Source organism: Passer montanus, unplaced genomic scaffold (genome assembly GCF_014805655.1).
Source record: "Passer montanus isolate IOZ18808 unplaced genomic scaffold, ASM1480565v1 scaffold22, whole genome shotgun sequence".
NCBI lineage: Eukaryota > Metazoa > Chordata > Aves > Passeriformes > Passeridae > Passer > Passer montanus.
The window spans coordinates 11,909,858-12,054,036 of NW_024366815.1; the positions used below are offsets into that span (position 1 = coordinate 11,909,858).

Consider the following 144,179-nt stretch of genomic DNA (forward strand, 5'->3'; position numbering starts at 1 on the left):
TTATAATAGGGGGGAAATGTAGGTGAATTCGTTATAGAGAAAACTGCCCTACTCAACAGTGAGGCTGCGAAACTGGCAAATCAAAACTGAAGATGGTTGTGAGAGGTTTGTCTGAGTTTGGTTTTTGTCCATGACTACTCAATATTTTAATGAAGTAGAGACAATTGATCAAATTTGCAAGTAACACCAAGGTTAGAGGGCTGTGATCATATCTCAGAAGGATTTTGAAACGTAAAAGATCTCAGTGAATTAAAGATATGGACTGATAAATGGTGGAGTAAATAAAGATAGTCCACAGCTCTGCCTTCTCAGAAGCTAGATCAATGGGCACAGGTGGGGAAGTGCTAAACGAGCAGAAGTTTGGAGAAAAGGTATTCTGGGGCATGTAGTTAGTTTCAAAAGTGAATGTGAGGCAACCCTGTCTTCCATTATCTTCCCAGCTGCAGAGGGATGTGGAAAAAGTGCCAGTAAGGACAGCAGTGTGAGCTCTAGAAGGATGCACTGAGACTGTGACAAAGCAGCTCAGGAGCTGTGTCAACAGCAGAGAAGTTGGGCAGCAACTGGAAAAAGTCCATAAAGAAGTGGTATGGGATGCAGCAAAAAATGTTTGATGGTGAAAGACTGAGGGCATTCCAGTGGAAAGAATGGAAGAATGAAGATGGAAGAAAAATGTCTTACTGCTGCAGAACAGCTGTGGAGTAAGAGAATGGCAATTTGTAGACAGCAGTGAAGAAGTTTCTGGTTTTAATATAGGAAATGCTTTCTGGTGGTAGTGATGGTGAACTGCAGGAATGGGATGCCAGTTTTTAAGAAATGTAGGGAGAGTTTTTAAGAACCATAGGGAGACACATAAGTGACACTGGAGCAGCTGATTCTGCCTCAGAGCAGTGGTAAGAAGTCCATAGCTTTTCAAATTATTTTCAGATATATCCTTCTATGAGTCTACAATACAAATATGTCAAAGCATTTTGCACCGAGCAACTGAGAGGACAACATGGCTTCAACCTTTTCTTGGCAGGTCAGGTGGTGCAGCTTTTCCCTCCACAGCAATAGGTGTCTCAGCTTATTTTCAAGGATGGTGGTGCAGCACGAGAGAGAAATATAAGAAAGTTGTATTTTGAGTTTCTTCTGCAATTAATTGTGGCTGCACTCTGACATGGGATGAATGTTTGGAATCTCACCACTTCTAATGTGGCTTTGTACTGAGCTCTAAATGCCACTGCTTCCCATTGATTCTCATTTTTGTGTGTATTTTGATGAACGTAATGCTAGACTTTGTAGTATGTATCTTGTCTGAACAAAGGTAGCTATCAATGCAACTTGTTCAGAACTTGGTGCAAGCTGCAGCAAGATTTGGCAAATAAGTTTTTTTGAGTTGGTTTCATGGTAACATGAACAGTGCGATTCCTACAGGGGAAACAAAAAGCTAAGAATAGTGCTGCTGAGAATGTGGCTTTGGTGGTTTTTCTTAGTAAAGAGGTACATGAGCAAGATGTAGCCTGTAAAAGGGAAGAAAAAATGTGTGAGTGGGTATATGGAAGAAATTGAAAATTCCAGGTGAGATCTAGTGGTTTGGGCATATAAAAAGGTAGACTGGATTGGCAAACTGTCAATCCCCAAAGAAAACTTTGTACTTCGGCTGCAGCGGGAATTACTGTCTCAGATGCCATTTTTTTGAGCTGCTTCTCTTATGTATGTACTATAATTAAATTCTAAGAAGTTATCAAGGGCTATGTCAAATGCATTAAATAAGCATCTCAAATATGATGCTACCAGCTTCCAAGCTTAGTGCAATTACTCTGGAGTTTTATGACAAAGAGTTTCAGACATTTTTTTGTAGGACATAGAAATGCCCAGCTGGAGAAAGAAATTTCAAGCATTTCCACTAAAATTGAAGAGTTCTATGGAATCAGGTTGATTTTCCTGGAATTTCACAAAGTGGAACAGTAGAATAGTTTAGAATTTTTCTGATTCTGACACTTCAATTATTTTAAAACATTTCAACAAACTCCTTAACCTGCCTCCAGATGAGCATTGAATATTGCAGTAACATACATAATATTAGGATGTTTTGATTTTACTGATTCCAGAATGTTCAGATGACTGGAAAACAGATGATGCTTCAGAACCACTTATTCAAAAAGTGGTAACTTGAGCAGAGTGCTGCAGACTGATGGGAGAGAGACAGGTCTTACACATCTCTATTTGAAAGCTTCCTCATTTTGTGGTTTTTCCACTTCAAGAAGATCAAAGGAGAGAACCAAATTTGCCCCAACAAGCCAGATTTTTAACCAGATAGTTAGAAACTAAGCCAAATTGTATGCAGCTTCCCCAGGCCTCCACCAGCTAGCTTCTCCCAAAGACTGAGATTCCACTTCCAGCCGTCCTTTTGTTCCTCTGGCACTGCTCTGGGTTATCCCTACTGCCTGCAATTGCCCATTGTAAGTGATCAATAGGGGACTACACCAGGAGTCTCAGAGCTATTTCATCCAACACAGTATGGACCTCTGCTCTCACAGGTCTGCTCCTGAGCTGGCAGAGCCTGCGTGACTTTGCTGCATGCGGAGCTTTGTGCAGGGGAGCTGTGAGCTGTCTCTGCCACGGATGTTGCTCAGCAGGCTGCCACGCTCTGCTCAAAGAGCACTTCCCCAAAGAACTGATGGGATTAGTGTGGGCTGCCGAACATGAAAGAAAGAATCCCGTAATAGAACAGGATTATTTGACAGCTGTGGCATGTCATTTCCACCTCTTCTTCATCAGTACTAACTGAACTGTTTATTTGCAGCCCCAAGCTCCTCCCTGAGAATTTAAAGAAAAGCTGGAACACGAAAGCACTGCTTAGTTGATTCACGGGTTACACAGAATCAGCTCCAGCCCACAGAACCCCATAGAGAGGGACTGCGTGGAGCTGATGCAATTCCTGTTTCATCACATCATGCATTTGAAATGACTGCATCTAAAATCTAGAAGAAAATTACCTAATTCTCCTGCATCACTTTCCTTCTTTGGGGATTGCAGCTTCCATTTGCTGAAAATTTTTTGCTGAAGACACTTTTAGAGAGACAAAATAGTGCCCTGTTTACCTCCCATCAGTGAGGTCAAATTTAGGTTGTACTGTCGATTTACATCTGCTGTGTTCCACTAAGCTTGCCATTCAAGCAACTGCAGTGGTCTGATCAATTATTTCCTCATAATCTTGTGCTGCCTGCTATCCAAATCTGTGTTACAGTTGAGTTTAACACTGTTAATATCTTCAAATTTATTCCTCTCCAGATAAAGCAGAAATTTCCAGAGTCTTCATCTGCCTGCTGCCTCACAGATTAAACATAGCACCTTGCTTCAGGGGAGGCTGGCAGATTTGGAAATCTCGTGCATCTGCTGGGCAGCTTCCCAGCTCCCTGGACAGGACTGAGAGTCATAAAGTCAGTTATTCCTCACATGAAAGAACAAGGAGACTGCAGAGCAGGTTTGAAAACTGAAGCCTTGATGTACAGGAATGCAAGAGAAAGAGGTATCTGACTGCAGGTTGGACTGTACATTCCCTGTGCAGCTGCACTTCCACCCTGGCATCCCGCGTGTTCAAACATGGACCCACCCTCTGACTGACTTACCACTGCAGGCAAGAGGCTGGGCTTCTCTCTCTGGTAGAAAAAGCCCATAAACAGGTTATTTCAGTGAAACAATTTTCTTGACAAAAGAAGTGGTGTGCAACGTCTGTTTTCCCTCACGCAAATAATAATAGTTTGAAGTTAATCAGCTTCACAGACACTAAGCTGCAGAATGTCTGTACCTTTTCTGTACCATTCCCTGTAGCCTTTGCACCATGTTTAGTGCAGAGCACCCTGAAAGCTGGATCCCTCAACAGAAGTACTTGCACCAGGGTGTCTTGTCTGCACACCAGGGTTTCTCTGCAAAGCCTGGAGCTGGGTTTGCCTGTGTCTCACAGGTCTGGTTTTCAGGTCCTTTCCTGAATGAGGCAGAAACAAGACTTAAACCTCAGCCCTTTGCTTTCCTGGTAATTATTTTAAACAAAGGTTCAGACTGCAATATTGTGACTTCTTCTTTCAAAAATGTTGGTCTAGTTTTCAATCTGATATAAAATGTTTGAGATGTTGTAATGGAATAGGATTTCTCTCTAGCTGCCTAAGGGAGGTGGCTCATGGCACAGCTTTGTAGATCAGCTGTAGGGTGAGAGAGAGCTATCAGGCCCTCAGAGAGCTCCATATCAGTAGGTAATAGTTCAGGTAAAGATTATAGCCTCCCATGAGCTCCCTGTTTTCTCTTTTTCAATAAGAGATTATGTGGTCAGAAAAAGGTGTTGATTACTAATGAGGCAGGATATTCTCTGTAGATTCTACTTCCTAAAACATCCTTTTAAAAAATTTTTAATTTTTTCCCGCTTTCTCATTGGTTTCATGTTCTCCCTGCTCTGCAGCTCCTAAAGACCTGAGCCTCTGTTTGGCAAACCCATATGTGGGAAGATGAAAGCAGTCAGTGGCCTTTTGGAAGGGACCCACGTGGCCTGCAGTACCTCTGGCAGACTGTCTTTCGCAGAGATGTCAATGAGGTTGCAAATGTGATAAAGAGAAATGGGGTCACAGCTCATATTGCCTTACATAGAAAGCATCAAGTTATCAAGTTATAGTTCACAAGTGAAAATATGTAATTAAACTTTGTCAGTGCTCCCTTTCTTGATTTCTCTTCACTTTTTTTCCACAGTTTGATAAAGCATACTAGTAAAACAAATTTGACATGGTCCCGTCTTGTCGTCTTATATATTTATTGAGGTTCATGTAATGACAAACCTATGTCTTGGTTAGAAATTATGTCCATTGCAAAGTACTTAAGCAAACGATAGAAATTGTGGAAAAGGAACATGAAAGTCCTGTGTAATGAAAGTTTGGACTGATCTATGTTTCAGCTGCCAAGGAGGGGAAAAAAGCAAACCACACAAGTTTGGGTACTGTTTTTCTTTCCAGTAAAATGTGATAAAAAGGAAAATTTTACTTGGGAGATATGAAATGTGTTACTTTTATCTCAAATGAAATATTATTATTTTTATGCCATAAAAATACTTACACAGTTCATTTAAAAATTATCACCCACCTTTGTTTGGCTAACACTATTTGACCTGAATTAGGAGCATGAATTTTGGTCCCCTCTGAAACTATTTATTTGGTTGCTGCTTGGTTTGGAATCAACTGCCACACCCATGAATCTGTTTCTGTGGACTCTGAAACAAAAAAAGGCAGAAACAAAAAGCAAGGGGCTGCCTATGGCAAGAATGGTTGCAATTACTTGCAATGATGTTGAAGATCCACTGTAGAAATGATGCAAGAGATACAGATTTTCCTTCAAGACAGATGAGGCCTTGGTGTCACTGTTATCCTGCTTCATCATCCCTAGGAGGACTTATGGTCCCTGCTCCTTGAGGGTACCTCAGGTACTTCTACAGCAAACTTTCTGTCTGTTACTGCTGCCTTTACAAAGCAAGGCCTCTGTGTGTAAGTTAATGGCCAGCAACCGGGGTAAAAATGCCAGATCCCTCTATGCTTCAGTAAAAATGGTCCTAAGCGATTTAAGATGGAAACATGTAGTAGTACAGAGGACTGGGTTAAACAATAGCAAAGCAAGACAAGTTTTAAATGAAAACAGCCCTCCTGACAATGGAAGGGAAATTATGTGGAAGACGTAGTACATACAAACTCCAATATCTGGCATCAATTAGAAAAGTACACAAGACACTGGGGTGCCCCATGAGTTTGATATCACATCCTTTCCCTTGCAGGATGGCATCAAGGACCCAGGGCCATGTGGGGCAGGGCAGAGCAGACTTTGCCAGGGTTATATGAGCTGAACCCTTTTGCAGCTCGTTTACAGGACCAGTTAGGTAACTGGTAGAGATCTGTGGTATGGGGATAATAAAAAACTTGCTTTTGAAGTCTTGCATTTTCTCTAATTATCTTTCTCGTGCTCATGAATGTGTAGGTATTGTGTCAAAAGGTGAAGGAAACCCTGCTTTGTGACAAAGCTTCCTCTTCTTCGCTCAGTCTGTTACTTTCCAAGCAGGAATGGACAGGTTTGAGTGCATCTGAAGCAAGAGGGCAAATTTGTGTGGCACAGATCTGCACTGGAAGTGAAGCAAACAATGACAGTAGCAGTCACAGGTAAGGTGTCTCTCTGTGGAAGTCATTCCAGCCATGTTGTGCCCATGGGTTGAGTACACAAGGGAATTGTCATAAATTTCATTGAGCTCAAGAGGGAAAAAGAATCAAAACTGGAGCTGAAGGGCAACTGAAGCTTGGTGCAGCTGCCCTTCCCACCCCACCCCCAGTATACCTCTCAGCTCTTGTGGTGAGAAAACTTCCTTGTCATTCCAGGAGAAGTATCTCATCTCCATCTTTGAGATCTGCAGAGAGACAGATCCATTTTCTCTCTTAGACTCTATTTTGGCAACATGCAAAAGCAACATATCCAACTTCTCAGTCTTTCTCGAGGGCAATCACTTAGAACAGCAGTGGCAAACAACTAGGTATCAGGTACCAATGCCATGGCATCAGTGCTGCATTGTCAGAAGAACACTCTTTGCCTACAAACTCCTAAAGATGAGCCTTAGCTGGCCAGAGTGCTGAGTGCCACAGGCAAGGCTGCAGAGAAGCCTGTGGTCTAGTCTCCCCATGTTTTTTGTGAAGCCAAAGGATGGTTACATCTGTGGTAACATTTCAGACACTTGCTTTTCTTCCTGAGCCGAGTCTGAGGCAGTTTTAGCCTCTGGAGGAGGATGTGGCACCAAGTATCACAGCTGATAGCATCCTCGGAGAGGTGAAGGATTAAAAATAGACCTCGCGATCATTTGTTGTCTTTTGGTTTCCCACAAAGGCCCTGTGACTTAAAGAACTTTGCTTCTATTTTCAATTTGGTTAACACCAGCTACATACTTTTTAAAAAGAGTAAACTGGCTTGTTGTTAATCTGACCAGAAAGAGACGAGTTTTGAGCTTCACCTATAAGTGAAAACCAGCTGTCAGCTATAACTCCTACCTGAGGTACTGAGCTTTTCAAGTGAGCTTGAGCACTGGGAACTCAGGCCACTCTGCAATGACAGTACCTCACTTATTTTGGCAGCCTGCCTTCCTTTTTCATCAGCTCTTGGCATTTCATTAAAGCAGAAAACCTGTTGTGAAGAGGCAGTGGATAAAGATTATGCCATGAAACTCAACAGTTTGTCTTTCACTCAAGTATAGCTTTTCCCCTTCTTTTACAAGGACCCTTCATGCATAAATAACATCCATATTCCTGCATTTCCTTGAAACGTCGATATTACTTCTGACTGTATCATAATTTTCTAATTTTGAGCTGTTTCTTGCTACAGAGGAAGGGTAGAAAACACCATTCAATACTAGACCTGAAGCTGTTTAATGTCAATGGCAAAAATTTCAATTTCCATGTGTTCAATTCTACCACTTGCTGTCTCCTCCCTCACTTTTCTAATTAGTCTCATCCTCTCATCCAAAGATACATACTTACATCTATTTCTAGATGTAAGTAGAACATCTTTTCCAGCTTTCATGTGCAGATCTCTTTCTCAGCAAGCATTCAAAATCAGACACAAGCTCTTCTTCCATACTCATGTTTGACTTGACTGGGAGCAGGTCTGGGCTATGCTTTCATCATCTTTCCCTTTGTACAGATGACAAGAAAGAGAATACAGAATGAAGCAGGGCAGCTGCAATGGCCTCTGCTCAGCCAGAACAATACTAATGCACTGAGTTTTGTCATTTCTCCAAGGGAGCATAGGCCTTTCTTCACGTGCCACTGGACCTTTATCTCAGCAGGAAGAGAGCATTTCCCTCAGTGTGCTAGAGGCTGACTATAAGGTCTTTCATACTCTTTAAAAGGAGTTGCTCTATAGAAATGTGTCAAGTTCTGTGAACAGCTGAAAAAAATAACATTATCTCCTGCAAACTGTTTTTTGCAGAATTCTAAAACCCCCAAAGGGCCCCATAGCTGTGCACTTTGCAGCAGTAACTGCTGGAAGGCTCCCAGCTCAGCCCCAACACAGGTGAGGCCTTTGCAGCCTCACCAAGCCAAGCAGCTTTCCTCATTAACAGGACTTCCGTCAGGGCTGTGAGCAAAGTTGTGTGCTGCCTTTGGCATGTTGATAAAACCCTGGGAGCCTGGGCATTGCTTGCTCCTCCACTGTTGGTGTCCCAGGCATATGGGTTGCCAGTGGCAGCCTGGTGAGCTGCAGGAGGGTCTGCTCTGCTCATCACAGTGAGGCTGATTCCCACCAGCCTTTGGGGAGCCCCTGGCAGGCAGATGGCTGCCCTCTTCCCCTGGCCAAACCCTGTGCTAGTCAACAGCCATCCTGCTACTTAATATTTCAAATATGCGTGAATAATCCACTGAATTTTCTCAGATTCTTTGTGGTCGCCATAGGTCATGGCTCTCCCATGGGGAGAACCACTTCCATTTCAGACCGGAGAAAACTTGCATGATGAAAGCTGGTCTGTTTTATTTTTGTAACTGATTCTAATAAAATATATTTCCCTCTGTCCACAGACCTTGTTGCTTTATGTTCTTAGATTATTATACCCCATGTCTGCTATCACCACCCTTGCCAAGATGGAGTAACTCTGTTGTTTGTGCTGTGACTGAGAGCTCAGGCACATCACTCTGCTGGGGTTATGGTTTTTCTGAAGCAGTCTTGAGTCTTTGAGCGCTAGCTGATCTAATGATCAAAACACCTCTCCCCTTTCCTGCCTTTAGGAAAGATCACCTATTTCTGAGTCACATATGCTGCATCCTTGCCCCAGGGCTCCTGCCACCAACTTGGGTTTAGGTATTTGTGTGTTTACCCTGACCTGGCTCTCTGCACCTGCAAGGTTGCAGGATTGCTGCTTGTACCCCGGTTTGCTGCTGCTGTTGTTTCTTTTAGATGAAAAATCATCAGGTGACAAGCTGCAGTTTGTTTTGGAATTCAGATTATTTACATAGAAGCAAAACACAGGTGTTTTAGGTGGTTTTCAGTGGGTGGTCTTCCATTTCAAAAGTGTTTTCCACTATTCCATTGGGCTGGGATAGGTAGGTGAGCTACAGTGCTGAGGCAGAGCAGTTGGGCATTGTGGTTAAACCACTCCTCCTCTGCAGACTGTTTATCTATACAGCACCATGTCATGTTGGTATTGCTAAGGTAGGCACAGCAAGTTGAAAAAAAGAAGCGAATTTTATGCTCATGGTTTATATATATTTTCTAGTAAAGCTATTTGTAGGGAAAAAACTGATTACCTAGGTCTCAGTCTGCTGAGATTTTCCAGTCACCTTAGTCACAGATTCACAGAATAGTTTGGGTGGGAAGGAACCTTGAAGATTATCTGGTCCTGAGGCCCCTGCCATGGGCAGGAACATCTTCCACTAGAAGAGGTTGCTTAGGGCCCCATTGATCCTAATCTTGAGTACTTCCTGGTATGGGATGCCCCCAGCTTCTTTGGGCAATCTGTTCCAGTGTGTCACCACCCTTAAATTAAAGGATTTCTTCCTAATATCTAACCTAAACCTGTCCTCTTTCAGTTTGAAGCCATTCCCCCTGTCCCATCACTGCATGCTCTTGTAAAAGCCCCTCTCTATCTTTCTTTCAGGCTCCTGTCAGGTACTACAAAGTGCATTAAGGTCTCTCTGTAGCCTTGTCTTCTCCAGGCTGAACAGCCCCACATCTCTCAGGCTGTTTTCATAATCAGATAAATTTTAACTTTGTTCCAGGTTTCAATTTTTGTTATGCCATGAGTGTTTCACCTTGGCTTTATTTTTGATGTGTAGAATGAGCAACTTAAAAGTCCTGACTTGCTGTCATTTCAAGTTTTTATAAAACTTCTTAGTGTTTCTCTTGGGCTTTTTCATCCCTTACCAAACTTGTCAGCTAAAGAAATAGTGTGGCTCCTCCATATCAGCACAAAAGTGGGAGGGCTGTGGATGAGTTTGCTGGGGGCATGGGTAACTCAGGGAAGGGGAAGGAGTGAATGCCTGTTTTGGATAAGCTGTCAGGGTGTGTGCTGTGGGGCACACGGGGTCAGAGGTGTTAGGGTCAGGTTAAAAATATCAGGAAATGCTGATCCAGGAAAAATATCAGTGCAAGGCTTGATGGCTGGGCTGACAGGTAGATGAGAAGCACCCTATGAGGAGAAGCCCTGCTGCAAGCCCTTGCTGCTGGATATTTCTAAGGTGTGGCTACATATCTGGACACCTGGACTGGTGGTTAGAGAAGACTGCAGTGGCCATGCAGAGGTGTTACATCATGGGGACTTTCCATTCCCTCATCTCTCTACTGTATGTGTTGGTCAAGCCTACTATGTCTAAGTGTATGTGATCTTAGCAACAATTTGAGTGAATAAATATTGCTGCCTTTTCAAGTTTTAAAGGGGAATGAATAAAGCAGAAGTGTGACATCATCTGCATCTGGGTATGTGTGTGGTCAGAGAGTGCAAAAATAAAAATAGTGAGGTGAGTGTGGGGGAGATGGAGGTGTTGCAATAACTGCTGTGCTGCAAAATGTTCCTGCCACTGACAGTGTTGTTCAATGGTAATGTCCTGGCACAAGGCTTTTAGACACTGGTCATCCTATTCCTCCACTCTTTCCCTGTTGTAATTCCAGTATAGCTCTGGGCAGAGAAGGTGAAGGCAGAAGTGGAGGTATGTAACATACTCTGCATTGCAAGCCTGAAGTGTGTCAAGCATTGAAAAGATCAATTAATTGCTTTGAGTTCCTGTGCATAGTTGAGACTCCAGAGGAAGAGAGAGAAACATTGTCAGGGTGGTGCAAGGGCAGCTCACAGGGGCAAAGCTTGTCCCCTGTCTCCTTTTCACACAAGGTGTCCTCCCTCATCAGTGGGGTCCCAGCTTGGTTCCCATGGTGGCACAGCCAGAACCTGTGCTGTGAGGTGGGGAAAGCCTTGCTCTGCCATGAGCTGTTCCCTACCTGAGGGATGTGCAGCATCAGCAGGCCTTTGTTAGCATAGTGGTTAGCTGGTCACAGCAAGCTGTCAGGCAGGCTTGTCACTGCAAGGTCTTCTGCACCTGGAAAGCTCATCATGGGGTTGTAAATTATGTACCACACCTGGGACTTGCTCTCTTCACACTAGGCTCAGCAGGTAGCTCACAGGAACTGGATTGTACCCACAGGAGCAGGAAGAGATCCTAGAAGTGCATTCCTGCTAAGAAACATTTCCTACCAAAGCAGAGTTAACCTCTGGTGACTGCTGTAAGCTCCCATACTGGGCCAGGGCAATGTCAGGCAGTCCCAGACACAGCAACATGCCTCACCTTCCCTGCTGGCTTAAGCTGGCCTTTCTTTTAGGACAGAGAAACTGAACTTTTCCTTCTGTTTGCATTTATCTATTTTTAAAACAGAGGGATTTCTGAAAAAAAAAAGCACATGGGCTCTAATGTGACCCCTCCGTGTTTCTGTGCAGTGCGGACCTTCTTATTTCCTGAATGGCTTGCTCTGCACTCCAGTTAACTCACACCCTGGATTTCATCCAAGTACATTCTGTTTCTTGATACAAGGCCAGGCCTTGCTGAGTTATGGTGCCATTTTCTTCTGCCTGCTCTCCTCCCAGTTCCTCTATTATCATTCTCATTGCTGAGTGTTACTAGCACCCCTTAGCCCAAGGGAAGAGCAGAGCCCAGCCCCATGCCTGCTCCGGACAGCAGTCGGAGCAGGCGAGCTGCAACTGCAGTGAACTTCTTCAATGAGCCTGTTGGTTGAGCTGTCCCCAGCTCAGCCTGTCACTGAGAGGCATGTCTGAAATCAGCTGAAGCAGAAAACATTTGAACTCTACACCCTGCCAAATACCTTCCAGATGTGTAAGATGTAGCCTCGCTGTGGACTCTGACTGTAGCTCTGCCAACATACGTCTGCACATTTCTGGTGCACAGGGAACATGAAAGTAGATATTTTACAACATCTGCTGCCTTTTCCTAGTTCTCCCTCCCTGCTTTTTGTAGTCCTTTTCCTATATTTCATTCTTGAAGTTTAAAAAAATATATATATATATAAGCCTTTCTACTGATTTATTGAACCCTTTTGAATCCTCTTTGCACATTTTGTATGTTTTTGTGCCAGCAGTGTAAAAAGGGAGAGAAACAGAGAGACCTTATTCTCCTGCCTGGTAATCAAATCAGTGCCCAGGTCCTTTAATTATTTCTGTATTAATTCAAGGTGTTTTACTTGCAGAATCAAATAATAAAATAGTATCAAATTCCATTGAAAAAGGGATTTGATAAAACCAGAGATTTATCTTGCTTTCACAGTAAGAATTACTTCCTTAGTCCTGCAGTCACCTTGGCCTGAAGGGTGTCAGAGCAGAGTTGTCCAGAAGAGAGAAGGGAGAGAGCAGATAGGCTAAGGATTAGGTTAAATATGGAAGTGATAATACTTCTTATTTGAAAATAAAGAAAATTATTGGGTTTTAAGGTCTTACTTTTAAAGTACTCTTTTGGGTAAGAAAGAAGCAAGACTACCTTTCTTCTTCATTGTTCTCAAACAAAACAAGGTAGGTTCGCTCTGACTTCTTATCTCTGACTCCACAAGTGGTGGTTATTTTTTGACCTTTGTTGCTAAAAACAGTGTCTTTTTAAAGAAATAATCACCTTTGGAGCCCATGGCTGCGTTGGTGTCATTTGTTCTTGAAAGTTAACCAGATCCAGGCCTGGGATATATTTTGGTGAGAGACCACCTGGGAATCACAGAAGCCATCTACATACGCCAGGGAGTTGTGGTCAAACTCCTGGCACGTAGCAGACCACAGGAATCTAATGAGTGGAAAGACTTCATTTGGTCCCATCATCACTGCTGAGTTGACTGATGGGGCTGAAATGCAGCAATACTCACACACCCACTTCTGTCTTCTTGCTGTGACAAATTGGCGTGTGAGAAGCCTGCCAGTTGACTCATTGGACTTCTACAGATGAAAATGTCAAATGGAGGTTATCTGTGTGACTGTGCATATCACAGAACTGGAGGAGGAAGACCGGAGGATGTGGTAAGATAGAAAAATGTGTTTCCTATTCAGTCTGCCTATGCTATAGACTGCCTTCTTTTGTGAGCCTCAGTTCAGAGCAGTCAGTGCAGTAATGTTCATGTTTTGCTGCAATGTTTGCAATTAGTCTGACCAGGTGGCACTTGGCCCTGAAGTAAATCATAACTTTGTTGGAACAATAGCCCTGGGAGGTGCAGTTCTCACTAGGACACTGTTTAGCCAGGTGTGCAAGCATCTTCCTGACTTAGGGCAGGTGTCTCACTAACATATTTTTCACCAAGCATGCACAGAGGGATCTACAAAATCCCATTTGTACTAGTCTGGCAGCTAACCTGAAGGGGTGGTCTCGCTCTTGCAGGCTTTTGATGACTGTGGAGGTCTTTTCTTAGAGCATTTTCTGCAGTGAAAGCCTCACCTTTTGCTGCTGGAGATGTGTGGACCAGACCTGGTTATAAATTTCATTTAATGTAGACTAAAGCAGTTTGACTTAATGACTTCAAAGGTCTTTCCCAACCTATATGATTCTGTGATTCTCTGAAAGCTGTTTTAGCGCTATGTTTTTTAAATTATTTGTTTCCTAAATTGGCTTCAGATAATTGAGATGTTTCAATTAAAGATGATTCAGGCAAGATATGAACAGGATACTGAAGAGAGAAGGTTTTAAGAAGTGAAAGAAACATCTCATTTCACCCCTCCTTCCTCAGGTGCTACAGATAGAGTAAAAAGGGGCCCCTTATACTGGCTGCTGCTTCATCTCTTGATATGATTTATCTAACTGTATATCAAAACTGGAAAGGTCTGGATGAAACAGCTTTGCTTTTACAGAGACCTGCTCCTCAGCAGTTTAAATCTTAGAGACAATTTTATGTTGTGAAGCGTCTGAAAGTCTCCTTGGCCCCTTTCCAGCTCATTGTCCCATGCAACATCTTCCTTTGAGTGCCCCTAGTGAGTGACCTCTGACTCTGTGCCTACAGGATGAAGTAAAGCATCTCAGCTTCAAAGCTCCTGAGCTCCTCTTGCAATCCCTGCCTAAATATTATTTGAACAGGGAGAGAGAACAGGCAAGTAGCAGCCGTGCCTTGTCAGTTGCAGAGGATACAGCTTTACTAAATAAATGGTACCTCTGATACAATCACTCTGCATGTCAACATCACCATCTCCACTGGTGCCCTACTTGCAATATCCCCATGATAATCAAGGTAACTTTTGTAAGCACAGTAGAGATAGTACAGCAGATAGCAAAGGAAGCCAGACTTGCTTCAGTCCTTTTGTCTGTCTGCGTTACTCAATTAGTTTTCGATCTGACTTATTTCATTCAGTAGTCATCTCTTTGATCTACTGCCTCGAGTACACACTAAGCCACTTCGTCTTCCTTCTCCAGTTTCTTAGGCTTATATGATTGCTCCCTGATGGCTCTGATCTCACATTTTTAGCTTCTCCAGGCCTTCCTGATATTCCCAGTGAAACTACAACAATCCTCTCTCTTCAATCATTCTTAGGTGTAAATTTGATCTCTATGTTAGTCTGTCAGCTGACTTCTCTGGAGGTTTCCGTACCCCACAGTTCTTTGTGTGTGCTGAGACTGATCAAGAAGATAGTGTAAAAATGGGGGATTACAACTAATTAATATCTGAAGTGATGACTGTTTGCAAAAGAAGAGCAAGTGAATGGGTTGTGAATGATGTTCAATAAACCCAACAGTGAACTCCATGCTGCTCCCAGTCTCATGGGACTGACTTCCCAGGTGTTCTGGGAGCTGCATGACCTGGTAAGGGTAATGATGCAGGACAGCAGGTCTGGGACACTTGACTCTGTCTTTTACTAGGAGGTTTTGGACTGACGGGAGGTGAAAAGAAATTACCATTAGCAGAAAGAAAATAGTGCTCTAGCCTTCTTTGTGCTTTTTGCCTTTATCAGACAGCGCCTGTTTCATGGAGGGACTTACCAGACTTCCTCCTGGGACTCAGTGAGTGGAGTGGTTAACTGCTTTTGCAGAGGGTGGACTATCTGCATGGCATTCACCATGGTCACTGACATCATGGTCAGCTGCAGTCTGTGATGTGATGCCTGTTGCCTAAAGAGGTGGCAGGTCCAAGTCAAAATAAAGCAAGTATCGCAAGTCAGAGGATTTTAAACCTATGATAATGAATACATGGTATTTATATTATTATACTGTTATCATGTGTTATTGTTTTGAATAATAATTTACATTAAAATTCATGGTACTTCCATGATCAGTGCAGGCTTTTGTGGTTCAGATGTGGTGGTTGAGGTACCACTTCTTCAGTCCATACAAGTCAGATTGGATGTCTGCAGCACAATTTGACTATCACAAGACACTTCAATGTATGACCTAATATTAATGATCACAAATGTCCATCATAACCATATGAAGACTTTTCATTTTACCTTGGTTCTTTCATGGCAAGGAGAGAGTTTCAGAACAAGAACAAGCCAAAGCCAGTGCAGACAGCAAAGAGCTGACTGAAAACTTTTTTTTTTTTTGGAGGGAGTTGGTGTTAAGTTTTTCCTGAGGTGGTGGATGATTGCTCTTAAGAAGATGATGTTCTTGCTCAGCTGGTGGAATTATGACAGACTGATTACTGACATCACATATGTCTGAACTGTACTGCATTTGTATAACATGGCTTATGGGTGTTGCCATCTAAAATTTAGTGTAATTGAATAGCTAGCACATGTAAAATGCATGAGGAGTGAAACTCCTGCATATAAGAAGCAGTCAGCCCAAATGGTCCTGAGGTTTATGGGCATTTGCACCTTGAACTGTTAATTTGGTTTATTATTTTGGGAAGACATGTAATTTAATCTGATGATCTCTGCCAGTAGATTCATATATGTATGTATTCACTCTGGTATAAATTATTATCCACTTAATTATTGTTATTGTTGCATATATGGAATGGATGTATTATCCAGGTTTTTGCAAGTAAGTGCACAGTCTGCTGTTTGATGGTATTCAATAGTACAGCGGGCAAATGCCCCAAGCAAATCTGTTCATGTCACAGTTTACACAATTAGAAGATATGAAAAGCAGAAATACATATTTCCTGATACAGAAAGAAGAAAGAATCCTATATAGCTACTTACCAGCTGTAGCCACAGCAAATGAACAGTGCCCTCAGTGTCCTTGCCTGAACTAGCTTCAAACTTAATTCCAAAATATTCATGAAAACTCTTGAAGGGGAATATGATAGCATGTTCCAGTTAAAGAATAGAGCAGTCCAACCCCTCAGTTAGGTAAAATAATGCTCAGCTAAAAAGCATGGAAGGATTTTCTAGGAAAACAACAAATATTCCAGGTTCAAGGTGTTCTGTGGTCTTGCAAAAAAACAGAAAAAAACACTTCAAAATAATCCCCACCTCACTCTCAAAGCCCTGAAATGCAAAATGCAAATGAAAGGTCTGGAACTTAACTAATAATTACACAATACTTCATAAATAGAAAAACAGACAGCAAATGAATTGCCAGAGATTTCAGAGAAGAACATAACAGGCTTAGAGTGAAAAGGAAAACAAACAGTGGGACCGTGCTTCATAAATGTTCTACCTTATTCCTTGGAAAAAACCCCACCAAAACAGTTCAGAGAAAGAGAATGGATGGGCCCTAGTGGGTGTTCTGGCCTTGGGGAGAAGAGCAGACAGAGTACAGCTAAGATGAGCAGTTTCTTTGGATCAAATATTTTTAAACCCTTCTTTGGATAAACCTCTTTAAATATTTATAATCCTTATTTGTATTATTTTATAAAGGACTCCATATTGTAGCAATGGTCCAGTCTGCTCCAGTGCCAGACAACCAAAAGGAGAGAGAGGTTTGTTCATCTGTTCCATCCCTTTTAACAGCTCCCAAGTGCCACACAAAACAAGTGTGATACTTTGCTACATAAGCAGAGACCTGATTTGAAAGATGGGTTTACATTTTATTAGTATTATGTCCATGCCCTACCTAACAGTTATGCATTTATTTATGTATATATTTGTGTAATTAGACATTTCCTCCATCTCACTGAAGCTTTACCTTTCCTTCTCATCCTCAAGGAATTTTAAGCAATCAGTTACTTGTAGGCTCTTTTTCATTGTCTATTCAGTCTTTACACTGCCCACTTCCCAGTTTTAAAATCAGGACAAAGTCAGAAAAAACAGTCTCTGGAGCCCTGTGAGCTCCTTGCTGGTCTTTTGTAGTCATAAATGTCACACTTTCCTGTAAATTCCTAAATGTAATGAGATTTTGTTTTGTATAGTGTTGGAAATTTAGTCAGTTTCTTCAAGAATTTTTGAAACACTGAGTATACTGTAAGGGAGAGATTTTATAAAGTTATATATCATTTATATGCAGACTGAGACTATGAATTTGACTTATTGGTATTATCCTTTCAGTTAATGATAGCTACTTTTTTTCTTTTTTTTTCTTCTTTTTTTTTTTTATCAATTGTTAAAAAGTATATATTGGCTACAGCTCTTAGTATATCCAAAGACTGTCATTCCAAGGAGTTAGGCATTCAGAAAGCCCATCTCTCCCCAGTTTTCTCTCCAAATCTTTCACCTGACTTTGTGTCTCCAAAGTCCAGTTCCAGCAGAACTAATATTCCAGTCTCTTCTTTCACAATATGTGGAAACTCTCAGGTGGAATGGCTTAGCCTTGACCTCTTTTGCAATGTAATGCCTTGTAAGGCAGCTCAAAAATATTATTTATTATATAGAAAGTGATTTCACTGCTTCTTCAACTGAATCTAAAATGAGCACAGCAAATCTCATCTTTTAATGAGGAATCTTATAGTCTTTCATTCTGAAATTCACCTCCTGGCAGCCATTAGGATCTTACAGCAAACACCACCAAAATGGCATTCTCTATCCATCTAAGGGTTGATCAGCAGCTGCTGCACAAAATCTTGTGTAGTGTACAGGACACCACAGCCTTGCCAAAGAGTAAATTGACAGAGATGTGCTTGTTCAACTTGCTTGTGCCTGAAGACTTAGAAATGAGCTTTGCTCTGTAAATGAAGTTTCTTTTAACTGGAAGCGAGGGGTTTCAGCTCTGCATGTCAGATAGCCATAAACAAGCAGGTAAGGAACACATGTTTTGGAATATAATTAGTTTCTGACCGCTGCTGGAACAAGCAGGTTGCCATGGTCTTTCCAATATGCTTTCAACCATAAAGTATTTGCCTCCATATATTGTTAGTCAAATGTCAGCTAGATCAGGCTTAAGTGATTTCCCAGAATTCTGGGATAGGATGTGCATTTCTGATACTTCCCAGAAGACTTACTTTCAACAAACCTTGATAACATTACATACCTGATTATGAAGGCTTGTTTTCATTTACGGAAGATAGTGTACACATAATTGCCATTTATTAAGAGATGCAAGAACATTTCAGTGTGGGTTGTTGGTCTCGAATAGGTACAATGTTCTTCACTCTGGATCGTGCATTTCCTAGAATGCAGACTGAATGACTCTCCTTCAGGGCAGAGGAGATACTGAATAGCAGGCAGCAAACAGACCCATGGCTCTTTTTATTTTTATTCCCTCTCTTCCCCCTCCCTATTCCTGCACCCCATGGTCGGTAATGCTCAGCCACAGGATATGAGAAATTAAGTCTGAATATACACTTATGCATATTTATATGCCTGCCCATCATTTCCTAGTCATGCACATGTTGCCTCAAGTACTTCGCCCAAAGAATTTTTGATTAACCAAAGAGCACACATATCTCAGCTCTACCCAAATAGCCTGCATCTCCTGGATCTGTGCTTTGTCTGGTTAAATAGAAGGAAAAAGCTTGTTCAGGATGAGGAATTCAGAGCCAAGTTCTGAAAAGCTAGTAAAAGAGCATTTTCTAAATCCTCTTCTATACAGGAGGCCCTAACTTCTCCTCATTCACATGGCTGACTGTGAATTTCAACTGATGAGAGTGATTGATAAAAACAAAAGAAAAAAGGGAGAACACGACATGCTAGTAGTAAATCCAATTAAGAAAAAGCAGCAGGAATATACATTGAAGTCATAGGCAATAACTTTGTAGGATCTTACCTTCATCAGAATATCTGATAATCCTGCTCTCTGTGGCATCATATTCCCTGAAATTACTTGTTTATTGTAGGTTATAGTCAGGTTTCATTAATTGTGAAATTTTCACAATAAAATGCTTCAAAACCAGCTCTAATCCAAATATATATCCCTTTGGTGGATAGTCTGGACAGTCCTAACTACTAATAATCACTTTAGTCCTTTGGTTTGGGAAGTAGGGACTTTGGAACTAAAGTTGTTGATTTGAGATGATGCCAGCAGGTATGTAATGGACAGAAAATATATCCCCTGGAAAAATTGAGAATTTACTTACCCTTAGTCTTTTCTCTACCTCAATCACAACATTGGATGTGCAGAGAAAGACTCAGACGTCTTTTTCTGCAGGGCAGAGGAGGGGGGAAAATGTGTGCCTGCAGCTGGGTCAGCCTGCAGAAGGAAGCTCCCTGCCCAGAGTGCAAGTACGCTCGGTTTTTAGCGCATGTTCTATCTAGGTTTGTGTTTGCCACTCTGCAATTAGTGCCATTAGAGACACTGTTGCCATTGCTAAGTGTGTGTTGCAAGTGTTGGGGATGGCTTAAATTAGCCAGGCTGCCTCGGAAGCATCCAGCCTGCCTCACCTTTTCAAAGCAACAAAATGATAATCAAATTGTAAGGATAGTAGGAGATTCTTGTGCAGGAATATCTGTGTTCTGCTAGATGAGCCTTTAATTTACTCACTCCATGAAGCAAAAGCATTTAAATCTTTAATCTGACTGATTATGGTGTTTGAGGGGCTCATCTCATGTGTGTGATTTTGAAGAGCTTCTTGGGAAATGTGTGGAATTTCTGATAGATAATAATTTTGGAAAAAAAAAAAACAAGAAAGAAAACAATATACTCCTTAGAACTTATTTTTTTTTCCTTTTTGATTGGCTTGTAATTACACATCTGCATAATTTATAGGCTCTTACTCACTGTAAGATAAAAGGGTGGTATGCATTCCTGAATTTCTAGCCCAGCAAAAGTGTTGCTTCTTTATTTTAGTGACTGGATCATCCAGCCGGTTAAGGATGGTCAGGCTCTTGTGGTGAAGTGCTGTAGCATCAGCAAGGGTTTTCCCCAATCACTTCTCTTTACCTATGAAATACTTATGTTGTAGAACTCCTGTTGAGTGGATGGATGCAGTAATTGAGTTGTTGGTGTGATCATTGATGAGTGCTTTTCTTCTGTAATACTATATTTTTGTAAATATGCTTTTGTTGTAAGTTTCTTTCAAAAAATACCCAAACCCTGCTGTTTGCATAAAGAGCACTACAAACACCAAACGTTGGGGTAGAGATGATACCCACATACTCTGATTTGGTTTCTGTTGGGTTTGGTTTCTGTTGGGTCTGGAGAACCTTTTCAACAAATTTTTCATCTCTATGTTGCTTTTTTGTGCCATAATTTAGGTAGAAAAAGATGGTAAATCAGGCACAGAAGGAGGGTTCAGCTGTGACAAGATAAATTCGACTGAAATCTTCACCCAAGGGAGCCAAATGACATGAGAGTAGGACCTGTCTGGTGTTTGCAAAGGATTTTACTGGCACAACACTGCTGCTGTTTGCTGGGTACCTGGCCCAGGCTGCCTCAGGGCATGGCAGGGCTGCACTCTCTGGGGTGGCTCCCTGTGCTGGACAATGTGGGTTGTGTGTGTGCCTCTCTGGGGTGGCTCCCTGTGCTGGACAACATTTTGGATACACAACATAGATGTTGTTTTAACTTTTCTGTGAGTTGAAATGCTTCCTGCCCTGTTCACTCTACTCCTACAGAGCCCTGTAGGGGCACAGCCCCAAGGAGTCACCTGGCAAGTGGGACAAAAAATTACCAACAGAGCAAACCATACAGCTATTGCAGAGTTGTGGGCTAGTTGCAGGTGAAGTCATAAGAATTTTTTTTCAGAACCTTGAGGTTTATATCTTAGAATTTTCTTGGATGTTGCACAAAACATCCAAGGTGGCACAGGACTTCTTTAGGACTAATACACTTGGTAAGAGGGAAAGCCAAAAAAGTGTATTTTCTAAGATTGTGATAGTGAACTTTTGATTGGCAAATTAATCCAGGACACAGCCAGCTGTCTTCAAAAACTGGTGAAAAAAGCAGAGCACAGGAGGGAATATGTGCAGCATTCCAGCAGCAGGAGGAGGATCACAGACACCAACCCACAGAGAGCTGGAGGCTGCAGAGTGATGTGAGAACAACTGCAGTTTCCTCTCAGTAAGAAATATGGAATTTAAAGGTGTCTGTGACTCTTGTGCTGTCTGTCAGCAGGAGACTCCTGCAGCCTGTGGAAGATGCTGCTGAGCAGTCAGGGCTGCCCCACAGGCCATGGTCCCATCAGGCATTGTTTTCTGAGTGATGAGGTACCTCGGAACAGAAACCTCTTAGCAGGGTTATTGGTTAGTTATTCCTACAGGCAGTGAGCATAAGTAAGGCTCTCTCCATATTTTTTTTCCTGCATATCTCTTCAGTTAAATTTGCTGCTAACTGTGCTAAATTACACTTTTAGGCTAGAGACCTCACCAGCTAAATTGTCTGATTTTAAGGTGCATGTAGCTACTACAGAGGAAAAGAACAGCCATATTACCTTTTGCAGTTCATACAGTGTTCCTTTGTTCCTTCAGTCTCTGCCACCGCTATTGAAAATTTCTAGCACGTAGTTGTGCCTTTGCTTTTCTTGATTCCTATGGAGTCTGGGGTATTCCACATGAATGCAGCTAAGCTCAGAGTGCTAGCAAAATGTGTTACTCTGCATAATATGAGTTAGTTTAAAAAAGGATGTATGTGTATGTGTGTATGAGAGGTGTAATGCAGCCATGCTTTCTGGTTGTTGCTCTGAAGTCTGCACATCAGAACAAGTGAGTTTGTTTTATGCCTCCCAAGAGAGGTCTTGTGCAGTTTTTGAGGTATGTGCTGAAAGACCTCATTGAGGATGCAAACACTTCAGCTGTCATTGACTCATAAAAAAGCTCAGAATAGGAACTTCTGTAGGAAATTGATTTTCTTTTCCTTTGTGAAGTGCCATGTGGAATATTGATCACTTTGGTATGAATGATTTAAATCTCCCTTTGGCATCTACTGGGAGGCAAGCAGGTTTTCATCAGAGATATTTTTTTCTGGTTGAAACCTCGTGCTTGTCATTTAAATATTAAGATGTTTGAGATGTTCACAGACTCACAGGCAGCGGGACTATGGTTTCTCCTTGGAAATAGTTGCTACTTAAACTGCTGGAGATTTATTGTTTCATGCAGTGTTATGCCATATACAACTATTTTATTAGCTTTACAGTGAATAACTAGAAACACATTCTGGAAGTATTACTCTAGACACAGTATGTTCTCTTTGGAGAAGGATTAAGGTGACTCAAGGTGACTCTGATGCTGATCTTAGCATCAGCTTTATTAAGGCTCTTCACTACCAAAATTTATCAGCTTGGAGGATATTTTGCAACTAATATTAATGATGTGAATTATGGTAATGGAAAATCCCCATGGAAAAAGAAATCACTTTTAAAATATGTTTGTATTATGTTTTCACAAGTAAGTTACAGTTCTGTGTTATAGCTGAATTTTTCCACTTTTTTTTTTCCCTCCCTTGGCCTCACAAACAGTGAGGGTAAATTCTTGAGTGCATAGTGTGGAGTGCTCTCTGGGTGGAAGGAAGGAAGAACTATAAAACACCTTATTTGCTTGGTATTTACAGGGAGTTATTACTTTGGTCCAACACAATATTAGTGAGTTTTTGGAAATTACACTGAGTGATTCACTGGGAAGCAAACAAGAGTCAATAATGCCTGTTTAAACTTGCTGTCATATGAGGAATATTTTGACTTGAAGACAGTTTATTTGCCTAAATAACATATATTTCTAGAAATTTTTAGCAAGATCAACCAGTATAATCATAAATCAGCAGACTGTGATATTCACCTTCCCTTACCCCTCATTGCTCTGGCATTTACATTACTTTGGTCTGCTAGATCATCACAAGTACTACCTCTGTGGGACTAATCTACTCTGCTGTGCATGAAAGCAACATGAAATGTTTAAAGAGCTTCCACTACGTGTATGTGTGCGCATGTGTGTGCCATAGAACAGTCATGGACAGGAGAGTTTGCACAGTGAGAGTCTTCAGGGCACAGGGGGAATAGGGTTGGAACTGCAGATATCCTAGTCCCAGTGATGTGCTCAGCTGGATCCAGTCTGAAGCTGTGATGCAGGTTCCTATCCCCTGTGAAATCTTCAGGAAGTTTGGCTGCAGATCTCATCTACATTCAGCATATTGAGCTCTCTCTCAGCAGCACTATTAACCTCACTTATTATTGCTCTCTAGGTTAATGATGGGTATCTGATCTGCATAGTAATCTTCTCTCTTTTGCTGTGTTCATCATGGCCTTAGCTATGTTATTAAGTAGGAGAAGTGAAACACAGGATAACTCCTTGCAAAATAAATGCCTGTAACTGTGTCAAATATGATTCTGAGGTAGTTGCAATGAGTCTGATACACTGTAACTTGATGTTGCCATTGTCACCTGTCTGTGACCTGCCCAGGGGACTGTGCTTGGCTGAGCAGAGGGGTAGTCAGGGCTCCACAGCAAGGCCCTGCCTCAGACCATGCATAAGTAAGGGCTGTGAACCCAGTGTAGGTGTACCTGGGCTGCTCCAAACACTCCTCCACTTTCTGCCAGTCCTGATATCAACACACTATTTCAATATAATCTAGAATCTGCTGGAATACAGAAAATGAGCCTTCCTTTCTCCTGGAAGCTGATTTAGCATGTGTCCTTGCCTCCCCTGTGTGGCAGCTGATTCTGAGGAGACGTTGTCAGGGCTGCTCTGCACACTGGTGAGATGGGCAGGCAAGAGGCATTCTGGCTGGAGGTGCTCCCTAGGACCACCACCTCAGTCCTGGACTCCGGCAGCACCCCACGGCACTGCCAGCACCAGCCAGAGCTGAACCAGATGCTTTTCTCCATGGTGTTGCCACCAGCCTTGTGAGTTCAGGGGCTTGCTGCTGGATTTCAGGGAGGATTTGCCCTTGAGAGGAGGAAGTGTGGTGCTGAGTACAGCAATGATCTGGCAAACGTACAAAATGGGACGTAAACCAGCTGGGGATTCCTGGAAATCTTATGGTGCCTGAAGGAGCTGCACTTTAACAATTAACACAAGACATACTACTCATCTGTTTAAACAGTCACTCTAGCTTTACTGCAGTTTGGGTATCACCTTGATTTGTTTGGTTCAAAATGGCACAGTTACAGTTTAAAAATAGCTTGTTACTTTTTGCTTAGAGCTGAATTCCTGTTCAGTGAACACAGTATTTTCTTCTCACTATTTGATATTTTTAAGCATCTTAGTTTTTTCATAATAGATTTTTCTCCCCTATCCTTAATACATGCTTACAATCACACACTACATGCATGGTTTTTCTCTAGTGATAAAGCTATCCTGGGTTTCTGACAACCTTGTTCCCATAAAATGAGATTGCAGTCATAATATTCACAACTTTTCAACATTCCAACTGAAGAAAGGAAACTAAGAAACTATGCACAAATCTCAGTTTTAAATACACGTCAAGCATTAAAACATCTGTGATTGTTCTCATAAAACCAGGAATCTCTCCTCACTATGCTACAGCTGGGTGAATTCCTGTGTTACTCCTGCTCAATGGAACACACCTTTATTTTGCCCCTGTGGCTGCAGTGAGATGCTTCTAGAGTACCATTGTTCAGTTACTGTTTACCACCATGGTGATACCACTCTAATTTTCCATTGATGGGCAATTTCTTTGAGACAGATTTTTAATGTCATGGAGCCTTTTTTCCACTGAGACTAAGCATTTCAGGTGCTGAATGTGTTGGTAGGCACTAAAAAAAAGGTCTGGAGGGTGAAGTGCTAAGGTGTAGATCCCTGGTTGCAATAGTGCATGAGCAGTTTTCCACACTGGAATCTTTGTCCTGGAGCAAGGGAGCATCAATGCTGGTTTCTGGTGTCTGAGTTACACAAGCCTTTGGGATATTTGTCCCAAATGGAGCCAGTGTGGTCCTTGCATGTGTAAATCCTAATTCAGTTTGTAAATCCTAATTCAGTTGAAGATTTAAGCATGGCATTACTGCCCTTGTATTTTTCAGCATTTTTTGGTTCACTTGAGGGTAATGAATAACTTGGAAATTTATGTAAACAAAGAAGAAATAAAACTATGTAAGAGCTTTTGTTTAATTGAACTGAGACTGAGTGTTTTTCGGTGGTACAGGTAAGTTGTGTTCAGTATAGGAGGGAGTTTTGAGGGCTGAGAGAGACTGAGGAAGTTTACTAACAAAAATATGAATGCTACAGACAGGATAAACAGGGAATGACTGTTCACTGGGATCTCACAGTCTGACACCCAGTGGAAATACCAGTCAGTGGGTTGAAAACAAAGAAGAGGAAGTCCTTCTCTGCACAATGCATGCTTAAATTGGGGAACTCGACATCACAGGATGTTTGGGAAGCCAAATGTATGAATGGGGTCACAAAAAGGGTTAGTCAAGCCCATGGCAAATAGGTACATGTGAGAGCCAGGGTGTGAGCTCTGGCTCAGGAAGTGTCTACACCAGTGAGTGCTGGCAGCGAAGCCTGTGCAGTGGAGACATGCCGCTTTCCACTTTGCCTTCTTCTTTTGATTTTTCATGGCATCTCATCACATCAGCTCCATGCTGTAAATTAAGGAGGAAAGAGGGACTGAGATAGCTCTCACATGTTCCTCCTTGGTAGATCTCCTGGATGATGCACAGTCTGAAATGGGTGGTAGAAAAGCACACACCTATGTAGACTAGAAAGCCTGGGCTGCAGTAATTTCTGGCAGGAAATGTTCTGAGAACTGCGGTATCCGGATGTAGTTTGGTAATGAAACGTGAGAGGAAAAGCAGCACAGTGGTCATTTACCTGCCACAGGGATCAGAGACCTTTGGGCCAGCATGTGACAGCCTTGCTGCTGTGGAGAACACCTAAAATTGGGCTAATTTAGGCAATTTCTAAAAAAAGCACAGCAGCTCACAGGCAAGAAGCAGAGAGGACTACTGTATGCAAAACCTTCTGCACCCACAAGTAGCTGCTAGAAATGAGCCCCTCAGCCACACATTGGAAATCTCAAGACATCAGCCACAGGAGGAAGTGTAAGAACCTGCTTTCCTTACATTTCCTTAGCCATTTGTGTAACACAAGTTTCTCAGACATAGCAGAAAAATATTCTTCAACTATCCCTCTATCCCTAGAAGTCCTTTAGATTGGGAATCTAACACAGCCTTATAATTCTGGAAGCCCCTCTTGAATCCTTTTATTAAAAGCACAAAGCTACAAATAACAGTTGTGGGAAATTTTATTATATTGGATGTTTAGGATAAGCAAGCTGGGGCTGTACCATCAGGCTCTGACATGACATGTTGCTCAGCCATTTTCTAGATAATTCCAAAATAATTGTGTCTTCTGGACTAGATTAATTCTTTATTTTCTGGAAGACTCCTCAGTTGCTCTGCTTTTCTGGTAAGGAAGATCCAAAGGAGATTTTTAAAACTTAGCCTGAGTGAAGGTACCTGCTGGTGTCTCAGGACTTATTGCTCAAGGACAGATATTGGGTCTTTGATGTCTTAGAAGGAAAGTAAAAAGACAATTTAATTCAATAGCTGTGAGTGAGATTTTGAAACATATAATACCCAGAACATCTCAGATTGTATCTGTGTCCTAGGAACAGCCCATTTTAGCCTTTCAATGTTTTATTGCTGTAGCTTTCTTTTTTTTCCTAATTGAAGTGCTGACAGCTAAAATGCTACCCCATTTAGTCAGCTGACCTCAAATGCTTTCATTTAGCCACAATGAACTACTCAAATGAAAGGAAAAAAGAGCAGAAGTAATGAATTGGAGAGCATTTTTGTAAGGGACATCTAAACACAGAATGACTAATGGCTGTTGCAGGGAAAGGAGATTTTTCTCATTTAAAGGCCTGGCAGATAAGGAAAAAAACATTGCAGATGCATGGAACATAGCTCTCAGAAAAACAGCCCCAGCCTGTAGCCCCCAAATGAGTTTCTGTGCAAAGTTCCCCATAGGACTGTGAATAGCTCTGTGGAAATATTCAAGAACTATCTGGATGCAATCCTGTGCCATGTACTCCGGGATAACCTTGCTTGAGAAGGCAGATTGAACTAAATGACCCACTGTGGTCTCTTCCAGCCTGACCCATCCTGTGATTCTGGGACCACACAAGGGGTTTCTGGGGCTTCAGAGGTGACATCTCTGGGCTGTGAATCAGTGCTGAGGATGGTCGGCTCATGAATGCATTGACTTCCTGATAAGAGGTCTGGCTCATGTGGTGTGACTTCAGTATGTACACAATTGAGCTGTTTCCATGTGTTGATCTGGACTGAGGATGGGGTGGGTCCTTCCCTGGGGGTACATCCTCACCATCCATGTGATGTCCTTCACTGTCCATGTTGAGCTGCACACTCTTTTTGGGTAGTGTGCAATGGGGTGGGGCAGAAAACAATGTCATGAGTTGCTTTTAAGACAGATATTTATTATCTCAAAGAGGTTTAGATGCTTAAAACTCTGCTAGAAAGGAAGGTTGAAGTTCTGCCCTGTCAGTCACAGAAGTTTTTGAGAGTTCAAGTAAAATGGATATGCTTTACCCTGAAGCAGTGCTGGAGGGCTACATGTACATAGGGGCAGAACTTGGTAAAGCCATGTTGTGCCTGGGCCCCAAGTAAGACAGCTAAAATTTTACAGGTGCATAGTCTTGAATAGAAGAGTTTGCACAAAAAAAAGATTAATAGTGGCATTGGTCCAAGTAACCCTTGGCTCTAATATTTGACTGTGTTTAATTTTAAAAATGCAATTTCCAGTCTGGAGGACTGGAAACATTTCTGTTTCTGTGATATTTTCCCAGTTCTTGCTTTGCTGAGGAATCTGGTTATTTGGGCCTATTTGTTTGTTGAAAGGGTTATTTTTTTGGGTTGGTTGGTTGGTTTTGCTTATTTTTTGCTTGTTTGTTTTTTGGTGCGGGATTGTGCGTGTGTGTGTGTGCATTCCAGGGGTTTGTTGGTTTTTTGTTTGTTTTGGTGGGTTTTTTGTTTTGCCTTTTTTTTTCAGTTAACATAGCAAATTGACAATACCAATTAATCATATAACTCCTAAGCAAGTGATAGCAGCAAACTCCCAGGAGCTTTCAGAAGGGCTGCAGAGGTCTGGTCTGCAAAGCCTGTTTATAACAAAATCCCTTAGTAGCTCTCAGGAGCAAAAACAAGGTTTTGTAGGCACAAGCATAAATTTTCCATGAAACCAGTTATGAGACTCTACACGCAAATTTGTTGTTGACTCAGCACTTTCAACAGCTTTTTATGTGACTTCTTGGAACACTTACTCTCTCCAAGCTGTTGAATTAGTTGATCTTCTGAGAACTTCACATTTGCCCTCATTTTGAACTCCTTAGTCAAGTTCCATGAAATGCTAACAGTATACAGTGCAGAGTGCCTAAAAAAAGGCACCATAACAGCTGCAGATCTTATATTTCTGAAAAAAAAAAAAAAAGCAAACCAAAAAAACCAGAATTCCCCGTTCCAATATCCAGGAAATGTGGCCCAGGAGCAACAGTTTTGTGAATAAGGATGGAAAAGGAAGATCTGTGAGCCTGAGTTGGACTCAGAAGAGAGGTTCTGTAGCCTGTTGTTAGAGCTTCTTATTCAATTATCTATTTTAGAGCTGCTTGAATAGAAAAAGTCAAAATGAAATGTGGGCAGGAGAACATCTGTGCTACCATAATGACTATTCAGGGTATTTTTATTTGATTGTCAGTTTTAGTTTCCTGACAAAATATAATTTACATGTAATTTATCAGAGAACTTTATTTTTACTCTAATGAGTTCTTTCCCTTTATAATAAATTGAGACAAACCTATTTCATTTCCAGAAGAACCCTGAATGTTAGTGAAACTTCTGTGGCTTGAAAAAGGCAAATTCTGTGTTCCATTGTTTTTGTATTTCTTAATAAAATTAAACATAATTCTAAACGCCAGGTCTCTGATTCATTAGTTTTTGTGAAGGAAAGTTAATGCTATAATTGTGACTTTATTTACAACCTTGATCAACTTATTGACAAGTAATAGATTTTTCCAAATAAATAAAGCTTGTTCAGATGATTTGTGAACACCATGTTCATTGATATTTTTACTCAATTTTGGTTCATAATTTTCTGCAAGCATAGTTCCTGTGCTGTGGTTATCAGAGGAGAGGGAGGAAGAGACTGGCACTTCCAGGGGACTTTCAGACTGAGAAATGCTCACTGTGCATTTCTCCTCCTTCCTCTGCAGCCTTTGCAAGGTGCTTGTGTGGTCAGGGGTTCTTGACCTGAACAGGTCCCCACTGAAACCCCCAAGACATGCCACAGGCAAGTAACAAAGGGCTTTTCCAGCCTAAGGGAGAGGTTTTGCATGCCAATGCAGCTTTTTTTTTTTTTTTTTTTTTTTTTTTTTTTTTTTTTTTTTTTTTTTTTTTTTTTTTTTTTTTTTTTTTTTTTTTAGATGTGTGGTCAGGGGTTCTTGACCTGAACAGGTCCCCACTGAAACCCCCAAGACATGCCACAGGCAAGTAACAAAGGGCTTTTCCAGCCTAAGGGAGAGTTTTTGCATGCCAATGCAGCTTTTTTTAAATTTTTTTTTATTTTTTATATTTTTCTTAATATATTTGATGAAATGGTAAGAGGAGGTGTGCTGGGGAGCAGTCAGGGCACTGTGCCAGCAAAGAAACAAACTCCCAGAGTCTCCAATCAGTGTCTTAACAATGAGTCAAGACTTGGTTTTGCAAAACTGTTTTCTAGAGAGAGCTTCAGTTGGTAGATTCCTCAGGAGGGAAGCACTCCAGGTACAAGGACAAACCTTTGGATGAGCACAAAGAATCTTCCTCACAGTTTGGCAAAAGTTCCTGCCTTCCTCCTTTCTTGAAGACAAGAAAATAGCTCAAGATATGCTTCTTCTGTGTTCTTCAAACTCAGATCTTTTTTTTCTTTCCTTGACCTTTGCTTCACATACTTCCTGCCTGTCCTGTTGTTCAATGGAAAAATCCTATCAGAGGTGTTACAATTACCTAGAAGTTAAATCAGATACTGTCATGCTGCTACTTTTCCACCCCAGTTACACAGAATGGAATTAAAAGTACCTTAGAATATGACCCTCACTGTTTTATGAACTCCAAACTACAGCAAGAATATTCTACCCAATGACCTCTATCTGCACATAATTACACTCTGAGGCATTCTTAAATAATTTGCCAAGTTACTTTTAGTGCTATTCCATGGTAATCCAAAATACTTAGGAATTACCCAGGGTTATTACCTTATTTTCAGGACTTGTCAGCTAGATATGCAAGTAATTTTGTGCTCTGATGCTCTGAGCATGCACTGCTATCTTTGACAAATCTGATTTTTTAAATAAAAAATAAAATTGCTTATTAGATACTGTAGAGATAGTCTATCATTCCTCTTTAAAACTTCTAATAATTAAAGAATCATGTAAAAATGTGTGTCTGTAAAAAAAAATAAATCCATGCTTTCTTATGCTAAATCTCACTATGTATTTTATGCAATTTTATGATCCTATTAAATGATCACACTTCTGGAGTAAACTTCTTAAAAGAATTTAAACTCTGTGCTTTTGCTTCATGTGCTGTGCAGAAGAGGGTGAGGGGAAAGAGTCATGTATGTGCTACAGGTCAGCACAGTGGTTCATTCAGCAAATAATCTGTACCTCATGAAACATTTCTAGGCAATGTGATGTTACTCCAGGAGCCTGAAATAAGCTGCTTCTTACCTCTGGGTTATAAGCAGCTGAACAAGGATAAGGGTGTTGGTGGATAAAATTACTAGCATGTGAGAGGCCTCTGTGAAGCAAGTCTGGGGCATTAACCTTGTTTTCCAGGTGTCTTGGGGGTCAGAGGTACTCTGTGCAACCTAAGAGTAAAAAGTGTTTTGAACTGAGTCTAACTTGGGCTAGGTGTATTGGTCACAACATTGGTCAGGCGAAAAGGTACCTTCCTGCTCTCAGTCTGACCTGCTGAATGTAGAACACAGCTGCCAACCAAGTGATTATTGCAATTGGCTCATGACCTAGTGCTGATCAGAAGAAATTTTCCTCTGGTCTTTTATTAAGGTCCATCTGCCTGAGAAAAGCTGTCAGCAAAACACTGGGAAAAGCACAGGAAGTAGAACAGCATTCTTAATAAACTGTGAGAAATACTCAGAAACATTATATACCATAAGTCTTTCATAATATTATAGAAATTAAATACGAATAACCATTCTGTTCTATACAAAAAAAAGGTTGGTTTTTTTTCTCTGTGCCACAGCAGCTGTTATGCAACTGCTCCCATTATTTTGACATTTAGTATTTGATGTGAAAGGATATGGTTTCTTTCTAGAACTAGTTAATTCAGTGGCAGGTTGCAAGCCAATGAAGTTTTGTAGAAATTATGTAAATAAGCATTTGTGGTTTTTAAAGCAGCATTTATTGAGACTGCATCATATAGTTTCCCTGCTTCATTTTTTTCTCCCCCTAAATTGTGTGAGTTTCTCTTAGTGCTGAATATCTTACAATACTGACATCTTTTTCCTACCTATAATCAAAGGTGTTTCTTTTTATTCTCTTTAAACAAGGTTCATTAATGGAGTATAAAACAGTGTTAATGCTATAATGCACTCAGCTCTTGAGCCTGTCCTTCAGTAATCTCTATATCCCCACACGGATGAAGGAGGATGACTTCCTGTCATCCATAGTAATGTAATTAAACACTGGAATATAGTGAAAAAGTCTTGTTGAAGAGCCAAGTGCCTCTCAGGAACAGTAGCAATGTGTTTTCAGAGATATTTTTGCTCCTTGTTCATGTATCTATCTGTACGTATACATGCTCTTCTCTGTAAGCAGGCACACTGGCTCTGGTTGTGTTTGGTTCTGCCTATGGGCTCTCAGATATGGCAGCAATAATAACACATTATATGAAGATGTAGATCAGGGCTGGAAAACTCTAGAGGGATATAAATGTTTTAAAAACAATTTTACAATCTCAAATGACATGTGCAAGAAAATTTGACTGCTCTGGGAACTGCACTCTATAATTTCCACAAGCAAATCAAGATACTTATACTGGAAAAATCTAGGACCAGATGAAATCTTTCAGTCAAATCCTTTAGATTCATAACAAAGTGATTGAATGAACAGACATCTTCTAATTCTTCTTCACTTTCCTTCCTCTGTCGGTCCAGACTAAGAAATCTCCTCAAAGCCAAAATCCTGGCTGGTAAGTGGATTAGGACTGGCAGATGTCTCTCTACCACTCTTCTTCTATTCACTTATTAAAAGTCAGTAAAGCCCCTCTTTCATTCATTCCACCTTTCCACTTGCTGGCATTTTGTTGCTGGACAGCTATAGGTCTCTCTGACTGTATAGTTACAGTCAGATATGGTCAAAGTATTTCTAAGAACAACAAAAGAAGGAAGTTCCCTGTGACAACTCTGAGGTTTCATCAATATCCTTACGCTTTTAGGAATTGGCATTCTTTTCTTTGATTAGCCCATTCTCATTTTTCATTTTTTTTTCTCTTGAGTGTCTTCCTCTTTTTTTCCCCTCATATGTTGTAATGTAAATGTTCCTGAAAAAAAATTACTACTTTTTCACCAAGAAAATGTATAAGATGCCAGCTGACTAAATAATTTTTAGCAGTTAGGATATGTAGTATGGTTAATCCTACAGTTTTGATCTGATTTAAGCAGAAATTTGTAGTAGGAGTTGTAGTAGTAGCAGTAATAATAATCACCATCATCATCACACACGATGCAAATATTACCTTTCTAGATTTCCAGTATCTGTCAGTTAGGACCAAAGACAAGTGAGAAATTAACACTGTATTATATGTGATACTTAATTTTCTTATTTTTTTCCTTAGTGCCATTGACCTTTCAGTGTCCATTCATCTCTTTTTCAAGAACTTCCTTTTATACACACCTCTGTGAAATTTCACCCACTCACTGTTAATCTGCTCAAGTTCTGTATAGCTCAGCCTCAAGCCCTCTGTGCTACAGGATAACAAAGATGCACGAGTTCATGTCCGAAGACTGAGTATATTAATGGCAGATAAATGCACCTGGGGTTACCCAATATATAGGAATCACCCCCACCTCACTGTGGCCATTATCCCCGTGGTACCAATGTTGTGAAATTAGTTGGGTCAACCTATGGGTGTATCCTTACCTGCCACCTTCTATGGGCACCTGGTTTTGGCCACTGTCAGACAGAACATTTTGAGCCTCGGAGATCTTTTGAGCCTCAGAGATGGCCCATCCAAGATGGCCTCATACATGGTACTAGGTAAGCTAAATAGCTAAATACCCTTTTGCTTTTAACAGGAAGGTTTCTTTAGGTTTAAGCTCTGGACAAAACAGAATGGGAAAATTGCCTGTGGCCTGAGGCTGAAAGGAAGGAAATTATCTCAGTTTTAACTCCTGTTCATTGTTGAGGAAACAACACTTTAGCAGGCGCATAGGATGGCTCAGAGTTTTAGGTGGTGCCAAGGCTGGAAGTCCACACAAAAAAGCTGTCAGAGGTTACTCCTGATGCCATGGGCCAAGGTCTTGGGACCAGCACATACCCAACCATACCCAGAGCTCTTAGACAATACATGTCAAACAGCAGCAAGGAACCAGGCAGTTTTCTTGCTCACTGGCAGCCTCTACTGAAGTTGCATAGCACTGAAAGATCCCAAGGATGAAGAAGGTGAACTACTCACACACAGACACCTACCATACTGCCCAGGCTTAACTTTTCAGAGTACAGTTCTTAAATGCAAAACATCTGGTATCATCTGTTCTGAAGGCCAGCTGAGATCCAGGCAGCTAAAATAAACATCTGCTTGAAAAAGGTTTCTGAAAACATGAATACAAGAAATGTAATTTTTATGCCTGCCTGACTGAACAGAATACAGAAAAAGGGGATGAAATGTTCTATCCACAGCCTCAGCAGTGTGATTAGGTCTTCATTTTTGTTCAAGACTCATGTATTGTGCTTCTTTGCCTCCTTTTCAGTGGCACATAATTTCGGGGTTTTTGTGCTTCTTTAAATTTGAATGGTATCTCTCAATCAAAGGGTGTCCTCAGAGATTTGGTTTACTGAGGCTGAGCAGAGGCAAGGAGCACAGTTTGCATTTCAAATCTCAGTGAGCCAGAGGATTCAGGGGCTGTAGACATAATCACTAGTTTCATCTGGTGTAGTGTGCAGTACATGTCACAGGATGTGAGGATGGTGCATGCTTAGATTCCTTACCAGTGTGACATGGGGGACATGACACTGCTAAAGTCCAAGGCTCTGAAAATATTGCAAATGGTGCATCACTTAAGCAAGTTAAAGAAGTAGTCTTGATATACATTTAGGTTCGTGTCTTTGAAATGCAAGACTTCTTTTCCTGTCATTTTTTAATGCAGTTTCACAGGTCCACAGCAACTGGAAATGTGAAATGCTAGGGATTTGTAAGTTTTGGTGTGGACATATGAAACTGCATTTCCAAAACCCTCAGTAAACTCGCAAAAGAGGAGTATAAAATATAAGTCTGAAAATACCACTGATAACTTGTCATAAATGTCCCTGACATATCAGGAGGTTCTTAACCCAAGATATAATAATCTGCTCTCCTTTCACTGTCACAAATTAATTCTTGGGGCAGATTGAGTTTTTGTAAATAAGTCATTTCCAGGAGGAAGAGGGTCATGAGGGTTCACTGACTAAACTAGAAAGGAAAAAAAATCCAGTTAGCTTAGCTTTGCCTTTCAGAACTGTGTCATTTTTTTATCTCCTGAGACCTGCCACATGAAACTTAAAGTATTTTCCTTCCATACCAAGATGTAATATGGCTGTGACAGGAAACACTTTACTTTCTACCAGCCACATGTTGCATACATTCAGTGGCAGCTGAAACTTTGACATCTGCACCATGTAGGAGGTCACTCTGGCAAAAGCTGCTCTGGTAGCAGCTCTGATTATGTCTGCTTCTAGACTGAGAAAAGGTAAATGTGTTTGTGTCTGAAGATGTGTTTTGGAGCAGTGAGAGTTCCTTTTCTTCATTTTTTCCCCCTGCTTTTTTGCAAAAAAATTTTGCACCAGGTAGGCTGAGACTCTACATGTTGCAATAGATCAGCACTTTACTTTTAAGACTTTTTAAATTAAATAGAAAATAATAGGATTAGATTGTCATAGACTGTACATTTTATATACTTTTCATCCAGAAGGAACGTGGGTCATCTTGTCTTCTAATGAAATCAAAATTCAGTGGTCCTGCTTCCTTTTAATTTTAGAGCTTTAACACTTTAACACAATCAGGATAAGGATTCTGCCACAGCTGGTTTATCAGTCGGGTGCATTAACCAATGTAATAAATTACTGACCAGTGGGTAATAGTTTAATATTTTGACATGCAATATGCTAAAGTATTTAAAAAAAGGCTGAGAAGGTTCTTCCTTCCTTGTTCATAGAGAGAGTGCTGGGTGCTATTTAACCTTTTTGAGGATTCTCTAAGGATTTTATATTCTTTGCAGTCATTAGTTCCTTGAAGACATTCTCTACTCATGCCTTTACCTGCCTCATATATTCCTATAAGTATATCACATATATCAGCTCTTGCATATGAATTTTGTACTTGTACATGGAGGTTATATAATTTACAAAAAGGAGAGAAATGCTTTAAAGGAGATTACCACTATTACTTACATGAGTGTAACTTAAATTGGTAGTATGTTTTGGAAGCTTCACAGAAGAAATAATACGCTACTGGATTTTGTATGAAATCTTCCAATTTTTTAGTGTAGGGCAGGGACAGTTACAGAGATTCACATTTCTGATGAAGTGCTAATGGAATTAAACCTTGAAACATTACAGAATTCCCATAAGAAAAGACATAAAGTTTATGAGGACAGTTGTAATTGTTCCTATAAATATGTGCTGTGTCCATCACAGTGATTTAATCTAGAGGTTCATTTATTCAGGACAATGTTCGAAGAAGCAGTTCAAGCTGACTGACAGGTAATTGCAGAAAGCCCTATGGCAAAGCCTCTTCACCTGCTCACCTGCTCACTGTTACAAGAAACTGCAGGGGCAAATTTGTGTCTCAGTGGAAATACTCAACCCTTTTTCTTATATATTATATAATGTTTCTTATTCACTTAAGTAGTGAATGGCCTTAAGCTGAAGGAGGGCAGGTTTGGATTAGATATTAGAAAGAATTTGGAAAGGAAATAAGGTGGTGAGGCACTGTAACTGATTGCCCAGAGAGGCTGTGGACTCCTCATCCATGGAAGTGCTCAAGGCCAGGCTGGACAGGCCTCTGAATAACCTGCTCTAGTGAAAGGTGTCCCCGTCCAGGGCAGGAGGTAGGAGCTAGATGATCTTTAAGGTCCCTTCCAACCCAAACCATTCTGTGAGTCTATGATTCTGTGAATTCCACCTGAAAAAACATGGAGGCTACCTGCCATGGTGACCAAAGACAGATCACAGAAGAGTAAGAACTGCATATGTAGCTGTACCTCTTCCTTGGGACAACAATGTCAGAAATAGCTAGATATGTCATAACTAAATATGACATATTGCTGTGTATTGCCATTCATATGCTTAGTAAGAATGATCATATATACTTTCCTGTAGCACTAACAGATTTTATCAAGTGTAAGCAATCATGTACATTGCAGAAAGTCAATTAATTTCATTTAGAGTTGTAAAATGGGATAGGAGTAAGTCAGGACATGGAGCAATGAGGAATCTCGTGTCTCCTTGTCCCCCTGCTTAGGTAGAGAGACAGTCTTGTGAATATACCATGCCTACCAGTCTGGGCAAAAAACACCTTTCCAGGAACCTGGGTATTATATCAAGGGCGCCCCCAATGAGGGAGAAGAGTGATGAGGAGGACTCCATTGATATCAGGAGGCTAATTAATTACTTTATTATACTATATTATTCTATATTATATTACACTATATTACACTTCATCTAAACTGAATCTGCCAAGCACACAATTCTGCTTACAACTGCCCAACAACTTGTGACTGTCAGCCAACAGTCCTCACACACACACACACTTGGCCCAGATAGGCCAAGGAAGCAAAACACCATCACTTTGGGTAAACAATCTCCATGTTACATTCTACTTTTGCACAAACACAGGCACAGCAAATGAGATAAGAATTGTTTTTCCTTTCTCTGAGGTTCAGATTTTCTCTGTGAAGAGAAATATGGCTATTAGCTGGGCACCTCCAGCAGGGAGAAACTTGGACTTAGTATCCATAGTTGCCTCCTCTAAAGAAAAGAGGTCCATTTGATGCCAAATTTGGCAAGTATGGCAATATTTGTCTTCTATTCCCACTGGAAAGATAGGAAAAGGTTCACCTGAGAAGAGGGAGGTTCGAGCCATAAAGAAGTAACAAGGGGTTTCCACAGGATGCAGGCGCTACAAGAAAAGAATGTCAGCACACACATTGAGGAGAACAGATGACTGCAGGGGGATCACATACAAGGAGCTGAGATGACATTAACTTTCAGAGTCAAAATAAAAGCATAGATTAACAACATCCATACTACTGAAAATAAAACCAAAACCAAACCAAAACCAAGCCAAAGAACAAATAAAAAACCAGCCAAACAAACAAGTAAAAAGACAAACAAGAAGAGGGTGTAAGGATATCCTGAGTAAGACTTGAGGCTGTTGAAATGACTGAGAAAATAATTTTGCTACTAATGCTTCTAGAAAGCAAAAAATAATGCAAACGGTACCTTGTCATAATGCCTTGTGTCCTGGCTTCTCAGAGTGACACAACTGCCACTGAGAGTGATTGGTGGAGAAAAGAGATTATTCCTTCCTCTACTGAAGGAATAATGTGGGAGCAGTTCACAGTGACCCACTGCTGCACTGGCACCCAGTTTCTCCAGCATCATGGGCCATGCAGGTCACTGCCCTTGTAGATGTTCTGTGATAACCAAAGCACATAAAAAAGACCAAGATTTAGCTCTTTCCCATTTGATTTACAGCTTTTCCAGAGCCTGGAAGTGTCAGGAATAGTTTTATAATCTATGCCTACCCATGCTAAGATCTCCTCTTGGAAGGATCAGCAAGGAGATTTGGGTACAGACTTGGCAGAGATCTTCAGCATCTGAGAGAAGGTAAAAGAACAAGGTTCCTCTGCCAATTACAAAAGGTTGATTTTTTTCTTGAGGAAGTGCCTGGAGTCACATTCTCTGGGGTATGACATAGTAGAGAAAAGTCCTTATTGGCCAGTCATAAAATTAGCATTTGCTGTACCTAAGAGAGAGTTCTGGGAGTGAAAATAAAGGTGAACTAAAATTTATAGATACAAAATTACATGTATACATTTTTATGTCATGCTAGGGTCTTGCTAACATTATGCAAAAAGGTAATGGCATAATGTTATTGACAGAATTCCTTGACAAACCAGAGGCAGGATAAAAACATCATCTCAATCTTTGGTCTAGTAGTAATAAAGTACAAAAGTAAACCACTCCAATGATACACAGACTTCTGACTGAATTTAAAAAATGCTTGTCATAATCAGTTGAGAACAAAAATATTCAGAAGATTAGCAAGCTGAGATGAGCAACAGTGTTTATTTTGTTACCCCAGGTTATTCTCCTGTCATTTGTGGTGCACCTCCTTCAAGCATGCAAGCCTGTTGTTTGCCACCAGATGTTTATATAAAGTTATCTATAATTATGAAAACTTGAGATGTTTGACTAAACTCTCAAATTTAGATATCAAGTAATTAAGTAATGACTACTTTGTTTGACATGCTTGCGCTGCATAAAACCACAGTAAAAGCACTTGGGGTGAACTTATAAGTCTGAGTGTTAGTAAGGAAAAAAGAGACACCCTGACAGACAGAGAAAATGTGGGCAGAGTTTTCAGCTGCAGAGTGATTGTTCCCCAAACCTGGATTACTTAGCTGACCTTAGAGTTTCTCTGGACTTAACCCACCCCAGACCATGTCTGGCTACTGAAGGACAAATGCTGTGTGGTGGCTGTGGAGGTCAAAAATATTAACAAACAGGTGTTTCTTCACTCTTTGACCAACAAGTCATTAAGAATATCAGAGGCAGCAGAAATACCAGCTACTGTAAACTTCTTTAGGAGTCAGCAATTTTGGCTCTCTTTAGTGGTTGCTAAGCCTTAAAAGGAGGAGAGCCCCTGCAGTTAATCGCAGAAGTCATTAAGTCAATAAACATGGGAAGAGAGATGAACAGCGGAAAAGGGGAGAGGAACATGGGAAGAGGAGCATGGGACTACTTTTTCTTACCTCCAAAATAGTGCTTTGCTGGGCCTGGCATGCCCTTCTCCACACTAGGCAGTCCTACTTGCTCCATGCAATTGAGGACATGGCTTTGAGGTGTGCAAAGGGAGGTTTAAATTGGATATTAGCAAAAATTTCTTCACTGAAAGGGTGTTTAGATATTGGAACACCCTGCTCAGGGAAATGGTGGAGTCACCATGTTAAGACGTGTTAATGTGGTAGCTGGGGGCATGGTTTAGAAAAGTGACCCTTGTGATTTACTGCAGTAATTTCTGAAACATTTAAATTACAGTACAGTGAAGGGTTCTTCTTTGGTACCAGAATTATTCTCTGAATATGTCAGATCTACCTCCAGTAAATAATCTGGCATAATTTTTTTAATTTTTGTTTTTGGATTTTTTGAAGGTATGATGCAGAACCATTTGCTAGTGTCACAGTCAGTGGGAGGTTTCCTATCCTTTTCAAAACTGATTTTCTTGACAGAAAGATCCTGGTTGTCTATGGTTATATTGTCTTCATGGTGTAGGGCAGGAAGGTTTCCATGGCTAGCAGTTGATTAACTGTTTTAAATTAAACTGTCATTTATTTATGTAATAGAGCAGTAAAAGCTTACTGCTGCTGAGTGTGAATTGTTCTGCTAACTGCAATGGAAATAGTTTTCACTTAGGTTAAAATATAGCCTTCTTACCTCCTTTTTGTTACTTTTAAAAATGACTGTTTATAAAGGTTTTAAATGTAACTGACTGAAATGTTCTGGCAAAACCCAGGATGCTTATAGTTTCAGCTGCTAAAGTGTTGTCAAGGAAGAAAATTAACATTTCTTTCAAGAAATCAGTGAAATGTTCCTTTGAATGTGAAAGAAACCTGTGTATCACTGTTACTTTCAGGCCACTCCAGGCAATCCTGTTGCTACCAGTGCCAGTGGCAGATGACTCTGTAGCAGAGCTGATGGCAGGATGAGAGCTGACTTCCCTGAGCTGGAACTGAAAATTTTGCATGGTGAAAAATGTCCTCCTAATATTTAACATTAAACTAGTCCCTTTTATTTAAGCAGTCACAATCCTTTACAAGACTTAGCTAATGAAGCCTTACAACACCCTGCAGTGCACTGTAGGAAAGTGCTGTATGGGATTATTAGATTGAAGCACTGCCAGCTGGCACAGAGCCCTGCGAGAGTTGTCATGCTGCTCCAGCAGACATGAGACCGACCCGGTTAGAGACCTGCTTGGCTGCTCTCCATTACCAAAACTAGACAGGCAGATCTTTCTGAAGGTGTGCAGAGGATGTATCAGTTGTGGCATGTTTGATAATGACATTCAGATTGAATCCCTTTTTTTGTAAAAATAAACTGACTCCTCATTAAGGCAGTCACAAGAGGTTATAACTGCACTTGGCATTGCAGCCCTGCCCCTCTCTATTATGAGCTCCTTGTGTCGCCCTTCATCTCCTCCTCCTTGCAATTTTTTTTTTATTTTTTTTTTTTAGTTTTGCAGAAGTGAAACAGAAAGTCTGAAAAAAAAATTTAAAAATCCTTTAGTCCTTGGCCTTGTAAATGTGAAGATTGTGCTAGGTTATAGGTTATGACAGTATGGTTGGCACAGAGACTTCATCAACATAACACAGGACAGACCTAAAAACACAGAGCTGTGAAATTGTAGATGAGGAGTCAGGATCAGAAAGGACCAGGTTACAGTGGAGAAGGCAAGAATGACAACAACAAAAAGATAATGGTTTAGCTGACAAATGGACATTAAAAGAGAACAGTACTGGTTGCTAAGAAAACTGACTAGCCAGGCATTTTTGGTGTTAAAAGAGTTGAATGTTTTAAACCGGTTATGAAAAACTTGCAAGTTGGGACATAAAAAGGCTTAGGATAGTCTATTTCTCCCAGATTTCACACACTGGGTGAACACAGCAAAAGAGGCATGTGTCTGTCCACAGGCAGAGCACAAGGTACTGACCCCACTGTAGCCTGTGGAAAAGCTTTGGAACAGGCTGGCCAGAGGAGCAGCCTTGAGTCCAGCAAGTTTGGTCTGGCTCCTGGCAGCTGACCAGAAAGGGGGGACAGAAGAGGGAAGAAACAACCAGCTAAGCTCCATTAAAATTGTACAGCAGCCCTTGGCAATAATAGATTTGAACAGCCTCAGTTAGACGGTGTTTCTGTGCTGGGGCAGCCAGTTCAGCCTCAGCTTATTATAAATTCTTCTTATTAGGGACAGTGTAGGGCTTGGCTGTGGCATTGGCAGTACTTTCAGCCTTGGTGCGACTTCAGAGAGGGTGCTGGTGGTAACAGTGGCAGTGGCAACTGGTACTGTGGTGCAGCACTAGGCACTCCCAAGGGTCCTGTGTGACACAGAACCACTGCTATCACACTCCTGTGCACAAAGCCAGGTCACCACATCTGTTTTGCTGCCATTATTTGCGATACTCTAAGCTGCTTTCAGGTCCTCTCCCCTCAGGTTCTCACACCAGATTTGAGATATTGTTTTGATCTGAGTTTCCCAGCAGCAGTGGGAAAGCCCCTGCAGCTAAACCCTGAAATCAAACTATGAAATGCCCTCTCTTTCAAAACCCAGTTCAGGCCCTTGAGTTCTGTCTTGGACACATGGATGTGGGAGCCATCTGATTGGTTTGGATCTCAGTGGAATTTTCTCAGGTGTTTTGGGACAGGGTATCCCAACTTTAATGACAGTGGGCAAGTTCGGTTGCATTTTTCTCAAGTGCTGGGCTTGTTTTAGAGGTAATTATGCTGATGATTTTTTTTTTTGTAGCAAGCAGTGTGTGTTTGAGTCACACAGAGTGCTTTGCCCTCTCTTATTCTGGGTTTCAAATAAACACTGTTTACAGCTATCATTAGAAGGAGTAATCCTTTGGGCATAATCTAATGTGCATTTTCTTTATACTCACTGTGTGCCTGGAACATCATGATCAAATTGCAAAATTGTGATAATCTTTGCTCATTATATTTATTTAGTAAGAGCAAGACCCTCCAAAGAGCTTATTTTAATAGCTCTTCATTCTTCATAGCTTTCAATGAAACACATTTTTGAGAATCAGGCCAATGAATTCAAAGACTTGGGGTTTTTATTATTACAGTTCTGCAGATGACTTTCAGTGTAATTTCTAAATATAACTGTACTGTGTATTTTTTTTCAAGAGCTCTTAAAAGGGCAGTTTGCTTCAACGCCAAGTGCTTTCTGAGTTCTCCCTCCTTCTTACCTAAATATGTTTTTAATCTCCTTACTAATTATTTTACATTCATTCTGTGTATCATTGCTGCTAGTCAACCCTTAAGACATTTCTGCTCTAGACCAAATTTCTGTGGGAGACCTTCCCTGTCTCATAGTGATTGTCTTTGCTGCAATTCACCCCTTTTCCAGTGGGTTTGTCTACACAATTGCAAGACATGGTCTTTTGAGATTCACTCATGATCCTCAGGTTTTGCAGGGCTGAAACATGATCTCTTGAGACTCAGTCATGATGCATAGATTTTGCATTAATTAAGTCCAACAGATGTGAACTATGGCTGCATTCAGACCAGCATAACATACAGCTGTCTCTGAAAAAGATCATCTTTGTTGTTTTTATAACAGTGCCATTACTTACTTTTTTGCTCTGTCTTAAAAGACAAAGTGTGTTTTGTGGTCAGGATGAAGAGTTTTTGTTTGATCTGTGCATTAGAGGTGACACATGCCAGCTCTCAAGGAGTCATTGGGGCTGCCTCCTACCTCGGGAGTGAAACTCCCTTGGAGCTGGCTGTTTTGGCAGCCTGTATAGGTTTTTTGCATTCTGTGTGGGCCATAGCTGTTAGCTGCAGAGCTTAGCCAAAGCCCCCTGTCTCTTTCTCCAAAGCGGTGGCAGAACCTCCTACTTGGCAAAAATAGACTCTTTCTTCCTGCTTTACTCAATAGTCTTCTCATTGGAAGGGCTTGATTCCAGCAGAAATGCACAAGGGAAGCTATAGGAAGCCACATCACTCTCCTTTGCCCTTTGTATGCAAAATCCAGCTGTAATTGCACACTTGGTACTTGTAGAACTTTATAATTCATATGTGTGCAGAGGACAAATGACATGTTGTTTCTCCATCTAATAAGGACTCAGAAATACAGCTGACCGAAGAGGATATAGTAACAATTTCATTGCTTTCTATGTTTGTATCCCTTAATATCACATCAGTCCTTGCTGTCCTCTTTTCTGTGCGTAAAACAACTCTGAATGTGTCAAATGACAGTAGTTAGTTTACAAGCTAAATTGCCAAACAAAGGCATCTTGAACATCAGGCAGAGCAAAGTTAAATTCTTCTGTTTGCGTCTGCTCGATGCAACTTGCATCTATTATTTCTGTTCACTTTCAACACCGGTTTGAGTTTGATTATTCCTTTAGAAGCTGCTAACTGATTTATATTAAATTACATCAAATCTCCTTTCTTTTGACATAAGTGAAAGATGCTGGTGTTGAGGCACCTCAGTGGGGCAGATGTGCATTAATTCTGAAAACAGACTAGTATCACCAGTGTTGCCTTTGAAAGCTCCCCCTCTGGGTTTGGGTCGAAAGCAAATCCTTCCAGGCATAACTCAAAGCTGTGCTATTTGAGGGTGGGGGACAGGAAGAGGCAGCAAGAGACAAAACTGAGGAAATAAGTATTTAATTTCTCAGCATATCAAATGCCCTACTTAGAACCTCAAGAAACTGGAGCTTCAGCACTCTCCAAATGCAAGGACTATGCAGAACCTTGTTGAAGTGAAGAACACTGCTCCTTTCTGAGACAGTATCTGGAAAGAAAATGCCCTAGAAGCTTGAGAAAACATACCCCCTTAGAGTGGACATATAAAGATAATTTTAAGGGATGGAGGAAAGAAACTGAAAGGCAAATGGTATCTGAATGCTTATGAAAGGAGATATATGTGAGGGGACTGTGTGGAAAGAAGAGTCACTTCACTACCAGAGAGATATTTAAACTAAAACATGCCCCAGGAAGCATCTAGATGAGAGAGGTATAAACTGCGTAATGGCAGGAATGTACAAAAGTGTCTGTTTGCTATCATATTAATTAGCAGCAACCAAAGAAAATCTTCTCAGCCATATAGTAAAACTCAGAGGAGATCCTATACAAATAACTTAGAACACATAACTGAAAGAAATTTGAAACTAGCTACTGTCAGTGCCTTGGACCCAATTCTTTTCTTGCACATCTAAATTTGGTTACTAACTGCTCCTCAGAGCCTCAGGGAAGAGCTTCTCTTTTGCAAGCTAGGAAAGGAGAAAGAGAGACATCTGACCAGAGAGAGGCTGCAGGTGGAGAATGGCTTCAGAGCCATAATGAACATACATCTTTGCAGGGCCACTTGGTGATATATACAATGATCTGTGGTCCAGACCCTGTGGTTGTTACTGTCATGCAAATTCCCAGCAAACTGGGAACACATGGAAAGTCTGATTCTTAGGAAAATGGAACTTCCAAACCATAGTTTCCAGGTGTCCTGGACTCTCTGCTTGAAGTGGATCTGTCTTCTGAGTGGTTGTGGATGAGTGAGCCTGCAGTGCTGAGCTTAGTAAGGCAGATGTATTCAAGTGTTCCATCAGACATAAAAAGAGCTATGTCCTTCCAGTTACCAGAAGCTCCTGAATCCCATGATCTGGTCACATTTGTTCATGATTCCAGGAATTGTGATCACAGCTTCTCATGGATACAGAGAGAGCAGTGAACCCAGGAGGGACAGAGTACAAGTTGCTTTTGTGTTTTCTCCAAAATCTGGATCTTCCAAATTCTACAAATCTTGAAAACAGCTGTAAAGCCATAAGTCTCCTGTTTGCTGCTTAGGCTGGTGTAAAAGAATGTCCCTCATCTTGTTGTTCAGGTCTTGTTAGAAATGCCAGCAGTGGATGGGAGATTCCTCTCTGAACCTGTAACAGGGTAGAGAAACTGTGATACCTTCCCAGAGGAGCTGCTGGAAGCCTGGGGGGTGCACCAATGACAGCGTGGCCACTTCCCTTGCGCACATCTACACCCCATCCCTGCACTTGACACTGCAGGCTCCACCATATGGGCTTGTATGGATTCACCAGGTTGCTGGACAATTGGAAATTTGACGCATAAGTCAAGTTGTTAAAGACCAGAGGCTTTGATCTGTATACAGTGGAAAACCTATGACCACATCATGTTTACTGGCCAAGGAATCCAGGACCAGGTAAAAAAAAACATACTGAAGCCTGAAAACAGACAGTATGATAATTGTGTGCTTATTAAATTGGTAGAGTTAAATTATTTTTGCCATTGTTAAGGAGAGATAAATAACATGACTGGTATGGGCTTTCTAGGAGTGTACTATTAACATGATCTAACAGACACTTGTTTGTTTTGAAAATGTTGCACTATCCCACTGCAAACATCTTCTGATTGCCTATCTCCCTGAAAGACTACACCTCAAACAGCAGCTCAGCTTCCTTAGAAAGTGCTGGAGGAACCATTGGAGAAAATGCAGCTTGATCTCGTACACAAAGTGGTGACCTTACTAGTGATCTTAGTGTTGAGGGGATGTTCTTGCAGAGGGACTGTGTAAAGGTCAGAAACAAGCTGCCTCTGACCTGTGGCAGCTGAGTTAGTAACTGGGACTGGTTTCCTCTGCAACCACACTCATTCCCATAAAGTGACCACAGCACAAAAAAGAACAAGATTAGTCAAAGGGTTCAGTAAGACACAAATCCACATATTTTACTTGGAAGTTTTAAGGAGGGTAATGAACATGGAAAGATGCCAGTGTTGTCCAGCTTCCTAAGTGGTGAGTAGCAGTGTTGTGTGAGTAGAGGTTGTAGGCTGCCTCTGGCAGAAACACTTCCCTGCAGAGGACAAAAATCTGAAACTCAACCCTGACAGCAACTTCAGGAAGGTCTTCTTCACCCTTATCACCTATGGTGAGCAGAGCTGATACCATGATACTCACAATTTTTGTCCAATTGTTCTCTCCCTTTGTCAGCCGTTCTCCACCCTAGACCTGTTTACCAGCAAGGTCAGACTACTTTACATGGAAATTCAGATGCTGATTGACTTAGTGACTCCCAAAGAAACATCTAAAACATCATTAATGTATATGTGGATTGTTTAAATATGTTTATGTTTAAAAATTGAAATAAATTTAAAACTTGTAGAAAGAACAAGAGGAGGGAAAATATTCAGTCTCAGTGGTGGAACTGACCCTCTGAGACAGCAGCAGTCAGAAGTGGTTCTTACACTGAGAAGCTGCAGTCATGTCTTCCTACAATTAGGGCCCCAAAGCGTGAAATTGAAAGGTTAAAAATATCTCCAAAACAACAAAGCCAATAGTTGGATAAATAAAGAAGGGAAAACTTCAGGGAAATCTGGCTCAAATGGAGATTCTGTAAGGAGAAGTCACGTGAGTGTTTCCCAGGATTAAATCCCAGGCTGGAGATACAGCCAAGCTAGACCACTGCTGACAAAGGCATGCAATGTTGTATCTTTCCAGGAGAAGGCAAAAAATGGGCAGAGGGCTGTGGCTTGCTTCCTTGTGGTCTGGCCTGCATCCATGAAAGGTTAGTCTTGTATAAACAGCTGCAGGGAAAGTTGGCTTTTGGGTCTCTTGGGGAGAATGCATTTACTGAGCCCCATGGAGGAGGGGGCAAAGTCTAATGGATGAGGAAGGAATGGGGTAACTGTGCAAGATATTCACCTCTGTCCCAAGTGATTGGTGAATATTGGAAAAAAAATTAGATTCTCATAAATCCGTTTCCTGTGATCTTTCTTATATTTTATAAGCACCAGAGTACTATCTAGGGTTTAGTTTCCATTTAAAAATGTTTTAATGATTTTTCTGTCAGACAAAACTTCCATTATCCTCACTGAGAATAAACAAGCATAGCTAGCTTCTCTAAAGGAAACACTCCTCCTATCCCTTGGGAAGCCTTGGTTTGTGGAGTCATGTCCTAGATACCAGTGTGTCAGATCCAGATGCCAATGTGTCAGATCCATCTGGCATCCATGGGTTGGATAGTACCTCTGTAGAGGGAGATGAGAAGAAGGACCTGTATTTGAAATGGCTTAGCAAGAGGTTTGGTCAACAGACTGGGACTGGATGGGTGGCCTGGTAACACCCACTCTGCATTTTTGCTTTCTGGATCCAGAGTCACTGGCTCAGGTACAGTCCAGGGCCATCATCTTACAGTTTAGTGATGGAGTTGTTTGCAAGGCTGTGGTCCTTAAAAAGCTGAGTTGAGTCTTAGAGGATCAGGAGACAGACATGGTTCCCAAAAGTAATGTCTGGTCTGATATATGTTTTTCAGGATATAAACTGATCATTTGTCTAAAGGAAACATTATGGAAGAACTATTATCTTAAGACAGTTTAAGATTCATTGTGGTTTATCTTAAAACCACAATATATGTGATCCTGTGAAATGCAGAAAGAGCTTGGAACAAAGCTGAGCCTGTTTGAAAAGAAAAGCTTTCAAAGCATAGTGTGAGGAGTCAATGAGTTTTGTTAGGCCTCAGCAATGGCTGTCAGAGGCCTGTGCGGGAGGGGCTGCACAGGTGCCATGGCCAGGAGGCAGCCAGGAGAAGATGCAGGAAAGCCTTGTCTCCGGGGAGACTTTGCCTGGCCTCCATTCGATGTGTCCCACGGGACAGGCAGGGGGACAGCAGGGGGACACCGAAGGCACTGTAACCCAGAGACACTCTCCAGTCAGACGGAAAAGGTCTCTGCCAATGGCCTGCCGTGGGACACCGGGCTGGGCCGATGGTCTCCGGTCGGCAGGCACGCTCGCGGGGGAGCCGGGGGCATAAAAGGGAGCTGTGTCACAGGCTCCGGGGGCTCTTCTGTCCCTGGCCTTTTGACTCTTTTGGGGGCTTTTCGAACTTGCTTTTGGAGTCCTGTCTTTTGGCTCTCCTGCCCTCACTGGCTCTTGCTCGCCCTCGCGTCTGCCCTGCCTCGCTGTGTGCCAGCCCGACGCCCTGCCCGCTCCGTCCCTGCCTGAGGCACCTGTGATGCAGCGGCCCGAGCCAGCCCGCCGCCCATCCTCGTCGCGACTGCCCGAGCTCCCGCCCCTCCTGCCCGAGCTCCTGGCCCTCCTGCCCCAGCTCCTGGCCCTCCTGCCCGAGCTCCCCTCACGTCGTGCCTGGCGAGCAGCGGGCACAGCCCCGCCTCGGCACAGCGACGGCAAGCCCCTCTTTTCCCTCTGTCTCACCTCTATCTATCTCTCTTTCTCTCTCCCATTTTCTTTCCCCTTGCTCTGTCTTCTCTAGCCCTCTTTCGTGGGGTAACCCCTTTTTGTTTTGTCTTTTCATACCAATAAACAGTTGTCAGATGTTGTTTGCCTCCTTTGGCTTAATTTCGTTCTCGAGTTTTTAAAAGAACTCCTCGCAGTTCCCCACACTGGAACATGACACATAGTTACAAATTTTGTAGAATTGAACAGTACTGCTTTGGAAGGCATAGATAATCATACTGACAGATGTTACTTGACATTATTATTTATTGGTTCTTTCTCCAGGGAAGACAGTGGCAGGGTGTCTGCTGTCTGGCAGATCAGGTCTCCTTTGGGCGGTCCTCAGAGAACAGTTACTTCTCCATTTCCTTCCCTAAAGCTTCTGGGGAAAAGCAGGGTCATGCTCTTTGGGGACTTCAGCACAGCTTTCAGGCACTGGAGAAATTTGATGTAAGGATTCAAAAGTTGCTGAGGGCTTAAACTACAACCTTCACAGAACTGGAGCAAATTAATTGTTCTAATAGCATCCACAGCACAGGGCTCTCTGTTATGTTAGGCATATGATAAGAGTGATACAGGATCTGGGGTTGCTGAAAGCCAGATATGAGTGAACATGCAAGGTAAGCAGGGTTGGGTGGGAGCATGTTGCCTAAATGGATCAGCTGACACACCACCAGCCTCTGAAAGGTGGGCTGGAAGATCCTTCCACCTAGTTTGCAGGCAGCTGGAGTGTGTTACCTTGCTGGAACATGCTGACCTCTCTTAAATGGTCATTGCAGAGTTCTGTAGAGGCACTTTCATGAACATGCTTCTGGGCATTGTTTGGAGGAAAAAGAAACAGTTCTTGGAGGGTCTGTAAAAAACAATGTGTATAGAGAGTGTATATACTTATGTATGTATATATGCATAGTTTCTAGATTTAGCATATGGAGTTAAGATGGAAAAAAAGAATTTTGAATCTACCAACCATGAAAAGACATACTAATGCTGAGCCAAAACACGAGAATCTGACCTAGGTTGGTTTATACATATGAGCAAAAATATTTACTCAGCTAGTAAGTATTTGATTAACCTTTGTTTATTGCTTCAAGATGAGAGACAGTTAAAATACAGGAACTCATAGATTATATTTTTGCTTTTTGGCTAGTGCTCACTTCCTCCACAGAGAAAAAGATGCTGTAGTTAGGAAAAGAACTTTTCTTTCTCATCTCAAAGTCTGTATTTCAAACTCCAGAGCTGAACTCAAGAGAAATGTACCTTTTTTTTTTTTTAATGTAGAGAGACAGAAGTAATGTGAGGCTGTGCATCATGTGGCTCACATGGAGATACAGGCCAAAGCATGTGCAAAGTTTCTGTTTTCTAGGTTGGAGAGACACAGGGACTATTTTATTTGTAATCTAAAATTAAGCAATGCCAAATACTGAGCCTTTTTAGGCATTTTCTGCTTCTAACACTTTACTTTACAAGATGTCTTACAGTTCAAACTTGCTTTTTTAAAGGGAGGACACAACTCCCTTTTTTAGCTGTGCATTGCTGCTAACAAGACCCATCTGCCACAGCCACATACCTTTCCTGCTTGGGTCAACAAAGTGGCTGTGCTGCTCTGTGCAGGGTTATGGTTGTGGCAGTTTAAAAGCTGCCATGAAATTTCCCATTCTTTTTCCTGCTGTGTAGTCCAGATTAGGAATTATTTTGTTCTGAATAACCTGTTGGGAGCATGTTGCAATATAGAGAGGGATGTCTGTTTCTGGCTTCTGAATTACAGAGCCTGAGAAGAGGGTAGTCATGAGAAGGAGCAGCCTGAGAGCTATATGTTGTGTTGTGGGATTAAGAAATGTGGTAAGTGCTTTGTGACCTTTCAGGACTGTAACAAAATAGAGCAAGATGTTTGGATGTAACCCACAAAAGAAATCTCAGCTATTCAGACAATTGTAAAGGTTTTTAAAATTTTGTTGTTGTCAGGGTTTTTTTTTGTTTCTTTTTACTTTAAAAATAATTATGCTCAATAGGTATAGAGTGAACTAAGGCTTTGCATGCCTTAATAATTTGTTACTTGAGAATAATTTTTAAATCTGAATTGACAAGGAAAGAGCACTCTGATATTGTCCATTATACCTTGTTCAAAACCAGGTTTTGATGGTGTAAATTGTTTGGCAGCTGGAGCAGGAAGAGACTCTGAGAGAGTCTCTGAGACATCTGAGGCGCTCCTACAGGCTTAATTTAGTGTAATACTGCAATGTAGAAATGACAGTAGATTTTTTTCTGCTTTTGCAGTACAGCATTTTTAAAACAGCATCTAGTAGAATGTGCTTTAGAAAAAAATGGGAACTCAGCTAAAAATAACGTAAGGGCATCATTACAAACAGCTGTGGTGGCTTTTCAGAAGGAATCTCCAAAGCCATATGTCTGTCCTTGATAAATCCCAAATCAACCAGAGATCACAAAGGTGGTCCTGTGCAGTGTTTTGCAGCTTAGCCAACACTGATATTTCCACTGTGTATGTACCTGTCCACCCAGGTGAACAGCAGATTTCCTCCTAAGATCCAGGGTGGGTAGAAAGTCATAATATGCACAGTGCTGTTATTTAGCAAACATCAGTCCTTTTGTTTTCTGGTAAAGTCCTATCTTGAGTTGCCTGTTCCAAATAAACTCTTTAGCAAAACTGGATCTGTAGGTTTGGTTTCTAAGGTGGTTTAGCTCCCCAGATGGCATTGGAGCCCAGCCCTATAGACTGCTGAGATGACGGAGGTGGAAGCCTGGAAGAACTGCCCCAGCTTCATGTTCCACTACTCCATGTGAAGGACAGTATCTCTTTCTTGTGCCCATGAACAGTCACACTTTATTAATGTTTCATTTTCTCCCTGGACAGTACACAATGAAGTAATTAATTAGGTAGTCAAAAAAACCACCCAAACTACATAGACTATAGTTTCAATGTTGAGGATATGCTTCAAAGCCTGTAGACTTTCAGGATTACACCTAATACCACCCTCATTTCCTGAAAAACCCACTTTTTTTTGGCAAAGGCAGACGTTTTTGAATAGCTCTGCTTTGTAGGAGAGGGAACTGAAGCACAGAGAAATGCTATGAATTATACAAGACTCTAAAGTTGTTTAATGGGAAGTCTTGGATTTTGTTTTGGCTTTTTTGATTCTCAGTCTGATTTCATGTTCACTGCAAAGGCAACAAAAGATTTGTACATTTTAAGACAAAAATGCATTTCTTTGGGCTGAGTATTCTACTGTTCAATTTATTATTTTTAATAATAATAACAACAAGAAAAACAAAAAACTTATTTTACTACCCTTGAATTTACTGATTTATAAGTTCTTAACGGTTCCAAAAGCAATTCAGCCAGACTTCTGATGGATTCAGTCATCGCTGTGAGGAGCAAGTGAACAGTCAGATGCATGTCAGAGCTGAGCAGTGATGAGCAGCTTAGAGAGGTGAGACATTCAGCTGATGTCAAGACTGCCAAGAGGAAGGAAAATATACATTTCTCCAACATTTTCTGAGGCTTTGACTGATCCCAGACTCTGCATATTTGGGGAGCAGTGGCTCTCTTGCCTGACCAGTTTGGGATAGCCCTGGTTTGGGCACTACATAAGCTTTCCTATCTCTTAGTGTGTCTCTGTAAGAATGCTGGGTGGGGAGAGTGGGTCACAAAAAGGGATTTTGTGGGGGTACTATTTCCCCACTCTTGCGCACTCAAAACAGAGTTTCAGCACAGACTGATGTTTTACTGAACCCATCAAATTCAGTGTGTGCTGGATGAATGTTAAAAAAACCTGTTTGTAATATGGTTGGTAAGAAGGCTTGGTGAGTTTTTTGGCTGTGAAGTTGGCAGAGAGGAGCAGGGTTGATCGATGGGAAGCATCCAGACAAGACAGTAGAAGTTTGCAAACCAGGTGGAACCTGAGTTCAAACACAGTGCTATGCTCCACTTGCTGGGAGACGTCTGTCAGGTCACTTGACCTCCCTTGTGCCCTAATAAACCAAACTCTAAGTTTGCTGGAAAGCTGAAAACCAGATGCTACATCTGGGAAACACTGGCTCAGGCAAAACTCCTTGACACCGTTTACAAGACTTGTGTGTACTCTGAGCAGTGCTGATCTGACTATCAGTCACAGAATATGAAGTTAAAGTGGTCTTTGGAAATGAGCGTCAGTCAGATTTCTGCTTTATTATTTTCTTATTAAATATTATTCTGATCAGCTTTGAAGGAGAGGAGGATGGGCTGAGTTTTTATCTTGATATAGACCAAAACTCCAAGGAAGAATCCAATTATTTGTCTTGCAGAGGAACAGCATGGTTGTAAGTCAGATTGGAATAGTCAGACACAGATGTCTGCAGAGAGATTCCTGCAGAGACTTTTGACCCTTGATGTCAATTGCTAGGTCGTATTTATCTCTAACAGAACCCCATAGCAGTTCAGATTTTGTAATAATAATTTGACCTATCAGCTTTTCACCTTTCTGTCTGGTTTTGGTACTTGGTCAGAAGTCAGCTGCCCACTTCTGGGACTTCACTTCCTTGTCTCCTTACACTGTACATGTCCTCTCAACTTTTATCCCTCTGGCGTCAAACCACCTTTGGGATGCTGATGGGCTAAAAATGGTGCTGCAAGAAATTGCTAGAACTTCCCATTAGTTGTGTGCTGTGCACAGAAGACCTGACAGGGAATAGGCACAAAAGCAGTCCTGAGAGGGATGATATATAAATCCATGCTTGCACTATGAGATCAGGTTGCAAGCTGTGCTGTAGAAGAGGGTGCTGATACAGGACTATTTCTGCCCTGATATATCTGTGATGGTGTCCTTTTAGTCATGATATTTTTGGCAAGTGTTGAGGAGCTTTAGACTGCCCCAGCTGTATAAATCATATGGGTGCAGGGTTTTCAGGTTGATACTATACAGTGCTGAGCATGTGCATGTTTCTGTTTCACTTTCTGAGTCTTGGGATGAATAAAGTGAAAATATGGTATTAATGTGAATACCAAAATAACTTCTCACTCATGCTCATTCTGCAAACATCAAAGCTATGAAATGAACTGGTCCATTCTATTATTAGCTGGTTGTCATACGTAGGGGTCATATTTGTGTAAGACAAGCCTTTTCTCCCTTCTAGTTTTTAAAAGAACAAGACAATTTTCACTTTGTTCTTAAATTTATTCACTTTTTGGTCAATATGTTGGAAAAAAGAATTCATGAACATTTGTAAAGTTTGATAGAGAAGTATATGGTGTGAAACTGAGCAATACAGTACATTAGCTCAGTAAGAGATACTTACAGTATGTGAAGGAGTGGATCAATTACTCTGTATTCAGAGTTCTTATAGTTCATTGCTTTATGGCAATTAAATACAAACCAAGTAAAAAAATAAATGTTTTGGGCAGAAAAAATTTAATGGAAGATTATGAGTTAAGGAAACAACAAAATAAAGCAGAACCTAAAATGAAGTTACTGAAAGTCCTATATAAAACAGCATGATGTGTATGATTCTAATCCTTAAAAATTGGAGCATGTGACTACATTTTTAAAAAGCAGAACAATTGCTACGCCTAATGAAGTGGAGACCTGCTTATCTGAAATAAAAATATAATACTGGTAGAAAAAGAGTCTGCAGTTAAAAAAAGAAAAACAAGTTAGTTTTGTCAAAACCCGGGAGCTATTTAATTGTCATTATTATTACATATTAATTAAAAAAAATTAGTAGGTGTCTTTGAAACTGCATGCTCTTTTTATTTACATCAAACTCAATATTGTGCAGGACACTTCTTTTTCGTGCTGGGGTATGAGAATGTTTTATCAAGTGGCAGCCATTCACTCTTAACTGAACCTTGCCAGCTGAAACCCAGCTGCTAAAGAACTACAGAGAACAGTGATCCCCTGAAAAATACAGGCTATTTTAAAGAAAGGTCTTTTCTTCGGGAATGACAGGTAATTAATTCTTGTTTCTCCGTACATCTTTTCTGATTTCTGAAGTAAGTTTTTTCTTCTAGAAACTTACTTATGCATATACTGAAATATCATGCTTGCCTAGGAAAATATTTCAAAGTGTGTGTCAAATTTTCTTAAGAAATATAGGCATGGCATTTAGTTCATTGGATGAGCCACAGTTTCTCCAGCAGTAGAGTAGGTACAACAGCCAATGCAAGGAGAAATGCTGAAGTATAACTTGCTTTCATGTGACTTAAATATGTGCTTAAATTTGAAAATATGCTGAACTAACCTTTCTGCATAGGGATGCTTTCCTGTCATTGAATGCTGATTACAAACATATTTTTGGCAGATGATTATGTTTCTGATGCAATTGAGTGCCTTTGCTTTGAAGGAGTAACTTCTTCAAAGTACAGCAAAATGGCAAAAGGGTATTTTTAAACACAAACTCTTCCAGCAGTGGAGTAGCCTATGCTTTTGAAAGGAGGATATTTGATAGGAAGATTGTATCTCACCTGCATGGTTACAAAAGTATAATTCACCTGAAAGGCTATTGGTAAGATTGTCTGCTTAGGTAACAGTGTATTTCATTGTGCAAACATGAAATGATCAAACCAATTTTTTTACAGGGCAACTTCATTCAATGGATGTAAGTTTAGGCCAAATAAAACTCGTCCTGAATTAATTTGTTGTTAGAGGTATTCACATGGGAGTTTTGCAGCTGTAGATCCAAATAGTAAAGGTTATTAGGAGCTATTGACTACCAGAAACAGATGGAAAATGCTGTTATTAATCAGACAATTTAAAAAAACCGCTTCACAATTAGGGCTAAAAATGGAGGAAAAATTTAACTGTACCACTAAAGGCAACAGCCCACCTGCAATAAACCATTCATATCAAACATGTTACAGTCAGTTTCTGTACAGGTTTCATAACACTGCCACCATATTGTCCTGCAAAGCTGGTCAGTTATTTATGAATTATTGAGATGACGGTGCTGCAGTATATGATATAATTTTGGATTAACCCTTCATACATCAGATTTCAAAGCACTGAATCTGTAATTATAATTATCCCAGGGTGCTGAGACCTTGTGTAACCCCTTTTTCAAGTTACTTCAAGATGGTATTAGTTAGAGGGCTCCAGAGGTGATTGATCTCTGCATTCCAGGGTTTTTCTGCTGAGCAGTAACACTCGTTTTCCTTTCCAAGAAGATTTGTGATTTTGGTTAAAGTGCCTAGCAAGTGTTACTTTTAAAATAACTTGAGCTTTAATGAGCCGACTCTTGTTGTTGTCTCCTTCCTACCTCAGGTGGAAGAAATGTCAGTGAGAGCTTAGGAATTGAAGAGTCCTCTTTCCTCCCAGGCAGGGTCTGTCATCTGAGCGTAGATGGATGGCTGTGGATGACCTCTTTACTTGAAGTTCCCTTTGTGGCCTGTGTGGTTTGTGCTTTGTGTGGGCAGACACAGCACATCTTGCTTGTAAAAAGCCATCTCAGCTGCCTGGTGCTCAAAAGTGAATTGACACAATTGTAAAATATACTGCAAACGAATACTGTGAGACAAACCCAAAAGATATATTGGCCTGGCAAGTAGTTAACTGAATGATCAGGAAACATCTCATGTTAACATTACCTCGTTTAACAGTTAATGCAGGTTCTCCACCTGAATAGGGAAAAAATATATAATGGATAAATGACACAGGCATAGCCAACCTGTGAGGAAAGTTGATGCATGATTTTATCTCTCTTCATGATTTCAGCTTTGTCACATCAATATCCTTGCCTTAATATTCTGTTCCTTTGCCTTTCTATCCTTTACCCTAAAGCTAGAAATGCTGGGCTGACATGTTGACCTTGTGATCAATGGAGTACCTTCAGGTGTAGTGAAGGGCTTCACTCATCTCCATCAGCTTTCCTTGGTGTTAGTCCGGGTCAATTTTGTTGTTGTTTTGAATCCCTTCAGTAGAGGGGGAAAACATTTCCACTTCTGTGTCTACAGGCTCCCTTTTTTCTGTCAGGACACAGAACCCTGTTGAGTGAGTTTATCTGGTTAGCTGGCTCTGCTTTGGAAGCAGTTCCTAGAGTGCACAAGAAAGGGTACAACTATGGCAGGTGAAATAGAAGCCTGAGGGAAGGCCACTGCCTGCAATACCAGAGGTAAGATATGTTCCTGGAAGTGGTTCACAGTTGTCATAGAATCATGGACTTGTAGGATGTTAAGGGGTAGAAATGGACCTTGAGATCATCTAGTCCCAAATCTCCCTGATATGAGCAGGAGCCAGACCAGGCTACTCAAGATGTTGTCCAGCCTGGCCCTTAACACTTCCAGGGATGGGGCACTCACAACCTCCCTGGGAAACTTTTTCCAGCATCTCACCACACTATCACTAAATTTCAATTTCTACCCATTACTCCTTGTCCTATCACTGCAGTTCCTGATGAACAGTCCATCTCTGGCTCCCCTTGTAGGCCACTGTCAGATACTGGATGGTTGCTATGAGGTCTCCATGCAACTTTGTCTTCTCCAAGCTGAACAGCCAAAATTTTCTAAGACTGTCTTCATAGGGGAGGTCTTTCATTCCTCTCATCAGCTTCATGGCCTCCTCTGGTGTCACTCTGACAGTTCCTTGTCCTTCCTTTGTTGGGGACTCCAGGCCTGGGTGCAGCTCTCCAGCTGGGGTCTCATCAGGGCAGTGCAGAGGGGAGGAATCCCCTTCTTCACCCTGCTGGCTGCGTTGCTTTGGATGCAGCCCAGGACACAACTGGCTTTCAGGGCTGTGAGCACACACTGCTGGCTAATGTTGAATGAACCATCACCCCAAATCTTTCACTGCAGGGCTGCTCTCAGTCACTTTGCCCAAGCTGTTGGTGTGTCTGGGATTGCCATGACCCAGCTGTAGGACCTTGCACTTTGCTTTGTTGACCCCCATGAGATCTGCACTGGCCCAGCTCTCAAGCCTGTCCAGGTCCCTCTGGATGCCGTCCCTTTCTTCCATCATGTCCACTACCCCACACAGCCCGGTGCTGTCAGTGACCTCGCTGAGGGTGCCCTTGATCCCACTGTCCGTGTCCCTGACAAAGATGCTGAGCAGTATCGGCCCCAGCACTGACCCCTGAGGGACACCACTCCTCACTGGTCTCCACATGGACCATGAACCCTTGACCACAACTCCTTGTGACCAGCCATCCAGCCAGTTCTTTATGCACCCAGTGGTCCATCCCTCAAATCCATGTCTCTCCAATTCAGACACAAGGATGTTGTGTGGGACAGTGTAAAACATTCTGTGTAAGTCCAGGAGGGGATGTCAGCAGCTCTGCCCCATCCACCTATGCTGTCATCCCAGACAGAAGGTCACCAGGTCTGCCAGGCACCAGAGTTGCCACAAGCTGGCTATTACCAACCATGTTGGCTACTACCAATCACCCTTTTGTTTCCATGTGCCTAGCAGAGTTTCCAAGAGAACCTGCTCCAGGATCTTGCCTGGCACAACGGTGAGACTGACTGGTCTCTGTAGTTCCCTAGATCTTCCACTTGCCCCTTTTTAAAACCTGGTGTTACAATTCCTATTTTCCAGCCATCATGGACTTCCCCTGACTGACATGATATTGGGCAGCCCCAGAGTAGGGAAAAGTTTTTCTGTCCCTTAGATCTCCAGAGAATATGGATGGTCCTCCCCAGGAAGAGATGTATGAATTACCTGGCTAATGACCACAAAGCATCCTGGCTGTACATGCACGTGGTGTCCTCTGCAGCATCTGGTGTGGAGAGAATGGCCCTTCCCCTGTGGTTGGCCAGAAGCTCTTGGACTTCATGTATCTCTCCTCATTGCTTCAGCAGCAGCTTAGCAACATCACAAATGGTGTTCAGTGAGTTAGTTACATTTCAGCTCTCAGTGGGCTACTTTTGGTTTTACATGGAATGAGATATAACACAGTTAAATTTAAAGTATTACTGTTTCAGAAGGAGTGGCTCTGCAAATGCTGATCCTGTTCACATAGGAGATAGCAGTTCCAGAATTCAGCAACTCTTTCTCATTTCAAAGGTCATTAGAAACACCTATAATTGTGATCAACTTCATATTCTGTTGTAACAGAAGTCCTGGACTTCCATGTCACTGTTTCTGTGATTGAGCATACAGTGATTAACAAGTTAATAGGTAAGTTATGGTCTTCTGGTTAAGCCCTGGACTGGAAGGCTGCAGATTGGTGTCTCCACCACATATAAATGCTGTGACCTCAGGAGAGTCACTTACCAAACTCCATTTTTCAGCTGAGAGTATTACTTTGATTTTACCTCACAGGATAGCTGGGCATATTCATTAAGCAGATGGCTTTATGGTAACGCAAACATTGTTGGAGGATCCTTATGAATATGAATCTCATCACAGCTGTTTTTTCTTTGTCTCTTCTCTGTGGTGGGCTGACTCTAAAATAAAGTGTACTTCTTGTCCTTTTCAAGCAGTTCACCCTGTCTGCTTTTTGTCTGGCACTGAATTAAAAGGTTGAGCAAAATGTAAATCTCAGCAGGATTTGTTTTCCCAAAAGTTACATACAAACCAAACAAAGATGCACTGTAATTTTAAGAGTATGTTTATATTCCAACTTAGGTGATAGCAAAGGCTTTGATTAAACCAAACAACCTCAAAAAAACCCAAAAAACCCCGAAACCTCTTAAATTTAATGAGTCATTGCAGATCATGTCGATTGGTACTTCTGACAAGACTGAAATGACCAGAGGTTTGGAGCAGATTTGCCAAGGCTTTTCCCTACAATGAGTTTCTGCAGGAAAATGGCAGGACTTTTAAACTGAAAATTTAATTTTAGAAAGGTTTGTCTTTTAGATTGAGAAAACTCAAAGAGACTGGGTCATAAAGAACAGGAGAGGGGAAAAAATGTCAAGATGGAAAGGTTTGTATGCAGTTCCATTCCCTGCCTGTGCTGGCTCTGCCAGCCATCTCTGCTACCATGGGTCCAGTGGTTTAATGGCAGGAATTTGGGTCTCTTCCTCAATCACCTGCGGTCCAGCTGGTGTTCCTCATCCCTTGCTGACACCCAGAATGTACACATTTCTTCTCCCATCTCTGCTGTGCAGGGCCCCATGAGCTGGAGGAGACATAACTTCATTCTCCCTTACAGCTCCCACATATCCATCTGTTGAGAGTGACAGCTCATGAGCTCCTGGGAGTGAGCAAAATAGGCTCATTCTCTGTGCAGTGCTCTGACTGCTACCATACCTGAATGCTTTCCATGTTCTTTAGCTCTGTTCATGTGCAGTCCTTTCCCAAAGCCACTGGACTGTCTTCCAGAGCTTCCTTGAATAAAGAAGTATGATTTGTTTGTTGGCGCTCTCTGTTCTTGGTTTTTAAATTCCTGCATGCTGTGCTTTCAGTAGTGACAGAGCATAAATAAGTCTTGCCAGATCTTCAGCTAACCTAAGCAGACAGAGTTCTAGTGACATTGGTGGGCATGGATAAGCCACCACATCAGAACACAAGTACCAGAGGCTCCATCCTGCTGACACAGAAGACAATGGCAAATCTCCCACTGACTTCATATGAAGGAGGATCTGACATTTAGGGAAATATCTGGAGAGGTTTGCTTATGGGAACTCCAGAGAACTTATAATAACATACATTTAATTCTTTCCTATGTGTGTCCAAATGTGAGGTCATTTGTTCAATTACACCCCTATTCTTATTCTGTTGGGTAATGAGGGGAAGACAAAAGAGCATTTGCATTTGCTTATGCACTGTATTTTCCCCCAGAGCTAACACAATGGCATTAGGCAGTTTTGCTCTCATGAAATGTACCCAGCCAACAAGAAAAAAACTGAAACCCCATAGCTGAATAACTGTGAATGTTATTGAAAGGATTCATAATGGGTTCCAAGGGGCTTTATGGAATGGCTTTAAGAAAGCTTAATTCTTTAAAATTGTTTTTGAGGTGAACGTGCATTTAATTATATTTCAATGGAGTTTAAAGGCCTCCTGTTATTAGCATTGTTCAGTGAAAAGCTCCTAGGTTTTTTCAAATGTATCCCTTAATTCAAATCTTTTCCTGCAATTTTGTATTCAGAGAGAGATTGTTTTTATATGCTGATTACTATTTCTGTGAATCTCAGGCAGGTAAAAGAACGAGTTATTGGAATAATTTAATTTTGATGACCTATTGGCTAAAAAGCCTTAAATGACAGTGATTGCAAAGTGGTGCAATTAGGCTGAGTAAAGACTACAGATTGTGCTTCCAGGTTCTCTGAAAATGGCACAACAAGTTTGATTGAAGCAGGACGTCATAACAAATTTTTGTGGTATGGTAGCTGGAGCCTGCTGGAAGGATATAGTGAAGAGGGATGCAGCAAAGGGAGCCATTGTGAGCTGTAAAGGAATAGGACACTGAATTTCCTTATTTCTCTATTTCCTTATTTCTATAATTTCCTTATTTCTATACTTCCTTATTTCTCTATGACCAAATCCAGGCTGGGTTTAGCTCCCACTGTCCTCTGCCTCCAGTCCTGCACTGTCTTGGCTCCATGCCACAATCTGTTCTGACCCAGAATATTTGCTGTGTTGCATAGCATGACATTTAAAAATTGGTCATTGGCTTATTAAATACAAAAGAGCAGTATAGTATGGGGAGAAAAGAGAATATGGAAGCACCTCTAAAAATCCAATGAATTTGTTACTTCCCACCTAAGAGCAGGCTTGCTTACCTGTAAGCTAAATACCTGTGCTCTTCTCATCTTACACACTTACCAAAGCTGCCATCACATCCAGTGGAAACAAAAGCTGCATACCTATAATCTCACTGAATGTATTTAAAAGGTTGACTTCTAATTTATTACCTAGGCTCCCTCCAGGCCAGTACACAGCTGGGTTGTCTCAGTTATGCCATAAGAAGGTTGCTGGAGCAAACCCCCAGGCTAAATATATGAATGCTCAGCATACTTATCTGGCTTTTGTAGGGAGAATTAGCATGTCCAGTTGAAAAACATTACACACTGTTCAGTCTCTGGTAGCAGTCACAGAGTCAGTCCAGCATTTGCTTGACTCCCCTCCTGAGACTCATCTATGAAGAAAATTGGTTGTTGTACAATCCTACTGCAGGAAGTTCCCTTCTGCAAGAAGAGATAGTTGTCCAAAGATGGTATCCTGACTTCAAGTATGTTGCAGCTTTGGCTCAGCTGCTCTGCCTGCTTTAAGCAGAGACTTTGACCTCAGTGATTTTCCAATGCAATTGCCAAAGCAATTTGAGAATGGAATATTTTGCAAATGTTTGGTGACAATTTCAGGGGTTTTTTGCAAGAACAGCAACTACCGCTTTTTCTTTTAATTAATGGCTAGTGTGCTTGTTGTATTTCTACTGTTAATTTAACTAGCTCCTTTAGAGTACTTTGTACTTGAAGAATGGGTATATAATCTATTATTGCCCCTGCCCAGAGGCAATCACAGTGTATATCAGATAATGTGCAACACGATGAGGACGCAGTGAACAATGAAATATTAATATGCAGCTAACCTTTGTGACTGTTGCATCAGTCATGAGGCTTTTGTCAGTGTATACGGTTTGTCATATTAGCCAAGAAATGGAAATGGAGTTGACAAGGCAAGCTGAAAGAAGCACAACCTGACATGTGAAACAAAAGCACTTTTTAATATAACTTTAATCTTTGAGCTATCATTCATTTGTGGCTAGTTTGCTGCAAGTTCTAAGATACCTAGGTCTCCATCCACATAATTTTATCCAGCTTCAGTTGCATCTTAAGGCCAGAATTTGATATGGGAAAATAACTCACCTTTATTTCTTGACTGCACTGGTATATTCTATTTCTGATAATTTTTTTCTAGCCAAACTAATTCAACCATATACAAGACTGATGTATCCTAACCATGTGCTGGGAAAACCAAAGAGATATCAGAGGCTCACATCTTTCTCTCAGGCTGTTTTTTCCCCAGTCTGCTAAAGACCTTCTTTCGCGTCTTTCAGATATGTATTATGTTCCTCTGAAATCAGGATGTCTCAATCTCCTATGAGGGAAGTTTGGGACTGGACAGTTAGCATGTTAGCACCATAAGTAAAGGGTATAAAGAAGATAAGGGGCTGATGGGTACATCTGAAACAATGATTTCTGGATAGCCATGAAGCCAGCTGAGGATTGTTGGCACTTAAGCACCATGAGAAGGAGCAAGCTGTGGCTATAGAAAGAGACATGCAGACACAGGGCAGCACTTTCCTGGGGCAAACCTCTTTGTTCTAGTCCCTGCAGATATGTGCAAAACAGTACAACACAAGCACAGGGATTTCTCTTTCTTTCTTTCTTTCTTTCTTTCTTTCTTTCTTTCTTTCTTTCTTTCTTTCTTTCTTTCTTTCTCTCTCTCTCTCTCTCTCTCTTTCTCTCCTTCTCTCCTTCTCTCTCTCTGTTTCTCTCTCTCTCTTTCTCTCTTTATCCCTTTGTCACTTTCTCTTTTTCTCTCTCTTTCTTCCTCTCTTTCATCCTTTCATCCTTTCATTCTTTTATTCTTTCATTCTTTCATTTTTTCTCTCATAGTAGGTCAGAGACTAATGTACAAATTCTCATACTGAGTGTGTATTTTACTAATAAATTTTTTGTGGATCCTCTGATTTCTATAATTTCTTTTGGCCACAAGTGTTTATGAATCTTGAGTGCTTCCTTCCCCTTAAAGGTAGGCCATCACACCATATAATTAACAAACCATGCTGATTTTGGAAATGATATTTGATTGGAGTGCCAGATCAAGAAATGTATTTGTTTATGTCCTTGTTCGCAGTGCAAAAGCCAGTTGTTAGCCATATGTAAAGAGAGTCCCACTTCCCCTTAAAATTCTTATTTACCCATTTCCCTCTCAAATCTTCTTAGCATTTGAAAAGTTCTTTTGATTCACTATTGAATACGATGGCCTCTTATTTGCCTACACTTTGATTATAATAGAGTTTGCTGGAGTGCTGAAGTATCTCCTCCCAGAGTGTTTGTCATTCTTATGCTACAGACAACATTTTCACAAGTTCCCTTTCATCCTCTTTCTCATTATTATGGTTTCTGCAACACTGAGATATCTTGCACAAAATCATCTCTGGTAAGAAGGCACAATGTATAATTTGGAAGACGTTCCCTGTCATCTCATAATTTCATATTAATACTTTTTGTTCCTGGAAGCCCATATCCTCCCATAGGACTGGTATAATCCCTGGCATCAGTTCGGTGTCAGAGTCCATGGTGCTTTGTCAGTGACTGTTTGCACATGCACATGCACACCTGCTCTGTGCAAGCACACTTAGTAGCACAGATGAAATATTTAAAAAATATTTTTACACTGTTCAATGCAGGGTTCATCACATTTAAAAAATTACTAGGGTCAGGGCACCAAGCTCTCAAAGCCTGAAGATCTGCCTGGGACATACTTTGATCCCCAGCACTCAGTAAGGAGAGATCACCCTTACTGAGCTGATGAAAAATGATTTCATGTTCCCATAATCTTCCCTTTTGTTATGTCACCCTTCTTTTTCAATTAAATTCAATGGAAGTGTGCACTGCTCTTCCTTCTCATGTCAAGGAGGCTGTTGGAATGCTGTTCTGCATTCTCCCTAGAAGGAAGAGGCTGAATTGGAGGGCTGGGATCCTCCTTCATACAGCAGGGCTGCAACCTCTCCAGGAACTTGGCAGTGTAGCATGGCTCTGGTAGCAGCAAACTTTCCTGCTGTTCAGAGCGGCCTGTTATTCCTGATTAAATTTTAAGGGAGAAAACTGAATGCCCCAGAAAGAAAAGCAGCTCCCAGCGCTGACTCTCCATATTGCTGAACCTCAGGACACTGTGTAAAATACTCTGGTTCTCTAAAGAGCTGGACCAGGCTTGAGCTACTCCCCTATCCAGTAGCAGTCCTGGGCACAGCATGACCTGGGCACAGCAGTTTGAGGAAGAGGAGAACATAGTGTCCTAATACCTGCATATCATTCATTCAGGGTATGAAAAGAGTTCTCCCAATGAATAGGTTACAAGGCTAGACACCTTTCACTTTTTTATCATCTCTTACAGCCTGGGTCTGCTTGTCTCCTCTACCCTGAAGCCTGTTTTTTCCACTGCTTTTTTTCTGTAAAGAAATTAATATTTGCAGTCTGTTTTAGGTTCTTGATTTCTGTTAGCTTTTCTGTGTGTGCAAAAACTTTCCTTTCAGTGTGGATCTGTTGTGGTGGTTTAGCATGCTTATTTTGCATGTCAGTCAAAGGCCACTTCCGGAAGATGGTAAGGAGTGCTTAGTGGTCAAGGAGATCTTTAGAGCTAAACTCTGTTAGTAGGATGCTTTAGATGCTTGATTCTATTTATTATGAAATCTCAGAGTTGATATATTGTAATGTTTGCATGAAAAGTAACACTGTTTGATTTAAAAAGAGAAGAAAAAGGAAAGGGTTTTCACACCTGCAGTATGTTTTGACCTGGCCTTGCATGCCCTGCTGTGCTCTTCAGTCCCAGGCTGTCATTGTCAGCACTATGATATTTCCCATGGTGTGAGGCTGCTCCATGGCCACTGCTCCACTAGACTGGGGAAGCATGGCCCTACACCTGCCAGCCCCACCTCTTTCCCCCAGCAGAGCCCCAACAGGGCTTGCTGCACTCAGGGCAGGAACAGCCCGTGATTGTTCCTTGGTGTCTCAGTTTTATGGCCCTCGGGCTGTAATTTGTCATTGTTTTATATGTCTCTGACCCGTGCCAAGTTTTCAGGTTTGCTATTTGATCATGACTCTCAGGAACCAGTGTGTTTGCATGAGTGCCTGTATATGGAGCCATAGGAGGATTTCCCCTGGACAGTACAGATTACACGGGAGGGGCAGCAGGTGCAGCTGACCTGCTGCATCTCAAAAGCAACAGGTAACATCAGCTGCAGCACTCTGGCAGATTTCCTTCCTAAAGACAAAGTTATAACCTCAAAACACCACAGAACCTTTTAAAAGTTAAATATTTACTCACTACTGCATAAAAGCCTTTATAAGGTGGTACTATCTTACTGTTGCACAGAACACTCCAGCGCAGCACTGCAACGGGAATAAAGGCTCTGCAGCCCCAGGCAGCCTCCTGTCCAAGGCTGTAATTCAGCAGCACTGCAAGTGCAATGCAGCGACCACTAGGGATTACTGGAGCTAGGGGCTCCCACACAGTGAAATCACTCAGAGTGAAATTACACCATTAACCTCACCCATCCTAGCCCTGGTGGGTGAGCATCAAAGCAAAGCCAGTCAAGTGGTTTAAAGTCAAGTCCTGGGATTTTTTCCCCTTGAAAGCTGCATCTGGCTAAATTGGAAGTGCAGTTGTATTGCCATGTTTCATGTTAGCTTCAGGTTTATTTTATAGTGATAAACACAGTTAAGTAAGAGAATACCTTAGAAGTGATGGAGATTCTCGGAATATCAGGTCAGAACTCATACACAACCTAGTAAAATAGATAGATATATACTGAACATTATGTTTTATAGGTAGTAGGATACTAATTAAAATGTATACAAGGAGAGTTTTAGTGTTGTAATAGTGAAACACCCTCACAAACTTAGCAGGTTTCCAAGTATATATTATGGTTAATAGGATTTATGTGTTTTCATATATCCTTCCTATAAATGACAGGTATTTACTTTAGGTGTTCTCTTCAAGTATTTATTTAGGCTTCAACAACAGTGATTTTGTTATAAAATCTAAAACATGGGCTGATTTTGTTATTGGTAGTGGTGTTTTTCCTGTTTTGTTGTTGTTGTGGTTGGTTTTTCTTTTTTGTTCCTATAAAGAAATGATAGAACTAAAGATTACCAAGAACCAAGGATTCTGTGGGTTGGATAGATGTAAGGACTGAACTTTGCTGCAATCTGAGGTTGTCAGATATGTGCTTTTGGTTTTGGACTTCAGGAAAATGTAGTGAAAGCCACAAAGTCTAAATCTTTATTTTTATATATTCGTAGGCTCAAAGTATCAAATCTTCATGTAATTGCATTTCAGGTCAGATGCTGAACACATAAGAAGTAAAAATTTTAATCAAAACTTGCCACTATGTAGAAACAACTAGGCTTTAATTTTATATATCTGTCTTTTCAATTAAATATTCAGAAAAGACTGGTGATTTTTAGTTTCAAACGTTCTTCAGCAGTAACTTGAGATATTTTTAAAGAAATTCTAATTTTTTAAGAGGGTATTCGACAATTGCCTTCTGAAAGTAAATGTTTTCTGTAGTGGTGAACACAGTTAATCTCTAGTTCCCCTTTAAAATATCTGGCAATAAAGAGAAAAATAATCTTTGGCTTGGTTCTGTTTTTCTTACATTATCCATGGGCCAGACCCTGTTTCTTCTAACTTCTGTGTCAAAATGTCTATGGACTTTTTGGCACCAAACTCAGGCCTAAATTTTGCAAGTTATCTGCAAGGGATCAGCATAATATATAAAAATACAGTGATTATTTAATGTGTTTATTTTTTCTATCCCTGGTTAAATATGCAGCAGTTTTGTTCTTTTGCCATCCTTCTTTCCCCAGCTGGTGTTCTGGAAGTCTAGCTAAGCAGCTTGTAATAATTTTCTTAAATCAGCAATTTATTCCATTACTTTCCTCCCTCCTGACCCCAATGGTTTGCTTACTTCATAATTTTGTTTACAAATATTGCTTTCTGCACAGTAAGGCCAACCTACCCTGATCTCTATTTCTGTAGAGACTATATCAGCACGGATTCAAGAAACCAAGTATATTACAATAAAATCTCAGGCTTATCTTTTCCAGTTCAGCTGCTGACCAAAGACTAGTGCATGTTTTTCTGGCCTTTGAAGACATCAGTTCAAATTCTTCTTCCAGGGTCAAGGAGTTACCTCAAAATCTGTATTTCATAGTAGCGCTATTATTTTGGTGAAAGTTTTGTCCATCTTCCTGGTGAGCATATTTTAACTCTATGTGGTGTTTTAAGGCAGATAGAAATGCTTGGAATTCATTATCTTAGCAAATAAAAGTGGCAAACAAGAGTCTAAGTTACATTTACTAAACATCTGCCTATGGCCCTTGTTTTTTCCTCTATGGATCAGCTTGCATTCTTTCTTCTTTTCATTCTCCCAGGAGCTGAGTGTGATAGTGAGCAATAACACTCTCTTGCTGTGATATGAGAGAAGTGATGTGCATGGAATCTGGGAAATGTGGTAGAGCAGGGAACTAAGTTTTAAAAAGGAAAAAAAACAACTGAACATCAGACCCTCAGGACAGGTTGTCTTCACTACACCAAGAGAGAGATACCAGAGCAGGCAGAACTACAGCATGGTTAAAGGGCTCTGTTGAGGAAGAGCCCAGGGTAATGGAGGGAGTCAGGAGGAGCAGGGTGTCTCATGGGGCTATAGGGCTTGTCTTCTCCTCCTGGGAGCTTTATGTTTGTTTAGGAGATGAAGGTTTGGCATCTGGGAAAGATGTTGTTCTCCTTCAGCCATCAGAAAGGAGAAGTATGGAAATTGCTAGATGCCAGTGTCTCACAGCACAGATTTAGGGAGACATTAGCTTTTGCTCTGACTTACTGGTTATTTTCCAAAGGCACCTGTGAGACCCAGGTGACACTTCAAGTACAGCGAAATATTTGGTACTAGCTGTTCCCTCTGAACATGTTTTATATACTTCTTTTAACATGTTTGCTTTGTTTTCATGAGTTTTTTTTCAGCAAAGGTAATAACCAGCAGACGTGTTTGAGCTGTGGCTCTACATCCAGACTTGGCTGTTTGACTATGTTATCACTGTTACCACTGTTCCCCTAGACTAAGGATTAAGGCTATTGGTAAGGTATTGACTAATTTAAATAAGGCATCTAACAGTTCCAGTTCCTGCCTCCTAGCTAAGGATCTTGTTCAGGCCTCATTCCTCTGTTACTTGCCCCATGCCCCATGCAAATGGGCACTGCATAAGCTTTTCAATGCCCACCTATTTCTGTTTGTGGAAGGAGGAGAAAATTCTAGTCTGGGACATGAATTTATATGTCTGTTCCACTACAAGGTCTGCCTCTGTCCATATACTGCTGGAACATTTTGCCTGACTTAACTTGCACTTTTGTCACACACAAAAACTTTTGAGCTTCCTTTTCCTCTGGAGACAGCATAAGAAATCTCTAACTTTCTTTATTATTTTTATTGCTGTTTTTAGCTTTGCCTGTCTTAAAAGACCTCATTCCATTTTCTGAACATTTTAGGAAGAAATGGAATTTACATCTTGTTTACAGATAGGAAGTTAAGCACAGGCAAAGCAGAAGAGTGGAGGGGTACAAATTCCATAAATCCTGTAAATGTCTATCATTATAAAAAATCTTATTAGCTAATACTGAGGGTCCTACCTATCCTTTTTTCTTCCAGTAGAAGCTGAAAACACTGCTATTTGTTTGGACTCCACATTCCTGCAGGAGGCCTCCACAAGCTCTGGCAAACTTGGTCCAAGTCTACCTGGGGTTATGCAGTATTCTTTTTTGAATCAGATTGAAATTATACTTCTGAACATGTCTTTTCTGACTGTTCTGTTCAGAAAAGTAGCAACACCACCCTGAATCATATATGCTTGGCAGATTGGATGCTTGAACCTGGAGATAGTAGCTGTGCATTTTGTGGGCCAGGAAAATGTTTGTGAGGTCCTTTTTGGAAAAAAGGTAACTCTTGTTTTAAGGGAAATTGCAGTTAATAATTGCTTTCCTTAGAAAAGCTAAACTGATTTCGCACTAAAGCTTTTTTCTCTCTTTTAATCATCCCAGACGGGTATTCTATTTACAACAATTTCCTGAGGAAAAAAACTTCTTCAGTTTCAGCTTTTAAGGCAGAGAAATAATTTTTGAGTCCTCATGAGTAGGATGGTTGGGTTCTCTTAACTCTAGCCTGTGATAAATTATCAGGTTCTTGCCTTCCCAGTGCCCTCAAGCTCTTCTCTAACTGCATGGATTACCTGTTCTTCCTAGGACTGTCAGCTTGATGAAATCCATATGGGATCTATTTTGAAACAGTGAGTATTTTAATACCTCTTCTACAATCCTTGGCTGCTCATTTTTGTAAATATTTGTAGTAACTTTAGTTCTTACATTCCTTTAGCAAGGAGCAGTGATCAAAGCAAGTCCTCTATTTAATTTCTTTGTTATTTTTTGTGACTTTCTTTTTTTTCTCCAATAGCAAAAGTCCCTCTAAAATTTGCATCCAGCTTAAAATAAAGATGCCAGCTTGCTGGCTAGCTGTCTTAAGTTTCACACATTGCTTTCAACAGCCTCTGCACTGTTCTCCTCACCTATGTGTTGCATCTCCTGCTAACATGATCCAGCTTTTCAACAAATTCACATTTGTGACTTGGCATTGCCTTGGATCCTTTCTTCCCAGGCTGGCAAACTTTCGCATGGGATCCCCATGCCTTCTGAACCTCTGTTTTCTTGGCCTTGCCAAGTAAATCCAATGATGCAGAGTAACCTCACTGATCAAAAACCTTGGAATAGTTCAGTTTCTTGGCTGCTGAAAATTTAACAGCAGTGTGGAGGTTACATGAAGCAAGTATGTTTTCTTAATATGTTTTAATGGTCTTAAACAAAAAAACCACTTCTTTGCAGTAGGTAACTTCAGAATAAATGCATTAAACATAAAAGTCATTGCAGGTTTTCTCTGTCAAAAGTAAAGCATAAAATTTACATGGCTGTGTAAATATACAAAGCAATAACACCACAGGCAAATGTTTAAAAGACACATGTTTAGCCAGTATCATTGTTTTCCAGCAGAAAGCAGAAATGCAGAATGAGAAGTCCTGGGCAGCTGTTTATTTTGTCAGATGCTGGGGTCTGTGGAACAACATTTAATGAGCAGTGTTTGTGCTGTTTAAAGATAGGTGATGCATCCATTAAATATTTCAGATGGGAGCTTTATGGTTTGCTTGTTAGCTTATGTTCCTATTTTTACCTTTACCTGAGATCTCAAGAACCACATCTTCTTTCAATCTCTTTTACATATTGATGCACAGATCAGTTCTTTTACCAACTGTTATTTCAGGGATGACTCTTTTGTGTGTCAGAGTCAAAATCATTGCCATCCTTGCTTAGAAGTGAAACCTTCTCATCTCTGCTTGTGGTGTCTTTGCCTTATCACTGCTGTCACTCCCATCAGCACACCCCAACTCAAAATAAGCATCAGGATGAAGACAGTCCAGTCTCCAGTCACCCAGATGAAATGAATGCTTGATGCTATTTCATGCTTTGTGTGCCATGCAGATCCAATCTTTCATTGTCACAACCTTGACAAGATTTTACAGTTTCTTTTCTGAATAAAGGTGTGCCACTGACACTGAAGATTTTTTTTTTTTACACCTTTGGGGTATTTTTAAATTCCTCAGTACATCTTGAGAGCCATGCAGTGTTTCCTACTGGAGCCTCCTCCAAGTACGTGTGTGTACTTGAGTGATATCTTGGTGTGATAAGGGCTTCCATGAGAAATCTTCCAGACAATGTAGGGATCTTATCAATGAACTTTTCTCCACTTGAGTTGTAGGTCTGGTAGCAAAAGAACTGAAAAGGAAGGATATGAGTTCTGGCCTTCCTGGGGGACAGGACAGTCTAAGAGTATGAGGATTTGGAGCTACAGCAATTAGGGACTCTGACAATTGGAGGTGTTTTCAACAGTAGTGCCTGCAGGATCAGTGCCTTTGATGCTGCCTGGGTAAAGGGACAGCAGACTGTGGCACTACTGGAAGTGTGTCACCCATTGTCTAGAGACATGTTTGATGGCAATGTTGTCAGACTGTAGTGGGAACTTGAAACAAACCTAAGGAGAACTCTGAGTGTGCTTACCCTCTGGGCTGCAATGATTGAGGCAGAGGCTGGGCTGCAAGAAACATGAAAGCTTAAAACACTAGGAAAAATTACTGGCAAAAACCCAGGCAGTCGCTGGATTAGGTAAACATTTGAGGATTGTGTTTTGGACACAATTCTGCCTTATTTTTGATTCTGAGAGCTTATGTCCTTATGTGAGCTGTCTTTGGAGTGCTTGGGTTTTAAGGGTAGATACGTCAGAAAAGAAATTAAGTGTTAAAGCCAAATGGGGAAGCTGACTGTTCCAGGTGGGTTAATGTTGCACAGCCCTGTGTGGCTTTCCTTCCCTCCTCTCCCTTGCTTTCCACATTTCTTATTTCAGTTTTTTATTTCCCACAGCTATAACTGACAGAGACTGGTACTGAAGAAGAAATACCTTTTTTTCCACAACCATAAAAATAGTTTCCTTGAGTTTATTAACAGCACATGCATGCGTGCTCAGCATCCTCTCCAAAATAGATTATGACCAGGAAGTACTCATTTTGGCAACACATTTGGGGTTAGAAATGTTACTGTTTTCAAAGCATTTCACCAGAGTAATTAATTAAGTGCTAGAATAGAGAACTTCAACCAAACAAAACTAAGGGAAATTACATTTCTTTTTCCTGACCTATATAAAAAGCATTTGTGCTTAAATCATATTGAAAGTTTTAAAGCAACCTCTCCCCAGTGGAATATGCAGAAAAGACACATGCTCTGCAGTATGATTGCTGTTCATTATAACTTAGTAGGATTTGGCTGTGTTTCCTCTTCTTTGCAAATATTTAGTGAAAGTGTTTATGGGTTCAGGGTATAAGTAAGGATAGTGCAGATAGGGAGTTTCATTTTATGCCAAGAGCATAAACCAGGAAACTTTGTCCTAATGGGTGGGCTTATCCCCTCTGAGAACAAAGGCAAATCTATCCCATTCCTGTTCTGTTGCAATGACTAGCATCATGATTTACTCAAAAGCATTGTTTGGATATACAGTCAAATTATACAAAGTTACTGGGGCAATACTTTAATATCTAGCAGAATCTGAAAGAACTGGGTGAACAACATATCAAAGGGCTGAAGTGTGAGAGTATCTCCTGTCTTTAGAACTGACTGCCATTCAGTAATCAGAGAGGAGAGGTGGTCTGGCATCATTTAATGTGTAAATGGACTATAACTATCCAAATAAGGGAAAAGTCACAGTACATTGTATCTCAGAGACTGCCACAGTCTGCTCTTCTGGATCCATGAGCCAGTGCTGGCTGTCCCAGCTCTTTGTGGGGTCCCTTGACTGGGGAGACCAGCTTCATCTTCCCCCTGCTGCTGATTGTGCAGCTGTGGGAATACACACCAGTAATGCTCCTTCAGGCACTACTAGGGAAAACAGCGCTGAACACATGTCTGCTTTACTGGTGTCTGGGAAGAAGGCCCTTTAGTAAAACTGAACTCTACTGTCCTCTGTAGTGACAGATGTCACCACACAGATGTCCACCCTCTAACATCCAAAAGCAAAGACAATGTATTTGCCTTAAAATACCACATGTTTCACTTCACTTCCAAGTCTGCATAGTCTCAGTGGGAGAAAAGATGAACCTCTAGGTACCATCTCAGGTCAGCTCTCAGCCTCCATTTTCTCCACATGCTGCTGTGGGTAGGCAAGATGTGTCAGAGTACATTACTTAAAGAATTGTCTGCCTCCTCTGCTCATGGTCAGGAAGTGCTGCAGCTGCTGGGAATGATTCTGATTCTTGAGCAAATTGGGACCAGGAACTGCTACTTTATTATTTTCTTCCATTACCCTTCTTTATTCTACTCCAACAAATTTTTCCTTACTGCTTTCATGTCCTAGTGCTGATCTCTGTCAACAGCTGCTTTTCTCATATGAGACAGTTTGTTCTTTCACTCTGTTTTTACTGATTACTCATCCCTTTATATAGCCTATTTCATGAGTCACTTTGCCTACCTACCTGCAGCAGCATGGTGTGCTATCCATCAGTCCCTTGTTCAGCAGCAATTACCAACCTTTTATTACTGATTTTTTCTCCCAAGGACTCCTCCTAATGCCAGCATACTTCATTAGTTTCTAATTTTGCAAAGCACGAATTGTGGCATAGCTTCAGGAGCTGGAAATAGAATAACTACGTACCCTCTCCTAGAAGTACGCATATGGATTTGGAAGGGAACTAAGACTGAAATTGCCAACAAATCCCTTGTAAATCCTTTCCACGAACACTTAATCAGGCAGACTCTATTGTCATGTATATTTGTTCACTTCAAAATGGTCAGAGTGGACTCTGGCTGGCAGCTTGTAGTATCGATGCACCAGGATAGTGCTCAAGACAAGAAAAGCCTACATTCTTCAAATCTTCTCACCGCTGTTGTAGCACAGTGGCAGGAGGACCCAGACATAAAGTCAGTCGTGCTTTTATAGATGTCTCCACACTTTTGTCAGGCCAACCTAATTACGACTTACTTTTTCACATTACTGTCTTTTAGTGGTATAATGAGAACAGAAAGTTAAAATGCTGAAAGCTAGTGCTGGTGTGTCACAGGAAATTTTATAAATATCCATATAAAATATTAGATTTGGTAGTAACACTGGGACAATGTTAATTTGAAATTAAATAACTAATGGTTGAGATTTGCATGTTTTGAGCTGAATATAAGACCAAGCAGGTCTGGGACATAGAAATAGCTATGCAGGAGTAATGATATGAACAGTATATTTTGCAGTCCTGAAATTAGGCTCAATATAATCTCAACTGACCTTTCTGTCCTGTCATGTGAAGGAAATCAAGGAGGTGTATTTGCGTCTGTCTCTCCTCAAGGTGTTTTTTATTTTAAAATACTAGATTAAAAAGTCCAAAAGTCTGCTTCACTGCCACTGTGATCCCAGCAGGAAAGGCTACACTCTGTGAAAAGATGATAAAGACAGTCTTTGACTATTAGATTAATCTCTCTATCTTCCTACATAAATGGAAGTATGTTTTTAGATCCAGACAGCACAACTATACTAGCAAATGAAATAAGGCCTTTACATTTTATCACACCTAGGCTGTGATTTTTGCAAATCAGAGCTGACTGAAAGCTGCCTATTGCAGATGAGGCAATTTGGCACCCTGAACCTGTGGCCCTGAGCAATCTAGTCTCTTTGAGTATAGTGTGAGTGATCATTTGTCCGAGCTGGGGGCTCCTAAAAGTCTTTCTTGTTTCCCCAGCTGTTGGGAGATGAGTTATTTATCTGATCTTTTCAGTCTTCTAAAGCCTGTAGAAGCCACCCGTAGCACTCCAGGATATATTACTTTTCTGGCATGTTCTATTATATTGGAAATGTTGGCTATCAAGGATAAAAACAGCTGGGGCTTTTTTAAACATAAAAATTATCAAAAATCAGGCCCTTTTTTTAATCCCCTGCCAGTCAGCTTGCATGAAGCTTTTTATTCTCATCTAGATATATTAGTTATTGCCATCATTTTATTATTTTTTGTTGGTGCTGTTATTTTTCAAAGATTGCAGCCTCATTAAATGCTTTCTAAAAAACAACTGAAAAAAGGTCGTCCAAAATGTCCTGTACATTCAATTAAATGTCTTTTCTATTAATATGTACTTTCCATCCTGAAAACCCATCATATAAATCAATGCTTTATCCAGCTGAAATAAGCACGTGCTGCCTTGGGACACTGTTTCCAAGTAGTCCTTCTCTGTACATTCCAGTCTTGATTTAATCCAGGTTTACCTCAGATTTGCTTCAGCTGATTGGGAAGAGGTTTAAGTTAAAGTGGACAAAGGCACTTTTAAGCATCACAAAGAGCACCACAAAGTATCACATTAGCAAGCCAGAATGGATGCACAGTCTGTGTGCAGAGGTCTTCTTTGTTAATGTTCATCTTTGACATCTTTCCCTTTTACTCAACTTCTCTCCCTACTGCCTTGTTTGCCTTATTTCAGCTGTCCCATGTCTGTGGTGGAATTAATGTGACTAGGTCCTCAAATTTCAGAGGAAGCTACAACACAGTAAAAATTTTAGACCTTTTAATGGCAATGAAACACGTCAGAGGACAGTTCTCCTCCATGTCAAGGAGTGGCATATTTATCCCTCAGCATCAGCTAAAGGTCCATGGGCACTTGGGAATTGGGACTCATCCAGCACTGATCAGAGGACAAAGTCCTGCTGAGATGGGGCTTCCAGCTGTGTTGGCACTCACTTCTCTCACACCTCAGTGGTGCTTTGTACACTGTGGTACAGTGGCAATGCAGTAAGCCCAGAGCATGGGCTTTACCTGCTTCAGCCAGTCCATTTCCCTGGTGGGAGAGAGGCCCTTCCTGCTGGGAAGGAAGTGTGATGTGTAATCTGGTCTTTGCTGATGGGGGCTGCATCTCATTCTGGGACATCCTGTCTGTAAACAGAAGCATGAGATGTAATATTGATCATACAGAAAATGAAGTCTGAATTTCATAAACGGCAAAAAAGCAAAAATGGGGCAGAAAGGGGAGGGCTCAAAGAAAATTTTCATGTTCTCACATGGTAGAAATATTAGCAGCATTTAGACTGGGACCTGCACCACTGTTTGCTGTTGGATGTTTCAATTGTAGAAGTTAAATTTCTTAACAATATGGTAAAACATGAGTCTCAGCATCACCATGCCCATGAGAAAATTAGGCTCTAGTGGTAGAGACATTAGAAGGCCCTGAAGGCCTGTGCAGTGAATTTGCTGGATGGGAGACTCTTCAGTGCCCTATTGCTTTAGGTACAACACTAAGTTCTTGTTTTCTTCCTTGTGGGAAATCCAATACTTGTAAGAAGAGCTGCCCACAAGGTTAATTCAACTTTTTTTTTGAGGAAAACAAACAAATATTTGCTGGGAATGCTGTGTTTTTCTTTGGGGAAAAAAAGGAGAAAAGTTGCTTTTCACTTCTTAACTGCTCATTTCTCTCAATTTTGCTTGTGGAAAGATAAAGAATTTAGAAAAAAATCTCCAAAGCTGGTGAAAAATTTGCAGTAGTTAGACAATACCAAACAAAATTTGTGAAAGTAATGATAAAATAAAATGAGACCCTTTCTTTCTGAACTTCATCCCCACTCCCAGTGGATGCTTATCACATCTTCAACATTTTTTTTTTGAAGAAGTAGAATTTTCATTAATTTTGATGGCGCTGTGAAGCAGGCAGTCCCAAGGCTGACAGGGCAGCCTGCTAACCCAGCTCCAGTGCAGGGATGTGTGCTTTGCTGCTTCCTGCTCCTTTGGGTTAAAAAGGCTGTGAAAACAACTATCAGAAAATTAGGCTAGCTTCCTGCCAGGGTTGGATTTTTGAACCAGTCACACAGGATCTGAAATTTATTATCAATCTTCTGTGTTCTTTTGGGTGTTTTCCAGAGATTATATGTTACAACTAGGTAAAAAATATGCATGGGTAATTTAATAGTCACTTGGAAATTGCCAAGTATCTTAACTGGTCTCTCCAGCACAGCGGTTTGGAGTTTGAGGCCAGTACCTCACCCTTGGAAGGAAGAGGGAGAAATAAATTGGCAAAGGACAGTCAGAAAATAGCTGGCAAGCTTCTGATTAACCCCTGTTACAAAATGCATGGAGGATGCTGCAATAAAGTTGTTTTTTTTCTTTTTTTTAATTGCTTTGATTCATATGGAAGAGCTCATTATACAATATTATTGTAAACATTCTTCTTATTCGTATGTATTTGAATCATATTATATTGTTGACATCAGTGATGTGTTCTGGACATGCTTTCTGTAGGTTGGTTAATGCTGGGAAATGATTAGGTAGATATTAGTTAACATTTAATAGCAAACATTTTTCTCAGAATCCAATTGTGTATGTATGGTGCTAAATGCGTGTTGGGTCACAATTTTCAGCAGTCCTCGCTGCACTACATTAGCGTCCATGAAAACAGTCTCTGCTTGGAAAATTTGCCCACTTAGCTGTACCAGGGAAATGGATCTCTGATGATTTTAGGCATGTATTGTTGAAGGTCAGGGGACTGTTACTTGCAGAAGCAACAGTTATGAAACCTCTCCTTTATTAGCAAAAATAAAACTGTTTTTCTTTAGGTTACTGCGTTCAGCCTCTTTATGACAGCTGATTTTGAGTCTGAAATTGACTTCTCAGAAAGCTTTCCTTACATACCCTGCAGAAAGAAGAGCTGTAAGAGGGGCAGTGGCTTTCTTGGTTTTAATTCCTTGTTTAATACTTCATTGCTATCATAAATGTTGTTTTCATTTCTGTATGCTTACAAACTCAGTGCAGTTGGGCTAGGTTTGCAGAGAGCTGTATTCAGAGACCTTGAGAATGAGAGCAAGGCATGCCTGTAAAACATCATCTTGAAATGGATAGTGAGCCTTGAGATGCTCCAGCAATCAGTAAAAATTCTGTTGTCTGATTAAAAAGCAATTTGACTGAACTTTGAGAGGCATGACTCATAGATCATGACGGCCAGTGCATAACAGTCTTTTAATTTTGTTTGAACATTACCCACCGGTGTGAAAAAAAAAGCTGGAGAATCTGGATCACCCTGTTTGTTTGGAAAATGAAATCCTTCTGGTACCCCTTTGCCTTAGCACCACCAGTGGTTGGGGACCAATCCACCAACAGAGTGCCTGCATGGAAACAAGCCTGCAGACCTCAGTATTTACTCTGGTTTTTTCAGTTCTCAGATCCCCCTCTTGCATTTTCAAAGCTCTTTTCTTACTTGACCTTATATCAGAGACATGACAAACCCAGCATTTAAAACATGCTCTAAATGAATTTTCTTTCAAAAATGAAGGCAACCCCTGTGGCTTTCCTTCCTGAATGAAGAGGTGTCTCTCCATTGTGTAGAGAGCCAGTGGTGTGTGGTACCAGTTGCTCTTCAGCAAAGGTTTCAGATGGAAAAGGCAGCAGCTTTCTACTTCATGTCCATGCCAATGGCCAGACCATGGCAGTTTGTTTGGTTTTTTTTGCAGAGAAAGGGCCAAGCAGCTGCTCAAGCTAAAAGCTGGCTTCAGGCACGGGGATATGACTGAGAAGCAGGAAGGAAGAACTTCAGGCCTCCCAGTCTAACCAGCTAACACAAATCCTAGCTCACTTGAAAATCAGGTTTATCAGATTTTGCAGGCCGAATTGCCTTTCTGCAGAACAGCTGTAACCAAACTGAAAAGAGCACACATTGCCAGCCCTGGCTTAAATGTATAAACTTGAAATTTTGTCCCAGAGCACTCTATATGCATGTTTGCAGAAGTTGGCCACTTTAAAACGGAATCCCTCAATCCTTACCACACAGTCATAGAATCATAGAATTACAAATATTTTGGGTTGAAAGGGACCATTAGAGGACAGCTAGTCTGATCCACCTGCAATGGGAAGGGACCTCTTCAATTAGATCCTGTTATTCGGAGCCCTGTCCAACCTGACCTTGAATGTTTCCAGAGATGGGGCATCTGCCACCTCTCTGGGCAACCTGCTCCAGTGTTTCACCACTCTCACTGTGAAAACATCTTCCTTAGAGCTAGTTTTAACTGACCTTCCACTAGTTTAAAACAATTACCTCTTTTCATATCACTACAATCCCTAATAAAATGTTTATCCCCCTCTTTCTTATAAGTTCCTGTTAAGTATTGAAAAGAATATATGAGGTCTCCCTGGGGCTTTCTCTTCCCCAGGCTTAACAACCCCAACTCTCTTAGCTTTTCCTCACAGAAGAAATGTCATAGAAATATTTTTCATTACCTTTCGCTGATCAATTCAGACAGAGAACTTCTGACAGGACAAGTCCTATGCATCTTTGCAGGCATTTTCAGCAGAGGGTCTTCACCACCAAATAGATTGGATTGTCCTCTTAATGGAAAAAAAAATCTCCCAAAATGACATCATTACAAAAGAAATTTTTCAATGAAACTTTTAATTTCCTTTCTGTGTAGCCATAGGCCAAAATGAGCTGACATGCATACATATGTGCTGTGCTTAAATACAGATAGAAAAGGCCTTGGAGGTTTTGAAGCAGTCATAACCCTGCAGAAAAAGAAAAACAAAAAGGAAAAAATCCCAAGATTATAAAACCCATAAAACTTCTCAATCAGGGGTTATTATTTTTCCTATCTCCCCATATCTTTCAAACATAGAGCTCAGGATTGAAAGCATCTTTCACAGATGCAAAGTTTTCTAATAAATTTTGCCTGAAAATGTTTTGACAATGTTTGTAGTTTCTAGATAAGCAGATATAAAATATAGTTTTCCTTAACATATAATTTCAAGGAAAATGTATTAAGTATCTAAATTGCAAGTGGGAAGAGTGATGCGCAGAAAGCCATTTAAAAATGTAAACTTTAGATAAACACCTAAACAATTCCTATGAAGTCAAAGGAATTAAACTACAGGATGTTGAGATTAAACATACACTGCTTAAGACAGTATATTGCTTGAGCTGAAGCAATTAAATTAATCCTATCTATAGCTTTCTGAGTGCTTTGCCATGTATAATTATGCATTTTTACCCTTCTATCAAAATCCCTCCTCCTCTCCTTCTGTTTAATGGAAAGGAATGAAAATTCATTTTACAGTTGGAAAAGTAGTGCAGAGAGAGGATGGGAAAGAAGTCCCAAATCCTAGGGAACTGGCAGAAGCCAGAACTATCTCCCTGCTACACTTTTAACTGTATATGCCACTGAAGAAGTTTGGCTCCTCACCAGATTTGTTCTGATCTCCATGAAACCTTTGGGAATGCAGTTAATATGGATGATAGGCTCTGCCTGGTCAGGGCATCCCTAGTTGCAAGCTCACCCTGCATTTTTGCCTTGCTTCACAGGGGAAACAATAACTAATGCAGATGGCTCCTGGTTCCCTCAACTCCAGCCCCAAAGTTTAGAGGTCAGTAAAGCACAAGGGAACAATTTGCAATTGATTGTGCCCTTTCCTGTGGCTCACAGTGGATCAAAACCTGTGCGCTTGCTGCAGTGGAAACCTGCAGGACGTTCACATAAGGGCTTCAGGTGGCTAAGAGCAACCTTCTGCCTTCAAACCAAAGAATATAAATTCCAGGTGGCAATTCAGGAAAGGAAGCTGAGGGTGAAATTTGGGTGTCTATAAGCACAGATTGTGATGAATTAGAAGTCTCTTACTCCCAATGCACAGTTATGAATGTGGTACAAGAAACGTAATTTTAGTGGTTGCAAACAGTATCATGAAGTACCACCACATTATCCAGTCAACACTAGCTCATTAAGTATCCCAGAAAAGCCTAAAATTTCAGCTTGATTTGGTCCATGTCTTTGAGTAAAATCTTGAAAGACAACATATAGCTTTTAAACATGTATGGGGATCTCATATGAGCGAAAGGTTCCACGTGTGTGGTTTGGTATCCTGTGGCCTGAGTTGCCAAAAAGGTAGCCTACAAACTTCTCTTTGCACGTACATGTTAAAACCAGAAAAATGTCTAAATTCTTATTTTTATGTGTTATATCTACATATAAATTTGTATCTGTAATTGCATTTATTAAAAAGTATGCTCTATGTTTGAACTAAATGTGACTGCCTTGCACCAAAAAAGTCAGACTTTTTAAAGTGGCCATTTGACACAGGCATCATTCACTAGGAATGACATGTGGGCTAGTCCAGTGGAAAGCATCTTCATGGAGATATATGTTCATGCTCTGAGTAAAGGCTCTAAAGATGTAGCATATTATTTGTAGTCCCCAGAAAAAATCCTATCTGAGAGAAGTAGAAAAGTTACAGCAGAAAAAAAATTAGTTTAGAAACCTCTCTGAGCTGCATTTTTTACTTTTTTCTGTTCTTAAGAAATGGCTGGGTATGAATATCAGGCACGCATAAAGAACAGGGATCTTGTGGAAAATGTGATGCTGTCATCCAAGGGATTGGGATGACTGTTTAGCTTTGACCACAACATGGGGTGAGTTCTGAATTATGGGTCTGTGTTCAGGCTTTGCAGGCTGTCCTGATGCTGCATCTTACCATCTCTGCCTCACAAGCTCTGGGAAAGATGCTGCTACCAGGGTGCCTGGCTAGGCAAAGAGAGAAAGGAGGAAGAAACAGCCCCTTTGTTTTGCCTGTACTGGAATCCCATCTACCAGCCCTGCTTCTGACCAAAGGAGGGTTTACCTCATCTCCTTCTTCTCTACTTTGGGCAGCAGAAGTGGCTGTGGTATCTTGACCATCTACCTCATCTCCTTCTTCTCTACTTTGGGCAGCAGAAGTGGCTGTGGCTTCTGCAAAAAATGTATGCTGCTCAGTGCCAAGAATTTTGCAGATTTCAGAGCACAGTCCAGCTTTTAAGCAGGATTCAAAGATGAGATGATTATGCCATGAGTATTTACTTAAGGATGTAGTTTGGCAGAAAGGAAAATATGGAAGGAATACAAAAAATTTCGTTCAAAATTTGGTTCAAGATGGCCTTCTGAATTCAGCAAGTGAGAGGTGAATGACACATGGAGCAGGGCAAAAGGGGCTTTAAAGCTGAGATGAGACACTTAGTCTGGATTTGACAGGTAAGGACTAGCTCATAGCTTTACAAAAATCAGCAACTTCCCGGGATCTTCACAGCACTGTCATGAGTGCTAAAAATGGGACATGTCTTTCTTTGGCAGTGCTGGACAAAAAGGTGCTGCTGTCCCCAAAGTGAGGACAAGCAAATGGTGCAGTTGAGTCATGCTGTGGGTGCCTGGGTGGCATGAGTAGTTTCTTAGACAGGCTGGTGCAGCTGGCTGTAATATGTTGAAGTGCTCTGCACACACAGGCTGAGCAGTGTCTCCAGGCTGAAGGTGCTCTCAGCTTCACAAGACAGCAAGCAATAGTGGAGCTGCTCTGCATAGTGACCCTAGACACGTCAGGGAGAGAGAGGACTTGAGAGGACGAGCTCAAATGCGATTATTAAGATTAAGCTTTGGATAACTATTGTTTGTCACAACAGGTATCACAGAGAGGCTAGCTACGAGTTGTGTTTTAAAGGACTTAATCTTGGCAGGGCTTCTAAGCCAGGTTTGAGCAAAAGGACAGAGACATAAACTGCCATAACACTATTCTCAAGCTTCAAATAAACGAATTTCATTGTTTCCTAAACCTTTCCACTTCCTTGGTTTTTTTGAGAATCCAAACAGATTTGTCAAAGGATGGCTTTTTGTCAAAGCATTTTCATGAGAGATAAATTCAGAAAAACCTACCAAAATTAACTTTGTTAATGGTCTTGGCGTGCTATTCCAGGTTGACTTCTAGACCAGAAAGTGATCTTGATCTTGACACTTTTATACCTTCCTTCCAAACATCTGGACTTGTTGAACTTTGCTCAACTTTACTTTGTCTCCTTTATTTATATTTCCTGTTATACCATTAAAAATCCACAGAAATATCTAAAACTCCAGAGCAACAAGCTTATGGATAAATCTAGCAGCGGCAAAATGCATTAGATAAGAAGCAATTAAAGTGGGGATGTGATGAGGATTGTCTTCTAGTCATGATGTACCCTCAGAACAAAGGGGAAATATCTGTGTTGCAAACCCAGTATGTAATTAGAAGTAGCGGCATCCTGCTAAGGCTCAGGCTGTGGGTCCTGGTTCCACTCTGGTTCAAAGTGTTTACTTGCGGTTTGTGGAGAAATTGGCAGAATATGCCTGTGACTCCTTTCTTTCCATGCTTTCTATTTCTTGCCTGGGGTGAGCATCTGGAAATCTCTTTATATGTTCATAATAAACTGCAGCTACAGAGGAAGATCAGCTGGATCAGCAGTCACTGCTAGTTATACTCATCATATACTTCCTACATCCCTAATTCTGGGCAATTTATCCTCAAGGAAGGGGAGACAGAGCAGTGAGATAGGATGTTGGAATGAGCAGAGAGAAAAAGGAGCATGATGTCCAACAAAGTGGACATCATTATGAACTAGAGAAAAGTAGTGACTGTGCAGAGAGGGGGGCACAAGAAGGCCTGGGGACTGCAACATGAGAAGGTGTTGGAGATGCTGAGGGGTGTTCTCCCAGGAGGGTTTATTGGCAGGCCAAAGCACATGGCTTTTTCTGTGTTGTTTCCACTGTATCCTGTATAAGAAGGAGGTCCACAACAACTCAAAAGTTTCAACAGTGCAGCTATGCAATTTGATAAATAGTAGTAAAGTGGATGCAGGTGCTTTTTGCACTCTTTTAAGCTTGCAGCAAAGTATTTTAGATGGTCAAATGAGATGGTCATATCTACAATGTCAATAGAGCAGGGCAGGAAAACAACTTTACCCTTTTCTCTGGAAAGAAAAGACCAAAATTTAGCAGTAATAGAACAGGGGCTTTGAGCACATATCCCAGAAAGCATGAGAGTTTTCTCAAATTTTCAGGCAAACCCTGTGTAAGAATATGGGGTAATTTATGGGGTAATTTAAAATCGGAGGGTGGGTTGTATTGATATTGTAGACTTAACCATATTCAAATTATTAATACGCAGAAGAGTATATTGAAACAGGTATGATTTTACCTTTGAGATTTTAAATGGTACTCAATTGTAAATACAGATAGCCAGAATAGAAATTATTGGGAGACTAAAACTGTCAGGCAGAGTGGTGGAGATGCAGAGATAATGCAAATGAAGAACAGAAAAATTTAAAAAAAAAAGTAAATGAGATGCTGCTTGCAGTCTGTTAATTACCCATGGCGAAGAATACATTTGAAATTATGCATTGGGAAATTGTAATGAACTAGAAAGGATAAATGATACTCAAAATTTTCCCTGAAATTATTCCTCATTTTAAATATATCAGCCCCACCTCTATCTAGTAGCTTTTATGTCTTACATTACTTGAGAATTGGACTGGTAATATAATTTGATTCTTTCTTCATTCTAGAACTTGGTATTTTCCTAGTTGTTGGTGAGATGCATGCTGAAAAATATGGTGTAGTAAAATTTTGAATTCTTCTAATCTGAGAGTGCTCATGTCTCTCCCTGTGTGCATGTATGTGCAGGTGTTTACATCTCCATAGATGTGTGTAAATATACACTACTGCTGTTCTGAAGCAATCAATCACGGTACAACTGTGGTATTCCTGTCTTGAAAAACAGAGCTGCAGAATGTTTTTAATGTTAGGTGTGTAATAGATGACCCGTATGGGTTTGAACTGCAGACAGGGAGATGTTTACATCTACAAAAAACCTCATTTGTCAGATTTTATCTAAGTATCTCCTTGGACACTGAATATTCTTCTGAAAGTTGTCTCTAAACTCATCAGGTTACTGTCTAACCCTGAGGTACCCGTTATCCGTAAGAATCAAGGCTGATAGCCATAAATTTTCTCATTGTCATAACAGCTACATCCAAGCATAAGCTCATGAATTTCATCTCAGTATTAATTTAGATATATAGAATCCCAAAACATTTTAAAATATCCCGCTTACCTAAATGCTGGAAGCTTTCCTATATGCCTCATGTTTTGCTGTCTTTCATTCTCGTGTACCCCAAATTTGGCAAAACAAAGAATGAACTGATATCCAAGTCTACTTTAACTGATATTCAAGTCTACTTTAACAAAGAATCTTTGGAATCAGGAGAGCTCAGTTAAGAAGGTGATCGCAGGGCACACTGAAATGACATCAAAAGGATTATAATTCTCAGGAAAAAGACAGATCTACTTACTCAAGTAAAAAACAGGCAAATGATAGAGGGCGGTGTGCAAAGGGAGGAGTGTATATGACTTGCTGAATACTTTATTCACAGAATAACAGGATATTCTGAGTTGGAAACAATGCACAAAGACCATCAAAATCTGACTCCTGGTCCCACACAAGAAACCCCAAGGGTCACACCATGTGCCTGAGAAGCATTGTTCAAACATTTCTTAAACTTTGATGGGACTGGTGTTGTGACATTTCTCTGGGGAACCTGCTTCAGTGCCCAGTGAGTTTCTGGAGGTTTTTCTAATATGCAGAGTAAATCTTCCCTGACACAACAGTGGGCCATTCCCTTGGATCCCGCCACTGGTCACCACAGAGAAAACATGAGTGTCTGAACCTTTGCTACTGCATGTGAGGAAGTTGTAACAGCTTCCTCATTCTCCTCTTCTCCAGGCTGAACAGACCAAGTGACCTCAGTCTCTCCCAGTGTCTGAACCTTTGCTACTACATGTGAGGAAGCTGTAACAGCAATGAGGTCTCCCCTCATTCTCCTCTTCTCCAGGCTGAACAGACCAAGTGACCTCAGCCTCTCCTCATGCAGCCTCCCCTCAAGGCCCTTCACTGCCTCCATGCCCTCACTGGACACTCTCCACACTGTCCTTCTTACACTGTGGCACCCAGAACTGCCCCAGCACTCGAGGTGAGGCTGCCCCAGTGCAGAGCAGAGCAGGGCAGTCCCCTCCCTTGCCTGGCTGGCCATGCTGTCCCTGATGCCCCCAGGACATGGGTGGCCCTCCTGGCTGCCAGGGCACTGCTTGTTCATGTTCAACTTCCTAGTGACTGGATATCCAGCTCCCTTTCCACAGTGCTCCTCCCCAGCCTCTCATTACCCAGTCTGTCCGTACATCCAGGGCTGTCCTCTCCCAGGTGCAGAATCCAGCACTTTCTGCTGTAGAATTAAATTTGAGTGCTGATTTCCCAGTCCTCTAATTTGTCAAAGGTGTATCTGCCTTTGAGGGAGTCAACAGCTCCTCCTCATTTAGCATCATTGACAAACTTGCTTAGTATCCCTTCAAATCCTGCATTGAAGTAATTTACGAAGATGTTGAACTGCCCAGGGCCAAGGATGGAGCCCCATGGAACCCTCCCTAGTGACAAGGCACCACTCTGATGTCACCCCATTAACCCTCTGTGCCTGACCCGTGAGCCAGCTGCTCTCCTGTCATATGATGTGTTTATCCAGCTGTGGGCTGAATGATGCTATGAGAAATCCAAAAAGATCACATCAACTGGCTTCCCCATATCAGCTACGTTGGCTATCTTGTCATAAACGGAAATAACATTTTACAAGCAGAAAACAGTGCTAAGCATAGTTACTAGAATAACCAAATTTCCAATGAGGATAACTGCTGATTTATGTCTTCTGTTGATATAATATCTCCTCCTCTAGCGGTCAGGCAAAGATACTTTTAAAAGATAAGCCAACACGAATGGGAATGGGTGCACTAGTACACACATTGCAAAAGATAAATGTGGAGGGCTTCCAGGTTTCTGTTTTCAGTGATAGTGTGGGAGTTTTTGGGGGGGTTTATTGATGTGGGTTTTTTGTTTGGTTGGTGCTTGATTCTTTTATCCCCGTACAATGATATTGATATAGCTTTAAATGCTGATCACTCCTGGCCTGTTGTCAATAGCAAAAAAGGCATGTAAAGGCACTTCTGCATGGTGCTTTCGCAAGCTAAGCTGTAAGACATTAGTAAGAGACATCTCTCCCCTCTAGCACCATGTAAAAATCAAGGCTTTGTGGCTAAAGGGATGAATAGAAAGTGTGGGTGATACAATTATCTGGATAAATAATAAATATGATCTGGATAAATAAATAACTGGCAGCACTCAGGATGATTTTTAGAGCTTTGTAAGAGAGGTACAAGTCTCTTTTCCTCAGACTTGAAGCATTCTCAAAATTTGCCCAGAGACAAAATTCCCCCAAACTAACTAAAGAAACATACTTCAACAGCACCTTAATCTCTCTGATGAGCTCCCTGATGACTATTAAACAATCTCCAGCAGTCTTATCAGCTAATCCAAACAGAATTGGCTTGCCAGGAATACCAAATCTTTTGGCCAAATGACACTAGGTTTCTTTACATAGCTGTTTGGAAAATCCAGTGAAATAAATAGTTAATATTTAAAAACACAGGCTAATCCATCTAGTAAGATTTTCCCATACATGGCTTTTAGTTCTCAGTATTTCTGAAATTACTGGTTTAGACCTTTTTATACTACTGGTTTTACAGAAAAATCAATTACTTTCTTTGCTTTTTAATGTAATAAGCATGTAAATATGAAATCAAGACCTAACTCTAGGAACAACAGAAAAAAAAAGGTGGACCTGTGTCTTACATGACCAGTCAGGACTAACTTACAAGACTCATTGGCAAGTGGAAATGAATATTAGCTGGAAGCCATCACTAAATGCAAATTAATTTAATAAAATGCAATTTTTAGACCTTGGAGGTTCCCTTAGCATTTTGCTCAGCCTGACCTTGTGTCTGCAAACTCAGATACCCAGGGATGTATGGATGCTGGCCACAGGTTCTGCTAAACTGAAAAAGTTACCAAACAGTTAAAACTCCATGTTTTCAAATTTACTTGTTTGCCTTAAAATGCTGGAAATATTTTCACTGGATTTGAAAAACACTCTTGCAGATGATTTGCATTAATCTTAAAATGCAGTCTACATTAGGGAGTGCAACAATTCTAAGCCCTGCTAGATAGTCCCTGCACCTTCAAATACCAAAATACCTTTGTAAACTTGCCTTATATTCTGCACAGCAACTCCCAATTGTGAAAGCTGTCAGATTGCTTAGAACACTGCAGACACTTTGAGTGTTAGGTGTTTTATTAAAAAAATAAAAAGTTGAGTCGAATTTTTAAGACTATTCTTCTTGTTCATGTTTTGCTATAGAGTACAGTGAAAATTGTCAGTTTCAGCTCTAAAAGTTTGATTCATAGGTGCTAAACTTTGGCTAATTACTTCTATCACCTATCCAGAATGTAAATGAGCCCTGCAACATGAAGTTGGTCTTTGAATTGTCCTCCAGTCTTACTTTTAAAATTTGCAAATTGTCTTGGCTACAAATACACTGATGCTGATTCGTGGCTGACAGGTCAAGAGAAGTGATTCTGCCCCTCTGCTCTTCTCTGCTCTGCTCTGCTCTGCTCTGCTCTGCTCTGCTGAGACCCCACCTGCAGGGCTGCAGCAGCTCTGGGGTCACAGCACAGGAAGGACATGGACCTGCTGGAGGGAGTCCAGAGGAGGATCACAAAAATAATCAGAGATGGAACATCTCTTCTTTATGAAAAGGCTGAGGGAGTAGGTTTTTTCAGCCTGGAGAGGAGGAGGCTAGGGCGAGACCTTATTGCAACCTCTCAGCACTTAACAACAGAAGGCTTGATAGAAAGATGGAGAGATAATATTTATCAGGGTCTGTTGCGGATAGGAAAAGAGGTGATGGTTTTGAACTGGAGGGTTGACTCAGACTAAATATAAGAAAGGAACTTTTTCATGAAGATGATAAAATACTGGGGCAGGTTTGCCTGGAGAGGTGGTGGATGTCTGCTCCCTGGCAACATCCAAGGCCAGGCTGGATGGGGCTCTAAGCAACCTGACCTAGCTGAAGATGCCTCTACTCACTGCAGGGGCCATTCAATTAGGTTACCCTTTAAGGGCCTTTCTAATCCAAACTGTTCTGTGACTCTATTGAATGTATAGCAATTGTACCTGTTATTTAATACTACTGTTATTTAATAATAGCTAAATCACTATTCTACAGAAGGATTCTAGCTGACACCTGGCTAGCTGACAAAGCTAGTTACAACAAACCCACCTATTAGTTTCAGGAGATACTTCAATTTTACAGCCTGATACCCACCACAGCAGCTCTCTTGACTTTCTGTGCAAGCCAGAATCCTCTCCATCTTTGAATGGCCAAAATTTCGGCAGTAGGTAGATAACCTCTACTTGCATTGCCTGTCTTGTCTTTCTGACATTTTCATTTCACTTTTCTGAAGAGACTCAGAAGAAAGGCACAGGCTAAGATCTCCCTTACTGGACAGAAGCAAACCGCATCATGGACTACCTGGGCTAGATAATTCCCTAAAAGCCAGCCATGAGTGCTGAATCCATTTCTGGGCACCACTGAGGTGTGGGTCTGCAGGTGGGGCCACTCTCTCCTTCCTTGGCTGAGGAACTCAAAGATGAACAAGGCAGTACCTATAACATTTGAAGAATGGGAAAATAATTGTGTGTAAAGGGTGCATGTGATAAGAAAAGGATGACACAGTGACTTTATGTCCTGGAAATCTTTCAGCTTTCCTCACTTCAGCAAACACCCCACAGGTTTGTTCTTTGTGCAACTGAAAATGTTAGGTCTGTGGAGCTCAGAGACCATTGCAGAGCTTTAAAAGAGCATAGCCACCCCAATGTGTAGATTTTAATTATTTTTACATTAATATTCTTTCTTAATATTTTCAGATAAGCCAACTTTTTTTTTTAATGAAAAAATTCTGAATATTTTTCTTTACTGAAATGTATACAGGGCTCTTGCTGACAGAAAGGTTAATAAGGAAAGTAAGCTATCCAAACTGCTCTGACAATGTTCATTACGGGTTTTTTATCAACAGCAGAGACTTGTATTTTAACCTTCCGTATCTCAGGATATATGGATGCACCAGAAAAAGGATGTGAAATTCACTATAAGTTGCTGATGTCAATCTGGAAATGAGTAAGAGTCGTTCAAACATTGCTTTAAACAGAAGTGCGATTTTCAGATTATGATTTGGGTAGAGAAAAGGCACACTTAGGACAGTCCTTGCTCCTTAATCTCTTTTTCTGCTTTTGTTTTCTTGCTTATTTGTTTGAAGCACTTTACTTCCTTACATTGGAGAGATACTGTGATTGCCCAAACATAATTTCATATTTAAAGTAACAGTTAGAAAAAGGGTTTCCCAGCCAAAGGCTCAAGTCCAGGCCCCGAGAATTACTTGCAGAGCTTAACTGTAGTATTTTTGAGATGGTAAAGATGAGACTTTCAAACAAGCTTTCATGGAATGGAGCTTTACTTGCTCATTGGTTCATCTAAAATTAAATTGAGCATTTCTAAAAAGAACTGCAACAGCAGCAAAATCCAATAGGAAGAGAGAAAATATGCAGCTATAACAGAACAGTTCTGACAAACATTTCTAGTGTTAATTCTGCAGAATGCTGCAACTATTTTGTGCTATTTCCATGCATTTGAACAGCCCCGAGCTCCCAAGTCTTATCAAGCATGGAACAGCATGCTTCAATCTCCAGGGTAGTTGGTTCAGATCACAAGTTAGGATCCAAAGCTGGACTGGAGACTGAATCTCTTCATGATGCTTTGACTTTTAATTCTGAAAAAAGCCCATTTTAAAAATGGTCTTTGCCCAAAATCGGGGTTTTCTTTTCAGTTCAGGATATTTTAGATTTTGGTTTGGTTTTGAACATATTCAGTTTTGAATCCTTAGTTCAAATCTAGGAGTCAGATTTTATCTGTTGCTCATTTCTAAATTATTTTTTCTCGCCAGAATGAAAGAAGTAAGATATTTCTGCTTTTATGGGTGTGGAGCAGAAATCAGGTTCCTCAAGAAACTGATTGTACCTGTATGATCTGATGCAAGAATTAGACTGGGTGTTCTCCAGAGCATTGCTATTCTCTTAACATTTGATTTCACAACCCTGTAGTCCCTAATTCTTCCTCAGGATTCTTCCTGCTTCTCTTCTTACATTTGTCTTCCATAACATTTTGGTCAGGGACTATGCCTTATCTATGTTTGGAAAGTCCTTTGTAAATTTACAGCACTCTATAAATCCTTTTATGAGAATCAGAATGTAAACCTTTGCCAGCTACAGTAACACAAGTGGAAAATTCTATGTCCATTTCTCAGTGATTGACTAAATATTGTCTTTAACGTTATATTTATAGGGAGGTTCTTTGTATGTGCCCTACTGTAAATGTTATTCTTAGATGTGGAGTTAGGAAAACCAGCTATTAAATAGAGATTTTTTTTTCATTTTCTTGAGTGCCAAAGAACTTTTTCCAGTTATACTGCATCCTTCAGAGAGACAGGAAGACGAGCTGTTAAGGTTATATGGAATTGGAGCAATAAGAAGTATTTTTATTGTTCTAGGGTTTATAAAACCTACCTGGAACTGTTTTGGTTTGGGGGCTTCTTTTTCAACTTTTTTTAAAATAATTGCACTTTTCAAACCCCCTTAATTTGTGGATTTTTTTTTTCTCAGCTTCTAATCACCAATAATAGTTTCAAGTGCAAACAAGGGGAAGTTCATAAGGGAGTAGGCTGGGATGATTTGTCTCTACTTTTTTTGAGGGATCAGAAAAGAGAGCTCAGAGAGAGGTGTCTTTGGCTCCTGTCTTTGTATACCAACCCTGCGTATCAGTCTGGCACAGGGTAGGCAGGGGAAGGCATGGTGCTTTGGGTAAGACTGCCTTCCCATGACCAGTGTGGATGGATGCTTGGTTCCCAATGCAAAGGAACATACCTTGTGCTTTCTTTGACCCTACTTTGCACTTGCTTGTGCAAAGCTACATAGTAGTACCTTGAAAAGAGGTAGTTGAAATCACAGCAAATAAATAATGGTAAATTCCTTTGCAAAACTGACATGCAGGCATGTGTCTCTTCCTGCTTTATTGCTGAGGTTTCTGTTGAGGTTTCCAGATTGTTTCATGTAATCTGATTTAAAAGTCATCAGAAAACAATTAAATATCTCCATAGATAGAACAGGATTACAAAGATGATGCAATTATTCATTTGCCTTTTTTCTGCATTAATAGAACAGCTGCTGCCACCCCTACTTTAGCATGGCTGATCATTCCTGTCCAAGTTCATCTCCACTGAAAATGAATGTGGGTTTTCTTACATCAAGATAACTCACAGGGACATCTGGAGACAATCTACATGTAGTATTTTTTCCTTTTCTACACACATAAATTCATAGGAACTTAGAATTACTGCTTGGAAGGGATCTCTGGAAATCACCCAGTTAAACCTTTTGCTAAAAATTGAGAGTATTGTTCAATTAGGCCAGGTCAGTCACAGATTTGTCTGCCTGAGTCTTGAAAACCTACAAGGATAGACATTCAAGAATGTCTCTGGGCAATCATTTCCAGCATGTACTATGTTCTTACTGTGAAAGTTCGTGGTAAATTCATGAATGATCTTCATTTTTGTCGGACTAGCTATTATAGGAAAAAGGCCAATGGATCATGTTTTATTATGAAGTAGATACCCTTATATACAAATGCACTGAAAACAGACATCGCCTAAGAAGGGTTGTTAAGCAGTGGAATTAAGAGGGCTGAAGATAATTTCACCAAGATACTGACCTGCCGAGTTGTGGATCATTTACCTGTTTAGATGAAGTGCAAAAGCGTGGGATGAAGGATGTACTCAGAGCAGATGAGAAAAAGTCAAATCAGAGTATCAGCTAGAGTGTCACAGCAGGGACCAGAAAAGGTTGATATGACAATGTGACTGTGTATTTAACAAATACATTTATTTGGGGGGACAGGAATGGTGGAAGCAGACACTTGTGTGTAGGAGAGAAGCTCTGATCATTTGAGCATGACTGCATTACCCACAGTACAGAAAATCCTTAGACATGTATGGAAGTCCAAGGCAAGTGTGAAACAAACCCATCTTCCCCCAGTCACAGAAGTGTTAAACATTGTCAGAGGAGTGTTACTGACATCTTTTCTGTTCACTCTCTGGAGTCAAAATTGCTTAATTTCTTGAGTCCAAATGCACAAACCTCTAGCAAGTGAGTTATAAATATCTTCCAAATGATCAGTTACACCCACATGCTCTCTTATCTTTTAATGATAAGTTTTCTGGGGAAGAATTCCCTGCAGAAAATCACTCAAGAGTGCATTGTTGGGGAAGCCGGATTGGTAAGAAATCAGGGAGGCTGCTTTCTTGCTTACTGGAATCAAACCAGCACATTCTGCAACACTACTCAAGGTCCTTGGTTAGTGTAATTAATAGGAAAAAAATTAAATTATTTTTGCTCATGTCTGTCCTTCACTGTACTCAGCATGGTGTCCAGAGGGGAGAGGGATGATGAGAATAACTACATGTCCCTCCTGTTCTTTTCAACTGGTAAACAAAATTGGGGCTTTGTTTTGGGCTGGATTTGGGGTTTTCTGCATGCTAGTTATTTTGTCTGCAGAATGACCAAGTATTTTCTAGACAGCAGTTTACAGAGATCTGCTACCTGAGCAGGAGTCTCTGTGACCTGCTAACATTTCATTTCTGTAAATACCTCCTAATAGTTATGTCTAACATCCTCTGAAGCCTTGGTAAACTCCTGATGTGGGGGCCATGCTGAACAGCAAGTCCTTGGGCTTGCTGATTTCTTCCTCCACACAAAGGGCTCAGCTCTGCCTGCAGCAGCGTGGGTAGGAGTCAGACTGGTGTGGCATTGTTCCTGGGCTTGGCACTGACTTGCTGCATAATGTGATAATCCCTGTGGGTCAAATCTGTGCTGTCTTTGGCCAAAAAACTGTACTCTGAGGTAAACTTCTGACCTTGTGGCTCTTTTTCCCCAAAAAATGTTTTGAAAATAAGTAATTGCTATCCTTTCATAAGCCATTCCTTGCTTGGATGATTTGATTCTCATGTGTGCTACTGTGGCTTTTAAAAGAAATAGTCAACTCTTCATACAGCCAAGACGCTCCAGCACAAACAATCGAGGAGGCACAGCACCAAGGCAACCGTTTTCTTCCAAAATAGATCATTCTGTAAGGCTTAACTGTGAAGTCTCACCCATAACTTCATCTCCAGCAGGGAAAATGGTGATTTGTGCGTCACATGCTCACTATTAATCTACTGAGAAAAAGGTATCTATTATAGAAACACTTTTTTTTTTTGAGAAAAATACTTGCACTTGAGACATTATGGATCTAACCATGAAGATAATCTGACATTTCTTGAGAGAATTTTTCTGAGCTTTTTGGTTCAGTGTTAGTTTATATAAATTCAGAGTTGAGACTCTGAAACATGCTCCTTCAGCACATCGTATCCTCAAGTACTCACACAAACCCACAAACTTGTGGGTTTGTGTGAGTACTTGAGGATACGATGTGCTGAAGGAGCATGGGCAGAGAAGAGATTTAGTTGAGAGACAGTCATCCTGTAATAAATATCACTCTCTTTAGAGACTACCACTGTTGCAGTAAAACCAGGGAAAAAATTACATGGCAGTTTATATAACAATGGAATATTTTTAGTTTGCACATTACAAAAAAAAGTTTGCAAGTGCAAAAAATCTTGGTATTAACCCATATATAAATAAGCTATAGTAATAGCTTCTACATGTAGAGCTAAAGAGCACAGTAGACTTAATTTTCTGCCCACCAAATTCTGTCTCAAATTTTTAAAGCAACCTTTGCTTTTCTTCCTGTTTTGCATTTTATAATTTTAATATGTCTAATGATTGGACCTGCAACTCCTTGTGGATTCAAGCAAGACTACACTGATCAACAAGATTTACTGCAATCAAGTCATTCATCATTTGCAGACTATATCCTCATTTGCACCCAGTAATGGTGTTAAAAGTTATTTGCAAGTGCAGAAGTCTACAATTTAAGAGTCACGCACTAAACATGCTCAAGAAAATCAAATAGCTTGTTGTAAGAGCCATGCAATTTTCATTACCCATTCAGAAATGGGTATTGGTGTAGATATTAGAGGATCACAGCCCTGGGGCAGCACGGGGTAGCTTTGGCTTAGTTTCTACTGAAGGTGAAGATCTAGCTGACGAGGAGTGAGGTGAGAGATGGAAGCCATTTAGCCACATCCCCTTCTTTTAACCTCAGGCCTGGCCTCTCTCCTGTTGGTGGAAGTGATTTTTACTGTTCTCCCTCTACCCAGCGCCAAAGCCCTCGAACACAAATGTGTCATGAGCTGCATTTCCTACATGAGCAGCCATGAGGGCTCAGTATCGCCCTACATCTGTCTAGCCAAAGTGAAGGGACCATTTGCAAACAAAGCCTTTTCCTCACACTCTTTCTACCAAGGGTCCATGCTGTGCTGGCACCGGGTGAATATACTGATTGAGCTCTGGCTTTGAACCATAAAGCACTTCTGGGAACTGCAAAACTTGCTGGGCATCTCTAGGGCAGACCAGGCTCTGGTAGGGGAATTTGCCTAATTAACCTTGTATCTCAGGATCCATCAGAGCAGAGGTATCCAAACATTCCCTCTAATAGTCCAAACCTCACTAGAAACACCCCATGGCAGAGGACCTGACAGAGGAACCATCATTTCTCTATTTCCTTGGCAAGTGGGAAATTTATCCAAACCCCACTAGAAACACCCCATGGCAGAGGATCTGACAGAGGAACACATGAACCATCATTTCTCTATTTCCTTGGCAAGTGGGAAATTTCTGCCTACGAAGTACGCCCCTGACACCTCAGCTGGTGGCCAGAACATAGGCTCTGCCCCAACACTGAAAGGAAGAGTAGTCCTGGCAGCCTATAGCATATGCTCCTGCAGGTTATGCCTTCCTTCATCAAGCTGCCTGTTTTAACCAGCACCCTTTGGACTGCTGCCCCTGCTGTGATTAGTTCTCTTTCATTTCCACATGAGTGAGTCAGTCCACCACTTTTCACTGATCCCTCTCACCTCTCCGGGGTGGATAAGTCATGTCATGGCAGTGGATATTGGGGTGGAGGACTTTCCTCTTCAAAGCTATGATCCTGCTTCTTGACATCTGCTAAGGAAGCTCCTCACCCAGACTGGTGTACTGCCTTTCCTGATTGGTTCTGCTAGCAGTGCTTTTTGATCCACACAACCTTCACGCATCAGAATCAGACATGCTTCAACAAGTTCTGTCTTCCACTTGATAATACAGGCATTTTCTTGTTTATCACAAGCTGCTTTTGTGTAAATAAAAACAAAGCCCCAAGTCCCCACAGGAATGAAACAGATGATCAGCAAACATCCTCCCCAAAGATATGCTGTAAATTTTAAAAGAATGAAGTGCTAACACCGAAATTGGTACCGTTGTCTTCTTCTGGCAAACTCATGACAGCAAGTCATGCAGTCTGTGAGCTCCAAAGCCATGTCAGACCTCCACCAGGGTGTTGTGGGACACCAAGATATTGTGAGACTAAAGCTGAACCAGAACCAGAAATCTGAACTTCATCTTTCTAATGGTATCCAACAAGCAGTTTCCAAAAAATTCACCATGTAATCAGTCCAGTGGCATGGATGTTTACCAGCATGGGAACACCAATACTACATGAGGCAACCAGAGGTTGCACCTATGTGTGAATATGCCTCTTGCTGTGAGACTCGCATGATACATTTAAATGCAACGATGCCACCAGTCAACTTAACTTGCCTGGCCCATGCAGAATCCAGACAGAACAGGACCTAGCTCTGTCACAGAGCAAGGAGATGCCATGCTTGTCAAGCTGTTTCCTCTGCACTGCCAGCATCATTCTGGGTCTGCAAGAAAGACAGAGGTGATAATTTTGCAGCAAAGGAGGATCAGAAAATCCTTGGAAAAAGATGATGATCTAACCTCATTCTGCACTCAGTGGAAAGAAGTCATGGACTAGAGCATGCAGCTCCTCATAGTGCCTGTTCTTTCCCACCAGCCTGCTCAGAGTTAGCAAATCAACAGCAGAGTCTGCTGCCCAGGAAGCATCCACAGCTGTGAATTGGATTTTTGGCTAATCTGCATGGTTTTCAGACAATCAGCAAGCTGCAGATGTGCCTAAGTAGCTGACCCTCCCACAGATACACTGGGGCATTAAGTGGCAAGATTATCCCAGTGCTTCATGCTCCTAGTCAATGGGAACACATTATTTTTCAGGTTTTGAACTAAAAAAGTGTAGTAGATAATTAAAAGAAAGTATTTTACTGTTGGTTAGATGAGCAAATAAATTAAGTAAAAGAGAACAGAAGGAAAATCAAACCCCTCTACACTAATGACATTTGAAATCCTCAGCAGCCAGCGCTTTACAGAGGTGCCAGCACTCAGGATTGCTCTAAGACAAGCATAGACTCTGGGTCTGGATCATCCTGTCTTCATGCCTCAAGTGCCTGTGTGGGGGGTGAAATTGTTTGGCTGCCAGGAAGGTGAGCTGAAGAGCAAGACACAGGTGCACACAGGCTTCATGCAGCTGCAGTGGCCTGCTGAGCACTGCTTGCCATGCCTGAGGAGAGCCCTTCTCACTGGACTGGAGGATGTTTGGGACTGCAGGTCTGCACTGCACTGACAGTGTTAGCTCTTAGGAACATGCACACATGAGGGAAGAGATGGAAGCTAAATAATGTGACACAGGCTGGGGACTATTTGGGAAGACCAGCTATTTTTGCAAAATCAGGATCATGAGTACCATGTGGGTCCTTCACATCCTGCACCAGTGTTCATGACTCTCCCTAGTGCAGGAGGCATATCTGCCCATACTTTCTTTTTACCTACCAAAGGTCCCATAAAGTCTCCCAGAGGCTTGCATACCTTCCACTTGACCCTGTTTTTTTATCCCCTCCAGTGCTGGAAGCAATGCCTTAGCCGAGCTGAACTGCAGTTTCTGGGAAGCTAATCATACTGCGTCTTGCACATAAGAAATTTAGCAGAGGATTACTGTGGGATTTCTTTTTGCAGCTTAAGAGTTAATGTCACAAGTGTTTCTCAATAGGCATCAGCAGTGCTGCATGTAGCAGAAATGCAGAACTGTCTCCTTCAAAGTGCAGTCATGACTCTGAAAGGAAAGGATCCCACAGGGAAAGGCAGCATGGACTGAGGCTAGAAGGGAGATTCGGAATTGGGAGTATTCTATTGTCTGTTGCTCTAACATCCCTCATCTCTAACTCTAGAGAACCTAACAAAGAGGCAGCTGAGCTATGTGCACACAGCCTTGAGGGTGAAGCCTCCTAGGCACACTCTGGTCCTGTTTGCTTCATGGGGATGAAGAAGCCTGCCATTTGTAGTACCAAAAGAGTGGTTTTGAAGCATTGTTTCTGCTTAAAGATCCAGCACTTTTATCAGGGGAAGGCAAGACACATGTGCAATGTGATCAGGTACTATTCTTGCTCATCTGTGGGAGTCTGAGTGGGTATGAGCAAGCACAGGCAGCTGGCACACTCTGCTCTGCACCTTCCTGCCTGGTTACTGCTCACTTCCCCAATAGAAACAAAAGCTGTGTTAAAACTTGGATTTTGCCACCAAGATACTCCCAGGTAGGTGGAAAGGAAGCTGCTTGTCCACTGACCAGTATATGGCATAGCAGGCTGCAAGTAAGCGTTAGGCATTCCCAGTGTTTATCTTTGCTCATATCCTAGTGCCACTGGATCAGGTGGATGGGCAGCCCAGGGCTGTGATGGAGCCTGGAGCTGCAGACATTCTCCTGCCAGGGGCTGCACTAGCCTGGGACACTCTATTGCAGTGCAATCACCACTCCTGTTGGCAGTGGAAGGCCAGCTCTCCGGGCTACCCTGTGCTTGTGTCCTCTCACAGCTCGATCCTACGTTTAAGTAGGCATCCATGGGAATACATGCACTAAAGAGGGTCATACTCCCTCATGACAGTAGGGTCATTTTCAGTCTTCCTGCCTTCTGGACAGCTATTTTCACCTGAGCAGCACTGCAAAGCTGAAATTCAGCATTCATGGAGTATCCCTGTTTATGCCGAGTATGGGAGAGTTGTCTTGGCCCGGCAGTAGGAGCTGTTTGAGACAGCATTTCCTGTCTCTGAAGATGTCTAAGCAGATAGCTGACCCAGCTGTAGGAAGGTGCTGGTGGCACCTGCCTAACATCTTCCTGTGCCTGCTGGAGAAAGAAAGGTTCCTGCAACCAACATTTGGGAACACCCCAACAGGACAACTTGCTCTCTTGACACCAGAGTGTGGGTATGCCACTTGAGCAAAGCCAGGCTGTAGCATGCTGAATTAGGAGCCACAGCACAGGCCAGAGGTGCTGGGAAGGGGAGTGTGGCTGTCCTTGCCTGCGCATAGCAGATGCTGTGTCAGTGCCTCTGCCAGGCAGAGGTCTGCATCTTTGCAGGACTTGGAACACCTGCGTGTAAAATCTGAGAACGGTGATCTTGAAGGAGATGGGCTCAGGGAAGGGCTTTCTCCAGAGGATGTAGCAGAAATCAGCAGGGAATAGAGAGGAGCAGACTGAACAACAGGGCAATAGGAACCATTTTAGGACTAGTCCCATTCCGGTTTAGATTTAAACCACAATAGACATTTTATGATGTCTATTTGATTTCTGGGTTATTATATGGCTGTGACATTCTGTTAACTTTTAATTACTTGAATTGAAGACCAAGAAGGTAAGGCTAACCTACTTCTTTTCACATGCTCAGTCTAGAACAATGATTCACCTGCATAGAAAAATTGTTCTAATCACAGCTGAATGATTTCCACTCTTGACTGTATTTTCATGTCATAGTTAGAGACTTGTTTATGTTTCATAATGAATTTTCATTTGCAGGAAGTTCAAGCTTGGCTTCAGAGTTGTGCTCAGAGCTGTAACCCTATTTATCAAACCTCAGCTTGGAAACAAATCATTCAAAGATTTCAAAGAAATGGAGGTTAAGAGTTGTCACAAAATGTTTCTGCTCTTCAAAAATACAATCAATAGAGTCCATCATCTCTCCACAATTTGAGGGAAATAATTAACCTATCAATGAAAAGCACCTGCTCTTGGGCTCCTTCACTGTACAAAACCAACAGTTCATACCATGTAGTGGAATAGACTATGTTAGGTTAGTGAAATTAATTCAGGCATATTTAAAGAACAGCCTCTGTCACTCCCAAAGCATCCTGGATATAACTGACCTCTGAATTGCAGGCGTGTGCTGCAAAATGCATGGTGTAGTTGAGGTACATAGACACAAATGTTATTGTAACATAATCTAGACATCTAGAGTGAAATTTTAATTAATGCTTTCCACTGCTATACAAACTAAATATCTCCTAAATAAAACTCAAAATAGCTACTCTTATTACTGGTCCAGAAGAACTTTTGTGCAGTTAGTGTCAAAGTACTTTGCTGGACTAAGCTTCAGATGTTTCAGGACTTAAACTCCTCAGATGGGTGGAGAGAAGAGAATGACATTGTTCAGTGCAGAGGACAAGAATGCTCCTGAAGTTCTTCAGTGGCTCTTAATCTAATGAAGAAATCACTCTAGATCCACAGAATACCGTTGTGGCTGTTGGGTATAGAATAATTAAAAGCTAAAGAGAAGAAGGGTGAAGTGGACTGTTGCAATCATTCTCGCAGAAGTGTAGAAATATTTCTTATTATATTAGTCTTTGGCTGTTCATTACCTGCAGTCCTGTACTCAGACCTCATGTTGCTCGGGCTGGCAACTGTGCTACTCAACCCAGCTGGTTCCCGTGAAATATCTTGCAAGGAACATCCTATCTCCAACAAAGTCTGCAGTGAATGTTCACCTAATCTGAAGAAAGACGTAGCTCTTGACTGCCACAGACCACTCTCAGGTCTAATCTTTCAATGTACAAGTCCTTCTCTGAGCTAAGGGATTGCCTGGAGCCCAAGGGTTTCTAGCACTTCTCATTCCTTGGCACTGGGTTGTTCATGTCCTTGGAGGCTCTGCCCCAGCCCAGTCAATGTGGCACCCATTTCACCCCACAAATTCTATGGGGCTTGGTGTAACAGGCACCCATGGCATCATTCCCTCTAGCAAGAATCAGCAGAAACATGTTCACTGCTGTCACACCAAAAGAAGGGAGGGCTTGGGGCACTTCTGGGAATAACTGCCTGGTAGGACAAGGGCCTGGCACAAGGCATCAGAGTGATTTGTGATGCGGTGTTAGCAGGTGTGTGTAGGTATTGGTCTGCCTCATTTCTGCTTTTGATGGTCTTTTAAGATAACACTGATGGTTTTTGTCCCTCTAATCTGGCAAATATGTGTTGATCCAAAGAAGAACATCCATGAGGGGAAGAAACCACAACTTTCCCGAACACACCGGTGTCAGAGGATGCTTTGCAGGCAGATTTTGTGGTAAAGCCTGTCAAGCTGAGGAGGGACCTGGACACAGTTTCTCTGGCTCTAAACAAGTACGTCAATTGTTTGGCCCCTGAATAACAGAGAAGCACATTTTCCTCCAGTTGTTTGGTTTGAAAGGGTGTTTTTTATGCCTGTTTTATTTTATGTGTGATAACCATGTCACCTCAAGGGAAAGTCTGGAGACAGCCCTGTATGAAGGGGGACATGACTAGCAGTCAAAAGAGAGACTGTTAGGATATTTAGCTGGGATGGGGTTTTTTTATATCCAGGCATTCTCCAGGTGTAGAATTGGCAAAGATATATTCCTCCTATTTTTTAGCACAGTCTATTCTGTTCTGCTCTCTCTCGGTGCCCCCAGTCAGGCAATCCTTGTCTGAGAGCTATGAAGTATTTCAGGCGCATTATTTTGAGCCTGAAGAGCAGAAGGGGAAGTACTGGGAAGCAATGGGCCCCTCCAGGCAAATCCACCAGACCAACATCACCCTGAGAATGGACCAGGGAAGCTGAAGGCTGATGAATGCCTGCTGCCTTCTTCACCATGGGCTTGTGGCAAAGGGTGTTTCAGCAGCAGGGCCATTGTGAACTCTATCCACTGTGTCCTGTGTGGGGACATTTTTAGATTGATTGTCTTCACAGCGGAACTGCAAGGTTCATTCAGCATCATTTAGCCCCAGGCTGACAAATTTTGTAGAAGAGGTTCTACTACACAGAGGTTTGTGTAGTTTTGTATTTCTTGGTGCTTACAGGCAAAGAATTTTGTGCTTGGACTTTTGCAACTTTATGCTCAGGCATTGTCTTTCATCCCCTCTGAGTGTTAGGTTGTCTGTTGCAAGAAAACACAAATCATAAAATTGGCAGTTCAAGGTTCCTGGTTTTTATCAGCCTGTTCCCCTCCAGAGTGCTCATGGCTGAGAATATTCCATGCAAAGATAAAATAATACAACTTTATTTACAGAATAAGGCCTGTTCCTTCTCCCAGGTTTAAGACAGGCGTTATAAGTGTCAGCCCGTATCTGCAGCCAGGAGAAGCCCCATGCCTGAAGAAGGATCAGGCAACCTGTATGCCTCAGCTGATACAGGTTTTCAAGAAGCTATTTCTTCCCAGAAAGGCACTTAACAATGAGGAAAAGCAGAGCAAGGGCTGGCCAAAGGCTGTGTGGATCTACTTCTTTAGCACAATTCAAGTTAATCTAAGCTGTGCTGAGGGGATCACATTCCTGCCAAGAGCTCATTCTCACTGCCCTATTGTTGCACTCAAAATGAACGTAGCAGCAAATTTTCTCATCAAACCTATTTTTCCTTCCAGTGAAACTTGTGCATGTATCATTCAGCAAAAGTTGGAGGAGGTGGCAGTCAGTAGGAGGTGTTCTTGATGGGTCCTCTGGGGCTATCAAATCATATAGGATTGAGAGTTTGGGGCATTTTTATATTGAACTTCCTTAAGACCTTTTCCATCTGCAAATGTGTAGTCTTTCCCTGCATCTTTGAATAACGCTTTGTGTAATAGAATATTCTGGATGTCAACAAATGAACCTTCAGGCAGCTTTAGACAATACAATGCAAAGAACAATGGGCTGAAACAAAGTTGCTTTCTCCTCCAAACCCTCTTGTGGCTTTTGATTGTCACTGCCTATTTGCTTGCTGTTTCTTTTTTCTTTTGGAAGAAATTTGGTTTGTTAACCAGATTATCTTCATTGTGAAATGATAAATGACTGTACCTCAGCTGCCAATAGTCCATGCTGCCTGGAAAATAAATCTCTGAGTCCAAGTTGTTCTAAGAATTTGCTGATTTCTTTGGGGAAATATGAACAAAATTAATATGATGCTTATGTAATCACTTACTAAAGCTATGACTAATTTGCATCCCGGTGGTGAAAGGAGGAGATAAGAAGATGTGGCATAAATTGCAGTACTGTTTTTCTCTATATGTCTTTCTGGAGCCTGAGGGTGCCTGTTGGCAGCTGCGGAGGTGTGCCTCCACGCTGAGCTGCAGTCAAACTGTTGGAGAGGGGATAAAGCTGGGCTGGCGAGCCTTGACAGACATGTGCTGACTTGTGCCAGGCCAGCCCTCCTTCCCCATGGGTCTGGTCTTTCCCTTGCTAGGAGGTTGTTAGAAACAGCCAGTAGGAATTTCTGTGGACTTATTCTGAAGCAGCTGTCAGAGACAATCCAGCTCTGGTGCAGAAATCGTGTCCCAGCCTGGCCAGAATGTCCCTGTCAAGTCATCAAGACTGATGGTTTTCTATACCAAGGCATGTATTCCTTGTTCCTCAGCCCCTGAATTTTGAATTTCACTTGTTTTATTTAAAGTTTGTGTGCAAATGAATGTACCAACATTGATAGTGGTGAGTCAATAATTCAAGCCCTGTGTCCAGTTGTGAGCTCTTCACTATGAGAAAAATATTGAGATGCAGGAGCATGTGCAGAGAAGAGCAATGTAACTGGTGAAGGATTTGGAGCAGAAGTCATATGAAGAGCAGCTGAGGGAGCCAGGGTTTTTAAGCTTGGGGAAAAGGAGGCTTGGGCTGAACCACCTGAAAGGATGTTGTAGCTGGATGGTGGGTCAGTCTCTTCCCCAGGCAACAAGTGACAGGACAAGAGGAAATGACCTCAAGCTGTGCCACGGGAGATTCAAGCTGGACATCAGAAAGAATATCTTTATGGAAAGAGTTGTCAAACATTGGATAGGACTGGTCAAGAAGGTGGTGTAATCACCATTCCAGAAGACCTGCAAGAAAAAACTGGATGTGGCATTATTGACATGCTTTAGTTTACAAGGCTGTGATCAGCCAAAGGTTGGACTTGACAATCTCAGAGGTATGTCCCAACATGAAAGATTTTGTGGTTCTGTGGTTGCCAGCCTCTGGCTGTCTGCAGCAGAGACACCAAGAAACTTGCAACAACAGCTGGGGAAAACAACTCTCCCAAATTTGCTGCATGGCATGAAAGCAGCGTAAGAAGTATTCAGCTTTTCAAACTAAATAATAAAAGCCTCTGCCTTTAGTGTTTTTATCTTAAGTGGTGCTACTGGATACTGAAAGGTTAAAATGTGTGGGAGGAGTGTTTGCTGAAAGCTCCACACTTTTCTTCAGAGGCGCTCTTTGGATTTTCTGTCCCCAGCCACCATAAAACACTGTCAGCCTGCTTTCCTGGGTCTCTCTCCCATTCACGCTTCCAGCGCTCCAAAACTGGAGGTGAGCTCCCACTGCAGCCCTTCCCTCACTAGAAATATTCATTTGGGTTTTCTTCCTGATATGTAGCCACCTAATGCTCTTAAACCTGAAGCCCTCCAACTCAGTTAAATTTAACTGAGAAGGACAGCAACAGGATCAAAAATTTTTGAGAGGCATATGGGATTGACAGATATAAACAGTGTTGTCACAAAGGACTATTTTTCTTAGGAGGTCAGGGTAAAAACAAGGTTAACATTATTTCACAGCTTTGTCTCTATTCTGAAGGCATGTCTGTACAGGGTAGTGTGGTGCCTACTGGGACCTGAGCAAACTCCACCTGAATCTTCATGCCAGTGACACAGCATGTATGGAGATAAGTTTGAATGTAGTTGGTATGTCTTCTGTTTGGGGCAGCTGTGATGTTTCTGTTTTGGGAGCTAGCTTATCTGGTATTAGACTAAGCTCTCCAGCACATTGCATTGTGCAATGCAGACACACCTAAATAGTTAATATGAATTGTAGAATTCCCTTGAAAGCTGCTCTCCAAGTGTGGATTAGAGGCCAAATCTGGGGTAATTTGAAGAAGAGATGCAACCCCTTTTAAAAAAAATCAAAAAACATCCAAATGTTACTACTCTTACAGTACACCATTTACTGGTTTCTTGCATCTGGACATCACACTGTGCCTCTGACCCTCTCTGGGCTGCTAACAGGTCACCCACTTGAATTATGGTGGTTGACACCCAAGAACATTTAGGGAGAGAGTATTAGAAAAAAGTAATAAGCGTATAGACTGATTCTCTCTGGATTAAGGTGAGAAAGTAAAGGAAATTAGGGTTGCATGCACAGCAGGACATGGTTTATGGGCAGCTGAGGGAGTTTCTGACAGCTCTGGGAATATGAATTGCTATGCTATTGCATTGCTATGTTTCCACCTGCTTTTTTCTTGTCAAAATTCAGTCCTAAGAGCAAAACTGTCATTCTCAGAGTCAATGTTTCAATGGGCTCTGAAACTCCCACACATGCTCCATCTGTTCTGAAAGTTACTATGCCTTAGAAGGGAGAGAGGATAAATTTATTCTGGGGTCACTTGACACAGTATGTTCTGTAGATACGGCCTGCCCCACACACATATGCTTTTCATATGCAGATTGGTCTAAAACTCCAAAAGGCCCAGCCCTATTAAGCCCAAATACTGATTTCCTGCAGCAAGTGTGCTCTGTTGAGAGGCGTTGTCCTTCTGTCAAATCATCCCTGAGGTATGGACCACAGAAAGAGGGCTGTGTACAGCATTTGCTGGACTGTCACAATTTCTTCAGTGAGCAGCAGGGGAAAAAAGTAACCACCAAATCCTCCACAAATAGACTCTCTGACTTTACACCAGTGTTCATGTATGTCATGTTATCACAGTCCAAATCCTTCACTGCCTCTGTTCAAGGGAACTCTACATCTAGCATTTCTTCAGACACTCCTTGCTGAGGGATGCTGATCCAACACTGGGAGTCTACTGGGCACAGTGGGCAGAGGCAAATGTTCCTATCTCAGTGCAAACTCACCCTGCGTCGCTCTTGGCTTGCCACCCAAGGAGTCTACTGGGCCAAGGTGGGCACAGTGCTGGCAGAGGCAAATGTTCCTATCTCAGTGCAAACTCACCCTGTGTCACTCTTGGCTTGCCACCCACTCTCCTTCTCCAAAGCCTACCTGCCTGCTGCAGGAGTGAGGGCTGCCCTCTGGATGCTCTGATCCTCCTCTATGCAGATTTCTGCTGGCACAAACAGCACCAAGGAGAGGCGTGAATACAGGAAGAGTGCTCAGGTACGCAGGTTTTGGGCAGTTGTCCTGCATGCCGATAATGGCATTTCCCCAGCTCTTTTTCTGCTAGAGTTCTTTTAGGTGATGCTGGGATATGATGGCTGATTGGGTGGGAGCCGTCATACTACATAGGAAAGGCAATATTGTTGTTACTCTTTGAAGCAGCTGAAAAATTAATGCTGTCAGGTAGGGAGGCTGATGATTCCTCGTACTTTCCAAAACATGAATTCAGTGCTTGAAGACTGACTGACTTAAACCTCTGAGCACAACTGACTTAAACCTCTCAATGCTGGAAAATTTGAGAGTTACCTTCTGCAGTATCACTTCTGCAACAACCTTAACTCTTCCTCTATAAGAAGTGCTCCTCTAGCCTTTGTGAGATTTTGTCAGAGTGACCCATTCCCAAACCCATGGACAATAAATTGGGATACAGGAGTACTGAGAGGGTACAGGGAGGCCCTGCCTTGCCTGGAAAAAGATTGAGGTGAAGTCACTTTTGAGGAAGGAGGAGCTGAGTCCTGTGTGTCCTTGCTTAATTGTCCTAGCCCAATGGAGAATGGGCTCTAGAGGTGCCCATAATGAGGGCAAGAGACGAGGGCATAAAGGAGTGCTTAGACCTTTGAACTCTCCATTCCTCACCAGGCAAAGAGATGGTGCTCTTCCAAGTCACTTCCATTTGCTCCTGGAGTACCTCAAAGGCATCAAAGGCAGAGCAGCAGTGTTTAATGATGCCCATAAATCATTAAACAAGCAAGCAAGCTATAAAAAATACGTGCAAATAAACCTTGTGGTATGATCTGTATGTATAGTTTGAGGTTGTAAAGCAAATACCAATGAGTTAGCTACAAAAATATACCCAGCACTGCACTGGAGATCAAGATAATCTGTGTTGGGAAATACTACTCTTTATCCGATGAGCTATTGTTATTGGCCTAAAAATGCTCATTACTATAGTTACATGGAAGTTTTCAACCAGAGCTAAAGTTCAGGCAGCCCAGACTTAGAAATGCTGGCACAATTTGTGAAAAAGGAATGCCAATTTCATCCCTGTTTATTCCAGTGGTTTTGTATTATATCCTAGCAGTCTTTCTAATTTGTGAATTTGGCCAATTCCCTCCACTTTTCCTTGTGTTTACCAGTGTGCATCCTCTTGGGTCTTTGGCAGAGTGTATGAGAGCAGCCTGGCCTGGTGGAGGAGCAGGACAAGAACCAGCACTGAGGGCTGTGGCAGTGGACACCTACCTGGAGTCTTCCAGAGCATCTCTTCCAGCAGTTTGTGTTTCCACCTACCACTTGTTTTGCTATTTGCAGCACTTTACCCCTGTCACTCCTCAGCTGCTTTGTGCTCTCCAAGCTGTATTGAACAAAGGATATCACCAGGTGAAATCATGCATCAATCGTTTTTTTCTGTCTCAGCAGCACCTGCAAAGTGTGCCAGTATCTGGGTGTCTCGGGTAAGGCACACTCCTCTGGAGCGAGGGCCTCCACATTAGCGCTGGATCCTGAGAGAGCAGGAGCAGGCCTCCCACTTTGCCTTCAGACACTGAGTTTTAGAAAACAGATATATTTTGATTGATTTAAGATGAAATAACTGTTATGAGTTTATACCACTTGGAGGCCTTCCCAATAGGGCTATTTGATTTCCTTCTTTGATTACTCTGGTACAGTACTGTATTACCTCCTGTGGTGAGCGTGCTTGCAGCCAGTGTTTGGGAGCCTGGTGAACCAGCTGGAATGTGATTTCCTGAGCCTTTAGCAAGGGAGCGAGATGCAGCCTTGGAGTTGCTCCCACTCCTCCCCTTTTCACCTCCTGCCTCACAGGTCACAGTTGAAGGATTTTCTTAGTTTGGGTTTGTCGTTCATTTTCCCACACTGCGTTATCACAGAAGAGCCCAGGGCAGATGGTGCTTTTTGATCTGAGAACTAGGGATGACTACAAACACATTAGCAGAAACTGTTGTTATACAACAAAACAAGTGTTTAAAAAACAATAAAAAACCATGAAAGTGGATTAAGATATACCCCAAATGAAATGGTTGTGTTAGACTGGATTGGTTTGGTTTGTGCCAAAGTCTTTTCTGCCTCAAGCCCACAAATAATATTGCCAGATAATAAGAGGCTGAACATTTATGATTATGTTTATAAAAGCTACCACTTCAAGTGCATTGACCTGGCCCAAAGAGCAAAGGTATATTGGCATCAGTGAATAGAGTGTTCTGCTAGTTACTAAACAATTTGGGCCTGGTTCCTCATGTTGCAATACGCTGAAATATTTGGTAATGTCTGATGTCTGACTCATGGCCATTCTATGGATTTACCTGAAGATAGGAGATGCAAGAGTGAAAGGGAATTTTTTATATTGCACCAAAGGGATGGCTTTCAAAAAAAAAAAAAAAAAAGGGAAGCATTCAAAGATTCAGTGCAGGAGAATGGGTGGGCTTTGGCTTTCACACCCTTAGGAGCAGTGCAGTTTTTTGTCAGATCTGATTTCCATAGACGTAACCCAGGGTGTCACTTCCAAAGATTTGCGTAGCAGCTTGAATGGGGATGCATTTTTAGCTTTGGCTGTCTGTAGATTAAAAGGTCAGCTTTTGCATCACTGGTACACAAGTAATTTAGTACCATGAAATGTTTCACCAGCTTGTGGTTTAAACATCAGCTTCCAACCCTGAACCAGGGATTGAGCAATATTGCCTTTGATTAAATGGTGCTAGCAAAATTAAATTTGACCCCATGCATGCAAAAAGTTAATAAATTTGTTTGATCTGCACAGACATTCAGGGTAGTGTGAAAATAGGTAACCTGGTTTTAGGAGAATGATAATTGCCTTCTCCTTTCATGACTTGGACTTTGGGGTGATTATGTGCTTCAGTGGCAAAAGGAGAAGGAATCCAACTCTGAAGTACCAGCCCATTCTGTGATAAAGGCAGGTTTGTTGAGGGCCAAGAGAGCCTCCTCTTCACGAAGAGTTCCTTTCCTCAGAGGTGATCATGCCAGAGACATGCTGGGGAAAGACACCTCCCAGCTGACATCTCATTGAGGAAAGCACTGGTGCATTACTTCACCCAGCAATACTTCCACTAATTAAAATTTCTGCAGAGTAACACAAGAAAGAGATTGTGTTAAATATTTCAGAAGCTGTAAAAAATGCATTAGAGGAGAGGGTTTTGCAGGCTGCAAGTCTTCTTCTAGCCACCCTGCACATCTAGATCCTGCTTGAAGTCTCTGATGCCAAGAGGCAAGTATGTCACCAGTTCCCAGGTGACCTCTCACAGGAAAAAACAGGCTTAGCTAGGGGGAATTAATTGAGTTTATTACTGAATTAAATAAAATCAGAGTAGTAAACTAATAAAAATTAAATCTAAAACCATCTTTCCCCCACTCCTCTCTTCTTCTCAGGCTCAAATTCACTCCCGTTTTCTCTGACCTCTTCTACAAGCAGCATCAGGGCACTGACAATCGGGGTTGCAGCCAGCGTATCACGTCACTACCATTCCTCCCTCCTCAGGGTGAGGACTTCTTATGCTCCAGTGTGGGTTCCTTTCTTCACAGGATCACGTATCCTGCCAGAAGACTGCTCTAGCATGGGCTTCCCACAAGGTCACAACCTCCTTTGGGCACACACCTGCTCCAGTGTGAGGCTGTCCATGGGATGCAGGTGGATATCTTAGAAAAGCAAAAACGCAGTAGAAAACTGAATACCCCAGGGAGATAAGTCTAAGTCAGAAGGCCCTTCAAATGAAATACACTTGAAAAATTAGGTTAACCGGTGATTTGTGGGAAATAAGATTTGAAATATACTATGCTTGAACTCACATTCACATTTGGAAAAATGTGCATGCATGGAATTAATACACTATAGTCAAGAGACTTTTCCAGAAATATGCACTTGAACAAAAGTATTTTCTGGAAGAAAGGCCAGGGAAAAAAAGCTATTTACATCTGCTGATGCAGACAAGAGTGATTCAGGGTAATGTTCCGATAAGAATAATCTCTCAGAGACATACTACTTCAATAACTGCAAGATTACAAGGAAAAATGGCTTAATTCTTCTGCTTTGAAGAGAAAGTGGTAGTCTGTGGTGAGGTTGCTAAACTAGAAATATCTTCTTGATAACAATAGTATCTGCTCAGGTTTCTCTTGCACCTTGCAGCTGTCTTGGTACAGCTAAAAGATCTCCTGATGTAGTGAGTTCATGGCAAGATTACACCTTTGCAAGCAGTGGCAGATTCGATCATGCTAATCGCACAGTGGGGTTGAGGGTGATAGGGGAGCCCGAGGCTGAGAGCCCAAGGGGAGTCTGGCCCCCTGAGTCCAGAGCTTCTGCTTACCTGGAAATTAATTAGATGCAGGCTTGAAAAACAGATGTCTGCATTTGTGTTTGATTATGGCTTCATATCTGCAAGGGATGTTGCAGGGAAGCTGGATAATCACCTTTAGAAGCAGGTATATAAATTCTAAAAATTCACACAGAAATTCACAAATTTCCTTTAAAAAATTAAATAATGATAGAGTTCAATCTTGAATTTTCTTTCAAATACTTTGTATTTTTCATATTCCCTTACTAGTATTAGGTGAAGAATGGTATTTACATGTAATGCAAATATGTATATGAGTTTAGGTTTTTTTTCAATTAGTTTAGTTTCTTCTTGCTGTTTCAGCTGCTAATTGCAAAGCTTGGTTGTCTGCTAGTAAATGTGCTTGCTTCTGCATTTGATCCTGGATTCCCTCAGAGAGCTCAGCACAGTTCTGCAACATGAAAAGAGTCTACAGGTCAGAAAGCTATGTCATCTTCCTGAGCTGCCAGTACATCTCTGCACAGTGCAACTGGGAGAAAACAGTGGTCTTTGCCTGCACAATGATTTCAGCAGAAGTGAATTTTTTTTTTAACCAGAGTAATATTCTATGTTATATTGAACACACTTGCTGTTAATAAGAGGTTTCCACTCACTGCCTCTTTTCCTGTTCTGTAACTCTCATGTCCTTCTTTATAGAAGGCAACCTAAACTCAAAATATGTGTGCCATCACAACATAAAGTAACAATGGTAATTCCTAAAAATTATTCTATTTGGAGGAAAATGCTTGTAAACATCTTTTTTTATTTGCACAGCATCAAATAGATCCAACTGTTTTTTGTCTTTACAAGCACTTTCGGAACAATGTCACTCCCTTTTAGCATTCAGCAGTTTCCTGAATGTAATGTCACTTATAGTACATTAATAACACAGAAGTAGAGGAGCAATCTCTTTACAAACTGTTCTTGAGCCAACGTATTTCTGGAACTGAATCCCCTTTAGCTCTCAACAGAACAGACTAGCTGCAAACTTACTTCTGGAAAACCAGAGTATGAAAATGGAAGTTTTTGTGCTCTTTAGCTCTTTCACTTCCCTGTCCTTTACCTCTTCTGAGTCGTAAAGGTACTACAGACTCTTTACAAGCACTCAGTGACAAACATGCTGCCTGGAACCCTGTAACAGTATTTATTCTCAATAAGCACTAGACGTATATGGTTGCAGGTTTTACAAGCAGATATCTCTTAAACGTAGTTTCCTTACTTTACAGTGAAAAGAAACTTAGAAAGGTGGCAGTTCTACGTTTAGTAATAAAGATCATGTGTCAACATAAGTGGAGAGAAATAACAAGAGAAAACAAAGAAAGGAACTGTGGACTTCAGGTGATATTTCTAACACTTGACATGCAGGGTAGTTTAAACAATAATTTAAAAGGTTGTGTAAGAGAAACTGACTTTTTAGTACAACATGGATCCTTATCATTCCTGAGAAGCAGCTGCACAAGGTGGAAAGCAAGATCACCTGGATTGTGTAGAAATAGGAAGCTGATAAGTTGTGCAAATCCAAGGTTCCACACTTTCCATTTACCAAAAAAAAAAAAAAAAAAAAAAAAAAAAAAACCCAAAAAACTAACAACAACCAAAACCACACAAAACAAAAATCCAAACTAAAAACAAAACCAAACAAAAAAAACATCTCCAAACCAAAACAAAAACCCCCAACATTTACTAGCACCTAGGAAACCCTAGGAACAGTCTTCTCAAAACTATTTATTTCTGCACTTGATAATAAATGTCCCTGAACTTGTGACAAATGGAACTTCACTCCCATCTTAAGAATTTGTTTTGAAGACCTGATTAAAGTAAGTTAACACAGCATTGGTTTGGTGCAAAATCTTTATAATTTAACAGTATGATGCAGTTCCTAATGCCAACATGAAATGTCTATGTTTTAACCTTCTGTACAAAATCTGACCTTCCCATTAATTAGTTCTTAGGAGGAAATTCTGAGCCCCATTAATGGCAAAACTCACAGTGACCTTAACATTTATGTATGATGGAAATAAGTGAATCAGAGCAAGCTGACCAATTTTTCCATGGAAGCATAATTTATTAAATGATTATTTTATTCATCGCTTATATGATGCAACAAAATTTAAATATTTTAAATTTATTTTGTCCTTGCCATCATCACTATTCAGTGGAAAAACCTGTGAAAGCCAATCCTCATCGTTAGGTTAGTGATTTTTCTGAAAACTGAACAAAAAATTATCTGTGCAAGCCTAGTGCACTGATGTTAATTGCAAGCTAATTGCAATGGAAATGCACATAATACTTTGACTCTTTATTGTTCGGAGATTTCTGATAAACATATATTGTGAAGTCTTTGAATTTTACTCCTATTCTAAACCAGCTATGAATTCCAACAAAAAAAATTATTTTTGAATGACTTACAAGTACTCCCAGTTCACATGGGGAGGCATTTCAAGATTTTCTTTCACTTAAGTGAAGGATTTGGATTTGTCCAACTTGATACCCAACTTAGTTTATGTCATGTGCCACATGACATTGTGTAGCAGCAGGTACACAATGCAGCTTCTTCTACACAATGTGAACTTTTGGCTAACAGAATCTAAATCCAGTGGGTAGATGGTGATGAATTCAAAAGATTGTAGCCAAGTCAACAATTCACTGAGGTGATTTTAGAAATCTCTTTAAAAATCAGTATGGAAAAGCCTTGTAGAGAATGGCAAGGAAATGTCTAGGAAGAAATACTGATTTTGCACCAGGTTATTGTGCTGAAATACCTATCCTCATATGTAGAAAGTGTCTATTATATGAAAGGAATTAAAGCTACATGTGAATAGAAGGGAGAAGATAATAGTGAGAGAAAATAAAGAATGTAGCACTACTGTTTATAAATAAAATTAAGTTTACTATTTTTCTTATACATGTTTTCTTTTATAAAGGGGTGTAGAGGAACTATCCAAACATTCTGAAACTGTAGAAAGAAAATATTTCCCTGACATTCCTTTCAGTCTTTTTTCAGTGCTGAAATGTTAATTCAGTGGATGTGTCCTGGCCCCTGCAACAGCATTGGTCTGGTCTGTTCCCACAACTGAAACTCTCTGGTCATCTCTCTACATGCTTGTACTGCATTTGTCATTGTTTACACGTCATTTATATTTCATGTAGCTGTAATGAGCCTTTACTTCATTTAGGGTAATTTAGATATGGTGAAACGACAAACAGTGTTCAGGTCTTTCAAACACAGGAAGCCAGGACAAGAAGAGGAGTGTTTAATAGGATCTAACAGGAAACAGTCTCCTTGGAAATGGAGATTTATTTACAAACACATCAAACAAGAGGGACCCTCAGGCCCTGGGGCAGAGGAAGTGTGCCTTTTTTTCCATAAACATCATCTCAGCATCTCACATCAGACCACTGGCAGGGATAGGGTTGACAAAGCTGTCCAGTGGGTCCTCCTAGTCTGACTCATAGTGGGTATGGTGGTGATGTTGCCCTTGCCTTGAGGGATACTGAGGGCTGATACCTTGTGCCTTCCTCATGGTATGGCTACAGGACACTAGTGGAAACCTTTGGTGGCTGGATCTCAGGTATTGTGGAGAATGCCAGTTTCTGTGCTCATGAAAAATATTTGGAGAATATCTGGACTCAGTTTAGGCAGGCCCTTGGTGAAGATGGATATTTCAGAAAGAACATATATACTGGTGAGATGTCTTAAAACAGAAAGAGAAGAATCCCATTCCCGTCCAGGGGTTCAATAACTTTGAATTTTAAGAAGCTCTAGTCATTAGCTGAGATTTGCTGTACCAGCTCTCTTCTCAGCATTGGAATTTTTCTGATTTCTTCTCCAGGAGCATCCAGAGTGGAGATGCATGGATGGTTTAGAAACAGAGTGGTTTAGACCACTCATCTGGTGACCGGTCATCATAAATTGCAAGATGAGTGGACACACTAATTGAGAACATCCAGGCTCAACATAGGTAACACACAAAAAGAAAAGAGAAGTCACAGTATTTAATTATTTTCTGCCTCCCGGGCTTACGATGAGAATGCATCTTTTGTTTTGTTCTGCCCAGAGGAGAGGGACATCAGGCTTTAGGTCACCAGACAGCTGTGTGTGGAAGGCTCTCAGTGGTCAGTGCCTTCTGAGGGTAAGCTCATGTCCTCTGCCTCTGCTGTGCAGCAGGCCCTGAGGGTGTGAATACTTTCCATGCATCACTAAATCTGTTAACTTTTTTGTTTTGCCTTTTCATTGTGTTCTGCTGCTGTTTTTTCTCCAGGTTTTGACAGCAGCCAGGCTCAGATCAGGGGAGGTGACTCAAGAGGATCCCTGAGCCAGGTGAGCTCTGGCTACTCCTTGACTGCAGCAGCCTCCTCTGCTTGACATTAACATTGGCATTCATCTTTGCTGGAAGCAGTGCTAGGGGTCTCCTAACAGATGCCAAAATCCTTTGCCACTGTCTTTGCACCTGTGCATGAGCTGGAGTGCCTGTACGCATCTTTGGGGCAACTGCTAAATCTGGATATAGCAGCTGTTGGAGCCATAGCTGTAGCTGCAGAAGGAGATGGCTCCCACCTCAACATCTTTGCTTGCCAATCTCAACCTCTTCCCAGCCACTGGCTGCATGGAGAGTTTTGCTTTGCTGGGGGCTGAATAAGGACTCCACAGTTTGGACCTGCATGTGAAATTCATCAGGCTGTGACAGCTCAGGTTTTCAAGTGTTTTGATCACCTTCCAAGAGCCTTTCAGTGTAACATAAACTGGTAATGAATTTCACACAGAGGTGCAAAGGATGCAAATAAGCAACTTTCCACCTACTGCTACTGTCTATATTCATTAGTGAGACAGATTGCAGTGTCCGCACAACCACGTGAAAAATGTAAACTGCAAGAGCAGGCAGGGTAGAAATGAAGCAAGGAAATTTATTCCATATTTCTCTCTTTTAGAAAAGAATCAAAATACCAGTATTTATCGGTGGTCTGCAATTTTCCTTTCCCACTTTCTTTTAATGGAAGAATCACTTAAAAATGTGTTATATAGAAAATAGGGACATTTCAAAGCTGCACTCGAGGTGAAAGGAAACTGAGTGAGTGTGATTCCCATTCTTATTGCATGCTACCTACAGGACTGATTGCCCTCTTCCCTCTGGCAGCCCCTGAAGAAGGACCAGCTGTCCAGGAGCCTGCCCAGCCCTCAGGGATGTGCAGCACCCATCTGTCAAGAGTGTAATGCCTCCAGGGTCAGTCTCTATGGTGGGCTGCATCTTGGCCTCCAGGCATGAATCAAGATCAGGTATCAGATCTATGTAGTGACTGTGTCACAGCAGTGGTTTTCATTGAAAATCCATCATGTATGAGAGTGATTTTTGTATTGCAGGTGAAAAATATTAAGGCTTTTTCACCAGATGGGAGGATCACAGGAGGACAGGGTGGGGATTTGTGATGGGACTCAAAATGACTGACATGTGAATGTTGCACATTCAAATAAAAAAGCTTTCAAATGAACCAGTGAAGCCCTCCCCCCTTCTCCTCCCCCTCTCCACTCCCAGTACAGATTTGCACAATCTGGTCAACAAGAGTGACCTGATCTGGTGCTTTCAGCCATTATCCTCCATGGAATTAATGGGTGATTGAGCCATCATCATCCTGCCAAGACTTAGTGAAGTATCGCTGTCAGGAGCTAGTGGCCATCTGTTCAACAGACTTGTAGTAAAAAAAAGCATAAAGAAATTGAAATAGGGGAAAGCAGAATAAAACCACAACTTTTCATTACTTCATATTTTGATATTTTGAACTTAAAACAACTACATGATTATGATATTCATCAGAACATTTTTCCCAGACTATTTTAAAAGATGGTGTCATAAATAACCCTAATGAGGTTTTCAGAAAAGGCACTTTCTTTAGTTGGTATATAACCTACGTAAACAAACCACAGACAAAACATAGCTGTGTGCTTTCAGTATTAGACTTTTTTTTTTCTAAGAGGAATTTGGAATTGTCTACATTTCTGCCTTTTGAAAAAAAGCTTTTTCTAATACATGTCCTGGTCAAAATTCACTCTTCAGTAGAGTGGCTTAATGCTTTCTCAAAGACTAAACCCATGGCAAAGCAGCTTTATCTATCCCAGCCCTACTCAAGAGACTTCCCAAAATTTAGGCATATGATTTAAAATATGTCCTTGTAAGGGAAACAATCATAATGACAGGTTTGTTATGAAATTAAGATACCAGCTGAGGTAAAACCTGTTTTGGTCCTTCCAGGTAAGCTCACTTGAACTTGTTAAATCAAAACAGAGTCCACAGTACCCTTAAATAAATATTATTTACATCTGAGGAGCAATATTCAGGAATGTCAGCAGTTCTAACTGACAATTAGAAAAGCATTGCCAAATCTGGGTAACGAATCAGTTATTAGTAGAGGAGTCAGACAGTGCTAATCTGTTCACCAGCTAGTCAGCACTTTCAAACAGCCTGTGGAGATGGCAGATGCTGTTTAATTAGCACAGACATCTCATCTACTCTTGTAGCAACGCTGGGAACAGTCAGTGGTCAAGAAGCCATGTTTGTCCCTTTGATTAAGAGAAATGCCCAAGCGCCCCTTCTTCACAGCATGCTTTTCTTTCTTTTTTTGTCTTGCTGAAGTTGCATTGTTTTGGATGTCAAGCAGTTTCCATCTTCTTCATTGACTTAGGAGATTGGGTTTTAAAAATAATACCAAAATACTTGTCTCTTTGGCTTCCTGAGTGGAGAAAATGTTGCAATAACATGTTTGGGGCAGTGCAGTCTCACTAGGCATGCACAGCAGAGCAAGGTGACACCCAGAGCACTGTTAGCCCAGACACCACTGCCTTTAGGTGTTGCTGCTGAGGACAGGGACACTGCTGCATGGAGGGACATCCTGGGCTCCACCTAGCCAGTTGATGCAGATACAGCCATTGTTCACATCTGGAAAGAAATTCAGGTGGCTGATCCTGGGAATCCTTCACACAGAGAGATCAGGCCCTGGGAGGGAGGAGGGTGAAAGCAAGGCTGTGCAAGCACCCACAGGGGCTGCATGGGTTCCTTCCACAGGGAGGGCACACCTCACTCTGTGCCCGGGCTTGAAGGACCAGCACAGCTTGGGTGCCAGCAGGCTGGCACTATCTGCCTCAGTGGCTCTGTTGTCTCACCATGTTGGCCTCTTAACAGCCAAGGATGACTGCATTTATTCTTGACTGTTTAGCCAATGCTCCCTGCACCAGCAAGGCAGGATCAGTTTCTGCACACAAGGCTTCTCCTCAAATCACGGTTGCACCAGCCTCTTGTGGCAGGGAGCATGGGAAGGTGGGCATGCAAATGCACACATATAGGCATGCTACGCACAAGAGCCAGGCATGGGTGTTCCAGGAGCAAGGAGCAACCCCTGTAATCTGGGGAACTGAAGATTAGCTTCTTGTTTGGGGAAATAGCAAACTCAGGAATTTAATTGCTGCTTTATGTAAATACAAGTTGACAAGCAAGTGGTGAATGAAAGTTGCTTCCTGGTCTCCTTGCACTCCCCAGACAGTCCATCCCAGAGGCAAAATTGCACAGGGGTGACTCACAAATTCCCTTGCTAGGGAATTTCCTTGCATACAGCTGTATTGCAGCACCCGGCTGCAGACTGGGGTCTTGCAGTGCATGTTCACTGTACCTTATGGCTTAGAAGAAAAATCATTTCTTCTGATTCTGGATTATCTCTGGCATGAAATTTGTAGCTTGGAGTTTAATTCTCACTGGTATTTGCTGTCCCACTGCTGAGACTGCTACCCACTCCATCACATGTACGGCTGGAGTGACATTGAGGTCACCAGTGGTGACAAGTGTGTCACCAAAGCTGTCTCAAGACAACTTGATAACTTCCTGACAGCACGTAGCAAGGCTAAAGATGCTTCAATTACATCCATCAATTTCAAATCTCTGATTTCTTTATTCATAGTACAGTCAAAGTAATGCTGACAAGTCTCTTCAGTTTCAGTCCCATTTTTTTCATCCCTCAACTCCCTTTGTTTTCCTTAGAGGCTTGAATCAGGTATCTGGGAATGCTTAGACAAGTAGAATCATAGAAAATTTGGGTTGGAAGGGACCTTTTAAATACCACATATTCTACCACCCTTGCAGCAACATCTTCTGCTGGATTAGGTGGGTCAAATGGTGGTTTAAGTATGACATGGTGTCAAGGTCATCATTAGGAAGCATTACGTGGCTGAGAGCTCTGGAAACCCCTTCTCTGTCCAGCATGCCACAACTTCTCTGGTGCAGAGCTCTACAGAGAACCTCTAGGACTGTTTTGGTGTGATACCGTTTGTGGTTAAATTGGCAGAAAAGGCTGCGAGTGGAGAAGGACACCCAGTAAAATCTGTTTGGCTTTGAGCTAACTGAATTTGCAAAAGGCACTACATGCATGCATGTCTGTCCCTGGAGCAGTTTTGCTCACCATTACTCTATCTCAGGGCTCCTTAAATTCAATCCAGTAGCTTTGGATTACAGATAATAATGAAGCCTTGGGAGCTAAGGTCTTCAGCAGTGTCAAATGTACATTTAATTAAAAGTAATAACTGTTGCAAGCTTACTCATGAGAACACATAATATTCAATAATACATTATCTTCCAAATGTTCCCTGTGCATTTATTATTCTCATTTTAACAGATGGATCCTTTAATATTTTAAACTTGGGAAGACATTTGTTGGAATGCATATTTAAGATCTGTATCAGCTAGAAGGTTTTTTGGGGTTTTGGGTTTTTTTAAAATTGAAACCATGTAAGCTCATGTGCATAAAAGATATTATTAATTTCCCCAACAAAACCCAGAGAAAAAACCAAACTCAAATCACAGGGTAGTTAATGGATTCAGATAGTAACCAAGACAGTTTTTTTGTGTTGTCTGTGTGGAAGCAATATATATGTGTACTGTCCAGAAAGCTCTTTGTCCAGAAAAGGGTTTATCTCTTTCTGATGGAAGGCCAGATTGACATAAATTGTTTCAGTGACCTTTTGCCCCATGATATTGCTGAATTATGGAGTGGAGGTGGATTAAGGATTTAGTAAAATGGTAAGCTCCTCTGACCTTAATTACTCTAATGCCTCCTTTAATCCCATCAGAGCTATGCAAATGAAATGCACTTCCTGCCTCTAGAATGAAGATTTCTCCATCAGTTTTAAGCTGCAATCAGAGCATATAGTGTTAAAATTGTAACGGGAAGACAATCAGGCCACCTGTTGGTCACTCCTGCATGGGCGTGATGTGGCACTGTGCTGGGGAGTCTCACCTGGCCAGACACAGGGAAGGAGCAGTGTGGCTGCTTCATCTCTCCTGCCCATTGAGCTCAGGTTGCCTGCTGGGGTGGGAACTCCAGCTTCATTTCTTTTGATCTACTTCTACAAAAATATTCGGGGCTAACCTACAAGCTGATAGTGTGAAGGGCATATACATATGTGTGTGTATTTGTCTGTGTGTGAGCAAGGCAAAAGCTGTGAAGATAAAAGGGTAGCTGCCATGGAGACTGAGCATGTCTCATATTTGAATGGATCATCCTAAATGTTGCAATTTTTGTCCCCCTCCCTCTCCAAAATACTTTCACTCAAAAATATATATACAATTATCTTTGGTATTAGTCTGTTACAAACATTTCAGTGGATGTCCAGTGATGCATACATTTCTCACCTTTTCTTGAGTACCACCACAGGGGGCAGTAGCCCATGCTCAGCCATACAGGGTGCTGGCAGTGACTTGGCTGTGCATGTAAGCATGTGCTTAACTCCAAATGGTTGCCTGATTTTGCTGGCTTCAAGATCAGTGCACCAAGCAGCAGATCTGCCTGTGACAGCACCAGGAAGGGCTGCTGCCATCTCTATGCCCTGATGTTTCTCCTGTGCCAAATAAGAGTGACAGACCCATGGGTTCCTGCCACTCACCCACAGCATGCCAGCAATGTTCAGGGCATAGCCTGCTGTGTGCTTTTTCTTTCTTTAATGGGTCCCTATCTGTGTTCCTACAGCAAGAGCTGGTGCATGGGCAGACGTAGATATGGCACTCCTCCTTCAGCTCCTGTGTGCTGGGAGCAGGAAACAAGGCAGTGGCATTGCTGTCAGCACCCTGGAACAACTGCTAAATCACAGGAGAATGCCCGGAGAGTAGTGGAGATCTCACCTGTGGGCCAGACACTTCTGTTTAATAGGCACCATTTGTGGCTTTGATGCGATTGCGATAAAAAACCCAGATGGGACGTAACCTCTAGTTCATGCGATTTTTAGCTACTTTTCATTGCCTATGGTTTTGCTGAAGGCATTTGCTATTCAAAATTGGTTATAGAAGAAATCAGATGCTACAAAAAATTTATGGGAATTCCTTATTCCAAACTTCCAACATTCAGAGTGTATTAGCAACACTTAAATAATCACAAAGCAATGCACAGAAAGGTTTCTGCTGTCTTGCTGTGTATGCACAATTCCTAAAATAAGATTTTTGGCTGCAAATAGCTATAATTATGAATTTATAATTAACTTCAGTAAAAGTTCTATCAGGATAAATTCAAATTCACTCCTATTTGATATGTGAGGCCAATATCTACTGGAAAATTTCTAGAAAAGATCTGAATGTAGATGACACTAATTTTGCTTTACTGAGATTAATTTTTTGCAGGATTTTTCAGTCATTACTCCAGTTTGGTGATCATGTTTAGCTTTGAGAAGGACAGCAAAGAAAATCTGGGAAATTAACTCACTACTGAGTCTGACACGTACTATGAACAAAGAAATACAATCCGTGAAATGAAATTAAATAGAAAGGAAGTGAAGAGAAGAGAAGAGAAGAGAAGAGAAGAGAAGAGAAGAGAAGAGAAGAGAAGAGAAGAGAAGAGAAGAGAAGAGAAGAGAAGAGAAGAGAAGAGAAGAAAGGAAAGGAAAGGAAAGGAAAAGGAAAAGAAAAGAAAAGAAAAGAAAAGAAAAGAAAAGAAAAGAAAAGAAAAGAGAAAATTAACTGAAACAAACCTACAAATGTTTGGTAGGTTTGGGCACAGTATATCAAATAGCCAAACAGCAGCACATGCAAAGCTTTGCTACACCTTACAGCACATATTTAACAGCTGGGTAAGGGTTCCATTCTTCTGAAAAATATTATTTTTTTCAATTAATGACATCTGAGATTAATTCTCTTGAAGCTCACAAAGAAGTGACAAATCTTGGATTTGAGTTATGATACTTTGATCATATTAAATGAAGATAGTGAATATGACTCTGAAGAAAGGGTTAACAGTCTGTGGCACCTGGCTGCTGGGCTATGTCAAATTGGAAAACACATAAGGAAGCACATCCTACTTCCCAAACTTACCTCATCTTTAAGAAATGTTCATATCGCTGAGATATCTTTGATGAACCAGATTGAGTAGATTGTCTGCAGCTTCAGAAAAGCTGAGAGGCAGCTGAAAGTCATCATGGTGTTTCTTCGCTACCTGGGGATCTTGCTTGGCCACCCGGTAGAGGTGTAATGGTGAAAATCAGCACAAGAATGATTCTATTAATCAGCTTGAAGCAGATTGTATCTGGCAGAACACAAGAGCTTGGAGGTGTCACTTGGAGAATTATTCTGGTTAGACCTACCCAGCTTGCTTGGAGTAGGAAAAGCAATGAGAGAGTGCAGACACCAGCAGAGTTGGGGTCTTCCAGTCACTTACACTGCTGAACAACAATCAGGTTGGATAACTTCTTCACGTGTGATGGGATTATGGACATCTCTGGGGAAGCACCAGTCACAGTCACAGCCACATGCCCAGTGGAAAGGCCAAGCATACCCATGCTAAGCACAGAGTCACAGAACTGCTGGGGTTGGAAGGCATCTCTGGAGATAATCTCATCCAACCCCACTGCCAAGGCAGAGTCACCTACAGCATGCATGTGTCCAAGGAGATTTTGAATATCTCTGAAGAGGGATATTCCTGGACCTCCCTGGGCAGCCTGCTGCAGTGTTCTGCTATCCTCAATATAAAGAAGTTCTTCCTTGTATTGAAGAAAAGCTGCTTGTGTCATTTCTCCTTGTCATATTACTGAGCATCACTGAAAAGTCTGGTCCCATGCTCTCGGCACCCACCTTTCAGATATTTATATGTGTTGATGAGATCCCCTCTCAGTCTTCTCTTCTCTAGAGAAGAGACTAAACAGGGCCAGCTCTCTCAGTCTTTCTCTCTCTCAGCCAACTCTGCACAGAAGTGTGCTGCGAGGCTCTGACCCAGCATGGTGTGATGCAGACAGGAAGACCTTTTTAAATGGGAAATACCACTCCATCTACCGCAGGTATGAAAAGCAAAACATGGTGCTGTATGTTCAGTTACATAATAAAATATCCCCCAAGGCAAACCACAGAGAGCCTGGAGCATGAGAAATGCTGTGAGCATGGGCAGTCTGCCCTCACTGACACAGAAGTCACCACTTCACATCAGACCACAGTGAGTGGAGCAGGATGTGATGATCTTCAGAACGCAGGAATTCAAGAGGGTAATTAAAAACAAGGAGCAGAAGAGAACTTCACATGAGTCAAAAGGTAGGAACAGAAAGAGTTCAGATCATGCAGAAAATGCCAATACACTTTGAATTTGTTCACTTTAAGAAACAGCTTAGTAGAAGGGGTATGTTTCACTTTGTCTTATCTAGAATAAAACAATAAAGAACAATTGCCTTGAAGTGCTAACCACATGTGCTAATAGGGCTACTGCTACAGGAGCAGGCTGTCAATGGATATACCTGCCCCCTTACATGAATGGAAATAAAGCAAGAAATTAATGCAAACAGCAATTGTGGAGCAAGAGGACATGAGAAAACCCTGTGATCAGGGTCTGTGCCTGAAGCAGCCTCCCTTGGCTGTGCTCTCGGTGAATGAAAGCACAGTGGTGCCTTTTCAGCCATGCAGGATCAGAAGCCATGCTGAAAGCATGCTGTTTTTTTGAGGAAGATAGCAGGGCTCCTGGTGGGAGCTCCAACACATGCACATATGCATACAGGGTGTGCATGCCAAGGAGTAGAAAACAGAACCAGCCCTTTACTCATTGTCACTGTAGATTTTCTTTGTGTCCTGGGTGAGAGAGATGCTTAATAACATAAGTGAATGCCAAAGGTTTCCTGGCCTCTCCTAACTCTGTGGAGCAACTGTCTTGTGTCGCCTGTGCTGTCTGTCATGCCTGTGTCCCCACCAAAGATGAAGCCTGCGGGTAGTTGCAATGCAAAACCATGGGTTGCAAGTAGCTGTGCCCAACCCAACCTCATTACCAGGCAGGGCTGCTCTCAGAGACTGAAAACACTCTGTCTCAGGCCAGACCAACTATTCCACATGACTGTATTCAGACTAGTATCTTTAGGCCAATCTGCTTTAGCAGATCCTAGACGTTGGTGGGCTTTTGCATGGGTTGCCAGCTCTGGCCCCTGTCACAGCATCCTGCTGACCTGCTGCCCTTTGGGAGCCTCCAAAGAGGACTGTTTCCAGAGACACACTGCTCCAAATCTGTCGTTTAGCCCACTCTCCAGGCAGCATCAGGTAGCTGATGCAGGACTCTTCAGATTGTGTAAAGCAGCTGCCTGAGCTGTTTTCACTTTACAGGCAGATAGCACATGAGAGGCATAAAAAATCAGTGCTGCTTCAGCATTCCCTCCCCAGTTTGCTTTCTAGCCCCAGAAGTACTAGCTGTATGGGAAGGTGGCAAAGTTTCTGCATTCTCTCACTTCCTCTTTCTATTTGTTCTTGCCTTCATGCCACGTATGAGCAGATTTTGTATTTCCATAACTTCCAGCTTCCTCTGACAGGTCACCCCAACTTCCACCCATCAGATAATTGAAGGCTCTCTCCATCTCTTTTATGCTAGGTTAGACACAAGAGACCAGATTTAAAACCAATTTCTTATCTAGATGCCAGCAATTTCATTTTTCTGCTTGGAAAACAGTCCATTTATTGCCTAATTGTTTTTAACACTTTGCCAATTTGGAAGCAGGCTTGCAGGTGCCGATCTTCCTTTCTTTCCTGCAGATGAATAAGGTAGTAAGTCTTACCACAAGAAAAATGCAGCACACACCAACTCTGAGAGTGAAACCAAGTTTGTGAGCTGTATGTATATCAATTAGTAGTCAACATACAGAAAATCAAAGCCAAAAAACTAAGAGTAGAAAAATATCTTCTATCATATTTAAATGCAGAAGCAATTTTGCTTTTATCAGCTGTCTCTAGGGGAACTCCTTAGCAAAAAACAAAAAGATGTTTGCTTTCACTGTGTTTCTGATAATTTTCAGTGAGACCATAGCTGAAGTGACAGATGACTCAATGCTAGCAGCAGTGGTGATATCTGGCCTAAAGGTCTTCAAGTGTAACAAAACAGAGAAGATACGTAAACCCAGGTTTTGCCACTGCTGCTGAGACTGATTCAGTAACCTCATTGGTTAGCTCCTATAGGATTGTATTCAGAACATATATATAATCTATAATTATAGGTTTAAATTTGCATGTAGATTTAGATTCTCCAAGCTTTTAACTTACTTTTAAATTTAAATTTTAAATGTAATTTCCCCCTGCTAACTCTGCAGGACTCAAACAATTGCCCTGGAAAGTCAATTGTTTTCTGTGTCTCTCTCATCATCCATCAGTGGTCTCAACACCTTTGAAAAACCTCTGGGGACCTAACTGATTTTTGAACTGACTTTTGTCTTTATGATTTCTGTATCTAGTCAGTTAAGAGCTGATCTAGAGTCACCACAGCAGCTGGAGTATTTTAGCATGAGAGAACAATGCATGATGCTGACACCCTGTTCCTATTATCTAGGGCTGCTGAAGCATGGCTCCTTCTCTGCCCAGGAAGAGCTGCTTCAACAGAGGAATGCATTTTTGTCATGGTTTGCTCCCCAGCCATAACCAAGGGCTTTGCTAGTAATTTTTAAAGTTATTACTATTTCTAAGTCTACATCTTTTCTTTTCTCGGATGACTGGTAGAGCATGACCACAGTATCATGAGCTGGTTCTGGATTTCTTAATTATCAATTGGCACCTAAACCAGGCCTTCTGAAAACAGTCCATAGCCCTTTTGCAAACTGTGGACCTTGCCTGGCCCTGTGTTCTTTCAAACTGACAGGTCAGCTGTTCTGCAGAAATCTGCATAGAGCTTGGAGAGCCACTGAGCATGGTGACATAGCAGCAACCACAGCTCTGTCTGCATCAGCATGTCTCCTCCCACCATATAAGTATGTGTATTTACTCCCTGACTCCTTCCTTCCTCCACAACCTTTTCTTCTTAGAAGAGTATCAGAGAATTTAACCCTGAGAATAATGTGTTTTCTCAGGATCACTTTTAATTCACATTTCTTAGTGAATGACCTAGCAGTCTGACGTATTGCTTTATTAGACTAACAATGGTGCGTGAACAGTAATCCCCTGGTTCTGTGTAAACCTAGCAGAGGAAGGACTTGCAAAAATGTACTACCTATGTGGCATACATATGCTTGTACATAAAGGGCATAGGTGGATGTCACACGGCTCATGAGAAAATAACCTTCTATAAAAGCACTGGTTGCATACCTGTTAACAAAGTTATGGAGACCCCTGCAAATGAGAACTGATGAAGCTGGTAAGTTCAGCTAGGCTATACAATGTTCTGGTTTTAAAGCGGTTGTTTTTATTTTTTCTTGAAATAAGTTAAGAGGCATTTATATTTATCTGGCATCTGCCTCTGCATAAGTCCTCTTGCAAGTGTTCCCTCCCTCACAGTGACCACCCTTGTTTGTGCTGTTCCACTTCCTGATTTCTTCAGCACCTAGAGCTGCTGTGGGGGTGTTGTTAAACCACATGTGAAAGGAATCTAATGAAAGAGTGTACAGCCTGAAAAAATGGAGCACAGCCAAAGTTAATGGTTTCAACCTGAAAAAAATGCTTAAAAGTGCAGTTAGCAAGTAAAGAAGATGGATTCTCAGGCCTAATTATATTGCAGAGCTTTGACTATTTTGCATGGTACCTCTACTCAGTCTACACAGGATTCAAATGACTTCTTACTCAAAATGAGGCTTTGTTCCTTCCTTTCCACAGACATAAAATAGCTAGATCTGTTCCTGTGACTTGTTCTACCCTGCATGGAACTGAAAAGATTTCAGAAACCTCATGCTGAGATTAGCAGAGCAGAGGACTGTCTGGGGAGTGTAGCCTCAGTTGCTGAATTTGGGTGCCATGGCAGTCTTGAAGCTTCAACTTACTGTAGTTGTGTACTGCTCCTCAAGTCTGCTCAGGTGATGGAAAACTGGTGAAAAACCAGCTAGTTTCTGAAACTGGTGTGGAAATCAAGCTTGACACACAGTGAGGCTCAAATGTCACAGGACATGCTGATAAACCAGTCAGCAAGAAGGGGGTTGAGCTGGGTAGCTGTTGTGTTCAGATGACCATTTGGATTCCAGCCAGCTTGCTCCTTGCACAGCCACACCCAGTGCTGCTGCATAACAAATAACACTTTTGTACCACACTCCTAACCCAGAATTATTGCACCGGAGATGGAAGAGAATTGACCTTGAAGTAAGAAATGAGTGACGCTAAAGGTACCAAAATCTAGCTGCCTTTAGAGCAGCATTGCATTTGGAAAGATGGAATTTTGGGGCTCTAAATAATGTTCCTTTGTAGAGTGTGCTCCTGTAGTCTATGTTCACATTGTTTATATTAAGGTGTAAATAAAAGGAGAAAAACATATTTATAAATGAACAGATGGGATAAGAAAATATACCTATTTGCAATATACCTATATGAAATAACTTGTCTGAAGAAACTGACTGACACAAACAGCATGTAGAGAATGGGATTTTAAGCTACTGAAAATTGTAGAAAAACATTGATTATAAGAAAAATCTGGAGGTCATTTTGCTTAACATCCTGCTCCAAGAAGAAGGTTTAAAGTTAGTGTTAGAACACACAAATAATACCCCCTATTTATCTGGCAGCATTTCATTTTTTAGGAGTCAAAAGTTTTACAAAGCATTCATGTAAATTGCTATTTCCACCACAAAAAAATCCAGGGGAAGATATCTCTAGTACAGTTGGATGGAAATGCTATAACTTACCAGTTATACACACTTATCAGTGTGTAGAGAAACTTCACGTGGTGATGAAAAAAGTATGTAATCTGTCTCCTTCCTAAACCACTCATCTTCCACCACTGTGTGCCTGTTCAGCGTACCTGAAGTGCATCACGAGGCTATCTTTTTCTCTGAAATAAGAGGAAGTTAGCATCCTGTAAAAGGGAAGTTTTCTAAGAAAATCTCTAGGAAAAGTTGCTACTTTGCTCTAGCTCCTGATCATGGGGTTTTTGATGGAGCTGAAGAGAAATGAGGAGTGAAAAAAAGTCTTGCCAAAGCCTTCAAACATAAGCTATTACACACGGCTTTAGTACATCTCAGCTATGAAAGAACATCAAAGGTCTCACTGTGCCCTTTAATAGGGCAATCAAAACCAGTTAAACAGTGCTAATTGTCTCCACAGACTGCTTTTTTCTCCCCTGCCACTGATTGTAATGCATCATCTAATTACAGGGTTCATTTGTGAATTCTTATTTGGCATACAGCCTGTCATTCAGAGACAACACTTGGTAGCTTTGGCTTGCAGCAAAAATAGAAAACGCCCTTCCCCGATGTGAAAAACTCAGCTCATACTTGTCAATGGCAGAGTGGCCCAGGTGGCCCCAGCACCATCCCACTGAAAGTGGAAGGTACGTGGGCTTCGTGGATTTCACCAAGCTATAATTTGAGCAACATAAGGAGGGTGACTGCTAGCAAAAAAAGCTCCAGAAGCATTTGAAAACCCTCAGGCTTCAATCAAAGAGTGCAAAGCTATATTGAGACATGTGCTCAATAGCCGCAGAGTGGGAAGGCTTATCTGAGCACCTTCTGCTCAGAAAAGGAAATCTACTTGGATAATTCCTTAGTAAAGAAAAAATCTGGCCAGCGATAGGAATGCTACAAATGCCAATGCTGAAATTGCCTGTTGTCACATTTTCCTTTCCTCCAAAGGGAAATACTGGACAGCTTCTTCTGAGTTACTGGGCAACTAACCAAAATGGCCAAATGAATGTTTTCTAGATATCATTACTGATAACACACAACTGGCACTGAAACAAGCCCACGCTCTCCCCAGCTGAGAGGCAAGGGCCCCTGTGGGTGTGGAGGGCTGGGCAACCCCCAGCACTGCTGGAAGCTGAACGCCAAGATTGTGAAAATGGGGGAGGCCTGTCCTGTCTTGCTATCTGGCACATGGGCCACAGTGGAGATATGAGTAACTTCGCCTTCCAAGTACAAGATGATTGCTGGCAGTACACAGTGAACATGTCAAACTTGGAAGAATATATTAAAAAAAGGCCCATCAGTGGTTTTCTTTCTTTAAATGGTAGCCACTGAAAAGTTGTGTAAATACTTCAGTTATGGAATATATAATATGATATCTGGCAGATGTGATTCCTCCCCTGCCCCCCACTTCTGCTCTGAATGGGTCACTCCTACTAAATAAACACAGTTCTCAGGTTTTCTATCAATGGAACACTTCTGGCAGCCATAGACTAGGGCAAAGGGAGCACCAAAGAGAAGCTGGTGAGGGAACATTGAGTCTCACGTGAAAACAAGCCCAAACCAGGGACAACTATCTGAAACATGCACCCAGGCAAACAGTTCTGTGATCCAAGACAATGCAGTTAAGCAACAGGCCAAAGCAGTGTAATTACATTAAAATCGTTCCTGTTCCTACCCATTTCTCATCAAAATGGAGATAGTCAAAATCAAAGACTGTTCATAGAGCCCGTGCCAATTCGTGCAAACCATGAGTCCTGGTCTGACCTATTCTTGATACTGCAGCTTTCCTCCTCTCCCTCTCCTCTTTTGCTGTCTTTTTCCCCAAGGCTGCCAACACCTCCCTCTTCACTCAGCCTTAGAAAAATCTTGTGGGGAAAACTCACAGGTCATGTCTCAAGAAGATAGATCAGATTTCCCTTACTGCCTGAGGAGGTATAAAGGACAAAGAGACCACACTTCCCAAAGAAGCCCTTGTAATACCTGACACAATCCTCTGTCCGTGCATCACCTGAGGAAATGAAACTGTGCTGACTGTGTGCCTCAGTTTTATTACCCTTTGAGGGGAAAAAAGGCCTGATTAAAATAAAATATTAGGTTAAGCATTTCAATGTGTTTTGTCCTTCCCGCATTTCTATTCTGTGTGAATACTTAACTTCTGGTTCAAGAGTTTAACACCCTCTGAATTAAATTAATGGTTGGTGTAGAAAACAGTCATGTGGCATCAAATGTCTTATAGATGTTCTCTAAAATAAAAACAGAGAATACACTAAAAAATGTATGCAGAGGTACTCAGTAAACAAGATAAATATGGATTTATCAGCCCTGAATAATTTTTACAGGAATGACCCACTGTGAGAAGGTATTTAAATTATTTAAAAAATAAAAGGAAATTTGAACAAAAAAACTTGCTTAGCCTGAGAAGAAAGATCAGTGACTAAAGAAACATGTTAAGACAATTCCACAAAATGTTTTGAATACCATAGCTGAATACAGATACAAAAATTGGAAGCCATGGAATAATTTTCTGGTCTGAACTGCACCTTACTACATTTTCTGCTAGTTGAATTTCTGCTTGCCCATACACCCACTATTGAGGGCAGATGAAACCATCTTGGTTTAATCATGATGGGTGTCTCTTTGATCTTTTTATAGCCCTCACATTTTTCAAAGTTAATTATCATAATATTTCCTGTTAATTTTACAGTACTGTCATTCTAGTTCCATGATCAGGCTGAATTGTCTGCCAGACATAAGGAATTTGGACTTTAATCACAATTAGCATTTTTCTATTGACATTGGATCACTTGGTCAAGAGAACAACACAAATTTCCTTTGAGCTTTCTCCCTTGCTTTGGTGTACCTAAGAAGCCTATTGACCTTTTTCTTTGTCTAAAAGACCATGGCAGCTCCCTTTTGACCTGCCTAGATTTCAGCACCTACTTCAGTCACCACAGCCTTGTCCCTAAACCAGGACTATTACTGCTCCACTGCTTTGTGAAAATATAGGGGGTTTTTTGATTCCTCCACAAAGTATTTTTAAGATAATAGATCTGATGTGTTAGATGGGAAATGTAGGTCTCATGTCACTAATCAGTTTGTGTTGTATTCCATCTTCTGATTTTTCTTTTTCATTCTGGAAATGGACTTACATAAAGAGGCTTCATATCTAGCCTCTTGACTTTGGTATACTGAGGAATATGAAATACGCAGTATCCTTGTGGTTGAATGAAGTTATGGAAATAAATCCAACCCAACCAGTACATGGTGACTTTGAATGAAATATTCCTCAAAGTAGTCCTGATGCTACATAGCATCTGCTGAATCAAAGAGAAATGAGGGAAGGAAGCCATAATTTAAAATACTTACAGGAATAAAATATGTTCAGGACCAGACTCTTTCTTTTGAGAATGAATTAGACCTCACATTCCTTCCAGCATTCTTCACTTATTCAGCTATAACCAAGACATCTGGTCAAGGGCTGCAGCACTGGTGATATTCACCCCACAAAGGAAAAGCCATGCATAATTCCATTAGCTATGCTGGGGAAAAATTACTTTCTCAGTGTTCACTGACAATGAATGACTGGGTGATAAACTGCCATGATGAAATTCAATGGTAAAAAAGAGCCTTTCACATTATGCATGCAGGGAAAAACAGCCCTAGCCTTACATACATATGGATAGACTATAAATGAGCAAATGTCTCTCAAGAAGAAACCTAGGAAGATTGAAATCACAGAAGAAAATTCTTCACTAGCAAAAGCTCCACATTAAGAAAGCTTAATGTAAGGATCTGTTACAATGTATAAAAGCAAAAGCGAGTGTCACATGACACTATGGAAAAAAGAAACATACCTGTTCAAGGACTACTGCATCCATTATCCTATTATCCCTGCTCAGAAAGGAAAATGTTTTTGAAAAGTATGTCGGGGAAGATACAAGAGTACAAAGTATCTTTGGTGTAAAAAGAGTGACAGGACTCTGGCACAGAAAGCAGTCAATAGCAAAGTGATGTGCTGAGCTTCAAAATCCCCACCCAGCCTGAACGGTGGTCTGGATCCAGCAGGATGGCTGCCTGTGAGTGGTTTGTGTGCTCCACCGGATGATGTGGAACACTGGGGGTGCTGCATGCAGCTGTCATGCCCAGCCAAGATAGCCAAATAGGGAAGAATTCAAATCCTCTCTGAAAGTGTTCGATGGCAGAAGTGAGAGTTTGAAAATGCACCACTTGGTCTGGGCAAGGCTGGGAGGCAGCTCCTGGTAGGGGAGCACTTCTGCATCACACCAGTCAGCATCCTGCTGGTGGTGAAGGGCGCTTCACTGGGCGGGAGACCTGGGCTGGCTTTTGGGTGGGAAGGACCAGACCCTCTTCTAGCCCACCTCCACAGAGGGCTGAAAAGCAACCTAGTGGAGATGGTCTGCCGTCCATGTGCTCTCACCTCTGCATCTCACTGCTGGTGCCAAGCTCTCCCCTCCTTTCCCATGCTGTGCAGCAAGGGTAGGTCAGAATTCTGTCAGGGTTTGGAGGTTTATCAGAAATGCATCAGAAGAAACACAGCCTCTGGAAAGTGGTCTGGAGCTCCCACAAGAAAAGATTTATTGTGTTCCTTTCTTCCAGCTGGGTTGGAGTAGCTGTACGAACATTTTTTCTCTCTCCCTTTAGACATGTGACAGTTTGACTTCTGCCTGGAGCCTGGGAGCCTAGAGGTTGGTAAAAAGTAATCAAGAAGTAATTACTCTTTCAGAAATAATTCAGTTCAGGTTTGGATTCAATTTTAGATGGAGGCTTGAGGGCAGTGGAGAATTTTTATTGTGTTGGAGTATTCTGGCTCTGCCTTTGGCAGCATACACAAGGCTGTGTTTCAACTTGCTCATTAGGCCAGAAATAAGCTGGCTCTCAGGAGCGCATTGGAACTTGCATTTGTAACACAGTTACACTAAAAATCCATGTTCATTAACCTCTAATATGCTTCTCTTTTTAAAAAGAAAGCAATTTTGAGTTTCCAAACCCTTGCTACTTACCATGAACCCTTAATTTTTAGGGAAAGCATTTCCCTCTCTTGTATTCATGTTTCATAAAAAAATTTTTTTCTGTTGCAGAAATGGTGGACCGGGGTCAGTGGTGATGCTCACACGGTCAAAACAGGGCCTGGCTATTGCACCACACACCCTCAATACCAACCAGGATGCCTTTTTCTTTGGGTTCTGGTGCAGAAGGAGACCTCTGATGCCCCATCACAGTTCCCTCTGCATTCCAGACGTTTGCCATGAGAGGAGGAGGTGGAGGAGAAGGAGGAGGATGAGGAGGAGGAGGAGGAGGAGGAGGAGGAGGATGGACTGACTGGCAGGCAGCACCTAGGTGCTCAGCCACTAGTGGTAGTGCTGCATGCTGGTTAGCACCATGTCTTTTCCCCCAGGCAGCAGCAGCTGGCTGGCCCCCAGCCAGTGCCAGAAGCAGACACAAATGCTTTGGAGGCTGAGTGTATTCTGTAACAATTCGTTCTCTAATAGTGGTAAAACTTCTGCTTCATTCCCTTTGCATGGACCACCCACTTCTCCCCATCCATGGTGAAGGTCTCTGCTGCTCCGGGGATGCTCCTGGTGGTCCACACTAGGTAGGGGCTGTGGGAATAGATCTCAGGCAAGTACTGCACCTTGGGGGTCCTGCATGATGTCCTGGCATCATTGCCAGCTCCCAGAGCCAGTCTGCACCACCAGGAGGCTGGTTGCAGAGAAGCATGGAGCTGCAGAGAAAGACAATTTGGAGAGCAGCTGAATTACTATTCATGTCCTAGTTTGTCCTAGTATGTAAATTGTCCTTTTCTCCAGACTAGAGAAAAAATCCACAGTTCAATCCTCAGAAAGACCAAAAAAGGGAGATAAAGCAAGGGAGATGTGTGGTTTCCTGAGCTTTTGACATAGACCTCACAAATGGAGGGGCTGCTCCTGCACATAGTTATTATATTTACACCACTGTTGAGAACAAGTATGTTTTCATTTTGATACAGCCTAAATTCTGTTGCAGCACACAAGGCACCATGTAACACAACATGTTGAAGCAGGAGTCATGTGGCAGCTGCACTAGTGCAATGAAAGGGGGCAGAGCAGGGAGGAATAATTCGGCCACCAAGCCCAACTGAGCATGGATCTGTAAACCATGCCATGAAAAAGGGTATACCTTTCCCAGCTGATCCACTAGCTTTCTTTTCAGGGCATTTTCACAGTGACAGTGCACACCATGCTGCAGCAGGATTGCTACTGGTAGGAGAGCTTTCTTCATGGAGACCCCAACTGCCAAGCTAACAGCATCTTGCTCACCAGGTACTCTGAAGCTGGTGTGAGTTTTTCAACAACCTCTTTTTACTTCTTAATTAGGCTGTTAAGTTGGCAGCCAGACCTTCAGCCTGGCCTCTCACCAGTCCCAGCAGGACTCTGGCTTAGAATTTGTACATGTGTTTTCAGAGCGGTGTTTTCTCAGCCTCCCTCCAAGTCTTACCAACATTAATTTGTGAAACAGCTCAAGCACCACTCTTTTCCCCATTTTATGGGCCTGAAGCAGAGGAATCTGGCTGCAAACCAGCAGAGCAAGCTAGAATATGCTAGATTTTAAGCATGTGGCAAGCATCAGTGAAGCTGACTAGGGGACTCTCTCCCATTCTGCCTCTCAGAGATCTAGATGGAGCCTTGTGTCCTTGCATCTACCAGAGTTCTTGACATGGCATTCCAGAGAGGATCCAGATCCAGGCCATTCCACTGAGTGCTTGCAGGCTGCATGCCCAAGCAGGAGCTGTGTGCCTAAGGCCCCCCAAAGGGTACCAAAATTAGCATTACTCCTGCAGTCTCACCTCAGTCTGAAGGAGGAGCTAGGAACATCACAGGCCCCAGGATGTACATGATAATTATCTCTAAATGCCTCTGTCTTTCCCCTTCATTTTACTCTTTGTTATTGTAGGGGGCTCTCATCCCTCAGCCAAATCTGAATGAATAAGACCAAAACTCATGCTACAGTCTGGATTTACATCAGGGAAGAAGCAGAGGTCCCTTCTCATGGAGCTTGCACAGATGTACATCCTCCTCCTGTCACTGCCAACCATGCCAACCTGAGGAGGAACAGCTCCCAGGGACAGCTCTCTGCATGTGTGCAATCTGCAATGCAGACACTCCCTGGAACCCCAGACTTCCCAGCTCCCAGGGGTAGCTGGGGCTTCACCTCTACTTCCCTTTCTGGCCTGTAGATTTCAGCTGGTAGATGCAATCCCAGGGATTTGGCTTTCGCATTGTTTACATGGAGCCAGCTCGTAGTGCTCTGCAATCCCACATGCAGTTGTTTGATGGCTAAGCCCAGGCTGCTCACTGTGCCAAGCAGCTCCAAGACAAAAGAGCTGTCATGTTCCGATGTGTCTTGCTCCCCGTGTTTCACCAGGCTGCACTAGCAGACCTGCATGCTGCTGCTGTATACCTGTACCCAGTTAGACAGCTTTAAGTCTTTCCTCGGGCTAAACCCACACTAAGGCAAAGGATTAAATTCTGAAGACTGTTCCTAGAGATTTGAATTTTGCTTCCTGCTTTCTTTTTTGGACAAAGATCCATTATATCAAAAGAAATTTTTGCAAACTTCAGCTACAATCAACAGGAGTTCACCTAACTAATGACCTTTGCTTTTAAGACAAGCCAAAGAAAATTAAATGTGCTTTGTATTAAGCATAAACTCTTCATCCTACTGGGAAATTTCCAATTCTGCTAGTAATATGATCCATAAAAGGGCAAAGATAGGCAGATAGACAATTTTTTTTTAAAGTGTAACTCACTAGAGCACCCCCAATTATTTGAAGATACCATCTTGGATCTGGTTGAAGTTATCAGCTAATCAAAAATACTACATGGGTTACTTGTCTGATGTGAGTGTAACTCAGTGATAAATCATTCACAACTCAGTTATCAAAATTTATGTATGCATTTCATACATAAATGCTGGCAGTTATTGCAACATATATGCCACTATGGCATGGTACAGCTACAAAATGACCCCACATGTCAGCAAGCATCCTTATGTATTTGTAGGGCCCCTTGTGCCATGGTTGTTGACAACACTTTTATTTCACAGGTTTAGAAATGGAGTTTCATGGGGTTTGGGATATTTTTTTTATCATGGAATGCTGCAGCCATATGGACTCTCTGCTTCCAGACTGTGTTTGCTGGCTACCTCAGCTCTACTTACAGTGTGGACTTAAAGTAAATTAAATCATCCTTATACTACACTCTGCATAATTCAGACCCTTATGCCTACTTCATTAACAGTTAATAGTTGGTCTGCATTAGCTACTGGTCCCAGTAGCTACCTGAGACTTTTTATCAGAAGCATATGATTTGGACTGACTATCCATCACCTACACTTCTCTTTTGAATATATTCACTAGATGAAATTAATTAAAAAGAATGCTTAACAGATCAGCAGAAAAAACAGGTCATCTATAGGGGACAGAAAAGATGAACAATTCTTGAAGAATTTTAGCAAAATAATTGAATAAAGAAATATTCCACACTAGCAAATTTCAACAACGTGTGGATCATTGAGTTTTAGCCTAGAAAATCTGCAAGAAATCAAGTAAAATTTGATGCTTACAGTCTCTGGTTTTACAAAGTACTGATTTCTTATGGCTTTGTACAGCAGTACACTGTTGTACAGATATTTTACCAGAGATGATGCCTAGTCAGTCATCTTTGCTACCAAAGAGAAGGATTTTCAATAGACATGCTAAAATAATGTTAGCATCTACCATAAAATGAGAAAGCTTGTAAAAATATGTTAGGAACACTGCAGAAAGAAACAGAACCATACTTTCTATGAAGTAAATTCTGCACTTGTTTAAATGCCTACCTCTTAAAGACTCCATATGCTTAAAGCTAAGGGCTTGTTTGAATGTCTTGTGAATATGAGTGAAAGAGTGCAAAACAATTTATTTTGGACTTTAGTCCCTCCTTCTCATTACTTCATCTCTAGAGGCTAATGAAAAACTGCAAATGTTTTCTGGCTCAGTAATCCACTGTTATGGATTAGAAATTTCCCAAGGGCATGGCCAGATGATTATAAGTGATCAAATTGCTGCTTGCATGGTTTTAGCCCACCCTAGTTGTGAAGCTAAACTTGTTATTTAATTCCTGAAAGTGTCTGAAGCTCCAGGGTTTTATCCTCTGTCAGAAGTGGAATGGCAGTTTTTGGGAAGGGTCCCTGTTCCCCACAGCTGGCAGCCCTGTGGCCAGGCAGCCATGGAGCAATGAATCAGGGCAAAATAAAAAGCTCTGACTATGGGAGATGTTGTTCACTGGCTCTACTTGACAATACTGGGAGCAGCTGAAAAGGGGTTGAGAAGGAAAGTAGCATTAACCCATTGGAAGAATGATTGGACTTCGCAGGAGATTTTGCAATTATATGTGAATTTGCTCTGGTTTAGAAATATGTGTTCAGCCTCTTGCTTAAACATCAAGAACAGCTTAGAAAGTGGAGTACTTCAGATGGAGACAAAACAAACCATCACCACTTGGATTTTCCTTAAGGGATAAAACTCTGATATCTGTCATGCCTCATCCCAGTGACTCAGAGAAAACCAGGCACAGGCACCCCACTGCATTCAGTGCTGTAAGAAACCCTCAGACAGACCTTACCAGTTATTCCACATGGGGTTCAGACATGGCAAAAGTATGAGAGAAGAACCAATGACTGCAATTCACCTCACTTTTGATGGCCATTATGTGGCTGAACTTTACCAATTGTAGTTGGGGGGTGAAACTCAATTTGCTTGACTCTGATTCTTTAGTTGTTTTGCCAAACCAGTTTAAATTACCCCCTTGTTCTGTGCTCTAAAAGGTGGATGTATTGCTGACTTTAAAATTAACTAAGTCCTCAGATATACTCTCTGACTTTTTTTTTAACTCTAATCACTTAGGGAAAAAGAAGTATATAGGCATCCCCCAATGCTTCTAGATGGCATCTGGTACTGATCATTGTTGGGTATGTGATAGAATAATTTAGACCACTGTCTGATAAAGATTTGGTCATTTTTTCTTCCTTTAAGGAAAAAATGTCCAGAGAAACCTTCTTGATGCATTTCCATTTCATGGCAGTTGAACTGTTCATGGAAAATTTTTGGTTGGTGATTTTCTTTTGTAGCATTAAGACTGTTGTCAAGCAGTGAAAGATGGCTGATTGCCACTTCCATGTTCCTTGCAGCTGTGACTTATTACAACTCAGTGCTTCTGATTCATTGCCTAAGTTTGTGTGTCAAACCAGAGCAAAACCTATCAGTTCACACATGGCAAAAGCATCAGCTGACAACAGCTGGAAGAAGACATGTGAAAGCACAGTTTACTGAAGTGTCTTACAGCTTGCAAGTTTGTTAAATGCACATGCAAGCTTTTATTTTGCAATGAAATCTCTGTGGGTGTATCCATGTGTTGCTTTACTTTAGCAGAAGTTTTTGCTCAGATCAATTTTAAAGGATTTATTTTCTGAAATGTTTGGCTTATACTTCACACACAGTTCAAAACTTCCTGCAAAGTTCCTCTAGTTTCATCCCTTACACAGTAGCCTTTTGCACAGTTCCTGCTATACTTTTTATCATTCTTAATAAAATATGCCAAACTCCTCATCAGGATGAACCATGCAAGGGAGAATAATTTTTAACTTAATTTTTAATATAGCCAGCAAAATCTGTGAATTAAATATAAATTAATTTCTTCTCCATTGACATCATATATAAACTGTTCTTCCAGATGTGCAATGACAAATGAAGAAATTATGTGCCTGTAAAAGATTTGGGGTGATTTTGCAGATGCATTCAGTGACAGAATATTTTCAACCTGCTTTAGCAGCAAATTAAAATGAAAGATGCTAGGTTTCAGCCAATACTGCCCTGTGGAATCTTCCTTTGGGCCATTAAATGTTTGGTTATGACAGATACTACAACTTGAAAATATGCCTTATCTAAAAGTCAATTTTTGTTATCTCTATGCATGCTGCCACTGCCTGCAAAGCCTAAGGAGCCATAATTCTTTTGAACTGCAACTGGACTTGTAAGTCCTGGTGTTTCCATTCTTTCTTTCTTTCTTTCTTTCTTTCTTTCTTTCTTTCTTTCTTCTTTTTTTATTTTTCTTTTTCTTCCTTTTCTTTCTCCCTTTTCTATCTTTTCTTTCTCTCTCTTCCTCTCATACTTTCTTTTTTTTTCCTTTCCTTTCATTTCTATTTTTTTCTTTCTTTTCTTCCCACCCTCATTTTGGCTCCTTCTTTGATGGTTTCACTTCAGTCAGATTAGCAAAAAAGATAAAGCTGCATTTCTACTGATAAGCCTCTTGGAGTCCCAGCCAATTGGTTGAAGGGCTGAGGATGTTGAAAATACATATCCAATTATGATCTGGCTGTGGTCCCTGCTTGGCTAATGTATCAAATGTCATTTCCAACTGAAAAAAGCACACCCTGTCACTAATGTTGTTTTATACATAGCACAAAGTGTACTCTTGAGAAACAGCCTGATCTTCTGATACGCTGCAAAGCTTTGTCAAAAATAGGATAATCTATCCAAAATGCAAACCTAGACATACAGGAAAAGATTTATGCAACTTTCTCCACCAAACTAGGTAAAGTACAGACAAGCATATTAAAAACAATGATTAATTCTATGCCAGGGATTTTTCAAGATATGGAGCAACATGCACCCAAATATCACAGATTGGCACAAAAATCAACATTGAGAACTGTTTTCTACTTGCAGAAAAGCACTAATGTGTGTTATGCACCATGGAACAATGCAAGAATTAGAGAATATAAAGCCATGGACTGAGGGAACTATGGTTAGGTAAGGAAGTTGTAAAGGATTATGTATTACTTTATTTCTCTACTCTCAAGCCTTTCTGTTCCAAACTGTATGACTGCACTGAATGCTGAAGAATCAAAGTCTTGTTCGCTTCCTTAGGATGCCATAACTGCTTTTCTGTTGCCGTTCTCCCTTTATACTGAAAGATCTCTGTAGTGCACTGGAACTTTGTGTAAGAGTCAATATTATTGTTTAGTTTTCCAAGATTAAAGACTGCTGGACAGAAAAGATCCTCCCCTCAATTTGTGCATTGTGCTTAGTAAAAGTTTATTTACTTTTTTATGACTTGGAAAAGAGACAAGTGCTGTGGTTAGAAAAGGTTCTCTTTTCTTTGGTTGCTGAAAAAAAAAAAAAGGAAAAGAAAAAAGATATGACGACTACAAGCAGTGGCAGGAGAAACAAGAATATGTGAACTTGTTCCAAAATTTAGTCCCAAATCAGTCAGCTACAAATAAATGCATTAAGTCTTCTGAGAACTAGACTGTGTAATCATTTGTATATCTCATAAGCATGGTTTGCTTTTGCAAACACTAGACCTTAGGTACTTTTCTTTTTGATACCCACTAATACTTGAGCACACAATGTACTTGCCCCTTATTCCACACTACCTTTATGAGACATCCAGCACATTAACTATATAAGACTGCCTCCACCTAAAAAAGCCCCCACTTTCTTGTCCTAGTAATTCCTGTGCATACAGTAATTCAAAAGAAAACAAAAAAAGGACTCTATTAAACATCAAGCTATGACACTGTCTTCCTTACTCTTGAAAGGACATGCTATTCACTTAAGCCCAAATATTTCATCACCTTCTGGTGATGGTATTTAAGATGTCTACCTAAAAATTAATGTAGGCTTGTGTCCTACATGAATTTCTATTAATACAAAACCAGCTTTTGGTAATAACCTGTCCTTTAAAAGTCCTGGCTATTTCAAATCAGCCCCTGGGCAAGCTGGACCCCCAACAGCCCATGGGAGTGGGAATAGTGGTAGGTGCTGCTAAGAGGATGGTGTCCTGAGGGAAAGGAGCAGGCTGCTGAATCACATCCAAGGAGAGTGGGTTCTGGGTTAGATTTTCTTTCATGCTTTCTCCCAGATATGAATTTGCACTGCTGCTGAATCCTTGTCCCTTGTTTTCCTCCTTTTCAGTACCCAGCAGAAAACCTACAGGACACACAAAGGGAAATTCCAGAACCTGTAACTGCCCCATTCTCTGGACTCCCTCACACAGAAGAGGCTGGAGTGTGACTCAGATTTCCTTCTATTGACATTTTCCTGACTTCTGGTATGTCTTTTTAGAGCCATTGGCAATGTACCAGTACCAGGGGCTAGGCCTGGCAAGGGCAGGGTTTTGTCACTGTAAAAGGGTTTGAGGAGAGCTTAGCTAGCTAGTTATGGTTTCAATTTATCTTTCTAAAACTAGGCCTCTAGGGCCTGGCAAAAGGCCTGGAAAACTTTGTATAGACCTCGTGCTGTCAGCTTGGTTTTACAGATCTCATTTCTGTCTGGCAGTTTTCAGGCTGCCCAGGGAGAAATTTGGCCAGTGGCTTGCTAGTGCAGAGGACACTTTCCAACTGGGAATGAAGCCAAGTTATCATGAACTTTACTAATGGAGGATGGAGTACACTGGCTCTATGTTGGAGACGTTTTTCCAAAGATGAAACCAAAATCCTGAGCACACAAAAGGGCAAATATTGCAACAGACAGTGTGAGACTATGAAGGCTTAGTCAGGCCACCAGTCTGTTAATGGCACTTCTTGCACATTCATGAACAAGACTCATGAATATTTTTGTTTTCTGCTTCTCATGGGTTGGTTTTTAGGGTCTCTCTAAGCCCCAGATGATGGGAGTGGACTCACAGCAGCTCTTCAATTTGGAGGCTGGTGGGTGGCCCTACTGAGATGGAATGGGAACTAGCAGGGTTGACACTGGCTGGCTAAAGATCTGACTCAGAGGGCTCAAAAGCCAAGTCCCCAGTAAGCAACAACATGCTCTCTGCACAAGGAATAACTCCAAAGTGAACTCTGTGCCAGAAAGGGCAGGCAGCTCGACCCCTACCTCTTTTCTGCATGTTTTTTTAGGCAGGTAATTTCACTTCCTTTCAGTGATAACACAGTATACTTCCTTAATTTTCCATTGTATCAATATAAATTTCCAATTATTATATTTGTGTTGTGTTGACCCTGTCTGGATGATGCCAGGTGCCCACCAGGTGCCCTGTCACTCCCTTCCTCAGCTGGACATAGAAGAGAAAATATAATGAAAGTCTTGTGGGTTGAGATGAGGACATGGAGAGATCACTCAGCAATTGCTGTCATGGGCAAAACACACCCAGCTCGAGGAAATTAGCTTAATTAATTACTGATAATAATCAGAGTAAGCTAATGAGAAATAAATCCAAATCTTAAAACACCTTCCCCCCATCCTTCTCTCCTTCCTGGACTCTTACCTACCTCTTCCCTCTGAGTGCTGTGTGGGGAGTGTAATGTTGGCTGTGGTCAGTTCCTGACACGTTGTCTTTGCTGCTCCTTCCTCCTCCAGCTCCTCACCTGCTCAAGTGTGGGATCCCTCCCATGGAAGACAGTATTTCACAAACTTCCCTATCATGAGTCCTTCCCACGTGTTGTTGCTCTTCATTAACTGCTCCAGCATGGGTCCCCAACAGGTCAGACGTCCTATCAGCAAACCTGCTTCACCAAGGGCTTCCCATGGGATGACAACTTCTTTAAGGTGTCCAGCTGTTCTGTTGTGGGGTCCTCCACAAACTGCAGGTGGATCTTAGTTCCACCACAGCCCTCCATGGGCTGCATGGGCACAGCTGCCTCAGCATGATCTTCACCAGGGGCTGCAGGAGAACCTCAGCTCTGGTGCCTGGAGCACCTCCCACCCCTCCTTCACTAGCCTTGATAACTGCAGAGTTGTTCCTCTCACCAGTTCTCACTCCTCTCCTCATCTAGGGTTGCACAGTTTTTACTTCTTTGTGGATATGCTATCCCAGAGATGCTGCTACCATCACTGATGGTCTCAGCCTTGCTCAATAGCAAGTCCATCTCAGAGCTCGCTGGGACTGGCTCTGTTGCACATGGGGGAAGCTCCTGGCATATTCTCACAGATGCAACTCCTCTGGCCACCCACACTACCAAAACTCTTGACATTTAAACCCAATCTAGTATTATACTTTTAACTGACAATTAGATGCACATATGTCCCTGCAGGAAAAAATTCTTCTGTCCTCTTCTAAGCACCAACACATGCTATAATATGCAGGACCAGAGTTGTGGCGCATGAATTGTGAGAAGGATTCTGAGCTCTGAGCACCAATGGGCAACCTGTCACTGGAAAAGGTGTGTGTTAAACATAGTCCTACACAGATACTAAGTAAAGACCTGTGATAATAAAAAAATAATTCAATAGCAACTCAGAAGCAGAACAAAACTCTCAAATATTCTCAGTCTTGGATGACACAGATTTGGAGCTTGAATTAACTCATATTAATGAATTAAAATTAATATTAAATTAAAATAATAAAATTATTAAAATTTTGCTCTAGGGTAACCCAGGACAAGAACTTAAATTCCTTTTACTAAAAAGGCCCCCAAAACCTAAAAGAAGAAACAGATGTATATTTTTCATTTTTCAGGCTGCAAGTTCAATACTGGGTATATATCAGAGCATTCCAGGTCTGTGGGCTGTTTAACAAACAAGAAAACAAACTTTGGAAAGGTGTGAACTTCCCCTTTAGCTCCCCACTACACGTTAATCCTGCTGTCCTGTTGTTAGAGCTATTATAATGACATGCTAAATTAAGTTACCTAGTACTTCAAAGAGTACAAGCTGATGATGTTTTGAAGAGGTTCTGACATCTTTGCTACTCTCAAAAATCCTTGAAATCCAATGGGTGAAACAGAAACCTTTCATTTGTTGCATGAAATTTGTTTCAGGATTTGTAAAGAACAAACCTATTGCAATTCGTTACAACCACCACTCTTATTTGTGTTCTCTGAAAAATAATAAGATAGGCTTCTGTGAAGGCACAGAACAAAGGAGGAGAAACAGCCACTGTATTTGGATCATGTCCTGGACCCTTACTCCTATGAGTAAATCCTGGAGAATGTAATAGGGTTATGAGCCAAAAGAGCTCAGTAGGACCAAAAGAGGATGTTATAAAAAGTCCTCTGAGACACATGTGCTTTATTTTAATGCAGAAATACAGAAAGTTTTGAAAATTCCAATAGCATTAACAGGGAAATTATATATGTGATATAAGAACAATTATGGTTAGTTAAACAGTACTTCTGGAAAATTATTGGTTCCAGTTACATTCTCCAGGGCATTTTAAAGCTGCGAAAGAGTCCTAGCATTCCCTCTGAAGGTCAAATCTGCTTGCTAGATCTCAGATAAGGACATATTTATATACATTTTTAGGGTATGCAAAAGAAGTTTCTCCATATGCTTAGTCTGGCTGAGGACACAGAGGAAGGTATGGTGTTATGTTGATCAAGAAAACAGCATCCCTGCAAATTAGCAGTGTTTGTGACTCTGCCTGGTGTTCTATGGTATATTTAAGATCTGTTTACTATTTTCACATGCAATTTTATACATTTGAAGGGTATAATTAAATTTAGAAATAATGAAAAACTCATTTGAATTCAAATTAGATAGAAACCATGCTGTAGCCTTGAGCATTTTCTTCCTGAATTTTTCCAATTGTGGTTTTTTGTTCTGTTTGTTGGTCTTTTAAAGAAAGAACAAAAAGACAGAGGAAAAATTACATCTGTGTTTTCATAGCAGCTTTTGGATTTTAAAAGGATTTGCATGGAACAAAGGAGGTGTCAG

General features: G+C 41.4%; 1 long non-coding RNA gene across 1 annotated transcript; it reads left to right on the forward strand.

Moving 5' to 3' along the window:
- The first annotated feature begins 12,969 nt into the window (after positions 1-12,969).
- LOC120502346 lies at positions 12,970-115,870 on the forward strand. The gene is made up of 4 exons (XR_005627515.1): positions 12,970-13,036; positions 114,675-114,733; positions 115,548-115,687; positions 115,772-115,870. It is a non-coding gene; the product is annotated as an uncharacterized LOC120502346 (long non-coding RNA).
- The last annotated feature ends 28,309 nt before the right edge of the window (positions 115,871-144,179 follow it).